This window comes from Eufriesea mexicana, unplaced genomic scaffold (genome assembly GCF_001483705.2).
Source record: "Eufriesea mexicana isolate 0111107269 unplaced genomic scaffold, ASM148370v2 scaffold8199, whole genome shotgun sequence".
Taxonomy (NCBI): Eukaryota; Metazoa; Arthropoda; class Insecta; order Hymenoptera; family Apidae; genus Eufriesea; species Eufriesea mexicana.
Genome location: NW_016915967.1, coordinates 144,774 through 280,049, shown reverse-complemented (window position 1 = coordinate 280,049; position 135,276 = coordinate 144,774). Strand labels below are relative to the sequence as shown.

At 31.3% G+C, this 135,276-nt stretch overlaps 23 protein-coding genes and 4 non-coding genes across 35 annotated transcripts in view; 17 read left to right on the top strand and 10 right to left on the bottom strand.

Annotated features, from left to right (window-relative positions):
* Window positions 1-14,849: 14,849 nt before the first annotated feature.
* Ask1 (apoptotic signal-regulating kinase 1) lies at window positions 14,850-24,275 on the bottom strand. Of its 7 annotated transcripts, none has more exons than XM_017907525.1 (26): window positions 23,763-24,275; window positions 22,987-23,452; window positions 22,528-22,599; window positions 21,999-22,128; window positions 21,714-21,934; window positions 21,439-21,633; window positions 21,199-21,368; window positions 20,737-20,905; window positions 20,369-20,668; window positions 20,033-20,286; window positions 19,804-19,963; window positions 19,219-19,572; window positions 18,886-19,147; window positions 18,682-18,819; window positions 18,446-18,612; window positions 18,293-18,388; window positions 18,086-18,225; window positions 17,833-17,988; window positions 17,397-17,504; window positions 16,667-16,779; window positions 16,423-16,592; window positions 16,089-16,353; window positions 15,556-15,883; window positions 15,328-15,475; window positions 15,175-15,251; window positions 14,850-15,115 (listed from the first exon to the last, which is right to left on the bottom strand). In XM_017907525.1, the coding sequence occupies exons 4-26, from the start codon at window positions 22,033-22,035 to the stop codon at window positions 15,055-15,057; spliced, it is 4,089 nt and encodes a 1,362-aa protein (XP_017763014.1). In that variant the 5' UTR covers window positions 22,036-22,128; window positions 22,528-22,599; window positions 22,987-23,452; window positions 23,763-24,275; the 3' UTR covers window positions 14,850-15,054. The 7 variants fall into 7 exon arrangements, with proteins under 7 accessions (XP_017763014.1, XP_017763020.1, XP_017763019.1 ...); XM_017907531.1 differs by having other exon boundaries at window positions 17,397-17,492; XM_017907530.1 differs by having other exon boundaries at window positions 21,714-21,931.
* Window positions 24,276-25,967: 1,692 nt separating this feature from the next.
* Window positions 25,968-43,607, bottom strand: LOC108552852 (muscle-specific protein 20). Its single transcript, XM_017907534.1, has 5 exons — window positions 43,485-43,607; window positions 34,777-34,858; window positions 28,403-28,532; window positions 26,536-26,656; window positions 25,968-26,451 (listed from the first exon to the last, which is right to left on the bottom strand). Exons 1-5 carry the CDS (start codon window positions 43,506-43,508, stop codon window positions 26,260-26,262), a joined length of 549 nt encoding a protein of 182 aa, XP_017763023.1. The 5' UTR covers window positions 43,509-43,607; the 3' UTR covers window positions 25,968-26,259.
* On the top strand, window positions 38,309-41,474 carry LOC108552851 (myophilin). The gene is made up of 4 exons (XM_017907533.1): window positions 38,309-38,444; window positions 40,293-40,492; window positions 40,579-40,699; window positions 40,786-41,474. Exons 1-4 carry the CDS (start codon window positions 38,439-38,441, stop codon window positions 40,966-40,968), a joined length of 510 nt encoding a protein of 169 aa, XP_017763022.1. The 5' UTR covers window positions 38,309-38,438; the 3' UTR covers window positions 40,969-41,474.
* Window positions 43,608-43,997: 390 nt separating the features above from the next.
* TRNAL-AAG (transfer RNA leucine (anticodon AAG)) lies at window positions 43,998-44,079 on the top strand. Its single transcript has one exon. It is a non-coding gene; the product is annotated as a tRNA-Leu (tRNA).
* A 3,446-nt stretch (window positions 44,080-47,525) lies between these two features.
* Window positions 47,526-47,597, top strand: TRNAW-CCA (transfer RNA tryptophan (anticodon CCA)). Its single transcript has one exon. It is a non-coding gene; the product is annotated as a tRNA-Trp (tRNA).
* A 634-nt stretch (window positions 47,598-48,231) lies between these two features.
* Window positions 48,232-48,313, top strand: TRNAS-AGA (transfer RNA serine (anticodon AGA)). Its single transcript has one exon. It is a non-coding gene; the product is annotated as a tRNA-Ser (tRNA).
* Window positions 48,314-48,594: 281 nt separating this feature from the next.
* Window positions 48,595-48,668, top strand: TRNAT-AGU (transfer RNA threonine (anticodon AGU)). Its single transcript has one exon. It is a non-coding gene; the product is annotated as a tRNA-Thr (tRNA).
* A 278-nt stretch (window positions 48,669-48,946) lies between these two features.
* LOC108552841 (general transcriptional corepressor CYC8) lies at window positions 48,947-51,000 on the bottom strand. Its single transcript, XM_017907516.1, has 4 exons — window positions 50,949-51,000; window positions 49,531-49,795; window positions 49,188-49,459; window positions 48,947-49,090 (listed from the first exon to the last, which is right to left on the bottom strand). Exons 2-4 carry the CDS (start codon window positions 49,772-49,774, stop codon window positions 48,947-48,949), a joined length of 660 nt encoding a protein of 219 aa, XP_017763005.1. The 5' UTR covers window positions 49,775-49,795; window positions 50,949-51,000.
* emei (transmembrane protein 161-like emei) lies at window positions 50,709-54,782 on the bottom strand. Its single transcript, XM_017907505.1, has 11 exons — window positions 54,735-54,782; window positions 53,019-53,122; window positions 52,689-52,944; window positions 52,536-52,615; window positions 52,229-52,444; window positions 51,993-52,109; window positions 51,790-51,930; window positions 51,542-51,716; window positions 51,368-51,464; window positions 51,135-51,298; window positions 50,709-51,033 (listed from the first exon to the last, which is right to left on the bottom strand). Exons 1-11 carry the CDS (start codon window positions 54,780-54,782, stop codon window positions 50,914-50,916), a joined length of 1,518 nt encoding a protein of 505 aa, XP_017762994.1. The 3' UTR covers window positions 50,709-50,913.
* On the top strand, window positions 54,383-56,098 carry LOC108552848 (astakine). The gene is made up of 3 exons (XM_017907523.1): window positions 54,383-54,472; window positions 55,507-55,664; window positions 55,741-56,098. Exons 2-3 carry the CDS (start codon window positions 55,532-55,534, stop codon window positions 55,947-55,949), a joined length of 342 nt encoding a protein of 113 aa, XP_017763012.1. The 5' UTR covers window positions 54,383-54,472; window positions 55,507-55,531; the 3' UTR covers window positions 55,950-56,098.
* A 648-nt stretch (window positions 56,099-56,746) lies between these two features.
* LOC108552842 (AN1-type zinc finger protein 1) lies at window positions 56,747-57,829 on the top strand. Its single transcript, XM_017907517.1, has 3 exons — window positions 56,747-56,817; window positions 56,916-57,349; window positions 57,432-57,829. The coding sequence occupies exons 2-3, from the start codon at window positions 56,924-56,926 to the stop codon at window positions 57,810-57,812; spliced, it is 807 nt and encodes a 268-aa protein (XP_017763006.1). The 5' UTR covers window positions 56,747-56,817; window positions 56,916-56,923; the 3' UTR covers window positions 57,813-57,829.
* Window positions 57,830-59,765: 1,936 nt separating this feature from the next.
* LOC108552859 (tetraspanin-33) lies at window positions 59,766-61,119 on the bottom strand. 2 transcript variants are annotated; one of them, XM_017907544.1, is made up of 6 exons: window positions 60,966-61,119; window positions 60,603-60,806; window positions 60,354-60,527; window positions 60,139-60,270; window positions 60,007-60,075; window positions 59,857-59,927 (listed from the first exon to the last, which is right to left on the bottom strand). In XM_017907544.1, exons 1-6 carry the CDS (start codon window positions 61,053-61,055, stop codon window positions 59,922-59,924), a joined length of 675 nt encoding a protein of 224 aa, XP_017763033.1. In that variant the 5' UTR covers window positions 61,056-61,119; the 3' UTR covers window positions 59,857-59,921. The 2 variants fall into 2 exon arrangements, with proteins under 2 accessions (XP_017763032.1, XP_017763033.1); XM_017907543.1 differs by having other exon boundaries at window positions 59,766-60,075.
* A 364-nt stretch (window positions 61,120-61,483) lies between these two features.
* Window positions 61,484-65,184, top strand: Brd8 (Bromodomain containing 8). Its single transcript, XM_017907542.1, has 3 exons — window positions 61,484-61,519; window positions 61,861-64,841; window positions 64,917-65,184. Exons 1-3 carry the CDS (start codon window positions 61,501-61,503, stop codon window positions 65,091-65,093), a joined length of 3,177 nt encoding a protein of 1,058 aa, XP_017763031.1. The 5' UTR covers window positions 61,484-61,500; the 3' UTR covers window positions 65,094-65,184.
* Window positions 65,185-65,728: 544 nt separating this feature from the next.
* LOC108552829 (uncharacterized) lies at window positions 65,729-66,397 on the top strand. The gene is made up of 3 exons (XM_017907503.1): window positions 65,729-65,893; window positions 65,960-66,182; window positions 66,292-66,397. Exons 1-3 carry the CDS (start codon window positions 65,729-65,731, stop codon window positions 66,312-66,314), a joined length of 411 nt encoding a protein of 136 aa, XP_017762992.1. The 3' UTR covers window positions 66,315-66,397.
* LOC108552828 (heparanase) lies at window positions 66,326-68,677 on the top strand. The gene is made up of 7 exons (XM_017907502.1): window positions 66,326-66,403; window positions 66,506-66,595; window positions 66,827-67,140; window positions 67,245-67,491; window positions 67,566-67,925; window positions 68,009-68,447; window positions 68,515-68,677. Exons 2-7 carry the CDS (start codon window positions 66,529-66,531, stop codon window positions 68,675-68,677), a joined length of 1,590 nt encoding a protein of 529 aa, XP_017762991.1. The 5' UTR covers window positions 66,326-66,403; window positions 66,506-66,528.
* Window positions 68,678-69,325: 648 nt separating this feature from the next.
* Window positions 69,326-70,749, bottom strand: LOC108552845 (uncharacterized). The gene is made up of 3 exons (XM_017907521.1): window positions 70,410-70,749; window positions 69,970-70,326; window positions 69,326-69,895 (listed from the first exon to the last, which is right to left on the bottom strand). Exons 1-3 carry the CDS (start codon window positions 70,677-70,679, stop codon window positions 69,326-69,328), a joined length of 1,197 nt encoding a protein of 398 aa, XP_017763010.1. The 5' UTR covers window positions 70,680-70,749.
* Window positions 70,750-70,959: 210 nt separating this feature from the next.
* On the top strand, window positions 70,960-72,984 carry LOC108552849 (tektin-3). The gene is made up of 8 exons (XM_017907524.1): window positions 70,960-71,007; window positions 71,069-71,223; window positions 71,314-71,565; window positions 71,634-71,866; window positions 71,939-72,048; window positions 72,106-72,477; window positions 72,554-72,708; window positions 72,774-72,984. Exons 1-8 carry the CDS (start codon window positions 70,960-70,962, stop codon window positions 72,982-72,984), a joined length of 1,536 nt encoding a protein of 511 aa, XP_017763013.1.
* Window positions 72,985-73,504: 520 nt separating this feature from the next.
* Window positions 73,505-80,862, bottom strand: mino (glycerol-3-phosphate acyltransferase mino). The gene is made up of 13 exons (XM_017907513.1): window positions 80,352-80,862; window positions 77,744-77,862; window positions 77,493-77,671; window positions 76,237-76,392; window positions 75,758-76,152; window positions 75,256-75,679; window positions 74,992-75,163; window positions 74,743-74,927; window positions 74,483-74,669; window positions 74,198-74,421; window positions 74,024-74,134; window positions 73,760-73,952; window positions 73,505-73,692 (listed from the first exon to the last, which is right to left on the bottom strand). The coding sequence occupies exons 1-13, from the start codon at window positions 80,411-80,413 to the stop codon at window positions 73,505-73,507; spliced, it is 2,595 nt and encodes an 864-aa protein (XP_017763002.1). The 5' UTR covers window positions 80,414-80,862.
* A 2,262-nt stretch (window positions 80,863-83,124) lies between these two features.
* Window positions 83,125-86,360, top strand: Noc3 (Nucleolar complex protein 3). The gene is made up of 10 exons (XM_017907501.1): window positions 83,125-83,254; window positions 83,407-83,669; window positions 83,738-83,993; window positions 84,071-84,362; window positions 84,432-84,766; window positions 84,835-85,205; window positions 85,278-85,442; window positions 85,520-85,877; window positions 85,964-86,061; window positions 86,153-86,360. The coding sequence occupies exons 1-10, from the start codon at window positions 83,249-83,251 to the stop codon at window positions 86,358-86,360; spliced, it is 2,352 nt and encodes a 783-aa protein (XP_017762990.1). The 5' UTR covers window positions 83,125-83,248.
* Window positions 86,361-86,688: 328 nt separating this feature from the next.
* On the bottom strand, window positions 86,689-92,232 carry Rcd1 (Reduction in Cnn dots 1). The gene is made up of 7 exons (XM_017907507.1): window positions 91,953-92,232; window positions 91,293-91,878; window positions 90,940-91,221; window positions 90,178-90,870; window positions 89,751-90,114; window positions 89,475-89,666; window positions 86,689-87,803 (listed from the first exon to the last, which is right to left on the bottom strand). Exons 1-7 carry the CDS (start codon window positions 92,204-92,206, stop codon window positions 86,689-86,691), a joined length of 3,486 nt encoding a protein of 1,161 aa, XP_017762996.1. The 5' UTR covers window positions 92,207-92,232.
* Window positions 92,233-93,617: 1,385 nt separating this feature from the next.
* On the top strand, window positions 93,618-94,828 carry LOC108552833 (phospholipid phosphatase 5). Its single transcript, XM_017907508.1, has 6 exons — window positions 93,618-93,700; window positions 93,814-93,919; window positions 94,014-94,161; window positions 94,229-94,357; window positions 94,434-94,604; window positions 94,661-94,828. Exons 1-6 carry the CDS (start codon window positions 93,618-93,620, stop codon window positions 94,825-94,827), a joined length of 804 nt encoding a protein of 267 aa, XP_017762997.1. The 3' UTR covers window position 94,828.
* Window positions 94,829-95,146: 318 nt separating this feature from the next.
* Window positions 95,147-102,405, top strand: slmb (beta-transducin repeat containing E3 ubiquitin protein ligase slmb). The gene is made up of 9 exons (XM_017907515.1): window positions 95,147-95,644; window positions 99,479-99,713; window positions 99,796-99,982; window positions 100,046-100,502; window positions 100,608-100,981; window positions 101,058-101,136; window positions 101,213-101,396; window positions 101,934-101,981; window positions 102,107-102,405. Exons 1-8 carry the CDS (start codon window positions 95,591-95,593, stop codon window positions 101,942-101,944), a joined length of 1,581 nt encoding a protein of 526 aa, XP_017763004.1. The 5' UTR covers window positions 95,147-95,590; the 3' UTR covers window positions 101,945-101,981; window positions 102,107-102,405.
* A 3,550-nt stretch (window positions 102,406-105,955) lies between these two features.
* On the top strand, window positions 105,956-112,757 carry Ranbp16 (Ran-binding protein 16). The gene is made up of 15 exons (XM_017907514.1): window positions 105,956-106,014; window positions 107,107-107,335; window positions 107,405-107,571; window positions 107,641-107,865; window positions 108,006-108,876; window positions 108,955-109,240; window positions 109,315-109,459; window positions 109,546-109,693; window positions 109,765-109,924; window positions 110,010-110,412; window positions 110,495-110,633; window positions 111,958-112,035; window positions 112,114-112,304; window positions 112,394-112,521; window positions 112,594-112,757. Exons 1-15 carry the CDS (start codon window positions 106,000-106,002, stop codon window positions 112,694-112,696), a joined length of 3,288 nt encoding a protein of 1,095 aa, XP_017763003.1. The 5' UTR covers window positions 105,956-105,999; the 3' UTR covers window positions 112,697-112,757.
* Window positions 112,758-115,211: 2,454 nt separating this feature from the next.
* Window positions 115,212-117,020, bottom strand: mms4 (Methyl methanesulfonate sensitivity 4). Its single transcript, XM_017907500.1, has 5 exons — window positions 117,013-117,020; window positions 116,520-116,934; window positions 115,602-116,468; window positions 115,473-115,526; window positions 115,212-115,322 (listed from the first exon to the last, which is right to left on the bottom strand). Exons 1-5 carry the CDS (start codon window positions 117,018-117,020, stop codon window positions 115,212-115,214), a joined length of 1,455 nt encoding a protein of 484 aa, XP_017762989.1.
* A 224-nt stretch (window positions 117,021-117,244) lies between these two features.
* On the top strand, window positions 117,245-122,457 carry alpha-Cat (catenin alpha). Of its 2 annotated transcripts, XM_017907510.1 has the most exons (8): window positions 117,245-117,442; window positions 117,876-118,217; window positions 118,290-119,022; window positions 119,384-119,410; window positions 120,205-120,438; window positions 120,517-121,119; window positions 121,219-121,896; window positions 122,156-122,457. In XM_017907510.1, exons 2-8 carry the CDS (start codon window positions 117,901-117,903, stop codon window positions 122,318-122,320), a joined length of 2,757 nt encoding a protein of 918 aa, XP_017762999.1. In that variant the 5' UTR covers window positions 117,245-117,442; window positions 117,876-117,900; the 3' UTR covers window positions 122,321-122,457. The 2 variants fall into 2 exon arrangements, with proteins under 2 accessions (XP_017762999.1, XP_017763000.1); XM_017907511.1 differs by lacking the exon at window positions 119,384-119,410.
* Window positions 122,458-126,842: 4,385 nt separating this feature from the next.
* Window positions 126,843-128,430, bottom strand: Paip2 (polyA-binding protein interacting protein 2). Its single transcript, XM_017907520.1, has 4 exons — window positions 128,349-128,430; window positions 127,597-127,800; window positions 127,311-127,502; window positions 126,843-127,204 (listed from the first exon to the last, which is right to left on the bottom strand). The coding sequence occupies exons 2-4, from the start codon at window positions 127,765-127,767 to the stop codon at window positions 127,106-127,108; spliced, it is 462 nt and encodes a 153-aa protein (XP_017763009.1). The 5' UTR covers window positions 127,768-127,800; window positions 128,349-128,430; the 3' UTR covers window positions 126,843-127,105.
* An 817-nt stretch (window positions 128,431-129,247) lies between these two features.
* The window catches only part of BNIP3 (BCL2 interacting protein 3), an 18,463-nt gene continuing 12,434 nt past the window's right edge, over window positions 129,248-135,276 (top strand). Inside the window, exon 1 of the mRNA XM_017907541.1 lies at window positions 129,248-129,410. Coding sequence (XP_017763030.1) covers window positions 129,368-129,410 — 43 coding nt within the window. The 5' untranslated portion in view covers window positions 129,248-129,367. The remainder of the gene's footprint in view (window positions 129,411-135,276) is intronic.

Here is a 135,276-nt window from a genome sequence, read left to right as displayed (position 1 = left end):
ACGACGCTCCGATCGTTCGTCATCCTTATCCGAGGTCGAGACTCGCTCGCTGTATATCGAGATAAACGATCCGCGCCCCGAAACGGTCAGATATCCATCTCCGCGAAAGTTTCCGTTTTTCAGGATCCACCCCTTGTTCTTCGTGAAATTTCCCTTGTCGCGCGGAGTTTATTCGTAAAGGGAGTGAAAGGGGGGCAGAGGGACAAGAGGAGAGTCCACTCTGTGTGAAGTTATTTTCGGGTAATCCGGAAACGTTCGCTGCCGCGTTTCGGGGAACAAGCGGACAAATAAAAGTTGAGAACAGCCCCCATGAAGTGCACCCTAATTGAGTGGGTGGCGAGGGGAGGGGCCCGAGAGAGGATGTTCGCGAAACGCATCTGGCGAATCCAACGTCGGAAACTTTCTTCGAAGGGAGCTCGGAGATGATGCCCCCTCCGAGAACCGAAGGCGACGAGTGTCACTCGCGTTTATGCGAGTACATGATCTGACGGACGATATTACTATAATTCGCGTTTGCTATACTTATTTCTCGCTGTCTTATGGATGACAGAAGCTCTTACAGGCAGAAGCAAGTCCTTCGGGTCATTGATTTAGATGAAACTTTGCAGGTTTATAGATTTGGTCATCTAATTCAAGAAAATTTATTATAAGGGTGTTATAAGGGCAACTACTCCCTACTTTTTCAGATATTTATGCTTGAAAATTTATTATTCTTAACTACTTGTTTCCTCCGAATAGTTATCGATAGTGTTGGAGAGCTCTAACCTTCGTCTCCATGTTCCTAGACGCTTCTAGCGACATCTGGTATTTCTTTTGGCAATTCGAATAAAACCTAACGGTGGAAGCCATTTTCTTTCAAGCTACCTCAAAGAAAGCACGTATAGTTATTCTGATCGTGAGACATTATCCTGGTAAAACATAACCCATGCACTGTATCTCACAACAGATAGTTACCAAGTGCCGTTGTGGCCTAATGGCGACATCTAAAAATTCCTACCCTGGTGACCCGGGGTTTAGATCCCGTTTAGAATTAATAATCTTTTTTTTCGTCTATTTTTCATTTTGTATTAATTTTTCGCCCATGAAAATATAATTTTAAACGAAGAGATGCAGGACAAATGGACCACCTTGCTTTAATGAACTTCCATGGCAATTCTGGTCACGCGTGATTCGAGTACATAATTGTATCATGACACAAAATATCGTGTTGCAATAATATAGTTACAGATAAATCGAAGGGCTTCGAAATGTACGTGAAATGACCTTGGACTGACCTGGGATAGCTTTCAATGACTTCAAGTCATGACGAGTGGAAAGTTATAAAATGCGATTAGGATTAAAAGCATATTCCGAGTAGTTTCTCGATACTATAAATACCATTTCCAAACCTTGAACGTTTCGAAGCCAATTATTCGAGAATTTAACGAGACTTTATCAAAGAGTAGAGTGAAGTACACGGTTTACCAACTCGCTTAAACTCCGAATTTAAGTGAACAGTACATCGCGAAGACAGTTACCAGAGAACGGGGGAACCGTGCCCGATCGAGCTCATTCGACGACTTTCTCGTGGAAATCCAAGCGTCGCGGGGACGTTTTTCGTAAATCTAATAGCGCAATTCCGAAAACGAGGCAGACCGTGAGATCGAATTGGCCGGTGGCCAGGAACGACGCGGAGCATAGCTCCATAGCTAGAATCCCTCGTCTCCCATACTCGCAAGAATTTCCTTACATCGAAGCGAACGGCAACGCCCTCTCCTTGCCATTTATAATTCAAAGTATCGTCGTTTGCGGCTCGAGGAACGGCCAGTGTCGAGGCCTGCTGCCCGACACGCCGCTAATTTCCAGCGAAAACGCGCACTCGCAATTTATTATTTTAATCATGCGCGCGAGCCTGACACCATCGCGCCGGAAATTCCGAGGAATGCGTGTTCGAAGACGCGCCGGAGCGTTTCCGTCGGGCTCGTTTAATTAAAGTTTCCATTTGTCGATGTTGCGAGGACTCTGTTGCGACGTCCGTGTCGGTTTTCAGGGATTAGGAATCTTTCGCGAGCACAACGCGAAACAAACGAGCCTGATACGTGTACCGAGAGACACGTCTGTACTCTGACCAACGGGACTAGGCTTAACCCTGTGCACTCGGCGAGTTTTTCGTTACAGAAAAATAGTAATTCAAAGACTTTCTGTCATAAAGTCGACGATGTTTTTAAAACGGTAAATAAAAAATCGTATGCAAATTAAAACGTAGAATTATTTTACTTCGTCGTTCCACGTGTCACGGTACGCGGGTAGGTTACGAACAAACGTAACTCTCGGGTTCAAATTCAGACTAGTAGTACTTTATTTTGCTATGGATTTGAGTATTTATAATAATCTTGGCTGGAGGAGGGGTTATTGATATTATTGTGTCACGGGTCCAAGGGATGGCTGTCATTTCATCAAGGCTGGGTGATTTATTAGGGCTTTTTCAAAGCTCTGGGACTACTGGCCGGCTATCTTATAGTGCGTCACGGTATTTTTCAAAGCTCTGGGACTACTGGCCGGCTATCTTGTAGTGCGTCACGGTATGTCACAGGCGCAATGTCTTGTCCCCTGTATGTTTGCTAACTGCGTCACACACTCACTATTGGATAATTTAAAATTTGATATTTTAATTAACATCCATCTTTAGAATCTGATTAAATGGCGGCTGAGAGTCGCCTCTCGAGTGCAAAGGGTTAACTCTTTGCGGCACAGGATTTCAGATAATAAAATAGATATTTTATTGCTTTTCAAATGAAACAAAATTGGTATATTTTGACTAATAAAGGAATCGCATAATGTAAAAACATAGAAAAATAATAATAATGTAGGATTGTTTTAGGCAATAGACGTAGAGTTAAGAAGAGTCAGTGGTTTGAGAGTTGTTAGTTAGTTGAGATCAGTAGTTATTAAGTGACTTGTCAGATTGGTAGTCGCCAGAGTTAGGATTGATAGTTAATAGTTAGTCATTGAGAGTTGTCAGATCGGTAATGAAGAATCAGTCGTAGTCGCCTTATCAGAGATTTGCTAGTAGTGACTTCATCTTAAGCACCTCGCAAAACCACCCTACCACCTTGATCCTACATAATTTTGGGTCTCTTCCGGAATCCTACGATAATTTAATTGAATTTGTTGTTATAGGGTGGGACTCAAATAGTCCCACCGTTCCATGTTGGACATTGCCAACACAAGCGAATACATTTATAAGATTTGTTAAAGGTATTACCAACTGCTTTACGTAAATAATACGAAATATGAACCTATGGTATATATATGCAGCTATTACGATATTTCGAGGTGAAACTAAATATGTCCCACCATGTATTGCAGTGCATCAACATGGTGGGACACTTTTAATCCCAGCGTGGTCCAAAGAGTTAAAAGATAATAGCAAGCAAATGGGTCGTTGAACGGGACATAGCGGAGAAGGTTTGGAAAGCTTGGGAATTATATTCGCAGTCCCAAGAATCGCTCCTCGCGAGTAACTCTCGCGTAATTAAACACGGAGTCTGCGTGCTACCAAGAATCCGCGGAATCATGTTCCGAGAATTTACGTTGATATCGCGCGGTATAATTTCCAGTGCCGGTTCCGAACGCCCGTGTCGGCCCTGGACATTTTATGAGTTTAATTTGGGACGCCGTGTGGGACAGCGGCGTTTCAGTTTCCACGGAAATTCGCCGGGAAATTTAGGACTGGGCCATCGAGAGGCCGAGAACTCGCCGCGGCGACGCGAATTTGGCAACAGCTGCGGTTCATTCGGAAAACACCCGCGTCGTTACGTCCCACCCATCCTAAATCTACCGGGTGCATCGTAATTAAAGCGGTTATTAGCCTCGCGCGGTATCGCGACGTCGTTCGAACCAAGCTCCCGCGTTGTTAAAGCCCGTCGTTTCGCGTTTGCATGACCAAGCTACCCTGTGCTAGCACGTTCTCTCTCCTCTCGTTCCTCGCTTCTCCGAGATTTATCGACGTCGAGACTGCCTGGTACTTTGCAAGTAGTTCGCCGAAAGAATGTCCTCGTTTAGAATGGTGGATTAAGTTTCAACTGCTCAGCGGTATATGCTGCACTGGCTATTCCATAGACTCGCGAGCGAACGATTCAACCCCTCAGTGCCGATATATGTACCGTAGCTAGAGAGTTCGAGAGACATTGCTGGAATAGGAGATAAATGAGGTAAATCGATCTGTAAATCGTTCTTTGATTTTTCCAAAATTTTCACCCAGTGTGACACGGTGAAATACTAGGAAGAATGGCGCGCGAAATACCCCTAGTAGAAGTAGACGTCTGATCAAGCACGTCCTGTTCTACTGCGACGCTCGAGGGCTGCCACAGCCGCAGCCACGTTCGATTAATATTTCGATATCCACGACGATCGTTAATTCCGCTCGCGTACACCACCAATCCAATCCGCCCCGCGGTCTTCTTCCGTGGAATAATTTTTCTACCCCTGATAGAGTTAATGTTCGTCCGGCGGCTTCGCGCCATCTCCAGAGACCCTCGTCCTCTTGCCCAAATCGACGAGTCGGTGTGAACGATTAACAGGAAAGGAAAACAGCGGAAGACCCGTCTCTCGGGGCTCGGTGGAACGTTGCACGGAAAACATTTTCGAGTAATTCCAGCGGGACGAGCGTCGGCGGAGGGAAAATAGGGAAGATAATAGGAAAAAGAATAGGAAAAATAATAGGAAAAAGAAGGAATGCAAAGGCGGTGAAGGAAGAGTTGGAAAAAAAGCTTTCTCCGCTTTCCTCGTCTTGCCCGGTCGTCGTCGGATTTCACGACGACGACAACGACTACGACGAGGAAGGAATACAAAGCAAAGGGCTCCCGGCGAGCAAGTTCTCCCGCTCGCTAATTTCCGGCGGCTCTACCGAGCCACGAAAAAGATCATTAAAGTTCGCGTTACCATCTGGTTGCCGTGTGCTCGCCGTGAAAGCGGCCGAATAAGAATAGAAACCGTGGAGGGAGGTAAAAAGACGAGGCCGGTGAGACGTTTCGGCCGCGAGGCGGAACTTAATCCCCGGGGCCAGAGAAATTTCTTCTCTCGAAAAGCACCCCTTCCCGCGCCCCGCCGCCGACCGTCATCCAACCAGCCAGCCAGCCACTTTCCCTGGAAATGCCCTTGGCGAGCGTCTGGGAAATTCTCCGAGTTAAGCTGCAGCAAGCTCTCCATTTTCGCCTACTCCAGGCCCTCTCAACAGGTTACCTGAGTTTCCACTGCGAAACTGCATCCCTTGCCCTCGCTCTCGCCCACCCAACCGTCCCGCCTTTTAGAAGAACGAGCCAGTGTTTCGTCGAGCCAGAGGGATTCACGCTAGACGAGTCTCCGCACCCTCTTCTTTCACCCGCGCATCTTCCGCACCCGGCTGCGCCAAGAGTCGTCGTCTTAACGCCGGCATCACCTGTACCACACGAGACCCTGACTAAGAAGAGCCTAAATCTCCCCTCTCGCGCGTGGAGCAAACATCCTGTCAAGGGGTTATAATGCAAAGAAATAGTAGCCAGTGGAAACGGTGGAAAAACTGCATAGATGTTTATTAACACGTAGATTGTGGCGTCAATTTTGCTATACGTTCCGCTCAGGCGGCAGCGAGTGAGCACTAGGTGCCTAGCGTTCAAGTATGCCGAAGAATATGAACGGAAGATTACTTTGTTCCACTTTGTCGTTTGGACCGTGAGAATGGTGTAGCCAATGCACGAATATACAAATTATAAACAAAAGACAATGGAGTGGGGGATGTCAGAAAGGCAAAAAGGCGACTACCAAGACACGATCAGTCGGGAAAAGTCATGGAAGTGTAAGATTTACTTCTAACTAATTTAGTTGTCATTAATGATTTAACCCTTGACAATGCCGGTTTCGCGCACCAATGTCGACCAAACTAAAAGTTCGCTGTCAGTCCCTAGAATCTACGCCGTCCAAACGAAAAGCGTACTATCACGTAAGCCTGTCTGTTTAGGGCCACGAAGGTCAAAAGACGTCTCCAGAAAAGGGGTGACAAAGACAAAACGTAGGGGTGGGGTCGCTCCCACATCGCTAGGATGTAGAGTTTATTTTAATATTTAGTTTTCGCTACAACACGTCCGAATTCGCGAACAGCAGTGCCAGGAAAGAGGGTTCATCCTCTATCCAGAAGGAAGCCTTCCCCAGCGAATGACTATACTCGTAGTCGTTCGTTATGGACACCGTTTTTGGATCTCGGCGCTCGTGTCTTTGAGCAAAAACTCGGTGTACATCCCGCGGACGTAAATTTCGGTTGGTTTTGCGCGAGACGGTGACGGTAAGAAGGGTTTGGTCCCTTTTTTCGCGAGCAACTCGAACTTTCCGAGGAAAAACAGTGGAACGATAATTGGAGCGGCACGGCTTTGTTTCGGTCCCTACCGACATTAAGGGGTCAGGGAGTTAGCCCTCGAGAGAGTCCTCTGTACATTACGATGCCTCTTCTCAGCCTTTTCAAATCTCTTTCGCGCAAAAACACCGAATTAAACGTATCTCGTGCCGCGTAAATACCGAAACGGAGAGTTTGCCCTAACCTAGACGCACCTATTTTTCTCTCGCTCTCGGTTTCCTCCGCGGCTTCCTCCTCCTCCTCCTCCTGCGACGGCGTGCGAGATGGCATCATCGATTGAAGCAGTTTCTCGAATTCCTCCAGCTTGTCTCCGCTCGGATTCTGCCGATTCGGCAACGCGACCACCGCTTCCTCGCGTACCCCCGAATTTTCCGAGCCGCGGACGCTCTCCGCGCTACCCTCCGAGTCAGACATCCTTCCCGGTCGCCGGAAGGACAGTTGCCGCAGGTCTCACGATGCGGCACACCCCTGCAAAACATCCACCGGTACAATGCGACACGCGCCAACTACCTCGAAAAGAATCCTCCATCGAAGTTTCTCTTCCGGTGCCTTTTATTTTTAGGGTGCACGGGATATTCGCGGGGGTCGGTGACGAGCGAATGGAAAATTTTTACGCTACTTCCCAACCTTTGCGAATCCTCTCGCGATGGTATTCGCGGGAGTCTTCCGGCGGAACTCGTCGAGGATGGGGGAGATTCGAAATATTCGTACGCGAATAGAAACCGAGGGTTCGAGACGCGAAAGTGGCAGGGTTCCTTGTTTCGTTCGGAGAAAAGAGATTTTTAGCGGTTACCCTCTCGCGATTTATCCCGTTCTTTCTCCGATCAGCTTCTCCTAAAGGCGTATCAGCCTTGGCTGGGTTATACTCGCAACAGCGCGTCGCGCAATAATTTTCGGCTCGTTTCCACGACGCACGGCTTGCACGCGACAGGGATGAAGGAACGACAGGCGGGGGTGGAAAAGTTCTCCGACAAAGCCGTCACGTCTTGGATGTTAGCGCGACAGCCGCGGAAAATTGAGCCATCCGCATTCATATCCGCGTCGGTTTACGAGCGCCGATGTTCGCGTTCCGCCTCCAATATTCGGATATTATTCCAAGCTTGTATGCAGCCGAAGCGTTCCCCGTTCTTTTTCTTCGCGGCCTTTCTAATACCCGCAGCCGTCGGGGAAAAAGCGGAGCCTTCGATCTGCTGACGTCGAATCTCTCCACCTCTCTTTTCCTCTCTTCTTTCCTCTCTTCTTTCCTCTATTCTTTCCTCCCTCCGCTCCCCTTCAACCCCCGCGAATTTTCCTCTCGTGTCTGCAGCCCCTTCGACTCGGGAAACACTTTGCCTACGACGTCCTCTTATCGCGTGTCACGACGACTTCTCGTCATCCGAGAACGTCGAGAAACAAGCCGAGGCACATCGACGGGATCGAAGATCCCTGGCTGATGGAACTTCGTAGTTCGGCAGAGTTTCAGGCGAAACAGGGGGAAACACGCGTCAGCTCGCGCAGCTACTTTCCACGGCTACTATTCCTGTACGGGTTCCTCTCGTGAGTGTGAAACCGGCTTAATGCCGTATAAAGTACATAACGCTGCGACTTTGCGAATACGGCTTTAGTCCTTCGAGTCGTCCTAACAATTTGATTGCCATAAATAATTGTTAATAAACGTCCACAGACGTGTACGAAGATGTCACGATTTTTCCAAACCATTTCGAGCCTCCGTTTCCAGTTTCACCTGCCAATCGGTGGGTCGCCCTCGGAAGCGGGGTCATCGTCTCGGCAAACAACTCCTAGCAACCAGGTACCGCCTCGTGACGGCGTAAACGTTTTCCTACCCTCCGGTGGCTCGGGAAAAGAAAATAAGAATCGCAACGCGAGTATCGAGTTTTTCCCTCGTTCCAGCCCCACTGTCGTTCTTCTCAGCGTTGTTTACGTTCCATAAACCACCAGGAGGAAGCTCGTTCGTCGGATTCGCGGGAAGGATACTCGTGCAATGTTTACCCCAGTTTTTCCAAGTTTCCTCGTTTCGCGGAATACACTCACCCCGGTGTCTCTGTGTTTTTCACTCGTGGACGGGTGTCTGTACCGGACACTTGCTCCGTGGAGCACTGACAGCGGACAGAGTGCCACGTGGCGCCACATGGCAACCGTTTTTCCAAACCGAGAACGGAGTCGACGAAATTGATCGCGAAATTGTCTTCAATTGTCTTCGACTGTCTTCCACAGACGTTATATCGCATGGCGAGCTTCGTCGATGCCTAAAATTCCCCCTGTCGCGAAGGAGAGGACGGTCAGAGTCGATAAAAGAGCAGCTAATTAAAATCCCTCTAATGGAATGCCAGGGATTTCCACGAGGTCGTATATATTCGTGGTAAAGTTTCGCCAGCCGGCCCATGCATAATTCATAGCTATCGCGAGGATGCTGTTCGCTTTCCTTCGAGTTTTTCGCCTGGCCTCCGCGCGACACGCTCGAGATAACGCGGACGTCTCTCTTCCTGTCATCTTCCATTCTTTCGCCGTTCCCCATCCGCGAGGAGTGTCTGTAGGGAGGCTTCGAGGCCGATTCCGTCGTCACGCTGCGTAATTTCTCGGCGGAATCGCATTACGGGGGCTGGTTCCTGATACAGTGGCAATAATTCAGCCGCAGCCGCGAGCCGGCAACGAGGGAACGCTAATTCTCAGTTGGTGTTCCATACACGGGGCAATAGATCGCGGAGATTAAAGGATTAAAGGGATGCCGCGTGCGTGGTAGCAGCTAGTATTAATCTTTTGTTTATCTTTAACGCGTCGGGATTAATCGAGTTCGCTCCGAATTAATTCCAACTTCAGCCTGCACGGGGTATCGCGTGCTTCTTGCTCTATTTTTAACGCGGCAGCCAAAGCACCGTGCTCGAGGAGCCGGTGAAAAGGGAGACAAGGGTGGCGAGAAGCCCTCGCGAAGGTCCAGAATCCGAAGAATGCTCCATCATCCGGCGGAGATGCTTCAGAGATTCATCGTGGACGTAGACAAATACGCGGTTAGCGATCCGGCTGTCCGATAGGGGCCTCGGGGGAAGTCGGAGGCGTCGATTACAGAAGGAATCCGAAGGATGAGAGGCGACTACCTCTCGGTAATTGGATTTTTTTCCCGCTTTCGAATAGCAACCAATTCATTAGGGGTCTGTTTGCGCGGCGCGGCTCGAGGACCCTCGATCAGTCTCTCTTTCTCTCTTGCGCCGTCTCGGCCGAAAACGAGAGTGGAAATTTACACGTGCTCCTGGTCGCGAGAGCTGGCTACGCAAACAGACCCTGTGTACAGCCGGCCGGTAAACACGGATGCCATTAATTGCCATTAATTCGGCCGCGTTATGGAGAACTTTCCACGAACCCGGCCTGCCCGCAACTCCGCGTGGAAAATTCCCACTTTCAACCCCTTACCGCCCTCTCGTACCCTTCGCCGGGGTTAGTTCGGCTCGGCTACCCTTTCCTTCGTCTCAGGACCACGCTTCGTGGCCTCGAATCGCTTCCATCGAGATCCGTTCCTCGAATTTTGCCGACGCCGATTAGAAAAATTACAAGATGCAAATTTCGCTATTCTTCCGCTTCCTGTCCTGTTTCTACACGATTCTCTAATCTTCGTGAAAATTCGTGAAAATTGCAGGCCAGGATTTCGAATTTTTCTATTTCGCAAACTCGTCGCTATCGATCTGAGGGAAATTTGTATGCTCCTTTGACAAAATTCCGAGTCGAAGATCTCGAAAGAATATTCGTCGTGATAAAATATTTGTCAAACGCGAATCTAGAAGATTTCGATATCCTCGTAACTGGAGGAGCATGTTTCGCAGAATTTGCCCAAGAATCGTTTGCGAATTTCATACGATATTCCTGAAACTCGGAAATTCGAGGCCAAAGACGAAAGCAATTTCCACGAAGCTGGGAGTTTCGAGGAGGAGGCGAAACGTTCTCCAGGTCCTCCGCGATGACTATAATCGTCGGCTGGCGGAAAATTAAGCACGGTCAGGGGCTCGCAGCCGACGCTCGTACGTTCTTTTTCGAGCCATTACGACGGACTGACTCGAACCCTGACAATAATAACAGTAACAATAACACGGAATCGTGGCGCGCTCCGATATGAATATGTATCAGGTACATCTGTTACCTCGTAGACCTCCCGGCGTTATGAGACGAGAAAGGGTGCAGACGCGATTCAATATCGGTCCGGCTTGTTCGCCAGAAGTTGCCAACGCGCAGCTAATTTCCAGCCAGCCGCATCTCTGTCCCGGTCCGACCTGCGATCCTCGATCGACGAGCTTGGTCTTCCGATCGAAGGGACCATGCGCGCCATTTAATTAAGTCGTTTCGATGAATAATCGCGCTGGGGTACGCGCAAAGGGCGAAAGGGGGCTCGGAAGCCTGCTCCGTCTTCTGCTCTTCCTACGCGGAGGGTGAGAACGAGGCCAATTTTGTCTTCGTCGCATGCAAATGGACTTTATGCAGATGCCCGTTAGCGGGCGTAATCGTCGTCGATTTGTCTGCCGATGATGCCAGCGCGATAAACACGCTGCAAAATATAAGAATAATTACATCTATCGGTTACTCTTAACGCGAAATTTCGTCGGATTGAAACACCACCGTCCATTTTCCCCTCCGAGGAATTATCTTTTTAACCGTCTTTCAGCAGCACGGCAGGGACGCCGCGGAAAGATTTTATCGGGGTTGAGACTGGGGCTCGCGTCTCCGGCCTTTCAGCAACAAATTAAGGATTTTAAGCCGAAAGTAATTAGTCCCGGCGAACAAGGTGTCACTCCGTGAAAACGAGGAGACGGCGAGTCAGCCTTCATTGTTCTCGCCATAATCCCCGGGGAGGACGTTCATAAGTTCCTTCTTCTCTTAGTCCTCGTCGAAGAAAGCGGCTGGAAAGGATGATTTCGCTTTCCGGCCAGATTAATCGCCCCCTATCGACCGTCTCCTCTTTTTTCGCCCTTTCGTCTGCTTTCTCAACAACGTCGCCGAGTCTCGAAACGTTGGCCTCTGCGCGAAACCGGCTAGCTATCTTAGCCGGAGGACCGGTTGGGCCTTCCGAGTTCCTGCAGCGCACCAAAATGGCGGACACCGTTCGTCGCGTCGAGCAATTAGGGGCCTAAACGAAAGAGACAGATTTACTTCTTCGGGATCGTTTATCGAGAGGAGATAAGAATCGAGGGCGAAGACGAGAAGGGGTGTCGGAGGATCGTGCAAGCGATTACTCGCTGAAGAATCGAGATCAATTACTCTGAAACTGAAAACAGGATTACCGGCTACGATCTTTCCCTCTCTTTTGTTCCCTGTCTCTTATAGAGCGGCAGAAGCTGACGCGATAATCTTATTTGGCTCTTTCACACGGCCAAATGGATTATTTCGGACGGCGCTGAAAGCCTCCTGTTCGAAAATCGCGGCTCCTCTTTAGTTACTCCACCGACGCAGTTAGTTAATTAAAGGGTAAAGAGAGAGGGAGGAAACGACGAGATAGGGAAAGGGCAGAGAGGGAAAGGCCGGCCAGACAGCTCGGGATTTGTATCCCGATCGCGGCGAACAACCCTTTCTACTTCGACTCGCTGCGATTGCGTCTGGACGACGAGTGTTTGCACCGCTTTATTTGCCATTTCGACCTGCTCCTGGTTAACCCTGAACGCGTTCGTCTATCCCGAGCTGTTGCGACTGCCGACTTCTTTAAAGCCGACGAGATCCGATTTAACCCTCAGAGGGTTTCTCGCTTTCATCGATCGTTTCGTTCGGTAAATGGCCGTTGTCGAAGAAGAATCGATCGAATTCGGAAAAAATATGGCGGCCCGCCGGTCGACCACCCTTCCAAGAGGGCACCCCTTTAGGAGCTACGAGCTGCTTAACGGTGAATTTCACCCTCCCTAAAATTCCGCGAATTTCGCGAGGAACCCGCCAACTGTGGCTGCCAGTAATGTATGCGGAAGCCCGACAAAGGCGCATTAACATTTATATTTGCGAAGACGTGGCCGATCGCGAGCTCCCGATACCCCTACGACTTCCGTTATGGAATTGCTAATGACGAGCGCCATGGAAGGGCTGGAACGTTTATGTTACGGGTGTAACGATACGATTCGTCCCATCCAGTCAGGCAGATAGCACCCGAAGGACTGCGTGCTGATTTTCGGATAAAAAATTTCGGGGAATTTGGTAGACAGTGGGCATAGAAATTTGGAATATCTCGCGTGGACGAGGAAATAAACGAAGAGATATTTAAACGAGGGAGGAAAATACCCCGCGTCGCGATCAACCCTTAAATATTCCATACGGCAACCACTCGGATTGCACGCGAGTGCAAATGCATCGGAACGAGAGTGGACGAGAAGAGAGAGAATAGAAAAAAGAAATAGCAGGGCCCCGACGGCGAAAATAAGCGGCTGGTTCGAGGGGGTGCGTTTATAAGCCACGGGCTTTTTTGTAGTGCAAATGAATAGGTCCGACCCTCGTTCGTCATGGGGAGCACGGAGTGTCCGAAACTTTTGCAATTTTACGCGGCGGCTGCTCGGTGCATTCATTTTCCTGAAAAATTTAAACTCCCCCTCTACCGTGTGTACGTGTGTGCGAGGACCTGAGCTTTTTTTTCCCTCCCGTCCAATTACGGACGAACGAACGAAAAGGATCAGGAGAGGAGATCGCGCGCAATGAAAGCTCGATGACGCTCGGCCCGCGTTTTGTTCCCCCTTGCAAAAGCCCGATCGTATCGGCCAGGATAATCCCAGCGGGAGCGGATAAGATAGCGGCAAGACACGGAGGATGTTCCTACGTCGATGAGCTGCGAATCTATTTGGCTTATCTTTTAAACGGAATATCGCATCCGGATAAAGAGAGAACGCTTCATCCATATCAATGCAGAGGGCTTGCGAGAGAGGAAAGGAGAGAGAGGAATAGCCGACCCCTCGAACCGATCACGTACTCGTTTCCCCGGGGCTTTTGGACCCTTTCACCTTTGGGAATCGCTCTGGCTCTTCGTTTACTTTCGATTTCAATTAAACACCGTTGTTTTTCGCAGCACAGACCTCGTTGTTCCAACTGGAAGCGGGGTTGGAGAATGAAGAGCTACGCGATGTCTCTTTGCTGGAACCTTTATTACAAATTTCAGCTTGCTAGAGTAACGAAAATAATAATTAATCTTATCGGATACAGTGATTGAAAACAATAATGTGAAAAGGTCTTAACGATTATACGAGATAGTCGCGTTCAAGTCGATACCTTTCATTGTTCGTGATCGTTCCAACTTGAACATTTCGTACATTTCGTTAGGTAATGTTTCCTTATTAACGCTACATAGCTCAGCAATTTGTACGAGAATGTTAGTCAAAATAATTAGAGAGTAGAAATTTCAAGTACCTGATATAGAGTAATGTAGGATATCTGGAAGATATAAAGTATAGAAACCAACAGCAATAGATACTCTAATTATTTTGATCTTAATTCTTACGATACAATTGTATCGAAAAGTTACGCGTATCCCTGATGGGATTAGGCACTTGCTTCGATTGACTGGCATGATTACGCTGCATTATTGCAATGGAAGTTAAAATGGAAGTATTAAAAAATGCGATTCATTGCTATACAAGATATATAAACGAAGCATGAGTTCCCGGGGGAAAAAATCACATACAAAGCGTGAAATCTGTGATTATATAAAAATTTGTATCTACAAAGATTTGATAACGTTTAGGCGCACGATTAATAGCGAATATGTATCGTAAACTATAAGAAGCACTTTTTGTAGCTACGCAAGAACTTTGTTAAATGTTTCTATGCGCATCTAGGAAGACGATTAGATAAATCTCTTCTTGAAAAATATAGAACTATCAACAATAAAAGTGTCATTTGCAGATAATAAATATTTCCTCTTGTACTATTTCACTGGTTCGTAAGGCACTACGATCGTTTGTTTTTCATTTAATTACCGTGTATAAATAATTGTTCGTGTTTACGGTGATTACGCAAAATAAAAAGAAAATCTTTCGATTTTTAATAAATCGTAAACCACGAAAGCACAAGGCAACTTTCTATATGCACATATTATTCCAGTAACATCGATTTTACACTGGCAGTAACGTCAAATTTGAGTAAACGTGAAAATTACATTAAATTCTCGAATTATTAAACTTTTAGATAAATAACAATCGTATTTTCATCGCAATATCATTTCTTTAAACTTGGCAAGATTAATATTCTAGATTAACAAGTCGAATCGAATTGACGATTTCCAAATATACAAATTTTGCATACAATCATAGCGTAAATAGTTACTTCACATAGCAATGCTAGTTTCTGTACAATATAGTTGTTAAATATACTTTCGGAAGATTGTAAAGTTCCGCTGTAACGAGTTCGTTTCAAAACAAATTGTTATATGCAAAATTTGTTATATGTACAGACCTGTTTTGTAACTAGTAAATATTCTATATTTAGGAACTACGAGATAAACTAATAATATCATTGTGCATTTATAACTTTCCGCGTAAACTTGTTTCACGCATAATAATCTAATAAACGACACAGGTATTTCATTCGATACTAAATATTTAATAACTCTGCTCTCGTTAACCATGTACTTTACGGCAATCATATTCAACAAGTATTTTACCCTGCATAAGGCTAACCAACCAAACCAACTCCAATGTGGTATACAATTCAACTACTATTCCCTTTGTTTCATTTAACCTTATTTAATCCTTGTTTTGTCGATGCTTCGATATAGCTTGCCATATCCTCAGTTCAATTCCACCTCTGTACAAATAAAAAATGTATTAAACAGTAACCACATACGCAAAATACTTTATATTTACCTGAGATTAAGTCTGCGTATATCGTCACGTGTAACATGATTCAAGATATCCTCTAACGTATACTCCTCATATAAAAACTGTAAGTTGTGATAACAGTCGATATAACTCTTTACTCAATAAAAAGAATATGTTAATAAAAATCGTAATATTTACCCTTTCGATAGACACTTCGTCTATCTGAAGACTTCGTAACCATTCTGCAAGATCTTGGTCAGTATATGAAGTTACGTTAGTAGGCATATCGCTAACAATTAATGAAATTGCCTGTTGCGGTATATTTCCAGATATTGATGAATTATACCTATAAAAAGAATACAGAGGAATTATACAGTATTTTTTTGACCTTTTTAAATAAAAGTTACGCAAATAGTTGAAACTTACCCTGATTCTTGTCTTATAGTTCGTCTATTTATACTTTCGCAAAGTCGTGTTAGGGTATTAACCTGTGTCCTTTGCTCTTCAAGAATTTGTTGCAATAAAACTTGATACGACTTCTGACTTTCAATGAGTTCGTGTAGCAATCTCAAATTCTCCGTCTTTAAAGCTCCCATTTGATCTCGATATTCTTTCCAATACTTATTATCCAAAGAATCACCGGTTTTTTGTGATTTTACAGAATTTACAGTCGACGCACCAGATGTAGATCCTTCTTCTGGCCCTTGACCGTCACATTGTTCGCGTTCTTGATCAAGTAAATTGGCTCCCAGTTCTGTAAATAATGTATCGAGAGTTACAACTCATTTCGGAATAGTTTCCTGATGCATGCTCATAAAGCTAGTTATAAACTGCCGTCTAGATTTACAAGAATTCTTTTATTTCTAGTGATGACTTTACTTTTACGTAACAACCTGTACATCTAGCCAATTAAGTGATTTTAAAAGTATTATTTACAGAAAAAATCATTGTTCTATTACCAGGAGAGAGTACAGTGATGGCCGCTTGTACGGCATTTCTGACTAAATTATCCAATGCAAACATCCAGTGAGGCTTTATACTGTGCATTCGTAAAACTTCGTTGACTGCCGTTTGAAATAGATAAATAGCTATATTAAGATGATTAATAGCGGTGGAATCAAAGTCTAATTCTTCTTTCAACGTTCTAATAGCTGTTACGATTACTTCTTGATTTTGTTCCGCAATGTAATCTCGCAAGGCACGCATTAATAATATTAAATGTTTCTGAAAACATATAAATCTGTATCGTTTTAAAGTTATTCATTATATTGATAAAATTATAGAAATAATTACCATTTGTAGGACAGTCTGTCCTTCTGCCTGATGTATACCTCGCATCCATACTTCACAGATTTTTGCCTCATCTTGAGTAAGAACTCTAGTTAGAGTCATTCTTCTTTGACTATCTTTTTTCAGTAAATAAAAACCTTCTTGTTCTTCGCCAGTTTTCTGACCAGGTTGTCCTAATGATAATAGAAAATCGCGTTAAAGTTAAATAATTCTTAAATATATTACGAAATTAATTATAATTGTTCACCTCCTAATTCAACTTCTGGTGATAATAAACCACCGGAAGAACTTCTTCTAGTTATTGAAGCTCCCGACGTATCACTTTCGCTTGTCTCTATAGATGGTGTATTTCCTATCATACTAAAAATACAATGAATTGACGTTACTTTCAAATGCTATTTATATTTACTTATGCTTTGAATTTGAAGTTTGCATTATGCACGTGTCACAAGGGCAAGAATATTTCCTGATAGATGCTTTGATTGAAAATAAACCTGAATACATAGAGCAATCACTGAAGCTATACATATATATTCTAAATACTATTTCAAAATGGATGTTGAGAGTTTAGTATTAAAAAGCATATGAATTGTGTTACATAAATGTTTTTAATTAATTTTCATTGTACTTGTTTAGCATATTAAACTTCAGTTCAGCAATATTAGCTTCATATAACTGGTACAATGAAAAGAAAAAGGACAAAGGGATCTACCTCCTTGCTGAATTGTAGAATATACCGAATTGCCCATATTACACGATTACAAACAGGAAGTTCCATTGCCCACAACACATGAACGTTTAGCATGATAAAGCATTACAAACATTAATAAACTATCTGGGCTAACTATTGTTAATAGTGATTAATTCTTTACTTGCATTAAGATAAATTTAATTATATTTTTTATCGATATGTAGTACTATCATTTGTTATATTTTTTTACGGACAACTGTAACCGTCTATAACGTTAGTACCATACCTGTTAAAAGAAAGGGTTGCAGTGGGCATTCTGATGGGAGACAGAAGGTGTGCTGGACTGCGCTCCCTCAGTGGACTTGACTTTGTCAGCCCTCCACTGTATGTAACACTTTTTGATTACATTTCATCGTAATAGAAATTTAATAGCCATGTAATGACAAAGAAAAAATAAACAATTAAAAAAATTAAAGCGTTAACTCCGCGTTCAAATACATTACGTACAATGTATTCAGATTTATTACCCGAGGAAAGACTATTCACTATATAACCGTTATGCATTTCTTTATACAAAATACAAAATATATTCCCACACAAAAGCTAAAGTATACAATCGCTTTCATCAACGGAACGACAGAAATGAGACTATCCATAAATAAATTCTAACACGATCACTTGTCCATAATTATACATTAATATAAACACAATATTTACGTTACCTATCATCTGATTGAGAAGTCTGAATAGGAGAAGCAGAAACGATATGATTATTATTCGTTTTATCAGATTTCCCTAAGCGTTCAAGTCTGTCGGCAGGTACTGAAATGCTTCTACTAAAATCAGGTGGTGCCGGCAATCGATTGATTTTCTTTTTTCTATGCACATAAAAGACATTATTGTACCTATTTTTTTTTTTTTTTTTTTTTTTTTTTTTTTTTTTTTTTTAAAGGAATCATTTACATTATGACATACTCATTTAAAAATGGATCTTCTAATAATTCAGCTGCACTTGCTCTTATGTCAGGATTAGGTTCAAAACAGCGCAATATAAAATTCTTTGCCCTTTCAGATAATTCCGATGGTATTTCGGGATGTATTTTATAATATCCAACCTGTTAAAATTATTTTTTTAGTTACATGTAGAATTGTATTACATTTAGATAAATTTTAATATGTTACCTTAAAAACTGCAGCTTGAGGTGAACCTAATTCAATGAATGGTGGTTTACCAGTTGCCATCTCAACTATTGTACAACCCAAAGACCAAATATCTGCCTATATCATAAAACAACATAATAATTTGTTCTTTAAATAGATAATAATACAACTTACAGGAGCACCATATCCACGCTGTCCTTTATCGATAACTTCTGGTGCCATATATTGTAATGTTCCAGTAAACGTTTCTGTACTTGGACACAAACCGGCTAATCGTTTCGACATACCAAAGTCTGAAATCTTTACTACTCCGCTATATGTATTTACCAAAACATTATCGCCTAAAAATTATAATTAAAATGGGAGTATTGAAAGATTGTTTTAATACAGTTTCGTGTATTATGTTTTACCCTTGATATCCCGATGAACAATTTTTTGGTCATGGAGATATTTAAGACCTTCCAGAATTTGTTTAGTATAATATGCAATTGTAGATTCATTTTCTTTCAGGGGGCCCCACTTTGATCTTAGTAAAGCTGATAAACTACCTATAAAAATAAGTAAGAAACGGTAAATATAAATCACTTTTATTTCCTTCTACTTTGTTTAGTTACCTCCAGGGACCTGTTCCATGAAAATTTTGAAGTATCCATCTTCGCTTACGGAACCCAAGTATTGCACGATGTTTCTATGTCTCAATTGACTGTGTAATTTAATTTCCTCGTGTAAAGGTTGCACATCTCCTAAATTACGTTCGCGAATTTCTTTGACAGCAATTCTGACTTGCGTGTTTAAATCTCGAGCAGCATAGACAACCCCGTATGTACCTTTACCTAGCGTGATTCGTTTGTTTTGATCATCCAATTCATATTCAAACTGCGAACAAATACATATAAATAAAATAATTTTACTTAAAAACCAATATTAAATAACAATTATTTACACACCTTCATCCTATCATCAGTCATGTATGCATCTAGGTCTGTAACCATACCTTCCTGATCTCTGGTCATTTCCAAGATTAAATCATAAAATCGTTCTCTGCATTGAACAGATGGGAAATACATTTGGAAATCGTCGGAATTTTGGTGAACGTATAAAAAAAGGCAGCGTTCATCTCTTTTATATAAGCTTACACTCCGTATCATGTTCGCGGTAAATAACCAATCGTGAACTTGTTTGCAATTATTCTTCATATTATCCAAGCACAGGTTCCAAATTTGCACGGATTTCTCTTCTGCTCCAAGGTTAACGTTTACATAGCTGGGCATCAAGATCTTCGTGGGCTCCAACACTAAGAGCTAAAAGAGAAAGATTAGTGACTAATCCCTCTTTTTACTGAAAAGGATCATAACAGAATCTTGATTCATTAAAGTCAGTCTAAGAACCTGCACTAAGAGCAGTTTTATATTGTTCTTACTTTGACCCGAAATGTACAGAAGTAAGCTGGATTGGTAACACAATATTATAAGCCATAGTCTCCCGAATTGGAAACTGGATCCTTTGTAGAACGATTCCATTTATTAACTTACTGGAAACCGTATACTATCTCCAACTTCCGGTTTTGTAGCTTCAACAAAGTAGTCCATCCAAAAACAAAATATGTGCTCCTCTGGTGAAACCTCCGCCTCTTCATTCTTTTTACGAAACCTATCTATCAGCGATATGTTCCCTATTGTTGATTTCAGGTACCTATTTAATAAACAATTCAATTAACATTTCACATTAGCACATAATTTCTCAATAATGACTAATACATACCAGTTTGGCGGCTTCAATTTGAACATGCATTCAGCGGCTTGAATAGCTTTCGAATGGTCCTCGGCAAGTACACTGATTTCAAAGAATGTTGCCACATCCCAGTAATCCTTTAAACTTGACAAACTACCTTTCTTGCCAATGAGATTATTCAATACCATGCCTATATGTTGCAATTCCTCACTTTTAGAAAACTCATTCCCTGCTATAACAAGCAATGTAGCGAGATTGATACCCGCATATTCATTTGGTTGAACCTAGATGTAGAAATTATACTTGAAAGGGGCTATACAATTTAAACATTTGTTGTGCTACAAAATAAAGTTGATAATGATATACCTCAAAACCTTTCCTATACCAACGAATTGCATTCTTTAAACTTTCTTCATCAGTATGTCTACTTTCTACAAATTTATCTTTATATATTCTTCCACACAAACATAACATATCAGGAACATGGTTTTCTTTCTTCTCCAACGCTTTTTCTATAACTTTTAATGCCCTCTCTCTATCACCTTCCTTATTCCGCCGATTTAATGCAAATGCGTATAAATAACGAATAGCCGGGGTATTGATATAATTTTTATGAGTCGGTATAGTTCTTAAATCATCAACTAATTGTACCATTGCATCATAATCCTAAATATTCATTGACGATTAGGAAAGAAATAGTAAAAAAGTACTTTTTAAAACAAAAATTACAATACCTGTATTTCACGAAAGGAAATCAAAACATTTAAAACAACCTCTCCAGATAAAACGTTTGGATCATCTAAACGTTTACGCATGTTGTTCAAAGCTTTGGAAAGTTCTTCTGCAGAATATGTTTCACGAGCTTTCCGTAAATCTGCTAAAAACTTTTCTTTCATATGAGCCCTAGAAATAGTACATCTTTTTAAAAAAAATTGATTTTTGAATTGAGATTTTAGATTTAGATTTAGAATTGAGAACTGTACTATTACAATAAATTCAAGTTCATTATGCATGCTCTAGTAAAATTCAAAAACTATAAAACAAATGCTTTAACTCAATTTTATGTACAAAACGATAAGATAAGAAAATATCGATTTCTTTATTATAACATAAATTGAACAAAAGAACAATTTGTTTTTGTTTCTTATCTATAAAAAGACTATATGATAACAATGTAGTAAAAAGTCAAAACATACTTAGATTGTACTTCAACGTCTTGAAATAACTTCTTGAGTTTCAATGTAAGATGTTGTTTTGGGTCTATAACTTCCTCTCCAGTAATTCTGGTCGTAGCTGGATTTGTTGCCACACATGAACCACATTCCACCACACGGTACGAAACAAATGTATAATTACCGCATGATAACTGCGTATTACAAAGTTTCATATTAAAACATAATTTTTAAATATCATATGCAAAAATAATATAGATATACCTTAATTCTTATTGTTGTTTCTGTATCTATATCATTATGTAACAGAATATTTTCTTTCATGCCGAAACTTTCTCTGACACCAAGATGATAGAACAAAGCAGATTGTTGTAATTGGATGCTTAAATCAACAACAGCTACATCTGCATTATAAAATGTATCGAGTACATTTGTTTCTCCAAAGTCCAGCTTTTCAAACTAAGAAAGGAGAAAAAATAATTATCAAGGATATTTATTAATTTAATACCATAACCTTCAGCAGTGAAAAATATTTATACCTGAATATGATGCATATTGGCATTAACTAGATTACATGCTTGTCTAACTTCTTCTAAGGCTCTTTTCCTTTGAGCTAAATGTTCTGATTGTTGTAAATCTAACACACAAGCTACATCCATTCTAGGTCTTCCTGGGATAGTAGTATGTCCAGAAATGTCACTGTGTGTTCCAATGCTATCAGTACTAGAAATACCTTCTATGATTGTTGATTGTGCAGCTACTACAAAATATGAATATATAATATATATTATAATATATTACAATATAATATATGATAAAATTACCAGCCATGTCAACTGTATCGCCACAATTGGATTGCATGTTGCACAGTTATTAGGTGGAAGTAAAATTCTTAATTTCTATTTGATAGGTGCTTGGAAGTTTCAACGAACAAAAGAATAATACATTCACCTGCTAGAAAATAAAGTACGTAGCTTAATAGTAAATCATGAATTTGCACTTTTATCATTAAATATAGTTTAATTACCATTAAATATAAATATTTAATTCCTTAAACCATTACCAATTATATATAGAGAATGAAACAAATAAAGTTTTAAGGAAATTATGTAATTTAAATGTATTCCAAGTAAAATTTCGTATAATTGTAGACGAAAAACATTGTTAGCTTTTGAAAAACTTTGAATTAGAACGAAACAAAACGTAAAAGAATTCCGAACAAATATTTAGTTTGTGACACTGACTCGCGCAAGACTAACGCATAGCGAATCAATCGCACATCACTTTACAAACACTAACAGAAAAATCTTGTAACGAAATTACTATTTAATCGGCCCAGAACATGTGAAATACCTTTTACACTGCACATTATAGACACAATCGTCCATTTCTTCTAGAACACACAAATCCGGAGTCGAGGTCGTACTGCACAAATCACATAAAGAATTTTCTTGTTAGTTCACAGATGGCAGAAAGATCAGTCGCTCTGCCGGTATAAAAATAGAAGCTCTTAAGATAGAACGCATTATAATAAGAATGAAATGATAATTGCGATTATCACTTAGCACTATAGAAGTGAAAGTCACAACAGCGCAAATCGTTTAAGTACATTCGAACACAGTCTTGGAAATAAGTGAAAAAGGCATTCTCTCTAATTAAACTAGCTCCAAGGTATCGAAAGGAGAAACTTGCTTATCGAATACGCTAAATTTGTAAACAAATATATATTGAAGAAAGAACGTAATTAATTTGTACATCGACAAGGATACATCTTTGCAGCGTAGTTGCCAACGTGACATTAAATGTATTAACCTTCAAGCGTACTTCGACGGCAATGTATGATCATCGTTCGCAAGTTTTATACTCCGTAAAGTTAAAATATCGAACATAAGATAGTCTTGAATGCTACTGACGCAAAACACTTTTGTCGATCAACTAGAATCGACCCTTTAGTCGGAGAGCATGTTATCGAAAGAGGTTCAGTAATACGTAAAAAGCGGATAATGAGTTTGTAGGTCATTCGGATTTGATTGCACTGAATGTTACAGTACAGAGCACCGTGGAAACGTACCAATGAACTCCACACGAGCAGGATGTCAGGAATAGGAAGAACAATCATACCGAGTAGATTGTCGGAAGCTACGACTTTTCAACTCACATGCTTGTAACTGTTAAATAGGATAAGAGATGCCAATTCTGCTCCTTTATTCATCAGAGTAACTCTGCCCATCAGGTTTAATATTTAGGCTAATACCTGTACTGAAAGACCACTTCTCTTCTACAAAAATAAATTTCCTCCTTTATTATTGTATCACATATGACATATAATTATGTAGATCATAAATATACATGTAAGTATACGTATTAACACTACAAATTATTAGGCGTAAAGAATGGTTGTTAATTGTCATAATTTATATCTAATAAAATTTATAAGTAAATTTAATTCAACTCCATCACTTATTATAACGTATAAATTATATATCATAAAATATTTTAAACAGTAAACAAAATAAAATCAATATTCAGCAACAAAGAGTAAATAATTATCGCAGTGGAAACTTTTCGATAAACTTATTACGACTTACTTGTTTAACAGGAAACCAATATCTCTAGACAAAGAACAAAAGTTGCAGAAACTATCCAATCGTAATGCTGGATAGTTGATTATGTTAAGATCCGTATTGAAAACCACGAGTAACTATGAGTGACAGAAAAGGTCCGGAAGGTGAACATGATTCGTATGTACGCGGTTTACGAGTGCGTGAAGAATAGTGGGGTGCAGTGATGCGCGGAGCGGCCACTCCGCAGCGCTCCCCTTTCATTCGGAACACAGAATTGACAAGGTGGTACCGTTGCCACGTCAAGGAGGAAGAGTATACTTTTTGTTTTCATTCAATCCGCATAGTAGATGGTATCTTGTGATTAGCAACGTAGAATGTAAGGAGCTAATGCAATCATAGCGGATGGTATTGACGTACGTACCTCTTTGTGTTTTATGTTATTATATTACAGGGGGACCCCGAGAACTGGCCTGCCCCACGATCGACTGACAACACGTCACTTCTCGGGAGATATCGGCTTGTAGGATAGCGAACAGATCGGACAATTGACGGAAAGATACAGAGGAATTTGGCGATTGAATGCCAAAAAATGTGCTTTGGTAATAAATGTATTTTACTAACAGCTAGTCGAAACCTTTGGACGTTAATGAAAGTATAGATAATAATATAGCAATAAGGATAGAGGAAAAATATTACTAAATCTTTTAGGAGTCACTGAAGGTTAGTAGGGAATTTCCTCCAGGAAACACGAGATGGAGACTGTTACCGGTATTGCGAGCGAGAAGATAGCAGATCTAAGAATATGAAAATAAGGAGATGGAAATTACAGACTCAAGAGTGGGGAAAAATAAATTAACCAATGACGCACAGGTATCAAGCAAGGGACCAATAGCAATTGAACATGAAGAAAGAGAAAATGAAAAAATAAATAAGAGAACACCTAGAATCTAAACTAGACAATAAACATATACATTTAAAGAAATAATATGGGCAATTAACATGAATAAGAATAAAAGGTCGATAGCCGGAATAGATGGAACAAATTACAAAATTCTAGTAAAATTACCTAAATTGATGGTCGAAATACTTACAAAAATAATCAACTACAATTGGACTCAGGTACAAGTTCCGGAAAAAAATGGAAAAAGAGTTTTGTACGGTTTATGGACAAACCAGGAAAAAAGCGCTAAGACCGATAATTTTAACATCTTCAGAAAAAGTCCAGTCTTTCTAGACGTAAAGAACGCATATAGTAACGTAAATTTCAATATACTAATTAACATACTGACAAATTACAGGTGTCTAAAAAGGATAATAAGTTGTATCAATAATTGATTAAAGAATAGTGAGGTAATTATAAATAGAAACATCTGAGATAGCCTTAGGATAGAATGGCTGAGGGGAGTACTGCTGGATTCTATTTTTAATCCCATGCGCTTCAATTTGTACGTAAAAGGTCTGAGAAACAAACTTAATAACGAGACAATAAACGTTCTGCAATACGCATATGATGTTGCGTTGTTAATTAAGGATAATAATATGGGAAATCTGTTAACGGAAACAAAGAACGCAATGGAAAGAATAGATAAGTTTCTAAGGAATAAAAAACTAATGGATAAAATAGATAAAATAAAAAAATTAGAGGTAGAGATAAACAAAAAAAAATTCATAAATTTATCTAATTATATAGATGTATAAATTACGCAATAATGTACTACGAAATTAATTATACAAATAATTGATTTTCTAGTACTATAACTTGTACAATAATAAAGTTATATAGAAAGTCTACGTAGGCCTATTCGGAGTTTCCTATCGGAAAGTTTTCTTCAATGACCTACAAACCTCAGTATAAATGAAACGTCGGAAGATACTTAGATAATGCGCTGTAGATATCCTAGCTTGAGATACTTGCCTGGTCATTGGGGAGCCTCGCGGTGTAGAAACCGCTCGAGGAATGCGTGTAATGCGTGTACATACACGTCACGTCCACTCATCTTCGCTGTCACGTACGAGGTTCATCGTCATGTATGTGCATCTCTACCTGCATACGTATGCCAATACGTGTATGCACGTACGCGACCCGTCACATTATGTGTCAATCTTAAAAATGTGTTTGTTCTGAAACGTATAGGTATACATCGGTGCCTCTCGTGCTACGTAAGGCTTACTCACGTAAATATATAATTACACACTGCAGAAAACGATGTCGAATAAAACTTCAAGATATGAATTAAAATAATCAGTCATGAATTTATTGAATCAATATGTTATAATGAAATCGTTGTTACTTCATATTACATTTGTGAAACATATTAAACGACAATTGTTTTTGTCAAATTATTAATCTCATGCGCTGTCATCTATTATAGTATAAGGTAATTAAAGAAACCTAACTTTTGTTAATACGATTAATTATAATTCACTTGATACCCTTCTATGGTGTTGATAGGCATTTTGACCAAAATTAATTTCGAACCATTTAAAAGTCTTAAATATGTTAAAAAATTCTACGTAGATATTATTTTCCGAGAAGAATTTTTCTTGTTGCTCCAAAGTTCTGACCAGCTTGAGTCGCACCCTTATTAGTACCAGCTTGTAGACCGATATAACCTTCGCCAGCCCTTAATTGCTCCTCCGTGAAGTTTCGTTTATTTTCTTCCGCTGGCCTTGGACCCAGCCATGGTCCACGCCATTCTGGATGTCTATACGTCTAAAAATTCACAATATTCCTTCATTTATTGACAATTAAATACACTTCGTGATAATAGAAACTATATCTAATAAAGAGTATTACAGTGCGGCCGATGGCAAAAATAGTGTTGGTCACTTGTGCGATATTCTTTCTTTCCATAAGGTCGACAGCTTGGAATAAGTCTACATCCGGAACTCCGTATTTCACGCAGGCTTTCTGGAATCTAAAATATCATTACTTATTATCTAATCGTTGCAATATATAGTTATAATATATATACTATAATGTATCATTAACACGTTTCGATGCAAAATTAACCCGTCCCGTAACTCTAATTAACAGGACAGTAGGATCAGTTGCTCGACATCCGGATAATTGGCTTAAACCTGTATGATAATTATTGAAATCTCTTCAAAAGTCTAAGAATTATCTACATAATAATAATATAATAAACCATTAAACAATAATAATGGTATTTCATCAAACGAATAAATGCAAGATGTTATTCAATTAAATTATTTAATACTCCAACAATACTTACTATAGATGAAAAATACATTAATTTCCCATGGTAATTTATGTTATTGTTAATACATAAAGTATATTTTATATTATTGTTAATATATAAAATAACTAACAATTTTAACAAAAATTACAAAATTAAAGCAGTAAAATTAATAATGCAAGACAAAATAGTTATATTTTTTAACTTATTAAATGTCACAAATCATAAATATGAATTGAGCGTACATAAGCATACATCTACGATGCCGCCATTTTGTCGGCTCCGTTGCAACATGCTACGTAACACAAGAAACTTGAGGTAGACCAGTATTAATGAACTCTCCGGATAATAGGAATGTAGGAACGAATGAAGCATACATGATAAAGATTCGAACCTCTATGACTCTCCTGCTTTCCGCATAAAAAGGGAGTAATGCGGAGTGGCCGCGCTGCGCATCGTTCGCCCCACTACTCAGGAAAGCGCTCTTAAACATTGAAAACGCGCCAATTGCCGGCATGCGCACGCGACACTGCGGTCAGATGCAGCAAATGTCATAGTTACTGCATGGTGTCTATTTTAAAATACCTTATATGCTTCAACCTTGTAGTTACACTTTGATATAATGTTATTTATCTTAAAGCCAATTTTTTAACTGAAACATACAAGTATCTTATCAATATTATAAAAATATTTTATTTATCTAATTTAATCTTTCATCAAAGAGATAATAATTTATAATTGAAGTATAACAAACAAAAGTATTTTTATGAAATTATATTCGATTGATCAGACTTATTGCTGATATAAATCTTGTACTGTTATACTTTTAATGATTTTTATATAAAATGATAATTGCAAAGGTAAATTGAAGCGTTCTTTTTATATTTGTACATAAAATGATTGCAACGATCCCGATCTCAGACTATGTTAATACTTATTTATTAGGATTTCAGATATAAAGGAGAATGATACAACTGAAATTTCGCGGCAACTTTATCGACGACTTCAAGCCAATAATCGCATATCGTTTGATCTCTCGATTTCAACGACTCCGTGACCAATGCTCTCGACTTCGATAGATTGAAGTCGAGAGTCGTGCCTAAACACTGTCGATTGCGTAAACTCGACTGAATAGTAGGAAAGCATGAGTTTAAGAAGGGCTGATGATACATAACTGACGAAAATTAGCGGAATTATTTCCTCTCCTACCATTTAGCCTTTGTTATATTTTCATATATCGTATACATACCGTGATAAGTTATTTTATAAATGGAATAAATGGAAGTTTTATAAATGGAAGTATTAACAGTATATAATATGGATAATATTATTATAAATATTTAACCAAATTTTTTACAAGTACGTAATTTATAATTATTAGTTTAGTAAGCAATATTAATCAATTGTTAATAATATACCACTTATTCATTCATGCGACGTAACTGCATTCCTTGCAATACATACTGATTAAGATTGTCCATCATCTTATAATCACCACCAGACGTATTGATTTTGGTGATGAGACCCGGTTGTAATTTGTTCATAAGTTTACAAAGCAACACACCATCCCGCAAGGCATCCTCATAACTCACGCCTAAAAACACACTTTATATTAATCACTATAAAAAAAACATGACTGAAACTGAGTCATATAAATTTTAATTTTTAAGCTCGCTGAGCTTGAATAATTCATCTGTTTATGTCCTGGAAAGATATGGATAAAAAAGAAGTTAGTAATTGAGCAATGGAAAGAATGTTGAGGACCACAGTGGCATCAGGGTAACAGAAAAATAAATCTCGCTTCCCTCGGGACAAAGCGTGGCTTTTAAAGTTTCGCGGCGAATGACATGCGCACTTCATGTCAGCCATTGATTTTCATTGTCAGCCGCGCGATTATCGGTTCAAATGAATGCCAGTACTCGTTTCTCTTGTTTTATCTTCCCCCTTCCTGTTCACCGCTGCGGTCGAGATTGCCGCGAAATAATAACAGTGGCTACGTGCACCAGCACTCGTTTATGGCGCCCCATTATGCCAAGAGGCACGCCAAGGGGGCATGGCATTTTTTGCCAGTGTACCGAAGGTTCAGGAAAGACCGCCTCCGTCTTCCGTCGCTCGCTTTTTTTTTCTCTTCAATGGTGTTCCTCGATCAACGCCATCATAGTCTTGCAGTCGTCGTGACTCGTGCGACGAAGCAATCCCGTCGCCATTCGAAAGACACGCTGCATCTCAAATTGCCAGGAATCCAGCATCCGACAGGAGCTCATACATCGATGTCAAGCATGTATCGTTTATTGTCAAGTTCCCCTACCAGTTGACGTTCCGATGTATCGAACGTATTGACATGCTACGCTCTCTGGCGAGCGACTTTATAAATTGTATTGATACGTGAGCCGTGAGTGGAAGCGCTGCAGTCGAGGAACGCAACAGTTGGCGCCTTTACCTCTGTGCGCATATATGGAAGCATCGAACCGTTAAAGTGATTTGCGTGCCAGATAAAAGATATGTTGCAGGATGATCAAAGAAGAAACGCGTGCAGTGCATGTTTAAATAGGTAAATCAATCTTCTAAACTGAATACAACTCATTGATTATATCATTCTATAGGCTATATTCCGGTACGTGCAGTCGTAGGAATAGATAATATATGCAGCATCTATGAATATGAAAGTTACAGAGTTACTAAGAAAACATACTAAGCTTCAAGTAGCTTTACAGCTACGCCTTCTACATGGAAGTTAATTATGAAACTCTACATATTATACGAAAATACATTATCCGAGAAGAAATTATGAAGACACGATGATATATAAATCTATTTCTTGATTTTTACTCTATGGTAAATATTACAACATAAGCATAACACAAATTATTTTTAATTAATTTTATTTGTAACTAAATATCTTTATCTTTAACTGCATATTTTTTTAAAGGAATTCTTAGTTCTTTTGGCACATTTTTGGACAGAGGAGCAGCTTAATTGTTCGAAGGACTACTATCCTGATCCTGCAAGGACGACATGTCACGTGGTCTTATAGTGGAGGGGGCACCATTAAATCCTTATCCCAAAATCTGTTTGCCTAATACAAGACTGGTCATATGCTTGAATTTTCGATTGACGAGCATTCGACAACTCGTCAGCAACAACAACTTCTTTCAATTAATTCTTGATTGATTTTCAACTTCAAAGTGATAATGATAATTATCATCTATCGCTTAAACAGAGAACTTTGCATAAATATACTCAAGCAGGAAAGGATTCCCTAAACAGAATACATTTAGCATTTAAAAAAAGTAATCTAGTATATTCATAAAGGTGGGTATAATTTATATTCCAATTCTTACTCTGAATTTCCTAAATCCATTAAAAATATAATGAAACAATAAATTAATTTTCTTAAGAAAATAAAAATAATATTTTTTATCTTGCAAACTGACAAATCTCTCTCTTGCAGGAGTAACTAGTTTACAAGGGACCATATACATACATGTGCGTGACTCTACTACGCATGTCAAACGAATCGAGCGAACAAGTCGCGTTTCCACAATATCCAGGCAACAGCCTGGAAGCGTCAGCTTCAGCATCCATCTCCGGATCAGCGCGGGTATATAGAGTAAACAAGCATGACATGTTGATACATTCCTGGTAGTATCGAAACGCGATGAGATGTCGTAAACGCAAGAAGATGACAGAAAATCGATAGAACGCCTTGCAGATCTGGTCCAACTTATTCCCTAACAATTCTTCGCCACTTTCTTTCGCGCTCGAACAAACACACTGTCGTGATACTGGCCTGATATTTTTCAGACGTTGCGTATCTTATTTCTGTCTTCGTTCGAAGCCGATACTATGCGTCAAAAAAATATCGAGTCGCAATAATATGTATTGGTGAATCGGAAACTATTACTACCCCCGATGGTACCCTGCTATGTTCACACGTCATAGTCGTTATGTCTCGACAGTTAGACGTGAAATCGATAAATCAGTGTAAATGTGTTTTCTTTACACATACACATCGTGTACATATTCTTTTCAATAATTTCGTATAATCATATACTACTGTTTAAAGGAATGATATCAAATAACAGACAGAATTTGTGTGATTATAAAAGACGATAGTAAGTAATGAATTATAAAGAACATATCGTAGCATCTAATTTGCTTAAACAATTATATTGATTAACACAGGTAAAGGAAATTAAAAATTTGATAATAGTAATTTTTATAAAATAAAACAGAAGAATGAATAAAATTATTTCTATATTCTGTTAAAATAAAAAGTAAGGAAATTTCTAGGAATATCGGAAAGGAACGTTTCTCTAACTTCAACGTATAATGTTTGCGTGTCTCGTTATCGATTTAACGTCAGTTTCATGTCATAAAGACGTCAAACACACGGTTTTCATCAGGACAACATCCTCGGTTTAAATTTACGACCAACGGAGAGCAACAGGTCTCGCGGGAACGAGATCTCTCGCACGCAGAATCCAGTTTCCCACCATTTTCGCAACAACGAAACTGTATCCACAATTTCTTGAAGCAGTACACTTATTCGTTAAAATTACATTACAATAAACTTTCAAAATTTAAATAATGTTATAAATTGCTTTTCCGATTAAAAAAAAAATCATTGCTTTTCATTATATTTCAGATTCATTGGGATATCGTCTGATGTTACTTTCAATGTCAATATTCTAGTAGTATAGAATACCTATGCGTGCAGACTCTGGTGTGGATCTCGATAACGTGCCTATTTTAAGATCTCACAGGATGGTTTCTCAGTTGATTTCTCTACACCACAAAGCAGGGAAATAATGTGTCTGGCTATAAAGCTTTTCCTCAGTTCTCTCGAGTTCTCCTAAAAAATTTACTATTTTGGTTCTTCATAAATGATTTGAAAAAAACCTTTATATAACAGTGAGTAACAGTTATATTTATTTTAAAAAATTTTTTTAACCACAGATTTAAACAATTGCAATCTTTTATTCCTCTGCAAACCTTTTATAGCCAATACAAGATATTCGTTATACGTGCAACAGTTCAAAACACCAGTGAGAAATTATCGACCAATAGAAAGGGAACACAACCCCTCGAGGCATCCATAAATGAAACCCAACCCAAGGCTACTACCTGTTGCTTACGGTCGTAAATCTACCCTCGGGCTGTAATCCTGGTAGGCTCGTCTCAAAATGACGTCATTGACGATCTTCTGACGGACAACTGACACCCGTTGACGTTTCTCCAGAGCCTTCCACTCGAACGAATCGTCAATACCCAATTTCTTCCGGAGGAAATGTTCTTATTTTCTCAACCCACACAACGAAGTCTATATCAAATATACAGGGAGCAGCCCCTAGTCGGCGGGAAAGCCATAAATTTATCTACTATCCCTCTTTGCTATCCTAGTAACTGCGAGCTTTCGTGACGTCACGCAACGTTTCGTGACGAGCGGTTCGACATATCGACAGCTGCTGGAACTTTAAGGAAGAATGGTGGAAACACCGAAACACGAGAAGCGGAACGTCCATCAGATGAGCACAAGGATCAATACGTCGACGTTGACGTCAACGTGGCGCGCTGGTCATAAATCCCTCAAACGTCTGCTGGTATCCTGGTGCAAGCAAGCTACTTGTGCCACCGTGACGAACGGATGACTGACACTTCTCTCCCTCCAAGCTCTACGAGTTCTTCTTGATGAGCTTTAGGTGGTGTTCTCAACGGAATACAGCAACTTTATAAAGTTGCTGAAATTGGAGTGAATTAATAATCGAATGCTACTGGAATTTGCTTAACGAATGCCTCTAATATTTATTTATGTTCGAAACTAATTTTATATTGGAGAAATAAAATATAATTGTTGTCAAAATCTAAGTTAAAACTTGCAAAAGGTAAGTGATACTAGATGTTACATATACATGGAATTGTATATAGATCGGTATGTATTATCTTCGATCATCTTTATTATAAATTGTATAATAAATTTATAGAGACTACGGAAGATCGATCGTTGTGAACAATTCTGTATGTTCAATTCGTTTTACGAGGAGTAAATTGAAGGGTGTGAAAGAAAGAGGAAACAAGAAGTGACACAATGCAATGTTTGACTTGACTATCCAGGGTCTCATATGCGGCCCTGATACGTTGGCGTCCTTACGACGTAACATGATGAACAGATGACGCTAAATCAATACACGTCGTCGGCAAACGATTGTTAAAAGTCGTTTGACGAGTCTCTCAGCTGAGGAGTTTTTACTCTCTACGAAATCAACGACGGAAAACATTATTCTCATTCATACTGTCTTTAATCACTGCAGAGGTATTATTTTTGTTTTTTAATGTTTACAACTTTGTTATTGTTTTTTAATATTTACAATTTTCTTTGTTTTATCAAACAACGACCCTATCGCTACCCTTTAAAAGAGTATGTCGTTCGGATATTCAAACTTTCGCGCTCAAACGCTTGCCGTAGTTCCTAAGAAGCTTTGACATTCGAATAAAATACAATTTCCCACCTCCGTGTAAAGAATATTTGGAAGTATGCGAACTGCTATACAAGGGTCGTCTCCAGCATGCCACGCGAGCTTCCAGGAACAGGCTAACATCCACAATCGTAAGACTCGAGGATCCTGGAACGCATCAAATTCCAATTGCGTATCAGGACGAAGGTCAACGATGTTAGGGACGAAACGGAGGGATAGAAAAGTGGGAGACGACGATCGAGTGACGGAAGTCCAAGTTCAATTTTAAACGAGTCAATAACATCAAAAGCTTCGAATACCCGGCTCGCATCATAGTGTAGAGCTGCTTCTTGCTGTGGGTGAAACTAACACTGCGTAACGTTAAAGAGACATTCGTGACAGAAAATCTAGCTATGTGATGGACCCTTTACTTCAAGTAGAGGTCTAACAGTTTAAGTAGACCTAGATTCCTATCCTGCTCGACATAAGTTTCAAATAAGAATGCAATCTTTTTGTGGTTATAATATTGCAAGATCTTAAGATTTTGTCACAGAAACGTGAAAAGTATTTGGATGTTTATATTATGATTCAAGCCCTGTTCTCACACGACCAGCAGTTGTACAAGCTAGGGTATAGAATTATAGAGTTCAACACTGGCGATTGCGTCGACGCCTGGCATATTTCTCGAACCAGGACTGCACGTTCGACGTAGGGGTTGTTACCCTCTTCCCGTTCAATAGGGTGACTCGAATGACGTAACAAAGCGCGCGTTTTACTAGGAGAACATCGACAAATGAAAGTCGCAACTACCCTTTACAACTCGTGCCATTCAACCACCCTCCATGCTCCGGTCGACATCCATGTGTGGTCTGTATATGCTTGCTACGATCAATAATCGCTAATTAATATCAGAATTTTCGTTATAAATAATATTGTTTTTACTCTTTTGCTTCATCTCATTGAATTTTTCTTAAATTTCAGGTACTTTTCTTCTCTACGAGACGTTATTTTTCGCACATCTCATTTAAATACTCCAAGAACTGACCTATACAACAAGCTTAACCTTTGCGACGTCACGCGGCCTGGCATTCATATCCGGGAATTATAGGGTTGCAGCTAGCTCGAATGGGTTACGTTGATCCTGAACGGGGGTGGTGATATTGACACGCTTTTCGAACCACACCACCTCCGGAGAACAGGAGTTTATATTCGTGAGTACGTGTTTCAAGGGAGTGAGGTTTATCATCGATAAACTTTAATCAACCGTATTTATGGATACTCCAGTCAAATCGAGTATCTCATCTTAAAAAGCTCCGAAAACAAAGATTTCTAAAAAGCTCGAAATTAGTGATCAGATACTAGAAACAGCTACTAGAGACATACCTGGCGGAAATCTCTCTCCGACGACTTTCTCGATCCATTGCTGAGCCTCAGCTTCCTGTTCTGGTTCTCGTTTGCCAGCAACCTGTAATCGAAATATTTCAAAGAATTATTATAATTTTAATATTTTCTTAATGCTATCGGTAACTTCATATATGGCACGCGAATGGCCCTTGTGTCATGATTAATAACGGTTAAAATTTTTTAAACTAAGTTTAAAAGTTTTAAACTAAGCCAATTAAACTCTTGTATCAGCATTTCTATGTCTGACGTACCGTGTACAAACTATGCAGGGTACCCATCAACGGTAGTACAATCGAGAAGAAAGTGATTCTATATGAAAAAAACAAATCGAAAATAAAGAATAAAATTTTTCATTCGAAGCTTCGTTATCGAGAAAATCGACTTTGAATATTCATAGAGTACGCGTGTACTTAGCTATGGCTCAGGTGGATAAACTATCAATACATCAGAATCGGTGGTACAACCGAGGAGAAAGTGATTCTACATGGAAAAATAAATCGGAAAATAAAGAATAAAATTTTTCATTCGAAGCTTCGTTATCGAGAAAATCGACTTTGAATATTCATAGAGTACGCGTGTACTTAGCTATGGCTCAGGTGGATAAACTATCAATACATCAGAATCGGTGGTACAACCGAGGAGAAAGTGATTCTACATGGAAAAATAAATCGGAAAATAAAGAATAAAATTTTTCATTCGAAGCTTCGTTATCGAGAAAATCGACTTTGAATATTCATAAAGTACACGTGTACTTAGCTATGGCTCAGGTAGATAAACCATCAATACATCAGAATTGGTAATACAACCGAGGAGAAAGTGATTCTACATGGAAAAATAAATCGGAAAATAAAGAATAAAATTTTTCATTCGAAGCTTCGTTATCGAGAAAATCGACTTTGAATATTTATAGAGTACGCGTGTACTTAGATATGACTCAGGTAGATAAACCATCAATACATCAGAATTGGTAATACAACCGAGGAGAAAGTGATTCTACATGGAAAAATAAATCGGAAAATAAAGAATAAAATTTTTCATTCGAAACTTCGTTATCGAGAAAATCGACTTTGAATATTTATAGAGTACGCGTGTACTTAGATATGGCTCAGGTAGATAAACCATCAATACATCAGAATTGGTAATACAACCGAGGAGAAAGTGATTCTACATGGAAAAATAAATCAGAAAATAAAGAATAAAATTTTTCATTCGAAGCTTCGTTATCGAGAAAATCGACTTCGAATATTCACTGAGTACGCGTGCACTTAACCACTTGCGCTATAAAGACGTGCCACACACGTCGAGATGCTTTTATTCCAAAGCCGCCAGCGACGTGTATACCACATCAATGTAACGCCTTACCGCATGTAATATTGTAAAGCGCGGCACGACAATCGAAAATTAAATCGTAGTGCAAGTGGTTAACTTTGGCTTACAATAAATGGACGGACCATATCAGTATACTGATATACGTAACTATATGCACAAATATACATAGTACATTTTCTCAACATCAATCGTAACATTTGCAGCTATGTAAGAACAGTGAGAAAAACCTGCAATTTTTATGCACGTCAATCATTTTTTGTTTTCCATTCAAGTTATCAGTTTCCGCAGAAACTTTCAAAAATTGCCGTAGCCGATGGTATTTCACATCGTCATGGCGGGGTATTGGTAAAAGTTTTCAACTAGCAATAATCGCACCTCGGTAGAACCTCATTGGTTACGATATCGCCACTGCGCAAAGCTAACGAGACTAAGTTTCTTTGTCCTACTAATAACAGCGGCATAATCTTTTAACTGTGAGAATCCTTTCCCTCGCGACACCATCTAGTGGTAAGACGAGAAACTAACGCAACGAGTGACTGTAGGTACAGAACCTATCTTAAATGTAACGTTTAAACTATAAATTTACGATCGGATCTCATTCACCGAAAGTAAAAATTAATAAAAATATTTTTCGATAATGTTCTAGAACATATATATGCAAAATAAATCCATGAATCGTCTTCTATACGATTCTCTTTATGAAGCCAGTTTTCCAGATGCAATCTATGAACAGTATATTTGCAATTGACTGCAAGTAGGGATGCGTTAAGTATTTGCTGGAAATGCATTGTCGCAGGAAAATATGAAAGTAAGAGGTAGCACGTTAAGTACACGTGGAAGGTCGCCACGTAATGGAGTCTTACTCCATTCTTTTCGCTCCTCCAGTCAAGTGTTCTTCCACTTGTTGCTTCAAACTTTCAGAACGACGCAACCTCCAATCTACTTATATCATTAATTTAACGCTTCAGAAACTCATAAAGCACCACAAAGCAGAATACTTTTTTCGACTACCAGAAGCATTGAAGATGAGAGAGCCAAGAGATGGAGGACCAAATAAATGACCTCGTTGACATGATTAATTTCTGTTACGTAATCTGATAGCAAAGTATCGAACGCATATATACATACGCTGAAACGCTCCAGCCATCTACGCGATTCCGTTGTGTTCCGTTAAACTTGGAAACAGCGTCAATTGACGGAATCTAAACTCGGCGGTGGTCTCACCCTTCGAAGTGGCCAGAATCCAGAAATTACAAGCTTCTTGCTTATCGGCATCTTTCATCTGGCGTTCGTCCACAGTCCGGTTAACCATCGTACCTCGGGAAAGACACCCACTTGTTCGAATTTTTCCACCTTGTCGCCAGCCACGATTTCCCCCGTCTACTCGCGACGTCATCATTTAACAATAAACGACAAATAACCACGTCTAGTTTCTAATATAACCGATCCAGATCGTGGCCTATTTTTAACGACGTCTTTCGTCGAACTGAAACGTTGAGAAATTCCTCCATTAAAGACACCAAGGCTTTTACTCTGGTTCCAGATAAACCCTTTGAATATGCACAGAGTTGCAGAAGCTATTTTTGACACATAGCCGCGTATTTTGAGAATTCTGTAATTAATTTTGTCATGGTTGCATGTAATCTTACTCACTGCCGGAGAATTGTAATACTTCGAAGAGAGGAGAGCGGCAAGCTAAGAGGTGAAGAAAGAAAAAGAAGTCTATGGGTGAGATGTAAAAATAAGCATCTCTGATGGGTCTTTGAACCAAGGTAAACTGTTTACACGGACTAAACTATTAAAATTTATGTTTTCCTTCGACCAGGAATTATCGTTATCGAATTTTCTAAATTGACTTGGCTATAAAGATCATAAATGAATAATTCTCTAAACTAGTTTGAAATTTTACAGATTGGCATACGACCCTATGATGAACAATCCATACAAAAAGGCTGAATTCACTTTGACAAAAGTCAATATTAAAGAATCCTAGTAAAAAAATTAAATTTACTCGATTATTAAGCACATTATGAGCACATTTCGTGTTCCGTCTTGTAAATAGGGCTGCAGTGTCAAGATCTGGTTATGGGCGGGGGTGTGGGAATACCCAGTGGGCAGTTGGCCAAAAAATACTCGTTCCTGAATGTCGGTGGAAAGGATACGGCGGAGGGGAGACCGGCATATAGCGTCGCGACGCACAGCGTCCGACTTAGTCTCTAGTCAGCGTCATCGTTCAAAAGTCGTTCTCCTTCAGGAAAGCACAGTCCCCGTGGCAACGTCGACAGCGTTCAACGAAAGGAAAAAGGGGAAACATGCCGGTACGTGTTCACTAACCTGACAGGAATCAAGTGTTCGTTCCAAGAGGAAATAATGATTAACAGGCGCTTAACCGCGATACCTTGGCCGTACCATGTCAATTAACGATAAGTGAGACTATAACCAGACTGGTACATGAATAATTTCTTATTACTACGTTACCGCGTGAAACCGTGGTTATTCGTAGAATCCTAATTACGATAGACCTTGAGCTATTTCGCCCTGGCGATTTTCCCAAAATGCTGGATTAATCTTGACATACGGGAGAAACGTTTGAAATTATAAACGGAAAAAGGTATATCAAAAATATGTAAAATGAGAATGCCGTTATAAATGCTCCGCGAAGATCCACATTTAATTTTACCGATGAATGAGGTCGGATTATTGACACGATGGAATTCGTAATTCCGAAATAGCAATTTATACTGCCGATCGACTTCGACGCGTATCTTCTCTTTCGTCACATCCGGAGTATTTATATCCTAAGATAAATATTCTTACGTAATAAATCTTCACGGTGTTCTCAAGCGAATATCGTAATTCAAAACACTGATAGATCGATTTTTATGACAAGATTAATATCGCTATATTTTTTCTAGATTCGAGATTAATTTTCTAACATTCACGAACATTTTATTCAAGCGAATCTAATTAATGATTAATGCTTACCAATGGTACCTTAAACCTTCAACATGAACGAATATCAGGTGTATTCGATATGAAAAAGCAAGTCATTCCTGTATTCTCGAAGGTGAATCTTCAATCTAGATATTCGATTTGATCAGGAGCCAAATTACTGGAGTAAAGACTTAAAAGGTTTCGGCCAATTTAACTCGAAATGTAATGAATTATTGCACCGGATGTCATGTTCACGAAACGTCCTCGAAAGATGGGTTGGTTTTGAATGAAAACGCACGTTCCTTGAGAATAAAGCTTAAAATACATCTCGAGAGTGTTCCGGGAGAAACACGTTTCTTCGAAGGCCTGACACTTTGCAGATATGCTGGAGAGATTTCCCTGCAAAATCTCCATTGACCTTTAGCGAACATTCCATAATTAAATATAAATAAACTTTAAATGCTGCGGTGCAGTCGAAACATTTTAGACAAAGGGTTTATGAAGGTCTAGAAGCGTCAATTATCGAGGTTTTATTTATGCTATAAATACTAATCTATCGCGAACAAAGGGATGCCAGGTTTCATTTACGTCAGTTGTTCGTTGGCATAGTAAATCAATGCAAAAGTACTTAATAAATTGCTTACATTTACACACGAGACACGTATACACGATTAATAACACGGATAGTTATTTCGATATTCTTCCACCTGTAACTAGTAAAAGAAGGAAAACGTCGGATCAAGTATAGTTATTAAATAAAAAATATAAAAAGTATGTTTTATATATTTCGAAATTTTGTTCGCATCGTACAATCACCCTGAAACATAGAAGACATTTCATTAACACAAATGCCGTGAAAAGAAACGCGTGGAATCGAAACGATTGTCAGAGTGCCAGAAATGTAGTTTCGTCATATAAACGATTTTACCAGAAATCCGTAAAACTCGAGATTCACACGGCACTGAAACAGGTGGCCGAACATTGTTGCTACTTGCCAGTTTTAATAAAAGCCAACAAATCGGTCGGCGTATTTTATTTTCGACGTTCGCTTTAATGCCCGCGGTAACATAACACTGTCGCGGTCTATTTTCGTTCTCGACACTTTTAAATTGCCCAGCAACACTTTGCTGGACCGTCCCTGACTCCCCAAGTGATATTAATGCTACAATATCTACCGCGCAATTCTAATTCCGAAACATACAATTAACAAAAGTTAAACTTCCGATTCTTAGGCCCGCAACAAGGAACAAGAGACTGAGATCTTAGACTGGATCCAGGCCGTTCTTGGAGAAAAGCTCCCACCTGGAAATTACGAGGACATACTTAAAGATGGAGTGATCCTGTGCAAACTCATCAATAAGCTGGCACCTGGCTCAGTGAAGAAAATTCAGAGCAAGGGAACTAACTTTCAGCTTATGGAAAACGTCCAAAGGCACGATAAGTTAAACTATATTTCAGTCCAGATTTATCCCTTTTCATCGATTTATGATTAATGGATATTGTCGATTTTTGGGACAGATTCCAAGCTGCCATTAAGGAATATGGTGTCCCACAAGAAGAAATCTTCCAGACAGCTGATCTCTTTGAAAGACGCAATATCCCACAAGTTACACTGTGTCTCTACGCTCTGGGTAGGATCGTACGTATCTTACAATTAACCTAATTTTGAAACTTCGAGAAAGAAGCAACTCTCGATTTATCCTGTTCTTTTTTTCTTTTGCATAGACCCAGAAACATCCTGAATATAATGGACCACGTCTAGGACCAAAAATGTCTGAGGAAAATAAAAGAACGTTCACGGAAGAGCAACTCCGTGCTAGCGAGGGCCAACTCAATTTACAAATGGGTTTCAACAAAGGAGCCAGTCAAGCTGGCCACGGAGGATTCGGTAACACCCGACACATGTAAACAATGCGTAAAGAACGCGTTATCGAGAACTTATATAAGTATTCGTTTACTATTTAACCATCGATCTCAAAGAACTCGAAGAACACAACTAGCGACCAATTCGAAGTATTCACATTGTAAAATTATGGCACAAAAACTTTGCTTTCTCGATAAAATACCTACGTAAACGTGCCCCAGAGGCACTGCAACAGTGCATGTAGCCTCTTTCTTCAAAATATATTATTAGAACTTCGTTATACTGTGTGTATACGTAAATGTGATATCCTGTTGATAAACGATAATTATTAACCGAACACGACTCATACACTACACTTGATACACTGCACGTTACATCACAATCACATATATACACACACGTTACACTGGTTACACTAAACATACATAAGTACTTACACGCATTACACTAAACATGCATAAGTACTTACACGCATTACACTTAAACAGACATAAGTACTTACACGCATTACACTTAAACAGACATATGTACATACGACTCAACACATACACACACATACATAAATTTCACTTATAAAAAAACTAAACAAATACATATGTCAGATATCTACTTCTACACAACACATGACAAACATGATAAACTGTACCTACATCAAAAGCACACTACTTCTCAACACGTAAAATATCAATTTACTACTTGGCATCTTCCACAAATATTTATTGATGAAACATGTCACAAAGCGTTAAGATAAATTTATAATTCACAACATACGAAAAGCTACGGAAGAGATGTATATGCAATTAACAGGATTTCGCAGTTACTTTAATATATAGGTGTAAGCTCCATTCGAAAATCATATGCCAAAGATTATTTTGTCAATTCGGACAACTAGTGTAATATCTTTTCTAAGATTTGTAATTGTTCTCGCACTATTTCTTAATAATAGCTATGTAAATAACAAGTGTACAAAATAAAGAGACGACGCTACTATTTTCTATTATTTGTATTATTGTAGATTTTTAAGAACTAGGAAAATTTTTTATTTTATAATTTAGCTATTATTTTTTCAACAATGTTAGAAAATAATAGATTGAGAATATTGAAAATTCTTCTGGTACAAAGCAAGTTCGCGCCAAGTTCTTGGCAAACATTAAGGTAAATAGTATAACAAGGATTATCTCTAAAATATTACATGTCATGTTAGACGACAAAGAAGCTACTTATTGTTAATTCTTTCAACCTTAATTTAAGAAAACTGATAATTTATTACGATAACTGAACATATTGTCTAATTTCCAGAATTATCTCAACTCATTTGATTTCTTTTCCGATAGTTTTAAGAAACTTGAACTCGCTTTTAAAATTAAGTCCATTTCAGCGCAACAGATGCTAAAATACCTACTTGTTTGTAAATAAACGTTGCGCCATGAGTCATGTCGTCACCGTGACACAGATTTTTTCCTACATTTTTTTTTCTTTTTTTAACATAGCTATATCATAGAATTCAATTCAAACTTTTGCTTAGCTTGGCATGTCTTAACGTTTTCGAGTTATTTTTGGCTGTCCGCGGTATACCAGCAGGCAGCCGACGCTGGACTCACGTTATGATATCGCATTAACATACCAAGTATACCAAGCATTTGTACTTCACGATACAATATTTAATAATCTATCGAAATATTGCTACTCAGCAATGATTTGCATTATAACGTCAACAAAAGTATGTTATGGAAAGTTCTCTAAAGATTCACTTAAATTGATTTATTCAGAAAGAAGAATGTATATAAAATGACGTGGTTTTCGTCAAAATGATACGATTCGATGTAATTTCGATGGTAAATTAAAATTATGTACTTAGCTGGCATCAACTGATTCGTGATTTATAGTCTATCCAGAATAAAAAACGCTTCAGCGAAAAGTTGTAAAAATATTACAGATATGTACCGTGAGTCAGATGTTTGAAATAGATGAATTTTCAGTATGTCAAGAAGTAGAAATTTCTTCTATTACGTTTTTCACGGTCATCGTAGATTTCGTGAAACATTGAATTCTTTACGAATGATCGTGGCACATATCTTGTTACGCGTTTATCAATAAGAATTAAGATTCCAAAGCAATTTCAAATATAGTCACATAAACAAAAAAATAAACTAATATAACATTAATAATATAATTAATATAATGATATAAACAAAAAAGTACCTTTGAATAAACGCTGTAAATCATATAGAGTTATATACAGAGTGTTTCTTAAATACAAGTAAATATCTCATGGAATAAACATAGAGCGGAAATCCAAAAGAGCGATTTAAAAACACTTTTATAATTACGAACATAAGGTATGGCTAATTTAAATGTATAACAATATTTTACATATTAAAGAAAATCATATTCGACACAAATCAACAATTGAATGTAAATTATAATTTTAAGGTTATGTATATCAATGGTCGAAAGTAAGTACTAACTTCAAAGCGTCTCTACTTTTATGGATGGAAAATGTATCGGACGTGCGAAAATATCAGCACGTAAAAATGAAAATCCATTGATCACAGCTTACCTGCCAAAGCGGACGTCCAGGCATGTTGAACGTTGATTGTAAGCGATCTGTTGCAATTTCCAAAACGTTGGGGACGTGAAGTCGGTAGAGCTTAAGCAACTCAAGCTCAAAAAGTGTGAGCTTCGGTTCTCGTGCTGCGTATATATGCGTGACAGGTGTGCGCTCGTGTTGGTGAACGTGGGGGCGCTTCTATATATGGATCACTTACTCACCAACCACCCTAATTTACACACGAGCACCTCCACCGGTATCTTTTGGAAAGTATTCTTAAAGAACCACGTGAATGTCATGTTTCCACTAACTGGAGTCAGTGTGTCTCACTTTTTTAATTTTTTTTTTAAATGCTTCTTTTCTGAGATACTTCTGAAACACTTTTATGATACTATAAACATAGATTATTAAACAAATAATGAGAAATATATCAATAACTTGATGTCATATAGAAAACAATTTTCTTTTACAGAGATTAGTTATATTCTGTTTATTACTCATATGAAAATTATAGGCACCGACGGTAGCGTGGCCGAGCGGTCTAAGGCGCTGGTTTAAGGCACCAGTCTCTTCGGAGGCGTGGGTTCGAATCCCACCGCTGCCATTTACTTTTTGTCTTATTTTATAATAGTTTAAACATGTACACGTTCATGGATTATATTTCTCCTAACCTTCACAAATCGGCGATGCGCAATTAATGAAAGAAGATAGTGGTAGCAACTCCCTTGAAGGTCCAATGGGTTGCGTCGGCACGCGGCGCCGTGGTTCACACCTATTAGGAAACTACGTAATACAAAGAGGGTTTCTACTTCACCATGTGCAACGACATCTATGGACTATTTCATAAACTTTTTACTCAGGTTAACAAAATGGTGATACATCGTTTACATTAGCAGAGACGATTATGTAGAATAAATAAGTATAAATTATTTTAATGAGAATAATAAATTTTATCTTTTATGTTAAATTGAATGAACACTTTTTTATCACAACAAGATTTTAAAAATAAGCAAATTCATTGACTGAAGTATTGTACAAGTAAGTATAATGTTTTTAAAAATATTATTGCAGATATATGAAAATTATAATCATTACTTTAAAAAATTAAGTATTACTATCTATATTTAATTTACTTATTAATTATTAAATGATGATCCCAACCATAGAAGAAAATCTAGGTGAGGTACGATATAATCACCGTCTATTCGGCAAGCCCAATGGAAGTATGCTCTTGAATAACATGTTAGTCTAATAGATGTTTCATTCTGAAGATGCCACTACGAACCACACCCTATGGATACACAATGCCATTTACAACCCTTTTTAATAAACATGTAAAATATAATTTAAAGGTAGTTATATAAATTATATTTTATACTCCTTAGAAAAGCTACAACTATCTTATATATCTAATACATATACATAAATATGATATACTATTGATGATTATTAATGATATAATTATTCAAATAATTGTTTATAGGGAACACGTACCCAATTTGACTTCAACAGTAACATGTTCTAAATTATAGAATATTGTGCATAACACATGTTATACATTTTCTTCTTTTTTAAATTAAATATATATTTATCTAATTTTGTTTCTGTCAATATTATAAGGTAAAATCGAAACAAATGTGCAGTTATATTATTCTTTTATACGTGAACCAAAATCTTCAAACAATAAATATTAGTAAACAGGGAATAACATTTGTTACTATAATTCAGATTACTATAAACTAGTAATTAGTATATATTTATTTTTAATTTTGTCACAGTTACATCACCATTAAGATTGTCACGTATACTACAAAGTATATCTACTTCAAAGTCTATCGTATCAAGTGTAACATGTATATGCATTTTCTTCCTATCCTAGTGCGGTTCGTGCTCACATCCCGCACACAAGACGCGAAATACCAGGATAACATAAATAAACTATATTTCTCCTCTCTCGTACAGTTGAGCGACATTCGCGCGGGCTGTCTCATTTAGCCCCTCCTTATATTAGGCTAACATGTTAGTCAAGGAAGCTGCTTTAGCATGACTAACCTGTTTTCTCCTTTTATATGTGTGAGTTGTATATATATATATGTATACACACACATTGTGCTACTTCCCAGTGCGGTCGACAAGCCTTTAAATAAGCCGTAGTAAGTATGCATATTTATAGTAAAGTCTTAAAGACAATATAATTTAATTATACGATATCTTATACATTCTAAAAGAACAATAAATAATGATATATTTCTTTCTAGGTACATATTTCCAAATACATAACTATCCTCGATTAAAAATTATCAATTTAATTTTTATCTATTATATGTGTACATATCTTTATAGTAACAAGAGATATAATATAGATTATTAATATAACATACAAAAGAAATAATATTATGGAAATGGAAGTAAACCTGAATATACATAGTATATTAAACTATTTATCATTGCAATAAACTGTCAAAGTCTTATATTCGTAATAAATTATAGATTATTGTAATAAAAAATCATCCTTTGTAACATCGTTACTAATTATGTATTGCTGCGTGATTCCCTGAAAGTAATATTCACCGTTAAATTAAACTGCTGTATAAGAAAGAAAAGTGGCAATCTGCTTGTCACTTAAATATCGTATAAAACATAAGTTACAATATATGCGTGAAATTGTATAATTGTACAAATTATTTACATATCTACAAACGTTCAGTAAATCTTGTAGTTAACAGATAGAATGGACATAATCAACAATTTAACCGATCGGTTAGTAGGAACGTATGAACTGTAGTAAATATCAAACGCTGCAGGTAATACTTCCACGTATATCCTGTTAGCCGCGGATTGGAAAGACACAATTTTGAGGAAGAGCCGCGCGGGCCTTAAGCACCTCTGTGACGTAGCTGTACTTTATTGGGCCACACAGCTTCTTTTCATTGTTTATTGACTCATTGACCCAACATGGTCAGAAATTTCGGTCAGTCCATGGCCACAATGTATCTTTAGCGGCAATAGATATCTTACCGCTTTGAAATCTTACTTGATAATGTAGTGTGCCAATGTTCTAGGCTTACCTATACAAAGCAGGTGCAATCACGGGACAGTGACACCGTTTTTCCCCAAAATTGAAATTAACAATGCGTTTCTTATACCTGCGTATATATAAATAAATAAAACTCTTGATAAATCTTAATCGTTTCTTGGTTATACTTCACGATCATATAAAGCAATGTTACTTTCCTATATTTTTTCATGAATGGATCAAATCTTATTACGCTTTCCCCTAAAATTAACATATGCTTCGGAACAATGGTGGGGGATTTGTCTTCGACATAGTTGAAGCTCACGATATGTAGGACATGCGTGTAAGAACATATACACACTCATACACACTTAACATTTACACTAGCGCTTCTATCAGTGGCATCATGAAATTACTGTTGACTGCATGCGTTCCTGTTGAAAAAATTCCTCACGGGCGAAAGTCAAGGTATGACGGAATATCGTAACAGCATATCAGCTAGTACAGGTTACAATAACTGCATGATATCCTGATATTAGGAGGGGCTTTGTGAGACAACCCGCGCGAAACTCTTTTCAACGTAGAGAGAAAGGTAGCTTCCTGAATCTATATGTTTCTCGGATAATTCAGTGCTTGCATGCGGGATGTGAGCACGCACCACGTGCTTTTCACAGAACACACTGAAACAGTCAAACAATGGAAGATATTCACAATAAAATTCTTCTTTTTCTATTAAAAAATCCTATAAACGTGTAAAGACAACATATGTTATATGGTTTAACGAATTTATATTCTAAATATTAATAGCCTTTAAATCTGTATAAAACAAAAAACGTGTAATTTAATATTATAATCTATTTAATTCATGACAAACACAAATAAATTTATCACAAGTAATATTAATTCTTTAAAAAGCAACATATTTTCTATATTTTACATTTTATCATTAATACCAATTTTATATTAATAATAAAATGATTTAACATAAGAAAATAACCGAATGTATTGTGTACAGAATCAATAAATGTAACGAAGACTCCGTGGCGCAAGGGTAGCGCGTCTGACTCCAGATCAGAAGGTTGCGTGTTCGAATCACGTCGGGGTCAAAAAGTCCATTTTTGTTCTCAAGTATTTTAATCATTACAGTTTTCAATCATTTATTTCATTTTATTTTAATCATTTCAATTTTAATGAACAATATCTAGGAAATTCTATGTTTAATTCAAATTTTCTTATACAAAATTTTTATTGTCAAATTTAATTTTTATTTTGCATATCTTTCTCATAATTATAAAATTGTTTAGTTGTTCTATATGTAATCTATAGATAATTCTATATGTAAAATCTTACAAACTGCAATCAAAGGTCATATAGAATACAAAAATTAGAGTACTAGATAAATGAAAATTAGAAGTTCAAGGTTTTTAACTACTAATTAAACTGCATTAAAAAAGAGTAGTATCTTTCTTGCAACTGTAATCTTTAATATAATAATAACTCCAGTAACGATTAAATAAGAGTAATTTATATATAAATTAATAAAGTAAAGGAACCGACATTTATCGTAAATGTAACAATTGTTAATACGTCATTTGTGAATAATTGCTATTAAGTATATAAACAATATATTCCATAAATCAGCATTAGATCAGTTGTAATCTTTTTCTTTAAATTTAGGATTAACATTGTAATTTTCGATCCCAAATCTTGTCTTTTGTAATAAAAGCAAATTTAAACGGAGCAGTCGTGGCCGAGTGGTTAAGGCGTCTGACTAGAAATCAGATTCCCTCTGGGAGCGTAGGTTCGAGTCCTACCGACTGCGGTTATTAAACAAATAAATGTTTTCATTTTTGTTAAATGAAAATACAATATTAATTGAAAATAATAAAAATACTACTTTGGTAAATATAAGTTACATTTTTACCACTCTGAACAGCATTGTAATATACTTTTGTTCTATCTTCTATTGTATATTTATATTATAATTTCATTATACTTTTGTATTGAAATAAGAAATATAATTATTAAAAAATAATGTAAGAAATGTGAGAAATGAATAGTAAATGCTACCTATAATATTTATAATAGAAAAATACAAACAACGGCGCCGTGGCTTAGTTGGTTAAAGCGCCTGTCTAGTAAACAGGAGATCGGGGGTTCGAATCCCCCCGGGGCCTTTTTTTATAGGTGATTTAATTTTTCTTTTAAACTTTAATAAAGTTATTAAACAATAGTACAATTACATAATATATCGATCCTACCTTTAAAATAAATAAATTCAAAATGCAAAGAATGAAGACAAATATTTAGATACATTACAATATTTGAAATCAATTTATTAAATAACACTAACATTCAAGAAAGTACATATTCGCACTAAATTAATATAAATAAATAAATAAAAAATAGTAGTACAAAATATGAAATTTAAGATCATACAATATTTTTATATATTTTAGAAATCAAATTTATAACCATTTCCAGAAACTTTTACTCGCGCTACAGACGGTGCTGATGAATAAGCAATTCCTAATAAATCTTGAGATTGCTGTTGTTGTTGCTGTTGTTGATCTTGTTGCAAGTGAGTCTGTTCAGCCACCTATAGACGATTACTATTAAATAGAAATCGCAATTGAATTTAATATAACATGCAATTCGGTGTATTTGATACATGATGTTTTATATATTATTCTTACTTGTGCTTGTGTAGTTTGAATATGTTCTTGAGACTGTGCTTGTGCTTGTCGCAAAGCAAGTAATTGCGCTAATTGTGCTTGATACGTATTAACTGTAGGATAGCCATGCAACTGAGGTTGTTGAATTTGTTGTAATTGTTGATAATAAGCTAGTACATTAGCTGGATCGACAGAAGCTTGATAAGGTAATGGTGCAGATGCAGAAGACACAAATGTAGGTGCAACTGGTGCATTTGCATAACCATGTGCGACATGACCAACCGGAAATACACCTAATGTAATAAATACATATCGACTGTAACTACTTTGGAAAAGAATCATATATTCTAAATATGCTACCAACCTAAACCAGGATTTCTATAAGCAAGTGCATTAGCAACATTTGGTAGAACTCTTTGCGCTAAATGTGGATTTCCTACACTGGAACTAAACGATTGGTGAGAGCTAGGGCCACTGAAAGCGAAGGCTGTTTGCGTTAAACCTGGTCTAATAAAACTGAAAGACGCGTGCTGATCAGAAGTGCCAAGTACATTTGTCGGTTTTACACCTTGAATCGGTGGTTCGGCAAGTACCGAAAGGACCAACATACAAAAAAATGTTATATATTTCTGAAAATAATGGCTTTCATTAAAATAGGTAATGATAATAATAAAGTAGTGACACTTACCAACATTTTGTACTTTTGTAAAAACTTTGAAAGTTTCTCACTAAAACAAACGACAGTATTATCACCGACGAAAATCAACACACTATTCTGACGCTAAGATACTCTGTGGGGAGTTATATATCACGGAAGCAGCCAGGTTAATACGTGAGTAGCATTGCATCGACACATTTTCAGTACATATAATCACACTTTCTCCGAGGTACCAAGTAGCACAATTCTTGAATAACGATCATTCGATATAGTTTCCCTTTTATAGATCATTTCAATGTCACGAAGTATACAATAATTCAACTTTTAAAAAATAAAAAAGGTAAATAAAAGGATTTCATTAAGTTCTTATAATTTTCATTAGAAACCAAGATACTGTTAATCAATTATCGTACATAAAATTTTAATGAGAAATATATACAAGATTTCAGTAAAATATTATTAAAATGGATATATACAATGCATTAAAATATTTCTGTTTGATTCGTATATAATCATAATATTACCGATGAAAGTTGCTTTCGTCAAGTTTAATACGAAGACGAGTTATTAATTGTAATCAGTTAACCGTTCATAGAATATTAAATAGATTATTTCACTAGCAATGTTTCGATTTATTTATGTATCGCACACATTCGGAAGCATTTTTAAATTTTTAATTATAAAACATTTTTTTATTTTTTATCTTTAAGTTTGATATTTCATATAATAAAATTTTGTTCTAAATTTGTATATAAATATTGCATGCTATATACAATATCTGATATAAAGGCCGCAATGCAATGACACAATTGTCTACTTTACATTTTAATTTCAATATATTTATACATATTATAGTTGTAAGATTTTTATTATTATGAATATTATAAAATTTTTAAAGTTAATATTAATGTTTCCCTTGAACAGCCAGTATTGTGCATACCTTAGTGTAGGTACAATTCTCAGAAAATGTCATGTTTAAAATAAATTTGTTAAATCATCCAATGATTTTAGTATTGATAAATCAACTGTGATATAAACGACATAAATTTGTGCGAAGTGACGAGAAATATTCCCTTTCATGATATTATTTTACATGCTAGAGAAGTATGATTGATAAAACATACCCATAGCGGTAGTTGCAAACAATGCAAAACAACTCCACCATATTGCTAAACCTAATAATCCTCTATACACATCCACGGTGAATATCTGTTAAATAAGAAACATAATATAATATTTTTTTAGATTATGCATACCTAATTTTTAGTAAACATTAAACAGAAATGTGATGATTACATTGCAATCATTACCTGTTTTAAAGAACTTAAAGCAAGTTGGAAATCTTGCGCCGTTTGCACAACAGTTTTTTCGTTATTATCTCCATTCATCACACTTAATACGGATTTTGGTGGTTCATCGGCTGGACATTCTTCGAGTAACGATCCTTGTAGAAATCCTTCCCACGTATATCCACCTAATGGGTAAAAGTAATTACGAGATAATATTCACAATTAATAAAACAGTCTATCAATATTTGTATTACCTAATGTTTTATACATAAATGTAAAAAATAAACATATAATTATCGGAATAATAAACTGTAAAGCCACAACACACAAATAGTAGAACACCCCAGCAATCTGAAACAAATTATGAGAAAAGTCTTTATTGTATTATGTGGTTAATTATACTTCTTTTTACCAATTATTTTTAATACCTTTTTTTGTAAATCTACGTTTGTAATTCTACCAGCTTCTTTCTTTTGATTCTCTAATCTTTGTGTGGCTAAATTAAGATATGATTGTAAGTACATTGGCATTAATAAAAATTTTAATAAAACTGCAACAATAATTGCAATTAATCTCATACTCTCAAAGCTTGAAGTTGTCATCCTGTAAAAATGTATCTATAAAAAGAAACTTGGATGTATAAGCATATTAAAGCAATTATTATTTTCTAACTTACAATGGTCCATTCATACCACTAAATATTCGCATTGTAAGATAATCTCTGCTTATAGGCTTAATCCACAAGCTTACTAATAAAAGTGGAGAAGCATAACTGATGTTTGCTATTAATAATAATAACTTTTGATCTTTATAATACCTGAAATATATAATTTTTATTAAATTCTATCAAAAATTAAAAAATTTATCTAATCTTATTACCTTAATGCATCCCAATGCATTTTTGATACTCTCAATCCAGGAAAAGTGAACAAAGAACCAAGTAAACCACACCATAAAGCAAGGAAGAATTTCACTACAATTTTTGATGCCGGTCCTCTATAAAAGAAAAATTATTTCATTATCTTTTATTATTATTCATTATTAGAATGAAACAAAAATATGATGAATACTTATTATTTTTTGTACTGATTTTTGTATTAATTTAATAAACTTACGCAGAAGAAAGACCTTGATTGTCTAAAAAAAGAGATGCACTATGGTTGAAACTTGCATAAGCTTTATCCAATCCAATTTCAAGATTATTCTCATCAACAATAAGAATTATCATAGCTATGAGAAGATAAGCAAATCCAGTTACAATACATGTAGACCTTTCACCTATACTCTCCTCTCCTTTAAAATATTGCACCCAAAGAGAAAGCAGCACTTTGCTAAACATTAATTTAGGAAAATAAGAAAAATATGTTTTGAAGAGAACAATGTAATTTTACAATAATATAAGTCCAACCATAAAAAGGATACAATGCAAAACCCAAAACTAATGAGCACCAAAGCATACTTAGATTAATCTCATCTTTAATTGGATATAAATAATTATATACCTGTTAAATGGCAAAGAAATACAACTACAAGGTGTTATAAAATTGTAAATATAAAAAAGCTATAATTACCAACCTCTGTCATGATATAAACTGCAGTAGCATAGATAGAAAAATCCAATAACCATTGGTACTCTGTATAATATTTTAAATGTACTACATCTAATGTAGTTACCTTAGTACTCTCAAGCGTAATATCCAAATTTCTAGGAACATGAAAAACATCTCTAACCTTCCCATTTTCTGTGTGTTTGCCTTTCTTGGATTTCTCTTTAGGCAAACCAGCAAGAATTCTAAGTTGCTGATCAGTTGGATACAAGTAACCTGTTAACCTGTTAAATAATCATAATATTTTTCATTAATTCTTAATTTTATATAATCATATTCTTATTATTAAAACAAATACCCAGTAGAACATAAGATCCATCTTGCCAAAGAAAAATGTGGAGTTAATTTTTGAATAATACTGACCATAATGAGAGTAATAACTAACTGAGCTCCTAAAAGAGCCTAAAACATTTAATTATTTACTTAGAGTAATACTAAATATTTATGTAACATTCTTAAATATTATATATAATGGTATATATAAATTACCATGACTGAATTAATAAAAAATTAAAAATAAAAGTCGAGACACCGATTTCACAAAAGTATTTCTTCCATCACTAAAATAGTAATTTATTGATAAATTGTTAATTAATGCTGAAACACACAGCAATGAATTAACTTGTATTTAACACCGTTAACATGTGTTCGACCATTTTAAATGGCACACAATGAAATAGCTCATTTTATAAATAGTTGTAACCCCACAAAACCGAAAACATCGTAACCCTTTGCATGGGATATGAGGTTATTTCCAGTTTTACCTATTCTATCTATAGGAAGGGTATGCTCAACGAAAGTAAGAACATCTGGCGGAGAAGCATCGAAATATATTGATGTTACCAAATCGTTCGGCACTGAATTGAACTTATGCAATTACTAATACCCGCAGGTGAATACGAATTAGTTACAACGGAAATGCTGGTTTTATGATAACATAAAATAGAAAATGAATAATCAGGAATGAAGAAATACTTAATAGGACTGTGACGTATAAACTAACATAATAAATCTGTCAGGTTATATATATCTATATTTAACTGAAAAAAACAACTTAATGTTAGTTAAATGACTAATTTCGTACATTCTTTCATAAATCTTGATTTTTTTGGCACGTATAAATCCGATTGGTAAATCCTGAATGTTTAATCTAATGCATTTCTACTAATCGATATCATTATATTAATACGAAACAAATAATATCATTAATTATCAATCTTATGTATATGCTTTCAGGATCTGATGCGATCTCACTTTACGGGATTTCCATTCAATAGATTACGTAATACCGTAATTATAAGCAGACGTTCTTACATTGAATTTATTATTTACATATCTACAAAATAAATTATGTGGTACAATTTGCATAAAAACTTTATCAAAATAATCATATAAATTCACCATGAAACCTTTTGTATAATCTTCATATCGATTTCAAACTTTTGAATCGATCGGTAAATTGCCATTTTTTGTTTAGAAAAAAATACTCATTACATTATGTACAATATACTGTACAAATGATGTGTGAAATAACTGTCTTTAATAATGTGTTTTCTAGGCAACACAAGCAATTTAATATATTTAAAGGTGTATCAAACGTAAATCATTCTTTTGAGTAAAAATGGGCGCGAACCTTTTATTTAGAGAAACGAAAGAAGCGGAGGAAGCGCCGATATAAAAACAACGGACTCATCGGTTTACGCGATCAAATGTGAACAAGTGTTTGCTGAGTGCAGACAGCGTGAAAGATTCGTAAGTGTTCGCATACATGTACATACACATTTATAATCCTTATAGATTTTTATCTAATGAAAAAAGGAAAAGGAACAGAAATGTCGGGTGCACATGATTAATACAATATTTGAAATTAAGTAAAAATGTTTATGAATTTATACTTATAAACATAACAATATAGATATTTCATATGTTGAAGTTTGTAGAACTTTAAAAAAGGTTTTACATTTAGAAAAATTCTCTAGAGAAAAGATCATACTGCTCACATGTAGTTACTTACGCATGTTGCATCAAAACCCGCCACATTCGTAAATATTGCACAGATCATAATGGTCCATTGCAGTTTTACGCAATTATTTAAACAATTTCCAACAAAAGAAAAATTAAAAACATACTATAACAATATTTATAGTACATGTTTAATTTATGTAATATAATACAATTTTTTAAGTATTAGATATTTTTACGAATGTACAACTGATCTTTTAATCACCTCGAATGTATTCTAAAGAAAATTCTATTGTTCTGAATGACATTTCAAACCATTTATAACTATGCTTTGTATCTTAGGCATTCAATAGGCCTTTAGTTCTTGAACACATCAACTATACTACTCTTTCCAAAACAATTTGTTTTATTATACTAATTATAATATACTATACTATATAATGTATAATATTTTATTATGAACAAGAAACTAACAATAACCAAATCACATAATAAAATATTTAGGGAACATTAAAATTAGGTAGGCACTGAATATAGTGCAATAATTTTGAGTGGTGTATCATTTTGTATTTACTATTAATGTGTGACTAATCACAAACTTCAAACAAAGATCGCTCCATATAAGACAATCATTCGCAACATAGTTTATACACTTCCTAAAACGCATTACTCGAAATAAATGATTAAATTGAACAAAAAATTTGGCCGCAAAGGTTATATTAAATTAATAGTTATAATAAATCCCATACATCATTTTTTTTATTAAATCTTACAATGTTCAATCGTTAAAAACTAAAAGGAAAACAAATACGTTTTCGTTGCAGGAGTCAGCAAGCAAAAATAACAACGATGACGCCAATTTTTGCGATTTCTGTTCTTTTATTTGCATTGGTATGTTCCTGTCACGCGCAAGTTAATAGGCCGGATTACAGATATTGTCAAAATAATTCAGAATGTCAACCAGATCATTGTTGTACTATAGGTATTTATTGTATTTTAGTAAACTAAAAAATAATTCAATTTGCAAAAAAGAATATTAATGACTAGTACAATTGTAGGACCACTAAGGTATAGTATACCACAATGTAAATCTATGCAAAAAGAAGGAGAGATTTGTAGACCAGGTAATGTTTCAACGCTCAACGTAACGGTTGGATATCCGGATGGTACTGAACTGAAATTAGAAGACGTCCATTATATTTTTTGTCCTTGCGTCGAGGGACTATTATGCGATGATAAAGAAGGTGTTTGTAAAGAAATAGACTAAAAACGTGATATAAATCGACTATTCAGTAAACATAACAAAGGAAACGATTAATAAGATCTAAAAAGAAAAATCGTCCACTATGAAGAATAACTAAGTACATAGAATGATTATAAGGAACAATCATAATAAACAATTAAGGCATAAAAAAACCGGCACATAGATTGTGATAAATTGTATAATTAAATTATATACCAAAAGATGTAATTATTTTTAAATTCATTCTTCAGTGCATGTACAATTTCAAATAATTTACATTATATTGACTCTTAAATGTTTAGCTTTAATTATTAAATCGAAAATTTTAATTATTTTAAGTTTTTTAATGTAAAAGAGTTGAATAAAAACAATAAATCAAATTATAAAATGTCGTTTTATTTTATTTTATATATTATTTTAATTATAATTTATATATATGCTTGAATATAAAATCTTAATCGATGGTAATACTATTTGATATTTAATTTTATTTGTAGAGTTTCCCATCTTTGTTACACTAAACTAGTGATAAAGATTTTTCAGTGTTGCTTTCTTTGTTGCATTTAATAATTTATTGTAATGTTTCGTCATTTTATATCACTGTAAATAAAAGAAAATATCAAAAAGAAGAAAAGTAGTGTATTTTACGGTATGGACAGTCAAGTATGTGGAGATGGTAGATTATTAGACTTAATTGATGAAATTTGGCATAAAGAACGTTTGCCTATTGACGATATTTTAGTACCAGTAGCAGAATTACCTGATCCTGAAAGTGACAATGGTGATTCTCATATGACACTGAAAGAATTAGAACAAAAGTGGAATAATCTAGCTTTAAGAACTCTCAGTGAAAACCACTTACATTCACCAACACCATCTCATAATTAAATAGGTAACATCTCGTTACCTATAAGGCTTGAACATAACCAATACATTAATCATTTATTTTAATTATTTTTTCGTATATTGTATTCGTGTTTCTATTTATAGATTTAAAAATGGAATTTCCAAACCTTGGGGAAAGATGTTCAATAAAAGATTGCAAACAATTAGATTTTTTACCATTTGAATGCAATCATTGCCATGACTTATTTTGCAAAGAACATTTTCATATTGCTTCTCATAAGTGTTTAGGTTTTAAATATAAAATCTCATATACTAAAAAAAAAGCTCCAAATTATACATGTTCAGATGAATCTTGTAAAGAAACTTCACCTATTGAAATGCAATGCATTAAATGTAAAAAACATTTTTGTCTACAACATAGATATCATGGATGTTTAGAATATAGTAATGAAGAAAAAACGACAAAATTAAAAAAATGGCAAATACCTAAAAAACAGTTTGCTGAAGCAAAAGCTATAGTGGATCAGGAAATTTCAGATACTTTAAAGAAATCCAAAAATACTGCAATGGCTAATAAAGTATGTTCTAATATTCAAAAAGTTAAAAAAAAGAATACTATTTATTGGTATATTATAATTGTTTATAATATTATTCAATTAGGTAAGGCTTATGCGTATAAAGGGTTCTGCTGTTGGTCCTAAGAATGTACCAATGAATGAACGTTGTTATTTTCTTGTATACCTCCCAGCTACAACATCTAATAAACATATAGGACCATCAAAAGGTATTTATGTGAACATGAATTGGCCAGTTGGAAAAGCTATAGATGCAATAGCTGATATATTAAAAATATCCAATAATAATAATGTAGCAGGGGCATGTAAACTACAACTATTTCATCATACAACTGGTGCATTAATATGTAATGAAATGGATATACCATTGACAAAATTATTTGAAAATTCTGAACTTATTGATGGACAAAGTGTTATTTTAGAATATTCTGATAGCTTATTTGTAGATATTTCTTTCTATAAATAAACAATTATAATAAGTGATAGTAGTTGTTTACTTTTTGGTCTATTAATTTTTTTAATATGATTTACAAGTAAATAATAATTTATTGGTAGTGGTAAGAACACAGTTTTAGAATAATATTTGTTTATTACAAACTAGATGGTTTTATATATCAAATTTACAATTACTCTTGATAAAAAGATACACAGATGTAATATGTATGTACTTAATAAACAAATCATTTATACCAGATTATTGTCAGATTTGTTTCAAATAAAATGATAATAATACTTTGACTTTGGCACTGGACGTTTTTTTCTTTTTTTTGAATTTACTTGAATTACTCTATCATTGAACAATAAAAGACTCAACATTACTGATTCAAAAGTAAGTATACACTTACTAATAGTTCTATAATATGGTTATATAAATGTTAAAAAAGATGAATAGATAGCAAAAGAGACATTAACTTGTATTTTCAACCATGTGCGTGTTTTAACTGTATCATTATTTTATTACATTTTGGCGAATTGAATAGATCTTGATATAAAAAACATAAAGACTTTACATAGCAACACACATAGTGAAATATTTCAACAAATAATTATGTAAATATATCTATAAGAAAACATTAATATAAAAGATTACGAATCTCTTATGAACCGTATCTACTTCTTAAACTATACAAGTCTTTTATAGGACATTTAACCTTTAGATTGCTGACCAATTGACAGCATCAAGGGCGGCTAACCCTAGGTCATTTATCACCTATGTGACTATATATTTCAGAAATAGTTTCTTTATCAAGATTGTATGTTATTATATCATTAACAAATTGTAAATGAAAGTAGCAATAAAAGATTACTTGAAAAAAGAAAATAAATAGAAAAAAAATCAATTACTTTTATTCATTATTTGCATCATTAACACATAAAATATTATGATTTATCTTAGAATGAATTGTACAAATATATCTATTACTGATTTTACATTTGATTGTAAACTTGTTATCATTATCAATACAGATGTAACATTTCGAATAATTACAAAATTTTCGTACACACACTAATCACTTTTTCTTGATAATGCAATATATTTCTAAATGGAATTTTACTTCTTGGTATTATAGTAAATATTGCTGCAAATTGCATTATACCATAAATAACTGATATTATTGAACGTGTGTCCTAAGACTCAGGCGGAAGAACATATTAAAACATAAATAATAGGAGAATATATCCTGAAAAATATAGTACTATCTATAATACAAATGACTATTTAATTGTGCATACACATGTAATTAGAGATGGATCAAAAATGATCTAAGGTAAGCCGCTTGAGAATTAAAGGTTTGACGATTTCTTATAATACAATTACATATAATGTGCAAATAATGCTTCAAAATTTTTATGCAAAAATTACCAACATATGAAATTTAGTTTCATACAAACATATATTTTATAATAAATTATATATAAATGAAAGAATCAGTATTTATTATAAAATCGATTTCGTTTATTTTAAAATTTAATTAATTTTATACCTAATACAAATTTTTCTTTATATGTAAGTAATTTTTGCAACAAATTTTATATGTAACTGAATGTGTATACTGAATAATTTTCAATTTTAGATGTTCTACTTTCGCCTGAATTACTACAATTTAAATGTAATCAAGTTATAATTATGCAAGTTGTAAAAAATCTCAAAAAAGAGAAAAACATGGTTACATTACTTAACCATCTGTCTATAAAGATATAGAATAAACTAGTAATGAAGACAAAAAAAAAGTTATAAAAATAGAACAATATATAAAAGAAAGTAAAAGTTAGCCTTTGCTTAAATATACATGAAAATAATTTTTGAAGTAAAGAACAAGTCTGATCATGGAAAGAATACAGAGTATGTAAACAGAGATCGCAAAAAGAACAAGTAAAGTCATTCGAACATTTACATTTGTTTCATTATCTTGGCCTCTTGTTCGGCCACTGGCCACCTGCTTACTAGGAGGGGAATGAATCTGATAGCGGTAGGTGGCCTGAAGTCAAGCTTAGGAATGCCAACGAGACTTTTGCAATTCAATTTGTCCTTCTAGTGTTTTAGCAAGATAAATGACAAATAGTTGGCTAAGAGCTATACCTAAAGCAATACCAGCTATTGTATATAAATTGCGTTCTGCCCAACTTCGTACAATTTCAATGCAACCGCTAGTCCATACTTTTTTGCCTGCTTCAGATACTGGTAACATTTGTACTGTATAGCCACACATTATATTCACAAGACCACCCTAGAAATTTAAATATTATTTTAAGTAGTATATTCTTGTTAATAAAATGTAATAGATACTTACTGATATGTCTGTAGCATTAATACAACATGAAAATGGTACACCACAATGTTCTACACTAGGACTGGAGCAATTAAAATATTCATTCTTTCCCCAATCTAAATATCCTTCTTGGCTTAAACCACAGCACCTAAACTGTTCATATAAATATTGATTGTTTTAATATTATTAATCATAATAATACACCTTAGTAAATATTTCTTTAAAAAATTTCTTACTTCTTTTTGGCCAAAATCAATAAAATTTTGTAGATCAGGGTCTTCTCTATAGGTTTGTATAATTTTATCTGTGAATGATTCTTCCAATAATGATTGCAATGTATGTGGAAATACAAAACCAACAATTGCTATACCCATTTCAAGCAAAAAGAATACCAGTAGACATAGTGAATACTACAATAAATAAATTATATCATTTGTTAATAAACTATTAAATATAATATTTCAATATAATTTGATAGTACTAACAAACTTTAGAAGACAAGTATTTTCACGTAATGCTCCAACACATCCTGCAAAACTAACAACAAAAACTACTCCTCCTGCAATAACCATTACAAGTGAAATATTGAGAACTACATCATATACATTCTCTATTCTAACAGAACCGGTTGCTTGCCATTTATCCACAAATGCATATAAACCTACTCCAATTAGAAGTACTCCAAACAGCTGCACAATAAAATAAAATATTTTAAATTTTATTCTTCTCATTCATACATAATAAGTACATGCAATACAATTTTTTATTTAATTGTTTATATATCCATTTATTAATTATGACCATAATAAAGTAATCAATTGTATGAAACATACAGAACATTTACTTACCCAGAAAACAAAATTGAGCATAAATATCATGTATTTCACACAAGAACTAACATAAGTAAAATTATTTGTTCGCCTCCGATTATTCATCATTGTAGAGTAGAACCAGTTTTAAGAGATATTAATTGGTATATACAAGTGATTCGCACTTTCAGTTATATATACAAATTATATCGTTTGCATTACTTATTTCATAATCTCACATACATAGCGCATATTTGCTATCTTTTTATTTAATCATTCACCAGCTATATTCGATTGTTCATGAATCAAAGCAAAAATATAATGCACCATACTTTGACAGCTTACTTTGCATCCGCCATTACACTTCTGTTTCTCATATTCCTCGAATTCATGTTTGAAATCAGCTGTCCACTCATTCCATGTTTCAGGGGAATAGGTGGAATACGTATGTATATAAACCAACAAACAAAAAATTCTAAACGAAGAAATTTTTAGTACTTGACTTGTTTAAAATTTTTTATATTTTTACGTGTACATATTAAAAAAAAAAAGATAAAGTTCTTTTTAAAAAAAAATGACATCAGTGCAAGACAGTAAGTTTACTTATTTATTTATTTACTGATTATAGTTCACGATTTGGAGGTTAACAGAGTTATCAAATATTAACATATAGGTTTTAAACTTAAATAATTATAGATTACAGCAGTATTACATTATAAATATTTAATTATTTTAGTAATTACTGTGATATATTGCTATTCAGTCTTTTATGCTTATGTAAAAAAATAAATCCTCATTTCTTAACCTATACAATGTAAACAACAAATTAACAACAACAAAATATTAATATTACACATACTTATCTTAAAACAATATTAAAAGTAAACACTGTACATAATATACATTTATCAATCAATATAATATTTATTTACAGGATTAAAATTAAAAAGATCATATGACAATTGGAGTACTCGTGAACAATTATGTTTGGCTTCTAGTGTATTAAAGTCAGGAGATCAAAATTGGATGAGTGTATCACGCTCATTAAAAGTATTTGTTGAAAAAGAAACATTAAGACCCCCTGATTGGTTTTCTCAGAAATCTTGTGCTATTCAATATGCACATTTATTAGAAAATGCAGATGCACCCAAAAGAAAAAAACGGGAAAGTGGTGAAACCACAGGCGAATCAATTGTTAGGAGATTAACACAAGAAAGGATAACTGAACTAGGTCAAATATTATCTTTTCAAAGAGATGAATATCAACAGCTTAAAGCTGAAATAAATATGTTAAAATCTGGATTGCTAACAGAAGAGAAATTACAGAAGATGTGGCTTGCAATTGAGCAAGAAGAACGGGAACAAGAACAAAAAGCAAGAGCACATTCTGCATGGTTAGCAAAACGTCAACAGAAGCAAGAATCGAATTCACCACAAACAGTCTCCACCGTAAGTCAACGTAAATCTACTGAAAATTTAGTGGAAATTCAAGAATCAGTAGAAACTCTAGATGAAGATGAAAAGAAAACTAGAGGAGGAAGGTCACCACTATTAACAAGTTTATTAAAATCACCAAGTCCAACAACACAAATTCAAACCTCAACCACTACAGCTCAAGTAAGCTCTCCTACAATCACAAGCCTACTTGGTTCCAGTCCAAAAGTACCAAATTCTCAATTGACACAAAATGTATCACCACTGTATCAGTTGGTTACCTCTGCAATTTCAAATATACAATCAGAAAAACCATCAGTTGGTGCACCAACTTTATCTATGCTATTAGAAATGCCTGCCAATGCACAAAGGGGTCCTCTACCGAATTTACAACCAACTCCAACTATTGTATCTCAACAAAATGTGCCTACTGAAGTTCATAATCTTCAACCTCAGCCTGTACATCAAGTAACAGTTCAAAATGAAACACCTGTACCTACTCAATCTCTTACAATTAATACTCAAAATATTGCACCTACAGAAAGTATGGTACAGATTATAGATCACATAGATGATGTAATACGTAAAGATATAATGACAGATGTAATAGATAAAGATGAAATTAATGAAATTATTGGAGATATAGAAGAGTTAATAAAGGAAGAAATTACTGGTAGTCCACAAACTTTAGATACAACTACATCAACGATTAATACCCTTACTGTACCCCAAATTCAAGAAGTACCAGTAGTAACAGAACGACCAGAACCAAGAGATGTAGATGAAGTTGCATCACTTTCTAATTCACCAGAAAGTGAAATGGCTATTGAAGAAATTGATTCAAGCACATCAAATATTGCAGAAATTATTGGAACAGTTGCTATTGAACCACCAGAACCAAAAGTCATTGAAGTCACTGAAGTATCTGAAAACATAACAAATGTATCAGAAGAAATAAAATCTGAAGAAAATACATGTGATGGAAGGGTAACATTAAATGAAGAGCTTGTTCCTGAATTAGATACTCAGGATGGCGAAAATAGTAAAGATATTCCATTAGAAGAAAAACAAATGGTTGATGAATTTGATACTATGGATTCTACCTCAAATGTAGAAGCTGAAGAAAATGACTCAAAAATACCTACAAAAGAGTTAATTGATGAAATAGCAGAAGACGAAATTGAAGAAGTAGAAGAAGAAACTGAAATAGTTGTACCAGGAATTAAAGAATCACCTACTAATAAATTGCAAAGAGTGTCCTCTGAAGAATTAGAAAATAAAGGTAATATGGAATTGGATCAATTAGAAATGCATCTTGCTAAAATTACAGGTGAACAGCAAGATGTGCCATCAGCAGAAGTTGTTAGTGTTTCATCTGAAGTAACAAATGATCTTCCTAGCACTGAAGATACAGAAAAATCTCAAGATATTAGTTTAATTTTAGAAGATGATGAAAGTAGTTTAGACGATAAAAAGAAAATAACAGAAGAACAAATCATAGAAAATACAATTGAAAGTACAGAATCTATTGAATCGTTTAAGGAAGAATCTATAATTGTAGTAAAAAAGAAAACTATCATAGATGTATGTGAAGAGTCTCCAGAAAAGTCTCAAGAGGAACAAACAGAGGAAGCTTTAGAAATATATGCAGATGAATTTAAGAAAGAAGATACAAAAGATTCTTCAGAAGATACAACAAGCTCTATTTTACAAGATATAGAAATTAAAGAAGAAGAAATAGAAGAAACAGCAATTGTAGAAGATTCAACTCAATTAATATCTCCAGAAGAAATAGAAAGTTCAAAAACAGAATCTGTAGACCCTATTAAATCTGAATCTGATATTTCTACTCTTAAAAAAGAAGAAAATACATATGAAGATTCGAAAATGGAAGAAGAAACAAAAATCCAATTAGAAAATTCTCTAATATCAGAAGTGAAAAAAGAAGTTCAAATAAAAGAAGAGAAAGAAGAAAAAAAAGGTATAGATAATGAACAAAATGTAAAAAAAGAACAAGAATCTATAGTAAGTGCTGGTGAAGATACTGTTGAATTAGATGAAGAAGAATCATCATTAAGCAAGTTAAGTGGAGGACGTGCTATGAAAACATATTCAAAGAAACAAAATGTTTCTATTGACAGTGAACCTGAAAATGAAGGAACTGGAGAAGGTGCAGATTATAGAGCATGGAAAAAAGCAGTCATGCTTGTTTATAATCGACTTGCTACACATAAGTATGCATCTGTATTTTTGAGACCTATTACAGAAGATCAAGCACCTGGATACCATTCAGTCATCTTTAGACCTATGGATTTATCCACTATTAAAAAAAATATAGATAATGGTACAATTAGATCTACGATGCATTTTCAACGTGATGTTATGTTAATGTTTCAAAATGCCATTATGTATAATAAACATGATACATTTATTTATAAAATGGCTGTTTCAATGCAAGAAGAATGTTTACAACATATGCAGGTAAAAATATAAATATGATATTTCTTTTGCATTTAATAATTTTTAAAAAATGTTATATTATTTAATTTTGTTTAGATACTGGTGCAAGTTACAGGAGAGGGAACACTTAGGAGAGAAACAAGAACTGCAGCAAGTAGTAGTAGTGAAGCTAGTGAAAGTAGTATAAAAAGAAAACGAAGTCACATTACCCCAAGTCCACATGATACTGATAGTCCTCGTTCAAAAAAACGTAGAAAATCAGAAAATGATTAGGGTATTTTTCTATTTATATGTATACATATGTGTGATGTGATATACATTAAAGTTCTAAAGAACTTTATTGAAAAATTTGAAAGAAAGAACGAATCTGTTGGTATTAAGGGGCATTGTTGGACATGCAAGATGTTTAAAATGTACTGAAAAACATACAGTGACTCGAAATTTTATCTCATTATTTTCAAATGACAGTAAAAGATACAAAAGTAAATTTTATATTAATAATCACAAAATTATTATCACTCATCTTTCCTTTTCTCATTATTATGAGAATATACTATACATGTAATGTACAAAAAGAAAAATAATTATTTGTAATATATGATTTAAACAAAAATTTGACATTTTTGTTTTAAGAAAAATATAATAAAAACATTTTATAAAATATAACTTGTTTTCTAAAAATGTTACATAAAAAATGTACTAAATAAATATTTCAAATTATAGCTTATAGGATAATGCAATTTGTTCTATCATAATAAAAAAAAGCCTACCATTTATTCTCAATGACTCTTAAAACATTTATATTTTAAATACATAAAATACAAAAAAATCATTAGTATGGTCAACCCTATGTAGAAAATTTAAATTTTATAATTATTTAACTTATCAAAATTTAAGTAAAGTTTATAATGGGTTATTATGCTAGTGGCGATACACGAAAAATGATACAAACTTCTGAAGATGATGAAGGTTATGAAAATCAATCATCTTGTACTACAATATCTGTTGAAGTATTAAATCAATTAAATTTCACAAATAAGCAATACTTTACATTTGGAAACCCTCGAGATATTGTAAGTTATTATGGTTAAAAATAAATACTTTTATTTAAATATACTTATTAAATATGCTTGTTTAAGTCACCGGCACTAGTACCACCAATATCCGATGACACTGATCAACCTTTTTGGGCTGAAGATGAATTAAGTAGTTCAGAATCAAAACAGCAATTAAATAATAAACGGAAACGTCGGCGTAGTTTGTCTTATCGTAATCGCATTGCGGTACACAGAAGTCGTTCTTTACTTATTCGATCATCAAGTTCCAGTTTAGATTCACTATCTGAAAAAATTTCGTCTAGAGGTATTTTTTTTATTAAAATAAACAATATTTTTTATTGAAACATTTAATACAAACATATAAAAGACAAGTTTGATATAATTATAATATAATTATCAAAGTTCTTAAACAGGAACAATTTTCAAATCGATTTAATATAGAACAACCTGGTCATATAAGATATAAAAATTTTAATCAAAAACAAACGCAAAAACATCATCCATTCCTAACGAATAAAAAGTCCCGTAAGTAAATTATAAAAAAATTATTATAATATTCAATAAATATTTGTTTTCTGTTATAAATCGAATACAGATTGTATATATAAACTAATTTTAAATATATAGACAAATAAGAAGCTGCAAAAATTATGAATTACTTTGTAATTAATCATTGTGGTAAAAATCAATATGAGGGACCTCATAAAATTCGAACCAGTAAGTTATTCAATTAAAATTAAAAATAAGTTTTTATTATACATATTCGAATTGAAGAAATATGCATTTTAATGATTACTTTGTGTTTAAGTTATTTTTATATATTAATATTGTTAAATACAGATAAATATTATCAGCCATATTGTATATTATATTGCGCATGTCTAATATTTAAAATTTTAATTTCGAATATATTTAATAAATTATACGATAACATATTTCTACTTTCAGAATCAACATTACATCCCATTTTTAGTTTAATTTTATTGGGGTTTTGTATGATTATTTTAATATTATCAGTATGGAATTTTAATATTATAATAAACCAAACAGTTAATACCCATATACTTTATTTAAGTTCAAGACATTCACCTTTACATACAGTCTCAAATAAATTCTTATCATTTGGACTTGATACATCATTACTTCGTGATATGAAAAGTCTTCCAATCAAAAATAGCAAATTTATAAATTTAGCTCGACATCTAGCACCCGCTTATGTTCGAATAGGCGGGACTTCTGCGGACTGTTTATATTTCAATCAGGTTTGTCTATTATATATTGTGAATAAATTGTATATATGTATATAATTATTTAATGTACAATTTATGTAAATTACATTACATAAATTATATGAATTAAATTACAGACAACACGAATAATTTTCGAAAAACAAATTAGTCCGATAGACGGCCAAGATATAAGTAATTTTACAATTAACGAAATAGATTTTGAAAATTTATATAACTTCACAGTAGAATCAAAATTGCGAATGATATTCGATTTAAATCTATTATTTAGAACTGTAAATGGTTCCTGGAATGATATTAATGCTAAAAATATAATTTCGTTCGCCAAAAATAAAAACATGAAATTGGACTGGCAACTAGGAAATGGTACAGCTACATCTCACTTTTCAATCCGTTTTTCTTTTAAATAAATTTAATGCATAATAATTATAAAATTTTAGAACCAAATTCCTTCCATCATGTATTTAATATAACTATTACTGCAACACAGGTTGCAGATGATTATTATCAATTGAGACAATTGTTAAATGATATAGGATATAACAGAAGCCTTCTTGTGGGTCCAGAAATAAATCATGTAGGAGTTATCAATGACAAAGGAGAGCAGTATGCAAAATCATTTTTAGAAAATGATAAAAATAGTATTAATTATTTTTCTTGGCATCAATATTACCTTAATGGGAGAGATGCTCAATTAACTGATTTTATAAATATTTCAACTTTTAATTATTTGCCAATGCAAATTAAATCTATGCAAGAAGTAATTCAGTCATCAGGAAGATCTATTTCTATGTGGTTATGTACGTAATTACATGTTCTCTAAATACAATTTCAATCTTTAAATATAATTTTGAATTTAAATACTGAAAATCAATTTTTATAGCAGAAACAAGTACAGCTTATGGTGGAGGTGCACCAAAACTATCAGATAGATTTGTGGCTGGATTTTTATGGCTTGATAAATTGGGATATGCTGCCAGTGTAGGATTAAATGTTGTTTCTAGGCAAACATTATTTGGTGGGAACTATGCTATGATTGGAGATGATCTTATGCCAAATCCTGACTGGTGGGTTAGTGTCATTTACAAGCAACTTGTTTCAGAAAAAGTTTTACAATTATCACCAATAAATATTGATTATATACGATTTTATGCACATTGTACTCCTGAGAATGCATGGATTAATGGAGTTTCAGCAATTACAATATTTGGGATTAATTTAAATAAAATCCCTATTTATATCTCTGTTAAAGAAATCCCTGTATTTCATAAAAATGCTAAAGTATTTTTATATGCACTTACTTCTGATAATCTACAGTCAAGGTATATAATAATTACTTTTCACAGAAATAAATTATTTTACATTTTATTTCATTTCAATTGTTTTTAGAACCATCAAAATAAATGGAGAAATATTGAAATTGCAATCTAATGGAAATTTACCACCATTTCGACCTATAATATTAGAATTATCACAATCAATTACTTTACCACCTTATTCCATGGTATTCATTGTAATACATGATACAAAGATTCCAGCATGTTATATGTAACTGAAATTAAATTTATATTGTATGTATTATATATATTATAAATTCATATTATAGTATCATAAAATGTATCTTTACAGTCATTATTAACTAAAGAAAAATTAATAAAGGAATGAAAGATTTATATGACTTTATAAGATATCATTTATACATAGGTATATGTGCGTATTTATATGTATTTGTATGAAACAACTATATTAACATTATTCGATATACCTTATTACAGTCGATATTGTTCTATTGTTGAAAGATATAGTAGCATATTTATCTAGTTACTTGCTAGTACATAGTATTATGTCTTCTGTTTATCATTGTAAAATAAAATTTTTTTACAAATTATACACCGCAAATACTACAGAAAGAAATACTATCATATACAAAAAATATACAATACTGAAAATAGTACAATGTTAGGTAAATGGAATGATTAAATTTATCATAATCTTAGAGCAAAATATTATTGCATCAAATTAATATCAATATTACAATTAAGTGTACTTAGAAAGTTTATGACATTAGAAATGTCCTAACGTATATTATACATGTATAAATTACCAATATGGAACTCAAAATCTATTTGACAATTTATTGATTTCTGACATATTATAGTATGTATATACATAATATTTCTAGTAATATAACGTTATTATACTATTCCTGAGCTGAAATTGTAATTGTTTTTCCTTTAGGATCATCAAATCTATCCATTGTTCGAATATCTATAATCATAGTAAGAGCCCAAATTATAATTAAAGCTAATATGCTAGTAACAAATATTCCTGTCCAAATTGGAATTGTAGTAAAACCAACACAATCATATGCATCATCAAATATTTTTGTCCTACTAGTATTATCATATTTTGGATCAATTTGTACTTGTAAATTTGTAATATTTAACAGTGTAAAATTATTTTTAAATATAATATATTGTGAACAATGATAAGAGAAATTAAATGGAAAAACAATATCTGTGTCTGTTGTTAAACTCTGTTCTTTGCTTTTTTTGTTAGTACTATTTGTTCCGGTGTAATATGTATAATTAGCAGTTTTAAATGTATAATATCCTGCAGTTCTAACTTCAAACATAAAGACAAGTTCATGTTTATATATAAGTGCATCAGTTCCTTGAAATGCTAATTGCAAGTTTAGACTGGATGCTCTGGTGTCTTCAGTAACATTAGCGTTAAGTGGAAGTGATATTGCAGCTTTCCCATTTTCAGACTATCAAATATAAGAATTATTGTTCACAAAAAATATATTAATTAAATTATAAAACAAAATGCTGATGACATTACCTTTACTAATAAACCTTGACTAGAATACAATAACACTCTAGGTGATATAACAATAAAAGGTTCAGAGGCGTTTTCTTTATAATTGTCTCTTTTTACTCGTTCAGACCGTCTATAACTACATGCTTTCCCTGTGAGCACAGCTATTAAATTCGGGTTGGAATCTCTTATAGTCTTATAAGTTTCTGGAATAATATCTAAATTACTAATAGATACAATCAATAATTGACCATCAGATATAGAATCCATGTAGTCATTGTATGTCTGATTATATGAAGGTAAATCTTCAACAGTGCTTGCTGCTTTTTCAACAGCAGGAAAATAATGTAAAGAGTCGCCTGTAGTAACCTTCTGAAGATGCTAAAAGATTAAAAATTTTATTAATATTCAAATCAATAAGTAGATGAGTTGAACTCAATACTATTCAAGTACATTATAATAACCTGTTTGTGTTTCACTAAATCTTCAATGCACAAATTATCTTTTACATAGAGAAGAACTGGTGGTGAATTTTCTAACTTTTTACGTAAGAAAAGATCAAATTCTTCGCTAGTAGTCTTTAAAAAGGGATTCACTGCACTTGTTGCTAAATCAGAATTAACTGATCCACCCCATAGTAATACGGGTACTGCATTATCAGCGTGTGAAGGTAAAATTTCAAATACTACAGTTATTATTAGAACGAAACATAAAGCACTACAAAATCGTGTCATAATGTTTTTACTCAAACAGAACTGGGCGAGTCAGATAAGTACTGATTAACTGCGATCGAGCAGAAGGTAACAGAGCACCTGACTAGGCTAGAATCATATGACAGACGTCACGTGATAACTTTGTTTCCGGATTTCAAATAAACCTTCATTTCAAATTAGATTATTTTATTTTATGAGATTGTTAATCAAATTAAGTGAAATGTAAAAAATTATTTCATAGAAATAAAATTTTTGTCGATATTAAATTTTTCTAACTAAAATCTGAGTTATTAAAAATACAATGGATACTAACAAAATTGGAGCAGGAAAAGAAACTGTTATATATTCGGTTTGTCTTTATATGAATTTAAATAGTAAATAACGATATTAATTTATTGCTTTAATATTAGCAACTTCAACCATGGACTACAGTAGGTGTATTATCATGCATGGAACAAATTACTGGTCCACCGATTTCGGTCAGAGTTGGAGAATTCTATAAAACTCCAAAACCACATCCTTGGCGTCCTACTTTAGGATATGAAATCGTAGAAACATCTCCTCTGTAAGAACTCTTTTTAAATGAAAATTCACTTTATGTTGTCTTTATCCTAGTTTATTTTAAAAAGATAGTTTTCTTTTGTAACTGTTTTAGGCCGGCACAACCAATGACAAATTTGCTTGCTAATACTTGTTATATGCCAAAAGGGATGGCTACGGAACCGTTACGATTTCCAAATTTGGTGACTGGTTTCGATAGAAATCCTGCACATGCAGCACGAACTGCACTTTTTACAAGATATGGTCCATACGAATGGGTGCAAAATCAGCTAAAGCTTTATAATGAATCAAATACTAATAGAAACTTCTCCGAAAACTTACGACAGGATACCGTTCGGATGATGCGGTAAAATACTGTAATGTTTTGTCAAATTTGTTAGACGATATATTGAATAAGAATTGATGCAATTTTAGAGAAGCCGATGAGAAAGTACAGAATGGCCAAACTGAAACTGGTCGTAAATTAGGGGAAAGAATTACAGATACTACTTTTTGGAGAAATGAAGTAGCTTCAGAATTGGAAAGACTGATAATAGAAAATATAAAAATGCAAGAGTGTCGTCGAAATTTACAAACTACGATACAAAGTTTAGAGGGTCAATTACACATAGCACAGGAATGTTTATATTATCGTGAAGCTAGAACAGGTATATTACATTTATCTCTTAGTTTGAAAATATATATGTATATCCGTAAAATATCTTTTAAAATATACATAGGTTCTGATTTAGTACATGACCAAGTAGAACATGCTCTGCTAAAAGAAGTAGAAGTAGTTAGAAATTCTCAAAATAAATTAGAACACTTTACGGATAAATGTATTACTCAAGTAAGTATAAAATTATAATTTTACGAAAATTATCGTAATCTCCTGCTTTATGTTCAGCTTACAAATAGCAGAGCAATACAAAATCAATTAGAAATCGATATAAAAAATAAAGAAACTGCACTTGGAATTGATATTACATGCCACCAAATGAACAATTTTAGTCGCGGATTAAAATATTATGGTGGTATTGAAAAATATGATCCTAGTGTTACGGAAGCCGAGTCATGGGCTGAAGCTTCCAACAACGTAGTAAAAAAATCACAGAAAGAACGAGAAAAATCTAATCAAGTAAGAAGTGATATAGAAATTGCAATAAACGCGGTTGGACATGAAATGTGGGAAGCATGGGAAAATACAAATAATGCGTTAGCTAAAAGAGCTGCGGAAATGCTCGAAGCAAAAGAAAAATTACAAATACATTTACACAAAGTATCTAAAATTGTCTTGAAACTTTTAAAACTTTTAAACTTTTGTTATTTAATTGGTAATTTATATATAATTATAGATTCAACAAGAAATCTTTGAGATTGAAAAGAATTTGCAATTAATACAAAAAGCTATCACAGATAAAAGTTCTGCCCTTAAAGTTGCACACACTCGTTTAGAAAGCAGAACACATAGACCAGCTGCAGAATTATGTAAAGATTATGCTCAACTCAGGTATATTTAAACAACGTATATAAAGTTTAATGATTGTAATCTTATATGTTTAATTATTTACATAGAATGGTTGAGGAAGTAGAAACGATAAAATCAATGATACATGATATGAATTTAAAATTACAAAAATTTGAAGCACAACATCAACAACTTCTACGTACTAGGTCTAACTTAGAAAGTGATTTAAAATCTAAAGTTGATGCATTATTTATTGATAGAGAAAAGTGCATGGGTATGCGAAGAAGTTATCCAGTTGCTTCAGTTATAAGGTTTTGAATTGTATACTTGCATGTAATATCTTTTTGATTATAAATATATTAAAGATTACAGTATTCATTTGTCATGTTTATTCTTTTATAATAGCATACATAACAAAATTTGTTTGTACAAAATAATTATCTACTTTATCATTCTACTGTTTTGTAAAAATGTAATAAAAATAGTTTTTTAAGTTTATTTTGTTTTAACAAAAAAATTCATTGATACACAATTTAATAATACATAAGACTATTTTTATTAACGAGATAAATCTATAATATATTTGATGTACACATTAACTATACGATAAAGAATTTGTACATATAGTTAATAACTCAAGTCTAAGACTTAACTGTACAAAACTATGAACTTTATGAACACACAGACCAATTTGTAAATCACTAAATTTATATATGTTCAATGTATAATTACATTTTATTTAATCCTTATAAACCATTAATGTACAAAAGTTTTTGATAACAACTTATCTTCTTAGATAAAAAATAGTATGTTATGAAATTAAATTGAAATAATGTTTTTAGTTTACATTTCTGGTCCATTTGAAAGCTGCTATTGTATCATACACTTTTGTTACAGCCGAATCTGTGTCATATTCATCTTTCAAATAGAAAATTTTAATATTCTCTTGTAGATAACACTCCAAGACATTCCATTTTTCAAATAATTTTAAAGAGTTTTTTATTGGATCAACACATAAACTTTCACCTATTTTAAAGTAAAATTAATGAAATATTAATTTATAATAAAAATATAATCATTTATTATTACTTACCATAATTTACTATACCACAATCTAAATTCATTTTCAAATCACAAAATATTTCATGAATTAAATCTCTTTCAGAAAGTGATTGTCCTACTAATTTTCTAAGAGTAAAGGCACTAAAAGTATATGTGTCAATTAATGGTCGCAATAATACGTGAAGAAATTCCATACGTTCTGCATGTTCTGGTATTAAGCTCAACTATACAAAATAATTGAAGTAAATTACAATTCTGATATTAAAAAATACATTTAAACTAAAAAATAACTTACTTTGTACTGAATATTTTTAATCTTATTTTTGTTACAATATTCTTCATCTGAACTATTATCAAAATTTTCTGCATATCTTCTACTCCATAACTCTTCTTGTAAATAATGTTCCTATAAAGTAATTTATATGAGTAATTTTTAAATAATAAAATAATTATATTAAGTATAAAATACCTCTTGTAAAGTAATGAGGTCTGTGTATGAAAGATTTATTATAGTTTCTACAACAACACGTTCTAATTCTTGACACGGTTTGCAGAAAATAAATTCATACTTAAGGATATCACAAAGTTTAAGTGACTTTTCAATCAAATGATCTTGAGAGACCATAATATTATTTTGAGCAATAGCTATAGGGTCATTGATCTGTGATTGCAATTCGGCATATAAGGCTGTTACTAAAAATATAATAAACAAATTATAAAATTAAATAAATTATAAAATAATGCATTTTCTTACCTACTATACTATCCATAATAAAGCATGTTAGCATTGTATTGCTGTAATAGGATAATTCAATTACATTTGGTAGAATCGATACAGGACGTATTGCAATAACAAAATTTGATTTAATTTGCCGACCATTAACTGTTTCTGTAATTTCTTGACGTTGTTGTTTTATTAAACCTGGACCTAAGATATCCAACTAAAAGAATGAGCTAATGTATGTCTTTTTTTTTATCATAATAAAATATCTATAATGCAATTTTCTTACTAACAGCATGATTTATAATATCAACAGTTTCTCCGCAAAATGCAAGATCTTTATTACGGCTTTCTAACTCTTGTCTTATTAAATCAAACGTTTCAACCAATTTATCCAAAGTACAACCATCTCGGAATTTATTCAAAAGTAAGAATGCAACAACATTGGTCGACATTATTGGCATTGAGCTAGTACAGTCTAAAAAATATTGAATATTAATATTCAACAACAATAAATATTTTTAAAACTATTTTATTCTTACCATACACGACGTGTCGCGCAATACTATCAACTAATTGACGGTATTCTTCTACAATTACATCTGTACCATACAATGACGAGCTAGACATTGTAGATTTTAAAGGCTTTTCAACAGGAAATATTTTGCCTCCGGTTAATTTATTTTGTTGCTTTTCAAAAGATTTTAACATTTCCTTTTCATAAGATAATAAAGTTATGTAATTAAGAGAACGTAAATTTAATAATAAATGTTATTTATAAGACTAAAAGAAGATGAGTATCGTACCCTAAGTGAAAATGGTTGGCAAAAATCAATTTTGACAATACCATAATTTCCTATTAAGGTTGACCATATGGCTTTAACCGTAGATTTAAATGATTCCATTTCTTTTGGCTGACCTAGCTGTTCCTTGATAAAATTGCCGTCAACAAGACGTTCATAGTTCATTGCTACAGGTATTAATAATGCATCTTCAATAATTCCATCCATGTATGCATCAAGAATGACACTCAAAATGCCACCTTTTGGCATACATGGTTTACCAGTTCTTGAGCGTCCACCTTCTATAAAGAATTCTATATTATAACCCGCCCTTAAACTTTCCATTATGTAGGTATGAAGAGTGGCACGGTAAAGAATATCTTTGCGGCCTATAACAGGATCGATCCGACGTTTTATAAAAAATGCGCCTAAGCCTCGTAGAAACCACCTATTTAATGCATAAAATATAATTAATAAATAGACAGTCTTATAAGAAAATTTAATAATTTACATAGTTATAACATACCCAAAAAATGGAATTTTTAGATTATCACCAGCTGCTATGATTGGATTCTTAATATTATTTATTAAAAGAACGAAGCTAATCATAATATAATCCAAGTGACTACGATGTAAAGGAAGTAATATCAAAGGAAGACCAGTCTCGTTTGCTTTTTTTAACATTTCCATTTGTGATGGCAATACTATAGTAGATTGTATAAAATATGGCAATAATTTATAAAGAAGCCAGGCTGTTATTTTAAGTAAAAGATTACTCAATTTGCTTTCCATTTGAAATAATATAGTTTTGGCTCTAGCTCCTGCTTTTAACAGGGCAACTGTTTCACTACAACCTTCATTGGTAACTGTTTCCCAAGCAGTCAATTTAATTGCATCTTTTAATCTTTCATCTTCTAAAACCTGTAAAAGAATGATGTATAAAATTTATAAGAAATCAAATTTTTATTCTAATAAATATAACATAATTCTAAATTTGTAACTTACTGTTTGTGATACCCTTGGATAATCATACTTTTTACAATTGTAAACATGTGAAATACAATAAAACACTTTGGAGAACAATGATGAACCTCGATTAACTACCAATATATTTAATCCAAAAGGCATATATTGTTTACTAATAGTATTTACTAAAGAATTCTGTAAAAAATGAGATAAAGTAAAAATATCGTAAAAGTCTCATATATAACTGAATATTTTGTATAACTAATTACTTTAATTATTTAAAATATCAAGGAAGCTAAAGATATTTAAAAAAATATAATTATTTATGACTGGCTTACATTTTCTCGATATCCATGCAACACGACAATACGCAACCATCGTGAAAAAAGTTCACATGGTTCCTCTAACATCTTTTCTTTTAATTATCTATATTTAATTATCGTGTGCTTGTAAAATTTATCATTATTTATAAAAAAATCATATTTGAAATTTACAAATATATAGTACATTAATATATAAATGATTAATATAATAAAATAATTCGCTTAACTATGAAAGTGAATAATTTTTATCATCGAAAGTACATGGCCTTTATTAACGACTATAATTATTAGATAAAGGTATATCATACTTTGCATAGACAAAGTTTAATGTTTACTTATCAAACGAATTAATAGAAACTTATAGAGTCACATAATTATATATGCATTATAAAATAGCGTATTAATTAGGTAACGAGAAATTTGCTGTTTTACGTCTATTTTTGTTCATCTACGATAATTGATATTTAAACTACACTAATAAATTTTTAATAACTTCATAATATTACACGTTAAAGATTTCATTTATTTGCACTACATTCATAACGGATTCATAACGAAACACTATTTAGCTCAACAATAAAAACACTTATAATAATTGTATAATTTAAATTGTTCTAGACTAAATAATCATATATTATTATTAATATTTTGATTGTATTTTACAAGAAAATGTTATACGTGTCATACGATAATGTTCGCAATTTTACACGCAGCTAAGTTACCAGGCCGTAAGCTAAATATATTTTTAGTATTGTAAGAGTGTCAGCACGAGGTCAAAATGAAAGACCTCATTTATCTAAAGTATATATCTTTTTAATACCAGAATATTTTCAATTCTCATTTATGATATTACACGATGCGGACATATCAGTATAAGGGACATGCCAAATATCTTTCTTAGAACTTGAACAATAAAATTATCTTATATTTGATTGTCGTTAATGTTAAAAAAATAAATAACATTAAACTTACTCTAGATGATGGAGTGCAACTATTGCAACAATAATGTAAAAAGGAGGATTTTTCTTTGATGAAGGGTACTAATGGTTCCGACTCTTTGATTTTAAATAAAGAGTCTTTCCGGATTTTTCTGGCTAATTCCTTGTCTTGTGCCTTTTTCTTATACAATAATTGTCCAGTTCGTCGAAGATCTAAAATGTGAATATTTGATTATTTGCCTAGTGCTTTCTTAGACGTTTTTATTTCCCAAATAAAATTCTTACCTTCTATTAAAAGTCGGGTTGTATTTGATTCTGGATTTCGCATTACCGCCGTTCTGGTCTCCCATTTTGCATATACTTCTTGTAAACGTGTTGAAAGTATATCGACCATATTGGAAGCTCTACTATTGTAAATAACAATTTGAAAATAAGTACTTTAGAAAGAAAGATTAATGATGAATATTAAGTTTGAGACAATGTAACGACATGTGAAATATCGAAATATTTATAAAACAGTTGTGCACTATAATTTATACATAATTTCTTTTTACGCCATGATAAAGACATCGGTAACTTTATAATAGAAAAGCTTTGAATTGCTGCTTACCTGCAGCACGAAAACCTTTGAGTGCAAAGGATTAAAAAAATTATTTCATATGCAAATGTGTATTATAAGAATTACCGAATGAAAGCGAAGTATAAATGCGATACTTTATTTTTGTAATTAGTAGCTTTGATATTGTCCATTACAACAGAGATGAACCGAACAATTTCATAGGTTTTGCTGTTGAATATATTCATGTATTATTTACGCATGATTTCCGACGCTTTTACGTGTCGATACAGTTGAGTGCAATCGCAATTAGCAGATGCGATTTCCTTTTTCTAGATATGTTTCTCTAAGTTCGGCATTGATTATTTTATTATATGCACCAGTGCAACAAGTAAATAAAAATGTACCAGGAAATAGCAATAACGATTCCTGACTCTATAAATTCATGATAAAAACCTTCATTTTATTCGGTGTCGTTTTGCACATTTTTGCGATATAAAATACAAATCGCAAATATAGAGAGTTCAAGGCGAGAGTTCATCTCTGATCTTGTACTGCAGATATTTTCAAATCGGAAAGATTCAAAATACGTTTAATAGTGACCATGATATATTCAAGTACATAAAAATGATTTTCGATGAAATATATCTAAATGAAACAGCAAGGATAAATGAATCACAGCCTGCAATGCAACGCGGAACTTATTGTACATAACATTGAATATTATGACAGAATTATAAAATAATCAAATCTATATCGTTCGAGGAAAGAGATACTTAGCCATATGATATGTATAGTCTGTATGGACGTATCATATATCACTTACATAAATGAATATTGAATGTTACATTTCGCGTTAAAAATAAGCAGTATCGAGAAATTGGTTAGTTCTTGCATATATACTTGTAACTTTAGGAAGCAAAAATAAATCGTGTTCACATATTGATAACTGGCTATAAGAAAATAAAAAACAAGAAACCAGACCATAATTAAGTCAGAATAATTCAGCAATAGTAGAAAGCTTTCACAGACAATGGATTTCATTTCATTCCGCGGTTTTCATACATCGTATCGGTCTATGAAGAAACAAATTTGAAATCCTAACTATGAAGCATATCCAACAAGAATGACGCGATCTAATTTTTTTTTTCTTCTCTTTTCACTGTGTTTACATTTTTTTCTTTGAAAAATTAAAGATACAATAGTTAATTAAGTTAACGTCGTCAAAAAATATAAGACGAGATCTCTAAAGGTATCCAACTGATCACAATTAATAGTATGAATAATTGTTTCCCTCTACAAATATAGTAATACACGATTAATCAAATTTCACATCAAAACAACACATTAATATCTGATAATTATATTCTTGTTCTTTTTCTTTTTCTACTTTTCTTTTCTCTTATAAGGCTCATCATCAATAATTCTATGGATAAATAAACCAAATGAACGTAATTGGTACGTCTTGCGACTTCACTTTTGAATTATGTTAATATCGAAATTTATAAGTTTATAAACTTATAAATTTGGAAAAAAGACAGCGATAATTATAAATAATTTGCTTGGCTGATATGCAAATTTAATTTACTTTCTACTTTATCCTTTACGGTACCATACTATGATATTGTCTTGAGTAGGTTACCAGAGGTGAAATTTTGAATAACATTTGATTGCCACGAAAATATTCAACGATTACAGTTTATCTCGTATATTTTAATGCCTTATCGTGTAAATTCGAAATGTTAACATGTTATTACAAGAAAGTTAGAAATCGCTAAAATAATTTCAATAAATGTATGTCACGAATTATGGCATTTATTTTATTACAACATTTCTATGCTGTTAAGAAAAATAATATTTTCCGTTATTTTTCTAGTAAGATAATTTCAATATATGAGATATCAAACTATAAAATTTTCTTTATCAATAGTAAGCAAAAAAATTAAACACAGATTAACGTAATATTATATATTAGTTGAAACAATACAATTAGTGTTTGTATTTTCTATTAAAGTATTAATTGAATTTTTATGGAACTAAAAAATTAACATGATAAAAATCTCTATAAATATATCTATTTGAATGCGCCACGTGTTATTAATGGCGGGCATGTAAAGGTTCCTTGAATTGATCTTTCTATTTACTGCAATCAAATTACTATAATTATAGAACGAATGTTTCCATTCTTTCTTAATATTGTTAAATTAACAGCATTTTGTATAAAATCGGAAGATGATTAAACTTGATAAATTTACAGCATTTTGTATAAAATCAGAATGATTCACAAAATACAACCATTAAAACAGGACATATTAGAAACAGGATAATATACGTTACCTGAAATTAAAGAAGTAGAAAAGAACCCCAAAGAAAAGAAAAATTTCAATAAGACCATCCATTTCTGTATCGAATAAGATCGCGATGATTTTATTCACCGAAGAAGAAAAATATTAGGGCTATCGTTTCATTCGTCTGCAAGGGCGTAGGGAATCAATTGTTCGTTTTCATGGTTTTAATCACTGTTTATCTACTTTGTTTGACAATTATGTAAATCTTGGTTCAACACATCAATTGCCGTGAAAGAAAAGCAAACGATCACTTCTTCAAGATCCATAGAACCGACAGATTTGATGATTATTATTTTGGCGCTCTCGTGTTCATGCACACGATACGTTAATTAAAACTTTTATCGAACCTTTGAAAATAACAGCGGTATACAAAAGACTGTGCTTTGGCCGCGACAAACGCCGACTTTCTACTGCAATACGTTAAGTAACCACGGACAATATTCGCTGAGGACAGTTCACTGACTCGCTTAAGTAACGATGCAATATGCCGGGATGTTCAGTGTGTTATAACAACGGAATATGTTTTTAAGCTAGAACTTCATTCAACATATATACAGGCTTCTAGATCATCAAAAAATGTTTACCCATTCGTAAACAACTTCAAACATCATAATTGTAAGGCAACTGGGCAATTTTGCACTCGATTTTCTTTTCTCTTTTCTTCCATGTTTGGGAATGCAGATATTATATTTTATTGTACTGATAATTTTAAAAAATCTCATTATTCAAACTTATATGTTTTTATAAAATATAATTTTCCTCGATATTTTGTGCTGTCATCATATTTTTTGCGACTAAAATACAACTTTAACAAAAGATATAAAATTGATCGATTAATACATTATAAAAAGGACACCTTAATTATAATGTCATTTCAATTTCAACTTTAATCTCAATAATTTAAACGGCACAAAAAAGAGTGTAATACCACTTTGCATAAAAATAAAAATAAAATAAACGAAAACCGCTTTCAATATTTCCTATGAAATATTAGACTAAACTTGTCGTATAAAGAAAAGTGTCATTAAGAAAAAAAGGAAACAGAAATAGTCACTTTTAGTTTCATTCGATAATCGAAGTGACCACCACAAAAGTCAAATCATAACATAACTCCATCTCAACTACTAAGAACCACGTGGTACAGGCGGTAAACACAGCGAACACAGAATAATCAATTTGACAATGTTACTTCTTTCTATTACTAAACGTAATCGTTGATTAATGTTAATTTGGAAATAAAATTATAATGTAAGAATAGTTATGCAATATACGTCATAGTTCTTTATAAAACTGCAAATATAGTATACGATGATCAGAATACCGTTACTTTAAATCAGCCAATAAGATATTTCGTTTCTCAAATTAAAAAATAATTATAATTCCGCTTGTAGTCTGTCAGTTGAGTTTGTCCGTATTGGATAAATAAAATATATATCATAAAATCACAGATAGAATGATGCAATGCACAATGATCTTTTGCGATAACACGTATTCGATTAACGATTTTCAATGTTTAACAAATACATAATGTAAATTCAGTTTATACAACAAACAGCATCTTGCACTGCAAAATCGGTATGACCTGATGTCCAGTTAGTTCCATGCAATTCGTAAATTAATCCTATTGAAAGCCGTTAACGTTTCATGTTGGACTTTATTGTACATCAATTTGTATTGTACATTAAGATTCTCTACCTGTATATTCAGGGAGTTTCTGTGGTAGCCCAATTGCAAAAGAATGATTTCATACAAGAGTTATGTTAAACACTTTCTTTATATATACATATATATACCACTTCCATAGACAGAAATGATAAACATACATTTTATTAACCTTTCATTATAAGCCTATATTATGATTTTTCTATCTACTATATTTTTGTTTTTTTTTTTTCTTAACATTTTGTTTAATTTTTATTATCATCACTACTGTTATATTAATTAAATATATTTATAATATACATAAATTACCAATATACTATTAAATATTCTTTGTTCTATATAACATGTAATGTGGATGAAAAACTGTATGAAAATGAACAATCAATTGTAAAAAATACATAAATGAAATTAATAAAAAGTTGCTGATATTTCGTAACTTGTAGTTATAACTATAATTATATTGACTTAATAAAAAATTCAAATTTCATTCAGTAATTTAGTTCAAGTAATTTTTACTATCATTTTGATTTTGATTAAACATAACCTTGATTTGTAAAACATCTTAAATTTATAACATTGTAAATACTTTAACTTACCCTGCGTTGATGTATAAATAAAGTTTTTATAATAACACAAAATATTAAATTATTTAATTAAAATACACATAATTAATTCAAAATATTGTATTAAAGTTTACTCATTATATGCTGTAATGCACACTGTAGCGTACACTTGTATACTTTCAACACATCTTGTCAATTATATATAACGAAATCATTGAATTTTAATACACAAAATAGAATTAAAGATTCAATATTGGAATAAAAGTTAATTTTTATTCAAATCTTCAATAAGATATTTGAATTATAAATACTTTACAACATTGCTATATAATCTCTTGTAATACATTATATAGACTTAATATTACAAACATAACAATATAATATTAAAGTATAAATTATTCAATAAATTATAAAAATTATATAAAAACAAATCCATTCATTTATAATTATTTTGATAGTTATCATATAAAAAAGCTATTATGTTCATTACAATATTAGTAATAGCTATAACTACATTAGAATGTAGCGCGTAAAGCATACGAAAGCACGTGTCAACAATATAAAAATATTTTGTATTCTAAGGAATAATACTTTAATTATGAAAAGTAACAATTTTCTATATATTTGATGAATATTTTAACTTAAAACAAAATTACGAAAAATGGCAGTAAGTGAAAATATTACTTTATTTAAAAACAATAATAAAAATATTAACCTATGTCTATTTTACACATTGTGAAAAATACTTTTTAATGTCTATATTAATATAGATTATTAAAATAATATGTATTTTAACATCTTTAAATTTGAATTCTATAGAAAAAATTAAAAATCAGTGCAATTAAAAGAAGTAATCAAAGAAGGACCAAACTTACACGGCAAGGAAAACTTAAAACAAGAAGACATAAACCAGTTAAAAAACAAATTCAGAAGACAGTAGTTCCACATGTAGAATCTGTGGAAGAAGAAAGTGACCATGGTGAAGATCTTATGGATATGGTCGAAGAAGATGATCTAGAATTTCTAAGAGAAGCTATTTCTAATAAATCTTATAATTTATTGAATCAAATACATTTAAATGGGTATGAATATTATAATAGTTAATACCTATATTTTGTTTGAGAATAATTATTAATCATAGGTATTTTAGGACAGTTAATAATAAAAAGAATAATAGAAATAAGGAGAAGAAAGATGAAGACACATTAGAAGAAAAATATGAAAATAGTATGTCAAAGATAAAAGAAAAAGAAGGTGTAAAGAAGGTTCGTATGTTGCTTCCAACAAAAACTCAAAATGGAGTTATAGAGAAAAGATTGATTGAAGAAATTAAAGATGATGAAAATGAGTCTGATGATAAACATGATACTGAAGATGGTGATATGGAAATAGAATCAAATATATATGTGAGATTTGATTAAATTTTATAAAACACCATTGTCTATGAAAGAATGTATCTTCATATCTTAATTGATTTTTCTAGAATGAAGATGATGATAAAACCAAAAAGCCTGTATCTATAATAGAACTATTAGCATGTCGCAAGGAAGTATTGAGATCTAAACGTTTAAAAATTGGATTATTATCTAGCACTCTTTTAGAAACTCCAGAAACTAAATGTGAAAATTTTAAAACACTGTTAGAATTAATGGAAGATACTAATCCAGAGGTATACATTACTGTGAGAAAATTAGCAACCGTTTCTTTATTAGAAGTTTTTAAAGATTTGTTACCATCTTATCAAATTCTTCAAATTCAACAAGAAGGTCTAAAATGTATGTAATTATAATAGTATGCAGATACTGAGGTTACGGTAAATCATAAACTTGTTATTCTCCTTCCAGTAAAGAAAGAAACACTTGCATTACAAAATTATGAAGCTACATTATTAAGATATTATAGACGTTATCTACAGAAGCTAGAAAAAATGACTAATATACTAAGGAAGAAGAAGGGAGATATTCGACAAATAAAAAAACAAGAACTTGAATTAGGGAAAGTTGCAATAACATGCATGTGTGATCTTTTAACCATTCATCTCTACTTTAATTATTCTATTAATATAGCAAATTTTCTTATACCATTCTTAGATAACAAATATGAATTTGTAAGACAAGAGGTCTTAAAATGTATTTCTCAAGTATTTAAAGAAGACAAACGTGCAGAATTATCTCTTAAAGTAAGAAATATTATTTACATTCAAATTCAATTTAAGAAAAATATTATATATATTAATATATTTTTCAGATAGTACGTAAATTAAATCAGTATATAAAATTAAAAGCTCATTCTGTTCATTATGAGGTTTTGTTGGTACTTCTATCCCTTCGTATAAAAGATGCAAATTTAGATAAAGAAAAAGAAGAAGAGACTAAACAAAAAAAGCTTATGTCTCATAAACAAAGAATTCTTGCTTTAAGTAAACGGGAAAGGAAGAAAAATAAAAAGCTGGAACAAGTAGAAAAAGAATTACTTGAAACTAAAGCAGAAGAGAATAAACAATCAAAACAAAAGTTACTTACTGAAATAACAAATATAGTATTTACGATTTATTTTAGAATTTTGAAACAAGCTCCAAATAGTAAAATTTTATCCATTTGTTTAGAAGGACTAGCAAAGTATGATATATCTTTACTAAATTTATTTACATATTAAATTATATAGTATTTAATAATATTCAATAATTACAGATTTGCACATTGCATAAACTTAGATTTTTATCAAGATTTAGTAACTGTTATAAATAAATTAATGGACGAAGGTAATTTAAGTTTAAGAGATCAATTACATTGTATACAATGTGTATTTACAATATTATCAGGACAAGGTTCAGCATTGAATCTTGATCCTTACAGGTTTGTATAGAAAAATAATATGTATATAAATAAAAAGACAAAAATTAAGTTTGTAACTATATATGATATTTATACAGGTTTTATGCACATTTATATAAGAATTTATTAAATATTCATTGTGGTAGAACTCATTTAGAAACAGAAATTCTTATAAAGATATTAGTCCAAGCACTAATTTATAGAAGAAAGAGAATTACACAAAATCGTTTGATTGCATTTATCAAAAGAATAGCTACTCTAACTTTACAATTACAACATAATTCGGCACTTGGTATTCTTGGTCTTATAAGGCAAACTATGCAACTTGGTAAAACAGCAAATATTTTGTTGGATACTGATTGTACCACCGGAAATGGTTCCTACCAAGCAGAATTAGAAGAACCAGAGTATTGTAATGCACAGTGTTCAGCATTATGGGAACTTGCAGCTTTACAAGTATTTATTTACATCATTTATAAATATATATGACTTGAGTGATTTTAATTACAATTATTAAATATTTATTTACTATTTATTACTAGCGCCATTATCACAGTATTGTACAAAAGATGGCAAAAAATATAGCTTGGGATGTACCACCAACGGGTGAAGGCAGTTTATCTCCAGAAATTGCTAAACTGTAAGTTCAAGTTTTTTTTAAATGTATTTTAATGATTAAAATATAAGACATAATTGTGTGCAACAGGATTCAAATTTCTTTATTGTTTTAGTTCTCCAGAAGAACTTCATACTGTCTTTGATCCTACTGATGTTGTATTTAAACCAGCAGTGTCAGTTCCTAAAAAGACAAGTGTTAAAAGAACAATAACAACTCATTATTTTATAAATAGTGACTTCAAGAAATATATTAATACTATAAATAATACTGAGTTATTTGCAAACGGATATATAGATTTTTATAAAGCTTGTAACAAATAATACTATATAACGTATGTAACGCAAATTATAAAAATGCAACAAAATTTGCTATTAAATATTATACAGTTTTTGTAAATAGTAACAATTAATTCTTATAAACATTTTGTGAATTTATGTTAGATTTATAAAACTGAACATTTAACTGCAAAGATATTATTTCCAAATAAAGATATTATAAAATTAAATATTAAGGTAATTACAAATTTTAATAAGAAAATGAATATCTGTACCTATAATATTTATAATTTTTTACCACAAACTACAGGTTTTGCATTTACAATTTACTTCCTTTTGGTACAGGTATAGACTTCAGTTAAGATGGAACATTTTATATTTGCAAATTTATTACATCATTAATTTTAGTACATTCGGAATTATTTTGTTTAGTTACATTTAATTTCATTTCAATCATACTTTCTTTTACACTGTCATTTGTTTGTGATGGTACATCAACTCTTTGTAGAGAAATATGTTTACGTTCTATAATATTCATTTTTATAGCGTCTTCAATTTCTAATGTCTCGTCTATTATATTATCTTCATTTTTTATTGCTTGATTTGTCATGATTTGTGCATATCGATGCTCGCTTTTATCAAGATTTAGCAATTTTGATGTATTAACTTTATCAACTGTCTTTGTTACAATGACTTGTTCATTCTTATCATTTTGATGAATTGATTGAGAATTTCTTTTTGCAAGAATTATTTTAGTATATTTTACAGTTGGTTGATTTGGACGAGTTTGTATTGGAATTGTTTTAGTTTTGGACAAAGTAGGATTCTGAGATTTTGTTTGCAATATTACATGACTTAAATTTTGTACAGATACATTAGGACATATGATAGCTTGGGTAGTAGGTGTCACAAATTTATTAGTTGCTTGTTGTAATTTATCCTGTTTGTTACTTATGAGAACAACTTTGGTATTACTGTTTAATTTAGCTGTACTTTTTTCATGAATATCTACAGGCATAGTTTGATGAGATAAAGATGAATTTTTCTCAATAGAATTTAAGTTATCATCATCTTTGGCAAAAATTATTGGTATGTCTAATATATTCCCTAATTCATCATCAATCTCATTTACAAGAGAATTCTTCTGTACTGTTTGAGGTTTATGAATTCTTTGTAAATTAGATGTGTTAACTGTAATCTTTGGCATTGTTTTAGTCGATTTTTGAGTAACTTTCAGTTTGTTAGACAATGGTAAAATAGATCCTGAGTTATGACTGCTTAATGGTACTATTACTGATGAGCAAGTAGATTTAGCATTAGGAGAACTTTCAACCATAATTATATTCCCACATGATGTATTATGACAGCTATCATTATTACAAGTTGTTACTTGTCTGGGTAATTGTGACATCTTGAATGTGTCCAAGGAATGTGTAGAACTGAGCATCATATGCGAAGAGCTATTGGTTGTCGCCATGTCGTCCATCACTATAAAACACATATATATGTTTCAACAATTTTTTACAATATAAATTAATAAATAATTTACTGATAAGTGAAAGATAAACATTTTTCTTCTATATAAATTGTTATGAATGTAACATAAATCATGCATAAATCTATTAAACGTAAGAGAAAAATTTGATTTTCAAATTTGTCTTTATGTATGTTATTAAAATTATAAAATGCATAATAAAATTATAATAGCTTACATATAAAATTTTATTTTTTACCATATACTTTAAACTAAGAGAGTTCTCAGGTGATATACTAGTAATACTTAAACAATTATTTTGTTTAATAAAATATATTATAAAAAAATATATTTTCAATATATCAAATAAAAATTTTAATATTAATTTAATTGCAAATTATTTAAATTTGGTCAAACATTAAACAGGATTGGGGCAAGGAAACAAATAAATTCAAATTACATGGAAAAATGTTTATTGAACACAAAATAAAGGGTAATAGTAATATTTACAACATATTACTTTAGATGCTTTTAAATATAAACTTATATTAATTGTAAAATAATATAAATACATGCTACATGTGGACACGTGTTACAACACATGCTAAACAAAGACATATACATTTAAAATCCCTTTAGTTACAAAACAGAAATAATATACAAGGAATATTTTGTTGTATATATGTAACTGCAAAAAAGAATGCAAACAAGCTAGTAATAAGAAAAAACTTGTATGACTAGAAAAAATAAGATCTATTAGGTTTATTAAACTATTTTAATTATCCTACAACAAAAAATATGAAAAAATTAAAACCTATTATCCTTCTACAGAATTCTCAATATATAAATAGAATGATTTTTATTCAAAATAGGTACATTGTATAAAAAATTTATTTTATTATATTAATAATATTCATGCACATTACGTTTCACTTTTGCATATATGAATATGATTCACATGTTATCATATGAAGATCTATATTTTTAAATCAAAATAATAAATTATAAAAACATATAAATCCAAACTTTGTTTAATCAATCAACAGAATTACTGAATGATATTACTAATTAAAAATATGTTACATAAAATTTCTAATACTAACGTTGTACATGTACAATAAAAACTTACATAATAGAAATTTGTATGATATAAACTGATAAATATGTCGATAGATGACATGAATGCTTCCTTCCAGTGCTCTTGTTTGTTTAATCACTATATGCTAAATACTTAGGAGTTTATTTTGCTACTCAACTTTTTATGCTTTTTATTATATTTATATGTAATGTTTCAATTTTATTTCGGTCATGTTTATTTTGAACTAAATTTGACAATTCAATTTTGTTTTCATTTTTTGTATTTTTTATGTATGAATATATTAAGTATATTTTAAATATATATGTTACAGTTGTATAATTTTTATATACATATATACAAAAATTGTTATGAAATTTAAAAAGTAAAATAGAAGCTTCTTTTAAATAAAAATGATAATTTTATAATATAAAGATTTTACTACAAAAATAATTTTTCAAAATAATAACAATTTGCAATTTTATATTATTTTGTCAGTCTAAAACTTAGTATCATTATGTTTGCAAAATCATATACATCTGATTAAAAATTAAAAAATATTATGATGTAGGTAAATTATTCAGTAGCTGATTAGATAATAATATTCTACCTTTTGCTATTGTAGATGTAGTTGATGCTATATTAGTTGCCACAGAATTGTTTGGTGTTAGTAAAATACTGGAAGCAGCTGATACACAAGCAGCTGATGAGCTAGTAGCAAGTGTAAGAGAAGTTTTGCCATTTTGTAAAATATTTGATAAAGTTCCATTTGATGTACCAAGTGTAGGTTTATTATGTATTGCTATAAAACAAAAACAAATCTATGTTATACAACATATTTGATGATAAAAAAAAGCAGAAAATATAATTTTTATGTGAAATTCACCTGCTGCAGTTGAAGTATTAACTCTAATCTGATTTCCTGATGTTGTTAAAACATTAACTAACTTCGTGTCTCCATTTTTGTCAGGAATATTGAGATGCCTATAGTTGTTTGATATTACTTTAGAAAAACCTTTACTTGATGATACAATAGCTTTCATTTTTGACATATTCTGTAACTGTACATTCGTCGGAACTATTTTAGGCACTTTAGTTGACGCAATTGAAGATTTAGGAATATTTTTAATTGTTGTAGATACAGCTTGACCTGATGATACTGGAGCTAAACGTATTGGACCAATTGGTGCTAAACTTGCTAACGAGCCAATGTTTAACGTTATACCGCCATTATCTGAATTCGAATTTGACTAAAAAAAAATACAATTTATTAAGTGCTATTTTAAAAATTAAGATTAAAGTTATTAACTTACTTGTCCGGAAAGTCTGGACGTTATTAAGTGCTCTACAAAATGATTTTTCTGACTACCAACAACTCGTGGTTTCCTTTTTATAGCCTGTGTATGATTTGTATGTATTCCACCTACTGCAATTAAATTCTGTTGTGTACTAAATGTTCCTACTCGAGAAATCGTGGCTGATTGTGTATTTTGTCCAATAGATACTACTGAAGAAATTGGTGTATTTGGTCGAGACTTTTTTACAGTAGGGGAATTTGGTTCACTTTCGACGGAACTACTTGTTGAGTTTCTTCGCTTTCGTGATTCTTTTCTATTGTTCTTATTTTCATAGTTTGACAATAATGTCGATCGTAATGGTAGTGGATGTGGTTGCAAAAGGATAGTACCCACAAAATCACCGATTTCGTCTAAAATACATCTATCTACCATATTTTGTGTAATACCCTCAGATATTTTCTTTGCAGTAGATATTCTTAAATGGTCATCAGCAGTTCCAACTACTACTAAACTTGACTCAACCATCATTTTTTCTCTAAGATCTTCTAAATCATCAGGTCTTACAAGTGTAGCATTTTGTCCTATGACAAACATAACTGGACATCGAATATCCATTAACGTATCATCAGGTGTACCTCTTTTCCCTTCAACTGTAAAAAATGGAAAGCCAAGACAAATAACTGCAGTTACATGTTCCATCTGTGCTACCTATAAAATTAAAAAATTAATACTCAATATTTTACATTGTATTAAAATATATTAATGTAAATAGAATACCTGACATGCAAGAGCAGCACCAGTATTAAAACCAACAAGAATAATAGGTCTACCAGGACAATCACTTCTAATGTCTTGTATTTTAGTTCTAGTAGCTTGAACTAATTGATCAATACACACCATCATAGTCATTCTATTGGCTGCTAAACCTAAATGTGTGTGAACAGTAACAACCATTCCTAAAGCTCCTAATTGAGAAATCCACTTATGTTGTCGAATAGATATATTAGATCCCATTCCAGAAGGGACAATTATTAAAATCGGATTTCCAGGTAATTTTTTCTACGATAACAATAATAATTACTTTCATAAATATACATAAGACATACTATAAGGTATATAAATATAATTACAAGTCTATTGCTATTTAAACTTGGAGTAATTGGATCCCATGTTCGTTTAAGAAGTGATCCAAGGGTTTCCCAAGTTATAGAACCAGTTTTTGCATTAATATTTGGTTGTACAGCAATCATTTTATCAATAAGTTGAGGAATTTTCAGTCTTAAAGTTTGTAATATATCAAGGTAAATTCCAAGATACTCTTGGGGAAGGTGATCAAACAATAAATTATGTAACCATTGTGCAAGTCTCCAATCCCAACCAGCTGATGCCAATGTTTCTCGAAATCTTCTTGCAGCTGTATCAACTGATGTCCTCCGATAAATTGGTTCTATTGAACAATTTACTTTAGCTAATCTTGCGAGTCTTTCTGAGTTCAATATTTTAAGAATTTTAGTAAATATTCGATTCTGAACAGGTGACCATAAAATTTTATCAAGCTTTTCTTCCCAATCTTCATTTTCATCAGGTCTAGCAAAATTTGCTAACCTTTGTAATTCATCCATCTGATGTCGAGCTCTAGTAAAATCTATTGGTAGTATTAATGATTCATCAGTATCTTCCTCTATATTAATTTCTTCATCCTGAGTAACTTTTCCCCTAATATATGAAAAATTATAATGTAGTTTTATGTTTATGACTATGTTCATAATTTTATTATATTTGTTTCTTACGTTAATAAACTTTTCTTTGGAAAAAACAACTTTTTTATCGGCTTCACATAAACATTCTCTGGTTTCCAATTCCAGGGACGAGCATAACAATGATCTTTTGTAAGCACATTAATTTCAGTTTCATAACATCCCGCAAGCTGATGCAAATATGTAGTTAATCTACTAGGATTATCATCAAATGTATCACTGATAGGACTTGGTATTCTTGAAGTGTTTATTGATGTGGAAGGCATTGTTAATGTTGATGTTAACATTATTAAGTTATTTATACTCAATAAATATAATTGGTACATTCAACAAATAATACTGTAACCATTTATAGATCTTTTCATATGATTTTCACTTCATATTTTGAGTCTGTATCAATAGAATTTATAACATAATTATATAATTAATAATTTTAATATTAACCATTTATAATGATGAAAACTATTTAATATTTTGAAACCTTAGTATTTAGTATATAACAATAATTAAAAGAAATGTTAAACAACTCATACAAAAATTAATCTCCTAAATATAAAATTTATATGTATACATACAAATAAATATTCGTATTACACGCATTATATAAATATTTCTATCACGAAACTAACCTTCATAGTATGTCAAATTCGAATTTTACGTTGTAGTATCGCAACATTAATTATCTTGCAATAATACACAACCCTGTTTTAGACAATAAAAAACAATGTAATGTAATATACACAAGAAAACATGAAAACACACGTGAAGCAAAAAGCATCGTAAGTGTATAGATACCTATATTACATCGACCACAAAATAATTACTTTATCAATATAAAATAGTTAATATGCATCAATTTTAATGATATACGATGTAATAAAACGTAAAAAATGAAAAAAAGAAAATAAAATTAATAAAAATAAATGTAGAGAAATACATAGAATTTTAATTTATATTGCGCATAATATTCAGAACGATAAATGACTACTAACGCCTATAATACGTAAACCAATCAATCGACTATTCGAAAGTTAGTATTATGTTTTTTAAGGTTGTTCAATAATTTTAAAATGAGTTTTATAAATAGTCCATGAATAAAAAGAAACTTAATTCTTACATACAAAACATGGTGAAAAACCTGAACATTCGATTTTAGTGTAATATAATTTATAATCAAGTCCGATTTTCAACAGACATTTATTTATTCTATATATTACTATCGTTACAAAAACAATGAATGTAGTACTTTTAGCAATAATAAGAAATTGAATATTAGTATTCAAATTGAAATGCTATAGATAAAATTGAATGTCTCTTATACTGGAGTTTCAGTGTTAAATGACAAATAAATATATTTTTTAAATGTGTATTTAATTAATGATTAGAAATTTTTTTAAATTTTGTAAATAATTAACTAGTATTTATGTTAAAAAAAAGTTATTTCAATTCGTTGAAAGAGGTTGGTGATAAAATTTAAATTGTTTCATATATTTCTAATGTAAGTTTTATAATAATTAAAAACATATGTTTTTTTAGATAATTTTAAAATCAATGAAACCTCTATAACTAATGCCATTTAAACATCCAATTCTATACACATTTGCATTTGTATATAATGAATTATTTGTGTTTGTGTAATTTACCATTTGGTTATATGTATTTTTATAATATTTATAGTCTAATCACTTTAAATTCATAATGGCTATTACAAGTGGTACAAATTTTGTAACAGAGTATTGGTTTGACATATTGTTACGAATTGTCTTAGTGGGATTATTTATGTAAGTTAAATTTAGCCTACTGTAGTAAAATAAATTTTTATATTTTTTGAATGAAAATATATTATAATTTTTAATAAAAGTAAAAATAAATATACTATTTTTTATGCGTACAGTGAATTAGAACAGGCAGAACCATTTACTAGAAAAATTCATGAAGATGAATTATGGTTATATAAAAACCCAAGAACTGAATCATATGTTCCAACTACTATATTATGGGTAATGTATCTTACATGGGAAACCATTATTATAATATATTTTGACATTATAATTAATTTTTATATATATAAGATTAATTTGTATTTATTTTCAGCCCTTGGTTTTTGTAATGCCTACTATAGTAATCTTTTGTGTCTTTTTGGTTTACAAAGACAAAACTGATATTTATCAAGCACTATTATCTGTAACTTTAGCATTAGGATTTAATGGCGTTATTACAGATATCATAAAACTTATTGTTGGTAAGAGTTATAAAATATCAGTTATCTTAAAAGTATTATACATATAACAGATAATATCCTTTGATAGGCCGTCCTAGGCCAGATTTTTTTTGGAGATGCTTCCCTAATGGACAAACTAATCCAGATTTTAAATGTAATGGAAATCCAATTGTCATAAAAGATGGAAAGAAATCATTTCCAAGTGGTCATTCCTCATGTATGTTGAAAAGTGAAGTATATACTTATTAACAAAAGTTATTTAAATTTTATTAAAAGATCTACATATTTTTTAGTTGCATTTGCAAGTTTTGGCTTCATTGCACTATATGTAGCTGGTAAATTACATACATTTAGTCTAATAGGCAAGAGACAATCGTGGAAATTATGTGCATTTATATTACCAATTTGTATTGCTCTTTTAATTGCACTGAGTAGAATGTGTGATTATCATCATCATTGGCAAGGTAAGCATATTTTTTATTTTATCAGTAAATAAATATCTTAATTCCGAAAATATTAGATGTGGTTGCAGGTTCAATAATAGGATACTTCTTGGCATACATGTGTTATAGACATTATTATCCACCATTAGATTCACAGGTATGTCATAAACCATATGCAGCTCGTACTCATCAGATTGAATTGGAAAATGCAAGAAGCAGAAATGAACAAATCAAATGGATTTAGAAAATCGAGACTACAGTATTAAGACTATACAAAATTTTAGAAAGTAATAATTTCATTTTTATTTTACATATTAATTTTTTTTACATATTATTTATAAGTATAATAAGTAATATTAATATATGCACTTTTATGTATATATTGTAAATATATATTTTGTGTTGCTTAAAAACACCAATGTATTCAATAAAAAATTTGTTTTAGTAGAAATGAGTTACTTGAAATTGCTTAAAGTGGCGCGATTGAAACATGCGCGGGCACGTAGAAATCAGTATTTTGCGCACATGCGCCATTTTAGAAGTTTCACGTATGGTACGCCATTAAGTTGGTTCAGTCAAACAGGAGCAGTAGTGAAGTCGATGGTGTTAGTGCTTCTTGTAAGCTTTTTATCTTGGCAGTTGGTTGTGTATATCTTCATGAATTTTAGAATTCATTTGAATATTTCATATATTTCTAACGGAGATTAATATCATATTTCGAATATTGTTCATATATAGAACATCAGCACATTTTTTTTTCGTATGAATTAAGAGTTGTATCAGGTTTCTCAACTCTGTGAAGTGACATAGTTATTTACGAGCTGTTGTGTTGGTGAAATGTTGTCTCAACTTCCTGTACATGGCGAGGACTCATGAGCGTCGTCAGTCGTGTTGAATAGTCAAACGCTAGTGTTCAAACGGTGTCTTATTCTTTTATAAGAATTTTCCGTTAAATAGATCTATTTGCATCATCTAAATCAACGATATTGTGCCAGTTGTGTGTAAAAATGATGAACATGGAAACGGATGAGATTATCGAAGACACAAACACGAATCTTCAGGTACGCAACATATATTAGTATTTTTGACCCGAAACCTACCGCCATCTTATGTTTCCTTATGATGGAGTAATTCACTAATATTTTGCGATCGACCGTTATTTCCTGTAAAGCTTATATCTGTTGTATACACTTTTTATTGAAAATTATTATTCGGAAACATATCTCGTGTACAAGAGGTTATAAAATGCGATTATATGCTGTCATACATGATTGTGGTCATATCTCTAAACCTCTTATATCAAGATATTTACGTACATTTAATAATGACAGTTACCTTATTATTGTGATAAGAATTAAGATTGCATCATTTTTAGTTCCTTTGTTTAAGCAAATCACTACATTGCTACATATTATCATGTTATTTATGAAATACTACGAATATTTAACTTTGTTTAGAATCATACAAAATACATATTACTCATTACGACTTGAAATATATATTTCTATTTGAACAAAAAGTATATTTTACTTGTTATGCATGTCGTCGTATGATTGACATTAAAATTTGATTATAAATTTTCTAATATTTATATTACATATTTCAATTATAAGTGCATGATTAATATTCCTATTTGAATTTTCAATTTTTTATTTATATGAATTTTTGACATAAAATAATAATATTCACAATATAGAATAGAATTTTAACTTCAAATTATTATGCAGTCAAGTTCGATTAACCTGTTATATACGACAAGGCTGTTTTATACCTTTGTCACGTTAGCTTTGTTATTTTAGCTATATAGTCGATATATATATATATTTTTTTTTTATCTGAAGGTGTTTAGTTTGCTAATATTTAATTAACAATAGCTTCATTTGATCGGATACAATCGTCTTCGTTGCTAGAACAAAGGGCAGATCGTTTAAACACATCTAATCTCCAAGCTTGCCAGACTGGGAACAGCTTACTACATAATCAATGTTTTAGCTCCCTCTTCACCTTTTCTCTTTTGTTTCACTTTCGCGATTCTCCACATTTTTTTAATACTTCTTTCGCAATTTTAAGGGTTAAGTTATATTACCTTTATAATAATACTTGACAAATAGAATTTATTCTTTAATTTTTTTATACTTATTCTTTTATGCAATTTTAAAGCGATGATTATGATTATTAATAGTAATTAATCTTTATCGTCCTACTTTGTCGTTTAATGTTACAGTGATATTGATTTATACATACAATTGGATATATGCCAAAAATGCCTATGAATGTATATCAGAATTGAGATACATCTTTTATTTCCAATTACGATGATAATTAAAAATGGAAAACAAAATATTATTTTCCGATAAAAGAATACATTATTAATTTTTTTAAACATATGAAATGATATTAAAGACACATTGAAGTATAAAATAATAAATCTGTAGATGTACAAAAGTAAAGTACACGATTTACATGTCTATTGTGTTAAAATTAAACTACACACGTGTACTTTCGAGGAGACCGTGATAGAAAAAACATACTACATTGTAATCCTCCTGTTAAAAGGTTTTACGAAATTAAGTATTAAATTAGTATTATTTTTCTCAATGCGTGTATTATGATTTATAAAAAAAATATATATGTAAACATTCTTCTTTTTTTTTTCAATATTTTAATATTAAATTTTGATAGAAAGAAGATATACCGATATATTTATATTATCATTACTATTAGAGTTCCAACTGTCAATGTCTTATTAAAGTATTCTACCATCGCTCAATGTAAATGAACACTGTATTGTGTTATCGAGCTGTACGTGACTTGTCGAAAAAAAAAAGTATTACCCCTCTATTTAATGCTAGTGACTCATCATTCCGGTTTCACTCCTTGCTACATTACCATGTACATTTTTAATTTTTTTATCGTTTTATTCCGAGCTACAACTATGTAAAAAGTACTTGACAGCATTGAGGAAGTGATACATTGTGATTATGAATTTACAATTGTCTTATAAAATCGGATTTATGTAAATTGTTTTATATATTACTGAAACTCGTTCTCCTCGGATGTTTTTCCTCGTTTCATATATAAAAAGACAAAGACTTCTAAAATTTAGTGCTATAAGTATCCATAATCAAGGACGACAGCAAATTTCGAAACATTCGTGAGGTTCACGTGGTTCATTGTTACATACTTCACGGTGTACTTTTCGTTTTTGCCCCTACAGATTTCGTGTATCAGTTTTCACACACCTATGATATTTATCATTGATAAACAGTACAAACTACAAATAAAACAGTAAAAATCATAAACTATACGATTGTTTTCTTTTTCTCCGGCTTGTTCTACACTTTCTTTTGTAATCGGATATATGCACAGTCGCCAATGATAATATTGGCAGATATTCTTCGGAATACCGTCCAATATAATTTATCGTTATCAGCATCGGAATATTATCTTGATATTTATGATCGTATTAATTTGTTAAAATGAATAAAGAATGACGTATCGGCATTTCACACGTACATGTAGATATTGCTGTTCACTTTTCTACGAAGATTTCAAATCTATAACATTTGTTTCTGCCAAAGTTGCCGGTTTTGCGTCACTACTTGCTGAAATAGAAAGAACGTGTAAGGGGTATGAAGACAAAGAGATACAAAGAGCATAGATTCGACACGAGTTCGCGATCCCGTTATACTGGGAACACCACGGAGAAACATTTTCAGGTGATCGAGGTACTCCTCGGTCGCCAAGACTCTTCAATGTTGCTATGCTACCTTTTACAGTTGAGTGATCACGATATCTCAAATCGAAGGACCGTTCTGTGCATAATGCACATATGTGCAACGACATAATTAGGCATTCTTAAAATCTTGCATGTTTCATAGAACGAAGACGCGTAGGTGCATTTCCTTTTGTTATGAAAAAAAAAAAAATATGTGAAAAATGAAATTTTAGGTTTTTAATGGAAAATATGAAAGACGGAAAATATATTTCTCAGCTATTGCGATTACAATGTTCAAGAATGTGTTTCGATCGGTAAGATTTTTAGATATAAATGTTTAACTTCTACTGCGAGACATTTAATAAGATATGCGTCTATCATAAGAGTTTTTTGTTTGCAGAAGTAGTAAGCGTTAACAAGTAGGTCAGACACGAAATATTGGATTAATGCAGACCATGGTCCGTTGATACAATTTTCTTTATACAAATCGGTTCGAAATTCAGTTCGAATAGGACGTTATTTATGTACAGGGCACGTAATTATATCATAAACTTCTAATGGAAAAGTGAATTGATCAATGGATTATTATATTATTATTTTTTGATTTTATAGTTTTATTCTATGAATAAATGTGTATTTATAAGTGTTCTGTTGCTAACATTTAATTTATTTTATTCGCGACTTCGTTTTATTGCGTTCATTGATAAAAAGCGTGATCACCGTTAAATTATATCTATGATAATAGAAAGTACTGTAATTCAAAAGAACAAATTGCATGTTTGGACATCAATTTCTACGAGCGTTTAATGTCTTGTATATATAAGAGAGTGTGGTCTATCTGAGGTCAAGAACCTGATACTACACGCTATCTTAAAATACATGTGTCACCTAGAGTAGCTTTACTACTATTTTATATGATACTTCGAAATATTGCGTTTTAGTTGTATTATGTATTTCAAAATTTGTAAATATACAATAAAAAAAATATATTTGAGTATTTTTATATATGTTCCCTAAAGTATGACATGTTTACAATAGTCAATCTAGGCATCTATCTATATTTATATTATTAAATGTGAATTAGATTATATTAAGCTAATATTATAAATATTCACATTTTGTTTAAAAAAAAGTGGTATTTTTATAATACGTGCAATTTTTTATAATGTTTTTACAGTATCCAATAACAATACTTTATGATCCTACTCGCAAGAAAGATCTAACATCTGGAGTATCAGCACAATACAGACAAGAGAAGGAAACTTGTATGAAGCTTTTTGAAAAGTGGAGTGAATCAGAACAAGTTAACTTTGTTGAACAATTGTTAATAAGAATGTGCCACTACCAGCATGGTCACATCAATGCATATTTGAAACCAATGTTGCAGAGAGATTTTATTTCTCTATTACCAAGTGAGTATTTTAGTGAAATATTCTTCTTTGGGAATTGCAAAATACTACTCAAATCTTTCATAAAAAATATTTTTATTATCAGAAAAGGGATTGGATCATGTAGCAGAGAGCATTCTTTCCTATCTTGATGCTGATTCGTTAATCGCTGCTGAATTAGTATGTAAAGAATGGCACAGAGTAATTAGTGAAGGAATGCTTTGGAAGAAATTAATTGAGTGTAAAGTTCGAACTGATTCAATATGGAGAGGTCTTGCAGAAAGGAGAGGATGGTTAGTTAATATATTCTATGAAATCTCATTTTGTGATATTTGTTGATTTATTAATCTTTTTAGGATTCATTATCTATTCAAACCAAGACCAGGGGAAAGTCATCCAAATTATAATTTCTATAGATCTCTTTATCCCAAAATAGTTAAAGATATTGTTAGCATAGACCATAATTGGAGAATGGGAAGATTCAATCTTCAAAGAATAAACTGTAGAAGTGAAAATTCAAAAGGTGTTTACTGTTTACAATATGATGACCAAAAAATTGTCTCTGGTCTTAGAGACAATACAATTAAAATCTGGGACAGAAGTACATTACAGTGCATTAAAGTCTTAACAGGACACACCGGTTCTGTTCTATGTTTACAGTATGATGACAAAGCAATAATATCTGGTTCCTCTGATAGCACTGTAAGAGTTTGGGATGTTAATACTGGAGAAATGGTTAATACATTAATACATCATTGTGAAGCAGTACTACATCTTAGATTTAATGATGGCATGATGGTCACTTGTTCAAAGGTCAATAAACTTTTTATATCTTTCCTTTATGATTTTAGATATCATATTTAATATATTTTGTGTTTCTTGGGATGAAAGAAATAACTACTTGTTAAATGTATCTAGGATCGTTCAATTGCTGTATGGGATATGATATCAAAATCAGAAATTGTATTAAGAAGAGTACTAGTGGGGCACAGGGCAGCAGTGAATGTTGTTGATTTTGATGAAAAATATATTGTTTCTGCTAGTGGTGATAGGACTATTAAAGTATGGAAAACATCTACTTGCGAATTTGTGCGAACATTAAATGGACATAAACGGGGTATAGCGTGTTTGCAATATAAGGACTGCTTAGTAGTTAGTGGTAGCAGTGATAATACAATCAGATTATGGGATATTGAATGTGGTGCGTGCTTACGCGTTTTAGAAGGACATGAAGAATTGGTCAGATGTATTAGATTTGACAGCAAACATATAGTTAGTGGAGCTTATGATGGGTAAGTATAAAAAAATATTCCCATATTGTATCCCATGCTATTACAGTAATATTATGTTTATTGTTTTATGTTGTAGAAAGATTAAAGTATGGGATTTGGTCGCAGCATTAGACCCACGTGCTCTAACTAACTCACTTTGCATACGTACATTAGTGGTGAGATATTTTATGTATTTTATTTTAATATTATATAAAATCACTTTAATAACAATAGCATATATTTGCCATCTAGGAACACACAGGGCGTGTATTTCGTCTACAATTCGACGAGTTCCAGATAGTGTCATCATCACATGATGACACAATATTAATTTGGGATTTTCTGAATTTTAATCCATCAAATGGATCTGTATCTTGTGGGCCTGCAGCAATAAATGCATCACGTCTGAACCAATCTGATACTAGATCTCCATCTCGTAAGTACCATAAGAGAGATATTTGTTTTAAGAGAAAGTTCTGGTTTAAATACAGTGTCATTCCTTAAGATTTTTTTACATCAAAGTAAACAAACTCTGTGGTTTTTAGTATTTTATTTTGTAACTTTTTAATATATATTTATTTCATCTAAACATTAGGAGCATATATACTATGTTTCATAGTAGTCCTCAACAACATTTTTTTTTAATGTTGAAATGTCTGGTTTCCTGTTTATATATTTCAATCAAACAAGTTAAATATATTCTTCAATTCTATGAAATTTCCATGGTAGTAAACTCAAAAAAGTGAAGAAAATAATTCTACTTCTCCTGAAAATTAGTCCATTTGAGGAAACTCAAGATATTAGAGGCTTACTCTTTGTGGAAATGTATATTGTTTAATTTAAATAACTAAACATCTTTTAATAATTAAAGAATTTAAAAATGTAAAACTATTAATATTTTTAAAGTTTTAAACTAGAACTTTTCCTTAGGTACTTAATATTTTCTGATATTATACATTTTCTTTTTTTATAGCATTCGAGTGACGCATCCCTATGAATATTCCTTCATTGTGATATAATTGTAAGTATAATGTGTTATTTAAAGTAGAAAATGTAAATATGGTTGTGTATAAATTTGTATAATTATAAAATATTCTTTCCTATTATATGTTGTAGAAATATGTTTCACTGATATCTTTGTTTCAGACAAGTGATTAGTGAGTGAATTCAATGTGTTCACGATTGTGTACACAGAGAATGAAGAATCAGTGTCCAGTGTGAACAGCGCCTAGAAAGAAACAGAATCTCAGAAAGACACGGTCATTGATTTTTGTTTATTATTTGCTGTGAAAAGCAAACGTAATTCTCTAAAATAGGATATGTATGGGGTGACACATAAAACTACGAATTAATTTATATGCGCTTGACGCACTGCGTTTAGTAACGAACAGTATAATTAAAATCACATAAATACATCCCATGGATGTAAATAATTGTTTGCTTTGGCCATATTTGGAATTCTTCTACGCTCTATGACATGATAGAAGTTGACCACTTTCCTATTACTATGAAAAAAAGACTTACAATACGTAAAGAAAATGAAGACGTTTTTAGGGAGGCTGGATACACTTAATAACATGTTAGATGTATTATAATAAATTAATGATTTTTTTAATGTAATTAATTTATAATAAGGAGATTGTAAAATGCCGTTTGATTGGAGTACTTATCCAGTGTGAATGTGGACATTCTGGTCTCGATATGTGAGAGGATTATTATAACTATATCACGTTTCATTATCTTCTAAATCTAGCTAATGTGAATTATTGTACCCATTTTTAGCATTATAGATGTACAGCTGTTAATCGAAAACATAGCAGTTTCCATGGACATTAATTTTATGAAATTTATATTATATATTGAAAAGTAAATGGAAAGCTAATAACCTCTGCACAGTCATTGATAAAATACCATTTGCATTTAAAATATAAAGTTTCATTATACCATAATGTAAATATTAATTCACAAAGAAAGCAATATAGTGACTTTGAGGTAATCTTAACTGCTGTAAAACAATTATTATGTTTTTTGACTAATGATCTCGAATAGATCATAGGTTTCAATTTTTGTTTAAGCTACGTTAGTCACATCTTTTCAATTATAAATTATAAGTGTGTTCTGAACAATACTTAGTTAAAATATAATTGTCATTTCCGAGATTTTATAAATGCTATCAAAAACATTACTTTTATTTTTATGGTAGTAATAATATTGGAAAATATGTTTACTTATTGGTATATTGAACAATAGAATAAATATGATATCTTCTCAAAATTGTTACAAAGTATAGTAATATATATATATATATATATATATATTATATTATATTATATATATATATACATACACACACACACACATATATATGTCGGTAAATATTGCGATGATTCGAATATTTTGACCACATTAAAAAAACTCGAAGTCAAGCTTATGGATATGTACCCTTGATATTGATTTCAATATATATATTTTAAATTTTATACAGCATAGATTTTGCATGAGAATTAAACTGTGAATATGTGCTAAAAAAAAAGGAATTAACTATCACAGGTGAAATATGTGAGGTTACTTCACTTTTGCATTACATAAATAACAAATAGTATTAAGTAGTACTTGTACATTATTATATTATATAAATATTTACATTAAAGATAAAAAAAAATTATACAAAATTATGAACTGCATGTAGTCAAATCAGGTACAAAGAATTGTGATTTTTAAGCTAGAATGGTGGCATGAAAAATTTTTTATAACTTTATGGTATGTATATATGGGACTCCAGTGCAAACATTACTTTTGTAGTATGCAGCATGTTTTAAATTCTTAAAATACTTTAATGAAGAAAATAGCATAATAGTAATTGTTGCAGGTATTAACATAATTTCTTTGTAAGCACATATTTCATTATATTACAGCTATCTAAATACGTACATATATAAGTAGTGAAATCATATATTGCTGTTTCTTGCATTCTACTTTAGAATGTAAAAATATACATATATATTTTTTTTATTTAGATTGGGGTCTTAAAATACTTGAGTTAATAAATACATTAAAAGATGTACAATTTTTATTACATAAAATCTTTTTGTTTAATATTAATTATGATAATTATTTGTGGATGGAAAATATAAAAAATCCGAAACATTTTATTTAGTTCTAAAAATGTCGAAATGAGCGACAACATGTCTTAAACATTATTTAGTTTTGATCATAATTTGAATGTTACATCTGTCCACAATAATACTATGGCAGAAGTATCTTTAAGAAAACATTGTGATGTTTATTGTTAATAATAATATAAAAGTTCATGTATGAAATTAATTACACAAGAGTAATATGAAGGCTGTGGAAAAGCTATACTTGAAATACAATATCTATGCAAGAAAATGCAATTTTAATGGAAAAGAGTATCCATCATTATCCCTTGAATAATATACTTTTTTCAAAAACCAATTAACATAAAATTTTCTTAAAGCATTGTTATACTTTTTTACCAACATATTGAAGTTTTAGTCTTTTTGGACTGAAGTATTAGTAGTATTATAAAGTTTGCTACTGACATATATACTATATTAGTATTAATGATCAAAGCTATTATATATTAAAACAATTAATATTTGCACTGCAAGTTTAAGTAACATTTTCAATATTTGTAATCAATATGTTACTTGTATTTCATTATTTATTTACCTTTTTTTTTTTTTTAAGACATTGCATGATACAGTTAGTAAAAAATTTGACCAGATTATTACAATTTGCATTATTCTATATATGAATAAATTCTTTGTTTGTATATTTATATTGTATCTATATTTATGTGTACACAAATCTGTGTGCACGCAAACTATAAGAAAATATATCTCGTATATTTTTTTTATTATTAACTGCATGGAGTAATACATTGTTTTGTCAAAGATAAAATTTTACAAGATTTTAACAAAACTTAAAAATTGCCTTGGTAAAGAAAAGGCCCCAATCTGAATGTTATATTTTCATTCTATTATTTATACATTATATTTTATCATATACAATGCTATATAGTATACAAAATTTAGATGCATATACAGTGATAATAATCATTCTTTATCCAAATCCAATTCTTTCATTTAATATTGTTGCAGTATGACAAAATATTTAATCTATAATATATATTAAAAAAAGTTATTACATTTAATTTACATATTACTATTTTCTTTTTATTTTGAATATCGAGAACTTATTTAAAATATTACTTAGATTCAGCATTTGATGTTTCATATTTCATCATTTTTAATTTTATATTACTTCTTGCAAATTGTAGATTTTTATTTTTGTAATGAACAATTTATGACAACTACTTAAAAATTTATTTATGAGATATATCTAAAAAATAAAATAGAAGAATTACAAGATTTATTTACAACTATATCTTAATAAAGCCTCAATATAAATCTATGTATAAACAATTAAACAGTTTTATAACATTGTCCTTTGTGACATCAAATTATTTGAAAAACGGCAAGTTTGTAATTTACGTTTACTGTTAAAAAAGGATATTTTATTTTAGAATACGTATAGGATACTTTTCTAATTCTTCGATTTTTATTTTATTTCTTTTATTTCATATTTAAAAATATCTATAAAATTCACTATAATATTCTATTTTGCATTACTGGTTTTACACAAAGTATATACAACATAAATATCAAATTTTTATTGTGTATACTAAATAATGAATGCTAAACAAAAATAATGATTAACAATTAACTTAACTAGTGTTTTTAAAGTAATCTCATCGGTTGAAGCATAGAATTTGATTAAATATTCCACGTAATTTAATATTACTAACTATAATTTTCACATATTGAAATGGTGAAAACTCAATTTTCCTTCCATATTTGTGAAATAAGCGGTATGATTTTTTTTTTTTTTGTTATTAAAGGTGGCGTTGTTGATGCTTCCGAGGTAGGAAACGTCGCTTCTACATAATATGTTGTGGCAGTCGAGATTAAAGCATGTGATCCTGCCTTCATTGTAGATAATACAAAGCTGCGAAAATGGCGGACGAACAGGTGAGTTACCGATCAAAATAACGTATAAACCTCAAAATGCGGTGGAGTTATTTATGATGAAGTGATTTTAAAAATCGTGTGGTAAGCCAGCCGGTGATAAATCTGTTGCAAGTTATGTGGTATCGACGTGTGTCCCAAACATTTTGCTGCCGGGAAACTTAAGTATTCTTGGAAGCTACGTTGTTTGTTGCCGGACCACAGTGATTATTTTGTCGCGCTGTCAATGAAAATGCAATCACAAACTGAAAAATTTGTTGGTTTTAACTTTATTGACATCTTACTGTACAAACAGAATTGTGTTGTCGATATGTAAAACTTTAACCTTGTTTTCGTAAATAGTATTTTGTGTAGATATAATTCTGAAGTTTCAGAAGATTATTAATGGATGAAAATATCATCTAAGCCGTGAACTTTATGTTTGAATATTACTATTTGAACAAAATTAAGATTATTTTCGTTATATTTATATTAAATTATTAGTTGAAATTAGTTAAAAAAATATAGCATAACCTATTCATTTCTATTTTACAACATAAACTAAGATATTTTTTCTGTTACTTTAATACTTTAGCTTGTTGTTTATCTGACATTAGTTATAAGTTTTCGTTTTATTAATCGTAATTTTTCGATTGAATTAAAAACAATTCATAATTACTTTGATATATATTTGTAACTTTTAAAACAAATGTTTATTTTAAATTCAGTTATTTAACTATTGTTATTTACAAAATATAAATTAAATAATTTCCAAATATTGTTTAAAAATTAAAAATATTAATTATTACATTAATTTTTAATTTTATAATAAAAAATAAAACTTGTTATAATCCTATTTAATTTCTACTCTATAAACGATATAATTTTAAAATGATGTTTATTTGTTACTATATCAATAAGTAATTTTTATATATTTAAAATAAATAAAATTATACTTTTCATAAATATAAAAACATTTTAAACTACACCAAGAATTAAATCTGTAAAAAGTCTGCAAAGTGAAGTAATAGTTCTGAAGTACACAAACTTAAAATACCTACATGGAAATATTAAAATTTGTGATAAATTATATCACTAAGAATGAATCACATACAGGAAGTACGCCAGCTGGAATTGCTATGCAAGCAGTTATATGAATCACAAGATTCTGTGCATCGTGCAGAGGCTGAAAAAGCACTTGTTGCTTTTCAAAATGCTCCAGATACACTTACAAAGTGCCAGCTCCTACTTGATCGAGGAGATTCTGCATATGCTCAATTATTGGCAGCTACTACCTTGACGAAACTATCAGCAGGACTTACTTTACAACAAAGACTTGACATACGTAAGTAAATTATTAGTTGTTTAAAGTATTTAAACATATTTAGATCTGATACTTATAATTTTATTTTAGGAAATTATATTCTCAATTACTTAGCAACTCAACCAAAGTTACCAAACTTTGTGATACAAGCTTTAGTTACACTATTTGCTAGGATATCGAAGTTTGGTTGGTTTGATATTGATAAAGATGAATATGTTTTTAGAAATGTGGTCAGTGATGTAACTAAGTTTCTTCAGGTTGGTTATTATCTTAATTTTTAAATGTTTATTTTTCATAAGTATATAATATTTTGATGTAATACATAGGGTTCAGTAGAACACTGTATGATAGGAGTTCAATTACTTTCTCAATTGACATGTGAAATGAATCAAGTATCAGATGCAGATGCAAATAGATCTACTACAAAACATAGAAAAATTGCCAGTCACTTCAGAGATACACAACTTTTTGAAATCTTTAGGTTATCATGTACTTTATTAAGTACAGCTCGAGAAAATTGTAAAAGTTTAAATTTTAATGATGAAGCACAGGTATGTCTTTTGTTCCTTTCTTACTGCATTCATAAAAAGGTTTTCATTGTATATATTATTATTACATATTTATATTGTTGCTGTTGCTGTTATTGTTAGTATTATTGTTATTATTATTATCATATCTTTCTTTTATTTAGCATGGTCTGATCAGACAACTTTTAAAATTAGCACAAAATTGTTTGACATTTGACTTTATTGGAACATCAACGGATGAAAGTTCTGATGATCTCAGTACAGTACAAATCCCAACCTGCTGGAGACCTGCATTTTTGGATTTTACATCACTCAAACTTTTCTTTGATTTATATCATAGTTTACCTAATACATTATCATCTTTGGCCCTTTCATGTTTGGTCCAAATAGCATCTGTTAGAAGAAGTTTATTTTCAAACCCAGAAAGGGCACAATTTTTAACACACTTAGTTAGTGGTATAAAACACATACTACAAAACCCTCAAGGTTTGAGTGATCCTGAAAATTATCATGAATTTTGTAGACTATTATCAAGGTTGAAAAGCAATTTTCAACTTGGAGAATTGGTTTTAGTCAAAGATTATCCAGAAGCTATACAATTAATTGCAAAATTTACAATCCAGAGTTTACAGATGTGGCAATTTGCACCAAATAGTTTGCATTATCTATTAACTTTATGGCAAAGAATGGTGTCATCTATGCCTTATGTAAAAGCAGGAGACCCACATCTGTTAAATACATATACTCCAGAAATTGTAAATGCATATATTACTTCAAGACTTGAATCAGTTACAATAGTAGTTAGAGAAGTTTTGGAAGATCCACTTGATGATTTAGGAATAGTTCATCAACAATTGGAGCAAATATCTGTTATTGTGAGATGTGAATATCAAAAGACATGTACTTTGTTAGTACAACTTTTTGATCAGGCTGCTAGAACGTATCAAGAATTAATGACACAAACAGCATCTCCAACACAACGAATGGATATAACTATACAAGAGGGTCAACTCACTTGGCTTGTGTATATTATAGGTAAAAAAGATGTGTAGATCAATAAATACAGCAAAAAGGTATATGTTAAATTTAATAAATATCATATTTAATAAATAGGTGGTGTTATTGGGGGAAAAATAACATTTAATAGTAATGAAGAGTATGATGCAATGGATGGAGAACTAGTTTGTAGAGTACTTCAGTTGATGAATTTGACTGATTCAAGACTTACGCAAGGTGGCTGTGAAAAATTGGAGTTAGCAATGTTAAGCTTTTTTGAACAATTTCGTAAAATATATGTAGGTGATCAAGTTCAGAAAAATTCTAAAGTATATAGAAGACTGTCAGATGTTTTGGGAGTTACTGATGAATCCATGGTACTGGGAATACTTATTCGAAAAATGTAAGCGAAAATATATTTTGATTAATATAATTTGAAATATTTGAAGATTTAAGATTTTAATATTGCACTTACAGAATAACAAACCTCAAGTATTGGGGTCGTAGTGAACAAATTATTTCAAAAACATTACAATTATTAAATGATTTATCTGTGGGATATAGTTGTGTCCGTAAACTTGTAAAATTAGAAGAAGTACAATTTATGCTCAACAATCATACAGTATGTATAAATAAATATTTGTAATATCTTCTTACAAAAAAATTAAGAGAAATACACTGTATATGATTTTTTTTTTTTATTAACAGAGAGAGCATTTTCCATTTCTGGGAAACAATGTTGCTGTAACAGAAATGCGTTGTAGATCAATGTTCTATACATCCTTGGGTAGATTATTAATGGTAGATCTAGGAGAAGATGAAGAAAGATTTCATACATTTATGTTACCTTTAACAAGTATGAAAGTTATATCTAGCATTCCAATAACACACTTGTTTAATATTTATATTTACATTTTTCATTTATAGGTGCATTTGAAAATTTGGGACAATTAATTGGTCCTGCTGATCCTTCACTTTTTGCAGCAGAGGAAGCAAAAAAGGCATTGATTGGTTTAGCAAGAGATTTAAGAGGTTTAGCTTATGCATTTAATACAAAAACATCCTATATGATGCTCTTTGATTGGATGTATCCTTTTTGTAAAACATAAATTGATAATAATATATAATTTATTTTAATTTAATAAATATAAAGTACCTTAATTTACATGCAGATATCCTAATTATACACCGATTTTATTACATGCTGTGGAATTGTGGCATTATGAACCACAAGTTACTACACCCGTCCTAAAATTATTTGCCGAATTAGTACAAAATAGGAGTCAACGATTACAGTTTGATGCATCTTCTCCAAATGGAATTTTATTATTTCGTGAAGCTAGTAAAGTAATATGTAGTTATGGTAATCGTATATTAAACGTTGAAGTTCCAAAGGATCAAATATACCCCTTAAAACTCAAAGGGATAAGTATATGCTTCAGTATGTTAAAAGCAGCTTTATGCGGGAGTTACGTAAATTTTGGTGTGTTCAGATTATATGGTGACGAGGCATTGGATAATGCACTTAATACATTTGTAAAATTACTTCTTAGTATACCACAAAGTGATTTATTGGTATGCATTAATTAATTTATACAAATGTTTTATTTAAAAGATAAATATAAATTTTATATGATTTAATGTTGTTTTCTTATAGGATTATCCAAAATTATCTACAACATATTTTGTGTTACTTGAATGTTTGGCTCAGGATCACATGGTATTTCTTTCCACTTTGGAACCCAGAGTATTCTTGTACATTTTATCAAGCATCAGCGAAGGCCTTACAGCACTAGGTGCGCAAAAAAACTCCTATACAGGTCTGTGCGGCTGATTCTATTTTATTATCATTCTCTTATCCTCTATGCCATGTCACAGGGTTATAAAACCCAAATCACTTAGATCAATTTCTTTTTTCTAAGAAACTGTTTGTTAAATATTTTGCATTCTCAAAAATTAATAAGACATGAATAATTGTTTATGATTTCAGTATAGTAGAAATATTAATTATAATGAGATACATAATTTAGTAGTGATTTTTAAATTCTTTGAAACATTTTGTCCAAATTTTACTAGATTTTCTTTATAAATAAACATATTCAAAACTATATATTAAAGATATGTAAATAATCTTGTTTCATGCATGTACGAATTTGGACAATATTAATGCAGTTTTATAATTATCAGTATAAAGTATAAAAGAAACCAGAAAAAAGTTAGATAATAAGAATGTTTAATTTTGTTTATGTTTATTTGCTTTTTGCATTGTTGCTTGGAATGTAAACCTGCATTTAGGTATATTAGTTACTGCTATAGTTTGAAAGAAACAGAAACAAATGTATGCTGAGTAATTTTTATGCATATAAAAAGAATGATTTAATCACTATAATCATATAGGCAATGAGAGGATTGGAGTTTGTAGAATCTAGACCCTAATTGCTATTGTTCTATTGCTTTTTTTTTTTCTCAAATTTTTATTCGTATTTTTAATGTTGTATTTAATAATAATGTTGTATTAAACAATTTAAGAATTCTTTATTCTTTTAAGATTATATTACATAGTGGGTCTAGCACACATAGTCAGCCGCACAGCTGGCATGCTACTAAAATATATTACTATTCATAGTTATAAGTAGTTAAATTACTAATTTACTAATCGTTATGTGCTGTTTTCACGTTTTATGCTTTGTTTTTCATTCAATGTATGATATGCTAAATTATGTACAACATTTTATTGCAAATACCTAAAATATGAATGATTATTGTTTGTTCGTTTACTTATTCAAAATTGACATTGATTATTTTTTTATTTACTACATATTTTCTATTAATACCAGGAATTTCAAATTTTTTGTATATTTGAATAAAATTAAATTTGGAAAATAATAAATGAACAAATAATTTTACAGAATTCACACTATTTTCAAGGTAGGTTTCTGTATTAAATTCCACAATACTTACTGATTATATTTATCTATGTTTTTATATTATTATTATTATTATTTTATTATTATTATTATTTTATTCTTATTATTTTATTAATTGTTCATATTTTAAAGTAATTGTTTAATTTTATTTCAATATAAAACTTGAAATAAAAATTACAAAATTTTTTTGCAGATACAATGGTCTGTACTGGTTGCTGTGCAACACTTGATCATATTGTGACTTACTTATTTAAACAACTATATCAAAAAGGTATCATCTATTTACTAGTATTCGTTTCATATATCTATGTTAATGTGATTTGAATACAACATGTACCCTTTTCGTCAGGGGGATATCCAGGAAGAAAAAATACTGTAGTTCCAGGAGGGGGAGACTTGTTTTTACAAGTTTTGAAACAACATCCTGAAATTCTTCAGCAAATGTTAAGTACTGTTTTAAATGTGATAATGTTTGAAGATTGTAGAAATCAATGGAGTATGTCACGTCCCCTTTTGGGATTAATCCTTTTAAATGAAGAAGTAAGTAGTACTTTGTTTATTATAAGAGCTACATTAATAAATAAAAAATTTTATAATTTTACATTGACATTAAATATTTATTATTGCAGTATTTTAATCAACTACGAGAAAATATTATTAGAAGTCAACCAGTTGATAAGCAAGCAACAATGGCACAATGGTTTGAAAAGTTAATGGAAGGGATTGAAAGAAATTTACTCACAAAAAATAGAGATAGGTAAGAAAAATTCTAAAGAATAGTATAAGATTATAAATATTTATACATTTTTATATGTATCTTTATTTACAGGTTTACACAAAATTTATCATTGTTTAGAAGAGATATAAATGATACTTTAAAAGGACCTAATACAACTGCAAACTCTATCAGTGATATGATGACCTTCAATTAGATTCTTCTAGGTTCTTGCCTGCCAAATGCTTGAATGTGTGTGCGAGTGAAACTATAAATTATGGTGGATTTAAAATTATGATTTTAGATGAGTATAAAGATAATAAATTAAGTACTGTTGTTTTACAGAAGCATTATTGTTCGGCTTCTTTTTTTTTTTTTTTTTTTTTTTTTTTTTTAATTTTTTAATATATAGAATTATTATAATATTTATAATACCCAAATCTATGTTTCATTTTTTAATTATACTCATATTCACGGTATACTTCAAAGTTAAGTTTTGTGTATTTCATCTTAGATTTGTAAACAGGAAAGACCAAATCCTTTTTATTACCTTTATACTCCTGTCATTTTGATTTAATACGATATTGAAACATAAATATTCTAGCACATATATTAAGTACAAAAACTGATTGGCAATAAATATATTAAATTTCATAAATCGACAATTACTGCATATCGTGCAACAATGTATAGATAAATCAGTTGAATTCATTTTGGTTGCATTTTACAAACGTTTATAATGTTATGCTATCAATTTAAGATTACAACATTTTTATCTTATGTTAACATTAAAGCATGTATTTCAGATACGAATAATTTGTTTCACACTACATTTTAGTAAAAATTTAAGTTCCAGTGCCAAGGATCACCTTTTCACGCATATTATTCATTATATCTGCACCTTATTTTAAATAAATAACAAATTATCATTTTGATTATTAAGTAACATTGTAAAAATACAACTTAGAATAGGAAGCCAACTATATAAACTATTATCATAGATCTTGTTCCATATTATTTTTACACGCAACCGACTTCCATTTATTTAAATGTATTCATTATTAAAATATTTTTTATTACAAAATATAAGTTGCAATTTTATGATCATTTTATAAAATTAAAAGAAAATTATGGAGTTGTCACGAAAATATTAATCAGCTATTATTAATTGTTGTTCAATTATCAATTGTTATTAGTTGGACAGATCAATCATTAAATATATCATTATTATTATTAGTATGAAATTACATTTTTCGTTAATATTTTACTAGAACAAAATCAATGTTACATATATTGCAATAATAAGTGTCTTCAGACTGTCAACATGCATTTTCAAGTTAAAGCTATTCGCAAAGTCTTACAATTGTTTCTAATATTATATTTTATATTTGTATATTATAACTAACAAAGTTTTTAACAAATTTGTGCATTGTATTCATAGATAAAATGTATGTTATAAGTATATACAAAAAATTACACAAGAATTGATGTTATAATTGTATAAATACACAAAATTTTGAATTTTCCAATTTAATATATTTTGAAGTGAAAAATGTATTTTTTAAAATGCATGTTAACAAAGAAGAGGACTAAGAAGTTTTCAATAGTATATTTTATATTACACATAAGAATATCATGATATTTCTTAGTTTAGAATTAAAATGTTTTAAACTTTTTAATTATTTCATATACAACACAGTATTCTATATTTTATTACCATTTTTTTTATAATTTCTATAATATATAATAATTTCAGAAAAAGAGTTATAATCAAAAAAGTAACATTTATTTTGTTAACAGATTTGTATTTATTTGCAGAAATTTTGTTAAAAATAATATATTTTGATGGATATAGTACACATTCATTAATGATTGTGTACAATTTCTACCAATATATTTACAGCTTAATTTTACAACCTATTATCGAAAAGAAATATATTACATTCATTTTCTTTTTTTCCAAGAACTACATACAACATTAAATAGTGAGAATCAAATGTATGACGAATGCGTGTAAAAAAAAATTCACATGAGAGTTATGTAATATTAGTCTGTATACAGTTAATAATAATTTAGTAGAAGTTACATTAAATATTTACAAACACTTTCATTTAGATTGCATTTAATCATTTATATATTTTTTACTGTAAGATAGTAGAAAAAATTAATATGAAATGGTTGAAATCTTTTTTCTTTTTATAACAAATTTTTAGATATTTTATGTTTAATAAATACTTGTAAAAATGTTAGAAAATTACTTTTATTAACCGACTATCATGGTTAAATTTACTGTAAACAAATGTATTGTATATACCTTTGGTATAGTAAAAATGTTATATTTCATATAATACAATATAAGATATCCAAAATTATCTAGCGCAAAATTAGACTAATTCGTAAATAAAAAGAATATACTCATAAAACAATAAAACGTTTTTATTGATCAATTTCGTTTTTTCATTCAGTCAAATTATGCGCTAGATTTTTAAATAATTAATACATAAAAAATTATTAAAGCTTTTATATGTACTTAATATTACTTATTTGTACAATATATAGGTACGAATAATTTCATAATTTTTTATATTCGTGAAATAAGCAAAAAGGTATAAAGAATAGAATTCATTATAATTTTTCAGTTGGGCATATGAATGAAAATAGAATAACAAAAAGCCATCTGCTAACTATAATATTTCTATTTGTACATTCATTGAACTTTGTTAAAAATATATTCAACTTAATACATTTTCACCATTTTTAGACGTGAACATTAAATAGATCTTTTTACTTAATTCTGGACCAACTTTACGTATAGCTGTAAGAGGTCCAGCCGCTCTTCTAATCTGTAAAATATTAAAAATATATTTATGAAATGTAAGTAAGAATATCCATAAAATATTTAACTTTAATAATTTTCTAATTTACTATATGAATTATTTTATTTTTGGAAACTCATTTTATTCAAAATATTGTAATAAAAAATTTTCATTTACCGGGATATCTTTCAACAAATTTATTCCTTCATCATTTGGACAGTTCATATAAGCCTAAAAAGAAAAAAAAGCAACAGCAAAAAAAAATAGAAAAACATTACCTCGTGTTTATTATATATTAATATCTACTTCTATTAAATCTGTAGGACTTGGATATACAGAACAAATTGCTTCTGCAATTTCAAGACTACTCAATTTAAATTGACAGAGCTGTTGTTGCCACAATCTTTTCAATCCATTTCCATCTTTATCTACTTTTACAGTGTTCTTATTATCTCCCATTACATACCAATCAAATTTATTTGTTAAATCTTGATTCTTTTCTAGTTTATGTGGTGTTTCTGCTATAGCTTTTGTACATTGGTATATCATTAATGCTAAATCTTGAGAGTTATTAATTAGTTTGCTGCTACAACCAGTAATAATTTGTATTTCATTGAGACAGGTTTCAAGTTGTTTTCTTGATATTTTTGGGAAATTTTTAAACTGAAGATTATTTTTGGCATAAATTTCTTGTGCTTTTTTTTTTGTCCTATTTTTATTTAAATTTTGTTCTTGTTCTCTATATGCAAAGTAATCTTCTATTCCAAAGATCACTAATATTATTTTATAATTTGCTAATGAAGATTTAATGTTAGAAATAGATACACAGAAACTATTATCTGCTACTTTTGTGACTGTTTCATCCCAATTCCAAATTATCATTATTTGATTAACTTTTTCAACATTTGTTACTGTACATATTTCATTGGCCTCATTAATATAATTATTTTCAATATTTCTTTTCCATGTTATACTATTTGAAATAAATTCTATTTTAGTACTGTATTGTAGATTAGCATCTGTTAGTGTCTTTATTATATTCGTAAGAGAAGTAAAATTATCAATACCTTTATCAAGAACAACTTCCATAAATTTCATACATTCACCAGGTTTTGTATTTTTTGATTTCTTAATTGCAATTGTTTTTAATGCTTTTTCTCTTATTAAATGTTCCTGTCTTTTTAATTTTTCCAAATTTGGTTCAGTTTTACTTTTTTTTCCTACAGTTTTATCTTTTTTTTGGCTTTCTATATTTCTATTTTCTTTACTTGAATTTTTTACAGTATTAGATGAATTGGTGGAATTATACAAAGAATTTTTATCGTCATATTGTTTTAAATTTTTACTACTTCCAGTATGTTTATCATCGGTTTCATATAATGAAACATATGCATTTAAAGTAGGTAAATAGCTTTTGGTATGAGTTTGTGATTTAACTATATTATCTTCATTAATAGCATGATAGAATTGTATTTCAGGAAATTCAAAGTCACTTGAATCAGAATCATCAACCTGAGGTTTTATCTTACTTTTTCTTTTAACATTTTTCAGTTTATTATTTAAATTAACAGATAAAACAGATTCATTTGAATCACTTAAAACAATCATTTCCATATTAATTACCTTAAAACATTCGTGACTACAAATATTCTGCAATATTCAATTTATCTTTCAAATTAAGAAAAATTCAAAAATCTTGTGTGTTTTAAAATAGTACATTGACATGCAATAAAAACAGTAAATACTTATACCGAGTACACAGTAAATGCAATGAGAACGAATTCACCAATGAAATAATATGACAATATATAACACTTTAGAATTTTGAATAAGGCATTCTTTGATTGGCTGTTGAATTCTCGTACAGGTTGCATGCACCGTGTGTTCTATGTAAGCATTACTTTAACATTCGTGTTCCAAGCTTCGGGCGTAGACCAGTTCTGTTGAGCTATCGTTCACTTTCCAACTCTAGCGGAAATAATGACGTCATGAATGAAGAGTAGATAGCAAATGAGTGATACATCGAAATGATATGGAATTGTATATGTTAGAACTTAATTTCCAATGTAACTGATTTTAAAAAGGATAGTTTTATGTGGATTTTTTTTAATGATCCATAGATTTTTAATTGTAGACTTTTCATGAAGGTAAGAAACTGTTATCTTATACAATATTTTCCGTATGTAAGTGTGAATATTTTTTTGTGAGTAATCAGACCATTCTGACGCACCCTAACTTTTTCTGATATTCATATCTTATTATCAAAGTTATACTTTTCAGTCTTTTATTTTTATGATAAGTAACAGAAAAACGTTGCATTTGTATACGAAATTTATAATACGTAAATTATTGTGTTTTTTTATTGTTATTATTATACGTTATTTTAATAAATTTTCAAATACAATAATAAAAAAAGGAAAAGTAATTGTTATAATAAAGTAAATTGCAGTAGGTGAGTTTTTGTATTTAATTTATATTCATTTAATAAATTATCTGTATTATATTATAGCGGCACAGGTAATTTTCCAGTATACTATATAAATAAAAAAAATATTTGTATATTATTATTTTAATTTTTAGAATTGATTTATTTCAAATAACAAAAATGTCAGACCACTTTGGCCCAATAACTTTAAAATGGGATCCCAAAAATTTGGAAATCCGTACCATGTCTGTAGAAAAGACATTGGAACCTTTAGTTTTACAAGTAACTACGCTTGTAAATACAAAAGGTCCCAGCAAGAAAAAGAAAGGGAAGTCAAAAAGAGCTAGTGCTTTAGTTGGAACTGTAGAAAAAGCAACTAGTAATTTTATTGAGAAAGGTGAACAAATAGCTTATGAAAATCCTGATATTACTGCAGAAATGTTAAGTGCTGTTGAGGAAGTAAGAAAAACAGGTGCTGCAATGAGCATTGCTGCCAGGTATTATTTATTTTATATCTTTTTAATATACAAAAAAATTTTAGCACATGTTAATGTTATTATTAATTGTAGAGAATTTTCAGAAGACCCTTGTTCTTCTTTAAAAAGAGGCAATATGGTTCGTGCTGCAAGAAACCTATTATCTGCAGTAACACGTTTACTTATTTTAGCAGATATGGTTGATGTGCATTTGTTATTGAAATCACTTCATGTGGTAGAAGATGATCTTAAAAAATTAAAAAATGCATCCTCACAGGGAGAATTATTAGAAAATATAAAACAGTTTGGAAGAAATGCATCAGAGCTTATGAATCAAGCTGCAAAACGTCAGCAAGAATTAAAAGATCCTCAATTAAGAGATGACTTGGCTGCAGCAAGAGCTGTTCTTAAAAAGCACTCTACTATGCTACTTACTGCCTCTAAAGTTTATGTTCGACATCCTGAGTTAGCTGCAGCAAAAGCAAATCGTGATTATGTTTTAAAGCAAGTATGTGAAGCTGTGAATACCATCAATGATGTAGCACAAGGAAAAACTCCAGTTGATAGTCAACACCCTTATGAAGGACCTGGAGAATTAGCTGCTGCATTAGATGATTTTGATGAAAGAATGGTAATGTCTCCACTTGCATACAATGAAGTACGTACAAGACCCAGTCTTGAGGAAAGGTTGGAAAGCATTATCAGCGGTGCAGCACTGATGGCTGATTCTTCATGTACTCGAGATGAACGTAGAGAACGCATCGTTGCCGAATGTAATGCAGTAAGGCAAGCACTTCAAGATCTGCTAAGTGAATATATGAATAATGTAAGTATTTTATAAATCTTTATGTTCTACAACTTAAATATATACTTTGTATGTATATAAATTATTTATTCATACAAAGAAAAAGATTTAAATAAGTTTCTATAATTGCAGCAATGTAGAGAAATTTAATTATGTTTATTTTTTATAGTTTATTTTGGTTCGTACTTCACTGTATAACATAGCATTTAAATGTACAATACATCATTGTATAATATATTTGTAACTACATGTATACAAAAACATGTATATGCATATATACATATTCAAAACATATAATTATATTATCATTTAATATGATTGATTTATGTATGTCTTGGTATATTCATTTTACTCATTTGTTTTTTATTTTTGATGACTGCAGTTACAGCTTGCTCGGGGTGGGAAACGGGTAAATATGAAATTCTTGTGTTTTTTTTTACTATTCTTGCATATAATTTACAGATTAAGCAAGAAGTTTTTGTGGTTAAAATATTGTATTAATTACACACCATTTGATATGGTTTATATATTAATTAATAACAAGCACTAAACAAATAATTTTTAATAATTCAATGTTTTCTGATTTTGCAGTTATCCCCTAATCTGCACAATTATATATATTATGTAGATATATAAATAAGAAATATTATAGCACCAAATGTAATATACTTACAAATTAATAGAAATTAAACAAATATATAGTGTAGATAAATAGTGCATATTCTAAGCACAATTTAAAATTTGCAATCTAAAATTAGTTAAATATAAAATTAATTTTAAATTGATTATAGTATTAATTTGCTTTTATTCTTTTTTTACTATGTAAGGCTTACAATGAAAAAACAATTTTTTATGAAATATTATGTTATTTTATGTTTGCCTATGTACATAGCTTCTTCTAAAAAAATAGCTTCTTTCTAAAAAAATTTATTTTCATTAAAATAAGTAGAAATGTAATTTTTGTAATTAGTATGTTAACTATATATTAAATACCTCTACTTAAGAAAAGTATAGCATCTTCCAAGTAATAAAATAAAACAATCTTTTAGTTAATCATCATTTATCCTTTTAATAATCAGAAAAATATGTTCTACCTTGCACTTTAATGCTGTTAGTAATGAAATAGCTTAGATCTTACCTAAACGCCTATAAAATATATATTTTTATAATTTTACTTTATTAATTCCATATGTATTTTAACAGATGGGCGTTAAAGAACAATCTGAAGGTTTAGAGAGAGCAATTGATCATATGTGCAGAAAAACTCGCGATCTTCGTAGACAATTACGAAAAGCCGTAGTAGATCATGTATCCGATAGTTTTTTGGAAACAAGTGTACCTTTACTGGTTCTTATTGAAGCTGCAAAAAATGGTCGTGATAAAGAAGTGGAAGAATATGCCCTCGTTTTTACAGAACATGCCAATAAGCTAGTTGAGGTATATCATTATATTATACTTCTTCACAATATTAATTTTATTATAATTGCTTGTATTAAAATTACATTGATTATTTAGGTTGCCAATTTAGTATGTAGTATGTCAGGAAATGAAGATGGTGTAAAAATGGTTCGTTATGCGGCAGCACAAATTGGAAACTTATGTCCACAAGTAATTAATGCAGCACGTGTGCTTGCAGCTCGTAATCGATCTAAAGTAGCTTTAGATAATATGGAAGTGTTTAGACAAGCATGGGAGAATCAAGTAAGAGTATTAACAGAAGCTGTTGATGATATTACCACCATTGATGATTTCTTAGCAGTGTCTGAGAATCATATCTTAGAAGACGTAAATAAATGTGTATTGGCATTACAAGAAGGTGATGCTGATACTTTAGACAGAACAGCGGGTGCGATTCGTGGTCGTTCTGCCAGAGTCTGCAACGTTGTTCAAGCAGAAATGGATAATTATGAACCTTGTATCTATACAAAACGAGTTTTAGAAGCAGTTAAAGTATTAAGGGAACAAGTGATGCCGAAATTTGCACAGAGAGTAGAAGTAGCGGTAGATGCTTTAGGTAGTAATCCCGCTAAAGATGTGGATGAAAATGATTTTATAGATGCTTCAAGACTAGTTTATGATGGTGTTCGTGAAATCAGACGTGCTGTATTGATGAACAGGGTAAGGAAAATAAGTACTTATTTTTAGTTTACAACATTTTAGGTCACCATTAGATTTACATCATTTAGATTGTTTTCATTTTTATCTGCTGTATTTTAGGCGGATGAGGACTTGGATCCAGAAGACGTTGAACTTGATGAACATTATACGTTAGAAACTCGTAGTAAATCGAGTGCCCAAACCGGTGAACATGGTGTTGATGAATATCCAGAAATTAGCGGTATTACTACGGCTCGCGAAGCTATGCGTAAGATGCCAGAAGAAGATAAACAAAAAATTTTACAACAAGTAGAGTATTTCAAGAATGAGAAACTAAAATTCGATAAAGAAGTTGCCAAATGGGATGATGCAGGAAACGATATCATTGTTCTTGCAAAACATATGTGTATGATTATGATGGAAATGACAGATTTCACTAGAGGTCGTGGTCCTTTAAAGACAACTATGGATGTTATTAATGCAGCAAAGAAAATTTCTGAGGCTGGAACTAAATTAGATAAATTAACAAGGCAAATAGCAGATCAGTGTCCAGAAAGTTCTACTAAAAAAGATCTTTTAGCATATTTACAACGTATAGCATTATATTGTCATCAAATGAATATTACAAGTAAAGTTAAAGCAGATGTACAAAACATAAGTGGAGAATTAATTGTATCTGGACTTGACAGTGCTACTTCTCTCATTCAGGCAGCTAAAAATTTAATGAATGCAGTTGTACTTACTGTTAAAGCTTCATATGTTGCATCAACCAAATATCCTAGACAATCTACAGTAACTGTAAGTATTTTTCATGTATTTCATTTATTTACTTAAATTCTGTATTTCGTATTTAAAAAAAATTAATTAAATTTACTATTTATATAAATAATTAATATTAATGTTAAAATTTTCTTACTCATTAATCACTGGATTTTATAGTATGTAAGTATTTATATATAAAAAATATATTTATAGTTATAAGTTCAATAATATTTCAGAAATTATAATTATGATTTGTATTAAAAATTTGCGATTAATATTTATTTCTTTTGTATAGTCTCCAATTGTTGTATGGAAAATGAAAGCACCAGAAAAGAAACCATTAGTACGTCCCGAGAGACCAGAAGAAGTTAGGGCAAAAGTGCGTAAAGGTTCACAGAAAAAAGTGCAAAATCCGATACATGCACTTTCCGAATTTCAGAGTCCTACAGAAAGTGTTTAAAATTTTATGTGTAAGTAATTTAATAAAAATAGAATATAGTTAGTATATGGCATCACCTTTAAACAAACGTATAAGCAAGATGTTTTATTTTCTATTGAGTATAACAAACAAACTTAGAATCCGGGTTTATTATTAATTTATTAGTATAAAGTATAAAACAGAAGAATCACCCTTTCTACAAAACTATATCTTAGGCTGCCAAACTAATGAAACTAGATGTTTTGTAGTAAATGCAGATACATATTTTAAATATCATCAATGCACAATCATATAACAAGATGTTATTATTTAAGATGCTTGTTAGTAATAAAGAAAAAAAGAAAGAGAAAGAAAATTGTAAATGTTAAAGGAAGAATTAATTTTACGTGTGAGATTGTGATGAAAGAAAGACATTTAAGTGATAAATAATAAAATTACTTGAAAATAAAATATCTTGCATGAAGAAAGTGTTAACATTCTTTATAATTATGGATTCATAAATGTTTGAAAAAACGAAATAATACAGTATATGATCATGTCAATTTTCAGAAAACATTAATTAGATCTCAAAGATTTACCTTTTTTTCTAAGATATATGTGAATTTTAGATTTCAATTAATAAGGTGTCAACAAATTTTCATAGAATATAAGAGTGATATACAATCTAATGAAATTATTTGATAATTCATGATTATCCATTTCAATTATTATAAACTACAGATAAGTAAGTAATAATTTGTTTGTACTATGTTTACAATTTTACATTATTGATAAATATCAGTAATTAAATATATTTTTTTGCAAATGAAATTTACAATTTGGATACTTATATAATATTTAACTGTATAGTAGAATTTGTAACACCAATTAAGTATCTTCTAAAGAATGTCATCTTTTTTATTATCATTTATAAAAAATAAAAATTCATTATGCATTATGTGCATAACAATTCTCTAATAACATTTTATTAAATAATATTAATTGATGAACAGCATATATACTTTATATATATGCAAATGTCAACTTACCTGAGGCCTCATATTCCGTTTTATTTCTTGTGATATAAAATACTAGTATTGGATTGAAATTGGTAATTATTTTTTACTTTTGTTAATATATAGATTATTCTACTTAACAATTCTATAACTAGCACACATTGTTATACATATCCAACAATAATGTCTCTTACAATAAAAAAATGTATAAGGCTGTTATTTTAAGTAATATTAATAGTAATTACAGGCCTTGAATTTTTGCTAATATATTACATGAATGTCAGTTTCTCACTGTAATGAATTTTTTGACAATAATATTAATAAATAATTTGTTATACTTTTACAAAGAATTCAACTAAGATACAAATAATAATATTAACATTCTTCCAAGCAGTAACTATATCAATAATTCCAAGTAATATAAAGGTACATGAATTTGTTTATATTGCACATTACAATTTATGTTAATAGTATAATTTAAAATTGACATACACATAATTCAATATTTATAGAAATTATCTAGCCATATAGAACAACTGAAATTTATTACATTTATAAATTTTGTAGCAAACATTATATGATTCACCGATTAACTACAAAAATAGTATCTTGTACATGTGGCAAATACATAATAATAATAATGTAAACTTATGCTTCGCATTATATTTACTATTTCATTTATATTAATATAGTTATCATAGTAGATGTTGCATTGAAGTATATTAAAGTGTTTGCAGAAAGTGTGAAATAAAAATATTTCACATTTGTAGCTTTTAATACATATGTATTGGTATCAATTTTTTATTGTTGTAAAACTGATACTAATTTATATAGAAATAATTGTAAGATTAAATTGTAGTTACTGATATGCTGCCAAATACAAGGTGATGCTTTTAACAAATTTCCTTTTTTTTTTATCATTATTAATATTTTATCCATTATATTCATAAATAAATGTAATATTCCATACAAAACATCATATATTACTATCATAAATTAAATGGAGGGGAAACCATAAATACAATACATACATATATATTCTATATAATTCATTTATATACTAGGTATTACAGAAATAATAATACAGTACAAGAAAATGCAAATGCAAACGATTAATGGCAATGTAATAATCATAATAATTCACACTTGCTTAAACAATGTAATTACTTTTATTCTAATTTTTTATTACTAATCACTTTTGTAATAATACTTACAAAAGGTAAAATTTACCACTACAGGAAAAGTTTATCTAATTCTATTATTTATGTTTAAAATTCTTGGTTTTTTTTTTTTTTTTTTTTTTTTTTTTTTTTTTTTTTCTTTTTTTTTTTTTTTTTTTTTTTTTTTTACCTCAACATAAAGTTGAAAAGTGTATAACCTACACAACCACATAAATTATTAAATAAACCTAAAATAGTATTTGTGCTTGCTAATTTAAATATTTAAATTATTTGTATCATTGCATAAACAAATTCTTTTTTCATATTTTCCAGAGTATTTTTTTTTTTTATTGTACATAATATATGAAATAATTATAATTGCTTACTTCATAAAACTTAGAGTATCCTCTTCTTACCATTATTAGGATTATTATTATTTTTATTATTATTATTATCATCATTATCATTAGTAGTAGTAGTAGTAGTAGTAGTATCATTATTATTACACACCAAATAAATACAGGTACTATTGAAATAATTATAAAAAACATGATATTTATTTTTGGATATTGTTTAAATTTAAGACAATTTAAGTATTAGAAAACACAAAGTATTATGCAATGGTATATTATATAGTGGTTACATTGTAACCAAATGAATTTTTTTTTTATATATTTTCTACTGCTAAAATACAACTTTTTTATTGATATATATGACATGGTACTAAAAATATTAATTATATGGTATAAATATTGCATGTCATTTGAATTGACACAGATTTAATGACTACAAGATACATATTTATGTGACTATTTAGTATGCTTCGCACTTATACTTTTTAAACATTTTATTGCAAAAAGTAAAATTATATAAACTAAATAGATGCTTTTAATCAATATATTTTATGATATTATTTAACAAATTGGTAAAGAATTATTAAATATACATCAGATCCTGTTAAACAAATAATCTTAAATCTAGAAAACAGTCTCTTTTCATACTAAGTTAAATTTAAAATTCAAAATTTCCTTAAATTTATTGTTATTAATTGTTTTATATAATTAATGCACCACTAAATTTGAATTTTCCAAATAAATCTATGAATATTTGTAACTCTACTTTAAACTAAATATGTTACTCTTTTTTCTTTTGTTCTTTTTTATTTTTTAGGATTTTTTTTTCCATTTTTTATTATTTTACGAGGAGCCACAAGTAGAAGAGATATGTGAAAAAAATTTTAAAGTAAAATAATGTGAAAAATCATTAAATCAATAAGATATTTTTCCTGTGAATAATCTATATGATAACTCTACTTAATTTGCTTCATAATCACAGTTGCTGTATTCATACTAAAGTATGTTGTGACTAAAGTAATACAAATTTAGTTCATGCAATCTTATAAAATCCCGACAGTATGTATTTATCACAATGCAAAAAATGTTAATAGATTTGTACATAAATATGTGTATTCAAAGAGCACATATAAGTGGCGAATATGTGTGATTATTGTTATTAAAACAGTATCTTGTTATCCAAAAATTTCATTGTTAAGAAATTTGTAAGCTAGTTATTTCGCCACTTATGGAATTCTTCAATGATATTACATTTCATATACATACTCTCTAATCAGTTTCAAAATATTTTATAGAAATTTTATTACTTAATTAAAGTAAGTAAGTAATATATTGACTCTCATATTATAGATGAGAGTAAGAAAATGTGTCCCTCACAGCCTGTGTAAGACTTTCATTTGAGATCTTCAAGTCTTTCAAGACATATGCTGGTAGAGGACCAGAATTATGATGTAGGATTTTTTAAATAAAAAAAACTGCTAATAAAAATAAAGATTAAAATTTTTCTCGTGTAATTAGATACGTTAAGTAATGTGTTATGAACAAAATATGCATTGGATGCAATACATTTTTTAATGCAACATTTTACTTACATCAGTCTTAACGACTTCAGTATATATTCTTAATTCACGTCAATCATATTACAGAAGATGTATACCAGTATAAAATAAGTGTTACAAAAGGAACTCTTAGAAAAGTGTTTCATTTAGAAACGCATACTACAATGTATAAAAACTTTCAGATCTGAACAAAAGAAGCATTCTGAAAGAATTAAAAAAAAAAGGTATGTTCACTTAGATATAAGAATTCATAATCGGATGTGTGTACAACGTAACTCATGAAAATTCGTATATTTGTTTTTGTATGCTGCCTCAATTTGTAATGATATATATAGGATAAATCTTTACTTTTGAAAATACTTTTTTTCAGTTAAATAAAAAGTATAAATTGCGAATTTCCATAACAAGTGATTTATGTATATATTGTTGCTCATTATATTGCCGAAAAATATATATGTAAAATTAAATGTTTATAATATTATGCAATATTTCACGACTATAAAAATTTGAATATATTTTTTTCAATTATGATTATGCAACTGACTTCATTACTCTTAAATATCATATAACAGCATTATGTATTATCTGCTTTGCTGATCATTATACCTTTGTACGTGTAAGGACAGTCATTTAACTTTTAATGCAATTCAGTTAATACAACTGTGTTACTGAAGGTGGTAAACATTAACCATACGTATAGCCTATGTTTTATTCAATTAAAGAAATGAATGTATGGCTTCTATGATGATTCTGTAGTAACTTCTGGTGGTGTACTTACAGATGTTACTGCTGACTTGAATGCTGGAATAAATTCAGCTGCATTTGGATTCAATGTACTCTGAAAACAAATTACATATGTTAAATTTAGTATATATAGAATAAAGTATCATTCAGAATATAAAATGTATACAATTATAATTAAGTACAGATCAATTAAATTATACCTGCTTAGCAAGGTCATCATGCATTTTTAGATTACTAAGTTGCTGACAAAGTTCAGCACCATTATTCTCAGGCATACTTGTAGCAGTAGACCAAGCAATAGAATTTGTATTTCGATCATGTTGTCTTTCATCTTCCCACATTGCTTTTAAGCATTCCTCTGTTAATTCTTCTTCCATTAATTGTTGGATCACCTATGATTTTTAATTATTATCATATTAGTAGTATACTATTAAAAAATTTCATAGCTAAATAATTCGGTTATTACTAAAACAATAGTTACGAAACCTCTTTATCAAATTCTTCCTCATTTTCCATCCAAAGGTATTCAGAAAAGTCACTCTCTTCTGTCCCTTGTACGTCAATTTCAGAATCAAAATTATTATCCATGTAAGAGATAATCCCTGTTTCATTTCCATAATCGTTCCCCGAACGATTGTTTGGAATCTTCATTTTCATTCCAAATATGTGTTTAACAATACAGTGAATAATCTATAAACAACATAAATAACTTTTAAATTTTACATACATAGTAAATATTTATATACTAACACTTACTGAAATTTAGTAATTATTAATATTATTTAAATAAATTTATTATCAATATATTTCTCATCTAGATGAAGTATATAACATTTAAAAGTTATAAAATGTGTAAGGAAAAGAACCTTGAACTCTCTTATACGAATGAAGCTTATGAACGAAACAAATATACAATAGCACCGTTTACACATATGGTACCACCGACTATGAAATTACATTTTTTTGTTTTAAAAAGTGGTTAGCCTTTATATTTACTTTAAGTTTATCGTCGAATACGTTGACAACTAAAAATTTGGAATTATGTTATTTATTGCATCGTAGCAATCGAATGCGGTAAAATATCGCTTGACAGATCTGTTACAAGGCGACCATTTTTAACTGTCTACTTTTAGTATCGACAAAGCAATATTTATTAATCTTTATTCATAATTATACCATGTAATTGTTATTATTATAAAAAGAGATGATACTCTAGCAAACGTAAAGTGTAAACATACCTTTTAATGATGTGATTTCGGACAATTTGTGATAGAAAACACGATTTACGCAGTTCATGGGTAAAATACGTGTCGTGCAACACAAATTAACCCTTGAAGTAATACTGGGATGGTGCTGCCACCACATATAAAAAGAGCAATGCACTTTGTGCTCTAAAACTTGATAAATACATATTCTTTTCATAATTGATTTTGATCGAAACATTTAGATGATTAGTCATGTATAATCAAATCTTAAATATTTCATTAATTTATATTTCTACATTTTGAATAATTTCTAAAGAATTTACTATGATTTCAATGAAATTGAAGCGTACAGACTATACACAAGAATAATTTTATTCTTTTAACGAATAAAATATCAATATCATAAATTATTTTATAAAACTCAAGAATTTTCTAAATATCATACATGTTTTATATTTGTGAACCTTTGTTTTCATATATGTTGTATTCCATGAATGAAAAATAAATAAAGAAAAATAAATTTTTACTATCATATGATACTATCTTTAGTGAATACATAAACAAAAAATTATTAGATTTTGAATATTCAATTTTAAGAAAATGTAGGGTGTGCTACCAATTTTAAGCAACTAAATTCAAATTAACATTTTTCAATTTCAAATATAATAAAACAAATTATTTTGTTAATTTGTATTTTTTAGCAATGGCATCTTTCAAATATTCATTTTGAAGTTTTATTAGCAAATAAGATACTTGGAACGTGTATCGAGTCACGTAGTTTAAGAACCTATCATGGTCATTGGCACTATTCTTGTTTTGACTCACATAGTGTATTTACATTGAAGCGCGTGTCGCGTGATTGGTCAGCTTCCCTGACGTGCGTATGTTGACGTTTCATCAAAACAAAGCACAGTCGCGCGTCTCACTGAGCATTTTACGGTTGTATTTCGTTGCGAATGTGTCGTTTCTGCGCTAACGTGTTTCGCGAAAGTGTTAGTTGATTGTTCGTGCGTGCATTATCGGCTTCTAAGTGATCAAGTGCATGGGCTGTAATGTCGTCCACCGTAAAATTTACTTCGGACGAGATTCTGGGTGGTAAGTGGAGATTCGTTTCTTCGAACGACGCGAGCAGCTGTCAATCGAACATTGCGGCCATTTCGCATGTCGCGGCTGACGCATAAACAAATGTATATTGCTTTCTTTTACATTATAGGCATATTTGTTTGTAAGAACGTATGTTTAAAACATTTTTTACAACAATTTATGCTGTAGTTAATATAATGTAATACAAGTTTCAAAAATGTTGATACGATTATTTGTTTCTCTCTAACTTGTGAATTCTCTGTTGTATTGCAAACTATTAGTTCTGGCTAAAGATATAGTGCGAGTCAATGGTTTAAAATGTTACGATCTTTACTTGGAGTAAACGTTCGGAATTTTTTTTCTTTATTCAAAATTATTTGTTATTAATTGATACAAATTTTATAGTTGGATCTTCAGACTTCTGAATAGGTGATTAATTTTCATGTGTACATATGTATATATATCTTAGTTCAATTTTCGATAATTTTCAACTTGTATAGTTGGAAGTAAAACAGTAAAATTTAAATAAAATGTTACTTCTAGAAAGAACTTAGACATTAAATTCTATTCTAGACTATGTTAGGCAAGATACATACTTAAACGTAATTTTATTTATGATTAAACACAAACATTAAACACAGTTTAACCGTATCTGAAAATATATTTCATATTTAAAAATATTTAACAATATAAAAAAATCCTATAAGAATCTTAGAATTTCATATAAGAAATTTATTTTGCTCCATAAATAATTAGGACTTTTTAATGATCATGTTTATGTTGATAAATCTTAGAATAACTCTTGTCATCAATTATGACTACATTAACGGGATCTGAAATTCAAAATTATTATTTCATCGATGTTTTGTAAAAAAGTGACTATAAGTGACTACTTTTTGTCGTTGAATCACGTAATAGACAATTAGGTTAGTGTTCTATAAATGCTTGAACCGTTTGGTTCATCTAAAAAGGCTCCTAGAATGTAGTAGTTGACTAAGTTCAAGGACATTTTTAGTCCACATGTTCTCTTTCTCATATCACTGCCTCCTATACAGAATCTTCCATAAAAATCGAAAAAAATTTCAAAGAAATGAACGCGATCTATGTCAGGGAAGCGTCATCCAATCGTTATTATTGTGAGGTTATGTTTCTTTGCGTTGGACGGTCAACAGGTATCCCTGTGTATAATTGGAAAGGAATAGGAGTGGTTGTAACAAATATAGCGGTTGTAGGTTAAATTTAGCATCCACGAGACGACTGAATGCAAACCGGACGCTGATGCATCAGTTGTAATCACATTCTGACAAAACAGTCCTTTCTAGGAAGATAGTCAAGGGGCTACTAGATGGTATTTATACGTGATGTTGTTATTCAGGAGCGTAGCCGCGTCATCATTTGGATGTCTCGTTCCTCGAAGAAGGCTGACCTTAGATAGCCTGACATTAACAGGTAACATTTTGAAACGTGATTTAGTTCACGAACTCCTCGTACCCACGCCCCTACAGTGGTAAACGTGACCGAAGTCATGCACCTATATCAGCCACGTACCTCTAAGCAAGACGATTGGCGTCCCTCGATCTTTTGTGTCTACATTTTTTTTGCCTTTTGCTTTCTCGTTTATAGTTAAAAATATGACATTGGCTTGAATAGTCAACTAAGCCGGAACTTTTTATGAAATTTTTTATTGGATCGCGTTAATACGTTTGAAAGAACCGGGTCATTTGAATATTCGCGGGAAAGGAATATTCGAGAATACAGATGGCCTTCATATAGCACAGATAGGTTATAGTTACATGGATTTCACGTAAATGTTATATTTTACCCTCAAATAAAAAATAGAGTTTTAAAATAAAAATTTCAAAAACGATTTCTTAAAGAAAGTAGTTTATTTTTATATAAATAAACAAATATTTATTTATTTTAGCTACGTGCATGCACCAAAATTTGTTATAAAATTAATAAAACTGATTCATGAAAAATGCACAGAATTCAAAATTGCATAAGATTGACAATTCATATCCAAGTAAGTATGACCGCTCCATTTTATCTAAGAATTGGCTATAATTTATAAATTGCGTTTTATGCGGGTTTTTTGTACATATATTCGAAATATTCGCAGGTATGTATATATAGTGACAGCAAAATTTGCATATTCGCATCAATTTACGAAATTTTTGCAGTGATATTTTATGCCATTTTATTGGATACAGTATTATTGGCAATAAACAATATACTCACCGTTGGATAATGAAGAAGCATTTTTGTTATTTATCTTAGAAGAGGAAGATAATTCCAGTTTTATAGCTTTTTGTAATGAGGTATAAAATATTTTAATTTTTTATATCATTGACAAAACGAATGATTTTTAGCGGTTCTATTTATTTTGCTACGCTTATCATTTTTTTATTTTTTTATTTTTTGTAGCGAAGCGCAAATTCTTCGAAGAGAGAATTAAATTTATTGTGGGATACAAAACGCAGCAATACGACAGCTTCATTGGAAATTTTTCTAATGGTTTGAATAAATATATAATCTACATTCATTGTAGTGCCACGAAATATGTACTCGCTGCTGCTATGAATATTTCGTGATAGTCTGAGGAACTCTTATATCAATTTATTTATCTACGAATATCGTGTTCGTAAAGAAATCTTTATTTGCTCTGCGTTGTGTCACGCGAGCATCATGAGTCGGGAGAAAAAGAAACAGCGTTTCGTTTCTTATGTTAAGTTTTCCTGAGCGTCCATTTTGCACGGAAGGATATTTAAAGCCGAGATTAAGAGACCGTTCGTATCGTCATCCCCGGGACGGTTGATTAAAATGACGGACCGATGAAAAGGGGTCACATTTGTGCCTATTTTTAACCGTAAGGCTTGTTGGCGAACATTTAATTCAATTCATTAAGGCCACCTACCCGTCGTGATTTCGTGACACGTGACGATGCTTCCTTTTTGTCTGTTACTCTCGCCTGTATCAACGGAATCCCTTCACAAATTCTTACTGACGTATGATTAGTTCGAATGATATATTTCGTAAATTATTATATTAAGCGGCGATGCGGTCGATGCCGAAATAACGCCGTTAAAGCCGCAGCCGCTTAGGATCTTCTGTAGTTTATAGTTCTAGATATTTAACGCTGAGCAATGAAACGGAAAAGAACTTGATTAATTTTCACTTTCAACTTACTTCGTTAACACACCACTTACTGCTAATTTACAGCCATTAAATTTTGTCGAATATCTCGAATACTTAAAAGAACAGACATTTTGTGAAGAATTCCATCGTCAGGAGTATAACCCAATAACAACGGGAGAACCCATTTCAAATTGGACGACACTGATTGACGTTTGAGCATTTTATCATCCTCCAAGTATCTCGAAGCACTGTTTAGGAAGTTGGAATGTGGTTTTAGGTTCTATCACTTTTTACGTGTACCCTAGATCATTTGAATCAACCATTAGTAAATGGTTCACTTCTTAATATTTCTCTCTCAAAAATTAGTTCATTCAGTGTGTCAAATAGTCCAGAGAATATTCACGAAATTTGTATAATTAATTATAAAGCTTGACTAAACCTATCACAGTAACTTCAGTGATTCTCGTCAGTGACTCTTGATTAAACTCTCTCGCCTTACGGGGGTCGAAGAATGGTGCTTAGCGCCATGAGATCACCAAAATGAATAAAGTTTTCAAACTATTGGAGAAACGAAACGTTTTAGCCAGTCAAATATTACCGCGTCGAGTGGCCTACTGCGCTGACCAACTGCGCGATTAGGCTATTCGCGCGCTTGGCAATTATCCGCGGTGATTAAGAAATTTTCGTGTGGACACACTCAACTGTAAATTAATTCATCGAGGTATTTTATTTTTCCCCAGGTTACATTGTTTACAAAAGGATATCACAAAAATTCAATCGATTGTTTGACACGATACACGAATACGTGGGACGTAAAATGCTGCATGGAATAAAGCCAATAATCGAATATATGTGCAACCACGTCGAGGAGTCAACCGTAAAGACCCGTGCGAACTTTGCTTATCACGTTTCAACTTAACGCAGCCCGCAATCGTAAACCTCACAATGTGTCGCGATTCGCTACAAAAAATACCGCATATTTTGTAAACTCTTCATTTGCCGTTTACTTTATCATTCATGGACCTCTCACGCTTTGTACATTTTTATCTATATTGTAATACCAAATCGTGTAATTTCATTCCTTTTCAACATTACCAGATCTTTACAAAGTTGATACGCAAGGAATTATTTTAAACTTATTTATATTGACTTAAATATTTATTTAAACATAATTTAGACGGATATACGTTGGTGACGCGTTACTTTCATTTTGCATTGCAAATAATATGCACTTCGCTTTGGATGCAATTAGTATATGTAAATGATTAAGTTCTTTGGTAGTTCCGTGAGCTCTGTTGTTGCCATTTTTTGAAAAACGATTTATTCTCTAATTGCACAGCATTTTCGGAAAAATTGATCACTGGATTACCGAGAACTCGATACATCGCCTTCGATAAAGTCACTTGGTTTAAAGTTTCGGTGTATACAATTACTATCAATATTCAGCGTAATTGAACGTGTTTGTACAGAGATGTTTGCGCATGAAAATATTGAGAAGAGAACGAGAGAGTCTGGGAGACACGGCAAAAGTCGCGTTGTTTTCTGCGTACAATGCGACTGCATCGGGTATGCATTCACAAAGTCAACACGTGTGGCCTTGTTGTACATGTGTCCGTTTCGATTAAACAGAATCTAGCTTCTTTTGAACCTGTCTTGTCAAATGAAGTCGATCGATCCGCCGCTTCTTGCCTTTTATACTTGTCTTCTATGGCACCTTGAAAGGTAACCGAAAGAAATTTTGAACCTTGGGTGGTTCTTAGATGGTATGTAATGTCGTATATCGAGAAAAATAACATAATTTTATTCTTCCACAGCCAAGCAACGATTCTTATACAATTTCTTTCTTTTTTCCAGTCTGAGACTAGCTAACTTGTATTTCGCTTGAATCTGCTGTCTAATGAAGTTCGATAACTCCACCAGTTGACGTAATTTGGTCATATTTATTCGTATCAGGTCACGAGAATATACATAGCGACAGTTCTCTATGTCGCGAAGAGCTACTTTATTCTTGAAACACGATTTAGCCAACATTTTTCGGCTCGTGGACACGAGAATTTTGATTTTATCGAATTATAATCGTGGCATTTGAAGCTTATGTACGAATATGCCTGAACATTGCCGAAAAAAACACGAAAGGGAAACAATCGTCGATTAATTTGGTGTACTGATCGAAAATTACATTTACGGAGAAGCTTCAGTTGTACACGAAGTTATCGTTATGCTTATCATTAGCGATAGCATGCATTTATTTACGTTGAGTTTATTATACGCGCATACGCTTATGTATGCCGCGGCTTATCGTACCTCACACGACTGTGCATAAAGTTAATATAACGAAGTAGTAAATGATGTCATTCGATGACCCCCAGTTTGTTACTCATTTTCACTTCGATATGTAATTGAGCAAACGCTTAAAAATCGTGTCGTTGAATCGATTTATCATCGCAAATCATTTGATTTGCGTAGATACTAAAAGATCTCTTCAATATATTTCGCGAAGAAATTTTTCTTCATATTGATCATGCTATTCGGTATCACCAATTTTCTGTAAATTAAATATAAAGTTCTTTGCTTGTATATCGAATAATATGAATAATATATCAAGTTTTCGGTGGAACGCGCAGAGTGATAAACAAATTCTCCGATTAAAAGGTTAAGGATATAGATGTATTTTTTAGTATTTAAACGTTCCGTTGATTAAATGCTTGTTTCTTTTAATTCTTTTCTTAATTCATGTCCATAA

What these genes read in the sequence shown, in the direction of transcription:
- Ask1 (XM_017907525.1), bottom strand. Translation starts at nt 22,035, where the DNA reads ATGCAATCCAATTGTGGCGATACAGTTGACATGGCTG. An exon ending in CCAATATGCATCATATTCAG is followed by an intron (nt 21,634 to 21,713) that starts GTATAAATATTT and finishes CTCCTTTCTTAG; the next exon opens with TTTGAAAAGCTGGACTTTGG. An exon ending in GCAACCCTTTCTTTTAACAG is followed by an intron (nt 16,780 to 17,396) that starts GTATGGTACTAA and finishes TTGTATTTTTAG; the next exon opens with TATGATAGGAAATACACCAT.
- LOC108552851 (XM_017907533.1), top strand. An exon ending in CTTATGGAAAACGTCCAAAG is followed by an intron (nt 40,493 to 40,578) that starts GCACGATAAGTT and finishes TTTTTGGGACAG; the next exon opens with ATTCCAAGCTGCCATTAAGG. An exon ending in TCTACGCTCTGGGTAGGATC is followed by an intron (nt 40,700 to 40,785) that starts GTACGTATCTTA and finishes TCTTTTGCATAG; the next exon opens with ACCCAGAAACATCCTGAATA.
- LOC108552852 (XM_017907534.1), bottom strand. Translation starts at nt 43,508, where the DNA reads ATGCCTGGACGTCCGCTTTGGCAG. An exon ending in CGGAGAGAGATTTCCGCCAG is followed by an intron (nt 28,533 to 34,776) that starts GTATGTCTCTAG and finishes GTGTGTTTTTAG; the next exon opens with GCGTGAGTTATGAGGATGCC. An exon ending in ATGATGGACAATCTTAATCA is followed by an intron (nt 26,657 to 28,402) that starts GTATGTATTGCA and finishes ATGATATTTTAG; the next exon opens with ATTCCAGAAAGCCTGCGTGA.
- LOC108552841 (XM_017907516.1), bottom strand. Translation starts at nt 49,774, where the DNA reads ATGTTGGTCCTTTCGGTACTTGCCGAACCACCGATTCAAGGTGTAAAA. An exon ending in TTATAGAAATCCTGGTTTAG is followed by an intron (nt 49,460 to 49,530) that starts GTTGGTAGCATA and finishes TTATTACATTAG; the next exon opens with GTGTATTTCCGGTTGGTCAT. An exon ending in TTCAAACTACACAAGCACAA is followed by an intron (nt 49,091 to 49,187) that starts GTAAGAATAATA and finishes AATCGTCTATAG; the next exon opens with GTGGCTGAACAGACTCACTT.
- emei (XM_017907505.1), bottom strand. Translation starts at nt 54,782, where the DNA reads ATGATCTGTGCAATATTTACGAATGTGGCGGGTTTTGATGCAACATGC. An exon ending in CAGTTTATATCATGACAGAG is followed by an intron (nt 52,616 to 52,688) that starts GTTGGTAATTAT and finishes GCCATTTAACAG; the next exon opens with GTATATAATTATTTATATCC. An exon ending in TTAGTTTTGGGTTTTGCATT is followed by an intron (nt 52,445 to 52,535) that starts GTATCCTTTTTA and finishes ATTAATGTTTAG; the next exon opens with CAAAGTGCTGCTTTCTCTTT.
- LOC108552848 (XM_017907523.1), top strand. Translation starts at nt 55,532, where the DNA reads ATGACGCCAATTTTTGCGATTTCTGTTCTTTTATTTGCATTGGTATGT. An exon ending in AGATCATTGTTGTACTATAG is followed by an intron (nt 55,665 to 55,740) that starts GTATTTATTGTA and finishes GTACAATTGTAG; the next exon opens with GACCACTAAGGTATAGTATA.
- LOC108552842 (XM_017907517.1), top strand. Translation starts at nt 56,924, where the DNA reads ATGGAATTTCCAAACCTTGGGGAAAGATGTTCAATAAAAGATTGCAAA. An exon ending in ATACTGCAATGGCTAATAAA is followed by an intron (nt 57,350 to 57,431) that starts GTATGTTCTAAT and finishes TTATTCAATTAG; the next exon opens with GTAAGGCTTATGCGTATAAA.
- LOC108552859 (XM_017907543.1), bottom strand. Translation starts at nt 61,055, where the DNA reads ATGATGAATAATCGGAGGCGAACAAATAATTTTACTTATGTTAGTTCT. An exon ending in TGCTCAATTTTGTTTTCTGG is followed by an intron (nt 60,807 to 60,965) that starts GTAAGTAAATGT and finishes TTTATTGTGCAG; the next exon opens with CTGTTTGGAGTACTTCTAAT. An exon ending in ATACTTGTCTTCTAAAGTTT is followed by an intron (nt 60,528 to 60,602) that starts GTTAGTACTATC and finishes TATTTATTGTAG; the next exon opens with TATTCACTATGTCTACTGGT.
- Brd8 (XM_017907542.1), top strand. An exon ending in AATGTTTACAACATATGCAG is followed by an intron (nt 64,842 to 64,916) that starts GTAAAAATATAA and finishes AATTTTGTTTAG; the next exon opens with ATACTGGTGCAAGTTACAGG.
- LOC108552829 (XM_017907503.1), top strand. Translation starts at nt 65,729, where the DNA reads ATGGGTTATTATGCTAGTGGCGATACACGAAAAATGATACAAACTTCT. An exon ending in TTGGAAACCCTCGAGATATT is followed by an intron (nt 65,894 to 65,959) that starts GTAAGTTATTAT and finishes TGCTTGTTTAAG; the next exon opens with TCACCGGCACTAGTACCACC. An exon ending in TGAAAAAATTTCGTCTAGAG is followed by an intron (nt 66,183 to 66,291) that starts GTATTTTTTTTA and finishes GTTCTTAAACAG; the next exon opens with GAACAATTTTCAAATCGATT.
- LOC108552828 (XM_017907502.1), top strand. Translation starts at nt 66,529, where the DNA reads ATGAATTACTTTGTAATTAATCATTGTGGTAAAAATCAATATGAGGGA. An exon ending in ACCTCATAAAATTCGAACCA is followed by an intron (nt 66,596 to 66,826) that starts GTAAGTTATTCA and finishes TTCTACTTTCAG; the next exon opens with AATCAACATTACATCCCATT. An exon ending in ATCTATTTCTATGTGGTTAT is followed by an intron (nt 67,926 to 68,008) that starts GTACGTAATTAC and finishes CAATTTTTATAG; the next exon opens with CAGAAACAAGTACAGCTTAT.
- LOC108552845 (XM_017907521.1), bottom strand. Translation starts at nt 70,679, where the DNA reads ATGACACGATTTTGTAGTGCTTTATGTTTCGTTCTAATAATAACTGTA. An exon ending in ATTTAGTGAAACACAAACAG is followed by an intron (nt 70,327 to 70,409) that starts GTTATTATAATG and finishes TTAATCTTTTAG; the next exon opens with CATCTTCAGAAGGTTACTAC. An exon ending in GTCAAGGTTTATTAGTAAAG is followed by an intron (nt 69,896 to 69,969) that starts GTAATGTCATCA and finishes TATATTTGATAG; the next exon opens with TCTGAAAATGGGAAAGCTGC.
- LOC108552849 (XM_017907524.1), top strand. Translation starts at nt 70,960, where the DNA reads ATGGATACTAACAAAATTGGAGCAGGAAAAGAAACTGTTATATATTCG. An exon ending in GATACCGTTCGGATGATGCG is followed by an intron (nt 71,566 to 71,633) that starts GTAAAATACTGT and finishes ATGCAATTTTAG; the next exon opens with AGAAGCCGATGAGAAAGTAC. An exon ending in TACAAATACATTTACACAAA is followed by an intron (nt 72,478 to 72,553) that starts GTATCTAAAATT and finishes ATATAATTATAG; the next exon opens with ATTCAACAAGAAATCTTTGA.
- mino (XM_017907513.1), bottom strand. Translation starts at nt 80,413, where the DNA reads ATGGATGGTCTTATTGAAATTTTTCTTTTCTTTGGGGTTCTTTTCTAC. An exon ending in ATCCAAGGGTATCACAAACA is followed by an intron (nt 76,153 to 76,236) that starts GTAAGTTACAAA and finishes ATTCTTTTACAG; the next exon opens with GTTTTAGAAGATGAAAGATT. An exon ending in TTGATATTATAAATCATGCT is followed by an intron (nt 74,670 to 74,742) that starts GTTAGTAAGAAA and finishes TCATTCTTTTAG; the next exon opens with TTGGATATCTTAGGTCCAGG.
- Noc3 (XM_017907501.1), top strand. An exon ending in AATCAAATACATTTAAATGG is followed by an intron (nt 83,670 to 83,737) that starts GTATGAATATTA and finishes TAGGTATTTTAG; the next exon opens with GACAGTTAATAATAAAAAGA. An exon ending in AAATAGAATCAAATATATAT is followed by an intron (nt 83,994 to 84,070) that starts GTGAGATTTGAT and finishes TGATTTTTCTAG; the next exon opens with AATGAAGATGATGATAAAAC.
- Rcd1 (XM_017907507.1), bottom strand. Translation starts at nt 92,206, where the DNA reads ATGTTAACATCAACATTAACAATGCCTTCCACATCAATAAACACTTCA. An exon ending in CGTCCAGACTTTCCGGACAA is followed by an intron (nt 90,115 to 90,177) that starts GTAAGTTAATAA and finishes ATTTTTTTTTAG; the next exon opens with TCAAATTCGAATTCAGATAA. An exon ending in TACATCTACAATAGCAAAAG is followed by an intron (nt 87,804 to 89,474) that starts GTAGAATATTAT and finishes TGTGTTTTATAG; the next exon opens with TGATGGACGACATGGCGACA.
- LOC108552833 (XM_017907508.1), top strand. Translation starts at nt 93,618, where the DNA reads ATGGCTATTACAAGTGGTACAAATTTTGTAACAGAGTATTGGTTTGAC. An exon ending in TTCCAACTACTATATTATGG is followed by an intron (nt 93,920 to 94,013) that starts GTAATGTATCTT and finishes ATTTATTTTCAG; the next exon opens with CCCTTGGTTTTTGTAATGCC. An exon ending in TATCATAAAACTTATTGTTG is followed by an intron (nt 94,162 to 94,228) that starts GTAAGAGTTATA and finishes ATCCTTTGATAG; the next exon opens with GCCGTCCTAGGCCAGATTTT.
- slmb (XM_017907515.1), top strand. Translation starts at nt 95,591, where the DNA reads ATGATGAACATGGAAACGGATGAGATTATCGAAGACACAAACACGAAT. An exon ending in TTTTATTTCTCTATTACCAA is followed by an intron (nt 99,714 to 99,795) that starts GTGAGTATTTTA and finishes TTTTATTATCAG; the next exon opens with AAAAGGGATTGGATCATGTA. An exon ending in GTTAGTGGAGCTTATGATGG is followed by an intron (nt 100,982 to 101,057) that starts GTAAGTATAAAA and finishes TTTATGTTGTAG; the next exon opens with AAAGATTAAAGTATGGGATT.
- Ranbp16 (XM_017907514.1), top strand. An exon ending in ATGTAACTAAGTTTCTTCAG is followed by an intron (nt 107,572 to 107,640) that starts GTTGGTTATTAT and finishes TGTAATACATAG; the next exon opens with GGTTCAGTAGAACACTGTAT. An exon ending in ATTTATGTTACCTTTAACAA is followed by an intron (nt 109,694 to 109,764) that starts GTATGAAAGTTA and finishes TTTCATTTATAG; the next exon opens with GTGCATTTGAAAATTTGGGA.
- mms4 (XM_017907500.1), bottom strand. An exon ending in GTCCTACAGATTTAATAGAA is followed by an intron (nt 115,527 to 115,601) that starts GTAGATATTAAT and finishes TTTTCTTTTTAG; the next exon opens with GCTTATATGAACTGTCCAAA. An exon ending in ATTTGTTGAAAGATATCCCG is followed by an intron (nt 115,323 to 115,472) that starts GTAAATGAAAAT and finishes AATATTTTACAG; the next exon opens with ATTAGAAGAGCGGCTGGACC.
- alpha-Cat (XM_017907510.1), top strand. Translation starts at nt 117,901, where the DNA reads ATGTCAGACCACTTTGGCCCAATAACTTTAAAATGGGATCCCAAAAAT. An exon ending in TTGCTCGGGGTGGGAAACGG is followed by an intron (nt 119,411 to 120,204) that starts GTAAATATGAAA and finishes GTATTTTAACAG; the next exon opens with ATGGGCGTTAAAGAACAATC. An exon ending in GTGCTGTATTGATGAACAGG is followed by an intron (nt 121,120 to 121,218) that starts GTAAGGAAAATA and finishes GCTGTATTTTAG; the next exon opens with GCGGATGAGGACTTGGATCC.
- Paip2 (XM_017907520.1), bottom strand. Translation starts at nt 127,767, where the DNA reads ATGAAAATGAAGATTCCAAACAATCGTTCGGGGAACGATTATGGAAAT. An exon ending in AGGAAGAATTTGATAAAGAG is followed by an intron (nt 127,503 to 127,596) that starts GTTTCGTAACTA and finishes TAAAAATCATAG; the next exon opens with GTGATCCAACAATTAATGGA. An exon ending in ATGATGACCTTGCTAAGCAG is followed by an intron (nt 127,205 to 127,310) that starts GTATAATTTAAT and finishes ATTTGTTTTCAG; the next exon opens with AGTACATTGAATCCAAATGC.